The sequence below is a fragment of the Podarcis raffonei genome, chromosome 14, assembly GCF_027172205.1.
Source record: "Podarcis raffonei isolate rPodRaf1 chromosome 14, rPodRaf1.pri, whole genome shotgun sequence".
Classification (NCBI taxonomy): Eukaryota; Metazoa; Chordata; class Lepidosauria; order Squamata; family Lacertidae; genus Podarcis; species Podarcis raffonei.
Genome location: NC_070615.1, coordinates 7,965,888 through 8,110,066, shown reverse-complemented (window position 1 = coordinate 8,110,066; position 144,179 = coordinate 7,965,888). Strand labels below are relative to the sequence as shown.

General features: G+C 44.7%; 2 protein-coding genes across 4 annotated transcripts; one reads left to right on the top strand and one right to left on the bottom strand.

Annotated features, from left to right (window-relative positions):
* The first annotated feature begins 74,744 nt into the window (after positions 1-74,744).
* Positions 74,745-91,993, top strand: ADPGK (ADP dependent glucokinase). Of its 3 annotated transcripts, none has more exons than XM_053365291.1 (8): positions 74,745-74,980; positions 75,948-76,294; positions 77,145-77,370; positions 79,235-79,297; positions 81,272-81,392; positions 88,421-88,617; positions 88,999-89,097; positions 90,517-91,993. In XM_053365291.1, exons 2-8 carry the CDS (start codon positions 76,077-76,079, stop codon positions 91,066-91,068), a joined length of 1,476 nt encoding a protein of 491 aa, XP_053221266.1. In that variant the 5' UTR covers positions 74,745-74,980; positions 75,948-76,076; the 3' UTR covers positions 91,069-91,993. The 3 variants fall into 3 exon arrangements, with proteins under 3 accessions (XP_053221266.1, XP_053221267.1, XP_053221268.1); XM_053365292.1 differs by having other exon boundaries at positions 74,746-74,980; positions 90,520-91,993; XM_053365293.1 differs by lacking the exons at positions 74,745-74,980; positions 75,948-76,294; positions 77,145-77,370; positions 81,272-81,392 and having other exon boundaries at positions 79,256-79,297.
* Positions 91,994-96,511: 4,518 nt separating this feature from the next.
* BBS4 (Bardet-Biedl syndrome 4) lies at positions 96,512-138,785 on the bottom strand. The gene is made up of 16 exons (XM_053365290.1): positions 138,633-138,785; positions 130,693-130,744; positions 121,273-121,352; positions 119,224-119,287; positions 117,507-117,618; positions 116,568-116,640; positions 114,257-114,310; positions 107,333-107,460; positions 106,050-106,104; positions 105,194-105,262; positions 104,625-104,777; positions 103,517-103,688; positions 102,393-102,462; positions 100,321-100,459; positions 98,818-99,019; positions 96,512-97,278 (listed from the first exon to the last, which is right to left on the bottom strand). Exons 1-16 carry the CDS (start codon positions 138,654-138,656, stop codon positions 97,166-97,168), a joined length of 1,560 nt encoding a protein of 519 aa, XP_053221265.1. The 5' UTR covers positions 138,657-138,785; the 3' UTR covers positions 96,512-97,165.
* Between the last annotated feature and the right edge of the window lie 5,394 nt (positions 138,786-144,179).

Here is a 144,179-nt window from a genome sequence, read left to right as displayed (position 1 = left end):
CAAGACGTCTCAAAATGACCTGCTGCAAATTGCAGCTCTAAAATCTACTTCAGTGCCAAACTTGCTTTGTCTACACTGACTGGTGGGGGGTGGTTGGCGTTCCATTAAGAGGTCTCTCCTAGCCCTACCCGGAGATGCCAGGGATTGAACCTGGAAGCTTTTGCATGCAAAGCATGCGACCTGCCATTCAGCTTTGGCCCTTCACACCAATTCTATAGCTCCCCCCACACAAACTGGGTCTTCAGCAGGGTCATCAGCATCCAGGAGGAAAAGGGTGTGCAAGAGCAGATTTGGAGCATTTTTGGGTGGCATGGGCATGGCCAGAATAGCTCATGGCTCCAGCTCATGGCTCCAGCCTTCTTACGGATCCTTGGCACAACCAAATGCATCAGTTCCACCAGGACGCCATATGCTGGCACAGAATTAAACGCCAAGATTGTGCTAATCCCTCGGTGGCTAGGTGAGGTCATTATTCTAGTGAGAGGGTAAGGATAGCTCATGGGAAGAGCTGGAGACCATATTTTCCCTCCTTGTGTGTGAAGCTCCGGAGCGTGGGAAACATGAGGCACGTTCGTCATCTCACAGATCAGCCCAGCAAGCCAAGAGCGAAAAGCACAGAAGCATTCGTTACTCGGAATGGATTGCGCTCTCCTGCCAGATGCCTGCCTGCAATTATTTAAGTTAAATATTATGTTTCACTAACTGAAATATATATAATTAATAAACACTTCCCTCTCCTTTTCCCTTTCTCTTTAGATTAATTCTTGCTGCAAAGATCTAATTGCAGAAATAAATCTCAGCTTCACCCTATATCAACGCACAAGAGAGAGTCAGCAGGAGTAGGCATGTGTGTACAAGGGCCTGCATGCTGGTTTCCATGATGGGAAGTAGAATTTTCATATAGGAATTATATTTTCCTCTAGGCTGAAGCTGCAGTCTATAAGAACCCCTGACTGTTAAGCAACTTGATTGGATCTGAATGAAGAATTAGGAATAGACAAATCTCTCACTTTTCGTTTCTCCCAGTTTCTCCCCTCCCCCCAATATTAAGGTCAGCCTTCTGCATTTCCACATCAGTTTGCAATTATAAAAAACAAAATTATGAAAATTCATCAGAATTTTAATGCAAATTTCTCCTAATATGCACACTTTGGGCGTGCAGGTTTTCCTAATACACCTTTTAAAACAAAAACAAACCCTGTTTCCCCATATATAGTAAATTTCTGTGTTATTCTACATTTTTATGCACACTTTATCCAAGAATTAAATGCATTTTTGCAAAATTCAAAGAAGTGCGAATTTTGAAGGATGGCTGTGTTTTGGTTCACTTATTGGTTCCGAAAGTGCAGATTGTGCCATTTCTGCTTTGAATGTGAACTGAATAGAATTTATTCCCCATCCCTCCTTAGAAGACCCATCGGAATCAGCTTAAGTCCTGTTGATTTCAATAGGTCTACTCTCAGTATGACTACGTCTGGATCCAATCCCTTGTAACCTGGGTATAACCAGGGAAAGGTCTGTTTCCAGCTGCACAATTTATGATTTTGGTGCATTTATCTTGGAGGTCACTTTTGCAATGTCAATTGCATGGGGCTCCCAGACTGCAGCTAGGATGAATGACTCTGGTTATAGCCACATCATACATTTAAAGTACATTTCGCCCAAAGAAGCCTGTAATGCACTCCCGCACAACTACAATTCCCAGCTTCAATCTGTTTTTAGTCCATTGTGATTTGAACTTTTTGAAAGTTGAAAGTCTTACTGTTGTTCATTTTTCTCAGTGATATTTTTATTCTTTGTTTTATCATTTTTGCAAACAACTTTGAGGTTGGTGGGGGTTTTTTTACAGTCAAGTGGTATATACATTTTATGAAATAAATAAATGCATAAAGTGTTGTCCCACACTTAACAGTGCATTTTCCCATCACTTCCCTCATCTCAAAAGACCAGTCTGTGGGGGAAGTGAGTTTGCTCTGCAGGGACACGCACTCACAATCAACTGCAATTGTGCAACCTAAATTTGCCAACCTGTGACTGAATCCCACCCCAAAAGAGTGGCAGTCTGGGAGCACCTTTAATGCGGTCAGGAAGGAGAATTTCTGGGTGGCAATCTTGCTACCTTAGATTTATACACACTGGTATGTCAAGATGTTAGCAGACCACCAGCTCTTCTGAATCTGATTCATGGGTACTTTCCATCTTCCCATTTGACTTGTGTGAGATTATTCCTGCACACAGTCATATTGAAATATGGGAAGGAGCCCATTCTCTGCACTGTGGAATAAATCTTCCATCAGGGCTGAGTTGTTGATGATGATTATTTAGATAGCTAAGAGTAGTTGCTCATGTAAACTTTTTGCACTTGGCTAAAGACATGGTTTGCCTTGCCTGTTGTGCAAAGCCCACACATACAAAATGTCCTGTCCCTTTTAAATGCATGGAAGCAGGGCTGCGTGTGCATAGAAGTTTCTGTTCTGGGAAGTCAGAGTTTCGTAGAGGTCTTAGAAGCATAGATCTTTAGCAGTTCCTCAAAGCAAGAAGGCCGTGGATTCGTTCCAAGAAGAAAACAGTTGAATCATCCTGTCTTGTATAACTTGAGATCATTTGCATGCAGATAATCTTATAAGATCTACAACCTCTTCAACTTTATGAGTACATATAAATATACTTATGTAGGAGGTGTGTGCGCTTAATCATGCCGGCACTTCTTCTGATCCAGCAATTTCAATGCTGGCCAGGGACCAGATCGCAAATCGAACTCCCTGGAGTATCAAGCAGAGAGGATTCCTTTCTCCAGCTCCATCAGTGGGACTTCATATATGCTAAACATTTATCTTCTGTCTCTATTTACCAGGGACAGTGCCTATAACTGCATTACGTGTGACAAATCGTGTCCTCCCTAAAAGAGGGCACGTGTTGTGGTGAGACCTGGAGACTGACCTCCTGTGTTGTGGGTGGGTGAGATTGGACAGCCACAACACCCGATTGGTAGGTCCCTCATTGTTGGGTTCAAGCTGGCCAATGGGGCACAGTCCAACCAGATTGAGGGACCTTTATATACCCATGCACGTGACCCAGAGCTTTCTCTTTCGGCTTGTGCATCAGAACTCCTGCCCACCTCTCCCTACTTTTAGGGCATTTTGCGATTGACCTTGCTATGCCGTCGTGTGTTGTCTGTCGTTGGGACAGGGGCACGGCAGGAATTTCCTCACTTGGCTGATTGGCTGTTGCCATTTGGGTTTTGCCTGCCGTGCAGCAAATCATCACAACTTGTAAGGTTGCGGATAGGCACTGGTTCAGGTGATAGGGATGGGAGAACGGTCTCGCCATCCCTATGTGAAGGGTATTCCGTTAAAGGAATCCAGGGACTCAACTGGTTTGGTCAACCCCCGAGAGGGGGTTGTGCCCATGCCTGAGTCCAGGGGGGCATCTGGGGGGTGAACATAGTCTGTTCCCGGCTTTTCGCCTACCCAGGTGTTCACCCTTGCTTGACCTATGCTGGTGCCCTGGGCCAGCGCTGCCTGCAAGGGTGCAGGGAGCTAGTCGAACCAGAGCCTATGCAACCACTCACCTTCTGTAATCAATAATGTTGTGGCCTAAATTCTGCCAAGAACCAAAACTAAATTTGAGTCAAGTGTGTCTTTATTTAGGGGGGAGGTCTCTGGGTCTGAACACACAAACCGGTCTCTATTTTGTCCATATTTTGCTTTTAAAGACATCTTAATGTGGTGCTAGGAATGCAGGTGGAGCTGTGGGTTAAACCACAGAGCCTAGGACTTGCCGATCAGAAGGTTGGCGGTTCGAATCCCCGCGATGGGGTGAGCTCCTGTTGCTCAGTCCCTGCTCCTGCCAACCTAGCAGTTCGAAAGCACATCAAAGTGCAAGTAGATAAATAGGTACCACTCCAGCAGGAAGGTAAACAGCGTTTCCGTGCACTGCTCTGGTTTGCCAGAAGCGGCTTAGTCATGCTGGCCACATGACCCGGAAGCTGTACGCCGGCTCCTTCGGCCAATAAAGCGAGATGAGCACTGCAACCCCAGAGTTGGTCACGACTGGACCTAATGGTCAGGGGTCCCTTTACCTTTACCTAATATTCTTAGACTTGCAGATTCCCAGACTTGCTGTTCTTGAGGGGCTGAGGAAGCGATGGTGCAGTTAGCTAAGTTTAGACTCCAGATATGATGGCCTTAAACCCCACCTCTTTCAGTTGTAATGTGGGCATTCCGTCACTTACTTTTCAAGGTGCGAAGCTAGCCGCACTGCTTTGGGGGCCCCTTTCCACTCATTCTGATTAGTGGGGCCACAGAATTCTGCTCCAGAGTCCTGTCCTGATGGTGCCACTGTCTAGAAATTAAACATCCGAGTGACAAGCAGGTATCTCAGGATATCGCACTGCATGCGCGTGAACAGACATTGTGTAGCATGTCCGTTATTCCACCCACCATGGCTGGCGAGGCATATTTTGAACTCTTGGTGATAACAATTAAATGTGCAGGGGCCCTGCATCGGGCCACCCAACATTGATTTTCTAACCATTATTCATTTAAAGCATCTTTAGCAGATCAACTTACAAGAATCCTGATTCCCCACCCTTTGCCATTCCCCCAATGCCCTTGTTGCCCGCCCTGCCCAAGGCAGCATCCGATTGGCTGAGCTCACTGACACTCTTGCTTTGGGTGAATGGTTTAATTCAAAATGGCAGGTGGCAGCAGAAGGATCTAGTTTAGTGGGTAGAGCATCTGCTTGCAGGCAGAAGACCCCATGTGCCATCCCCAGAATCTCCAGGTAGGTTTTGGGGGGAAACTCCTGTCTGAAGCCCTGAGAGCTACTGCCAGTTAGTGCAGACAATATTGAGCGAGATGGACCAATGGTCTGACTCTGTATAAGGCAGCTTCCTATGTACCAGCCCATCACTTCACTTCCTTGCATGCTATGGATTACCGCAACCTCTCTGCCTTCATTTGGGGGTCCCTAACGGACCTGCCAACCTAGCAGTTCGAAAGCACGTCAAAGTGCAAGTAGATAAATAGGTACCACTCCGGCGGGAAGGTAAACGGCATTTCCGTGTGCTGTTCTGGTTCGCCAGAAGCAGCTTAGTCCACCGGCTCCCTCAGCCAAAAAGCGAGATGAGTGCCGCAACCCCAGAGTCGGCCATGACTGGACCTAATGGTCAGGGGTCCCTTTACCTTTACTTTAACGGGTGGCGCTGTGGTCTAAACCTCAGAGCCTAGGGCTTGCTGATTGGAAGGTCGGCAGTTTGAATCCCTGTGACGGGGTGACCTCCTGTTGCTCAGTCCCAGCTCCTGCCAACCTAGCAGTTCAAAAGCACATCAAAGTGCATGTAGATAAATAGGTACCGCTCTGGTGGGAAGGTAAACGGCGTTTCCGTGCGCTGCTTTGGTTCGCCAGAAGCAGCTTAGTCATGCTGGCCACATGACCCAGAAGCTGTCTGCGGACAAATGCCGGCATCCTCAGCCAGTAAAGTGAGATGAGTGCCGCAACCCCAGAGTCGTTTGCGACTGGACTTAACTGTCAGGAGTCCTTTACCTTTACCTTTTAACAATTCTACTGGCTGAAAGCTGAAGAGCAGCATCTCACAGCTGTAAAAAGGCACCCCTCCCTCCCCAATCTCTACCCCAAAGTCAAAGCAGAGACAGTGGCTCAACTGGGTTACATACCAGAAAAGCAGGGTGCACATCTCGTAAATGGAGACAAGGAGGGGTGTCATATAGGCTTGGGGGGAGTTTGCCTCCCTGCTGCCCTGCAGAGAAGCATGAGATGTAATTCACCCGGCCTGTCAGTGTGACGGCACTAAAACCACACATTAAAAAATAACAACAGCCACCACCAGGTTTATGGCCTCATGCAAATAGGCTACAAATATGCAAATCATCTCATTAGCAATTTGCATAAAACATTCTTGCAGCAGGAATGGAATATGTCTAATCTCCCCCCTCCCTACCCCCACTTTTCTTTCCAAAGATGACAATACTACACTAAACAAGGAACAATTTTTGACTGTGTAGGGTATAAATCATAGGGGAACAACTGGACCCATGTGCTCTCATGCTCCCTCTCTCCCTCTTTCCCACTGCTAATACCAATACATCTGTGAGCATCTGCTCGTGTATTGCTTTAGATGATACGAAATACAGGAACTCATCGTCTCATTGAGTTAAGTATCTTAGCTCCCTCCAGCAAGTCCTGGGAGTCCTAGTTTGTCAAGGGCGTTGAGAGTTTCTGGGACAGCCCCATTCGCTTTGCAACACTACATTTCCCAGAGTGGATTAACAACCGATCCCTGTCACTCTGTGACAGTGAATTCCATAAGTTCATGGTGTGAAGAAGTGGCTTCTTTTCTCTGTCTCGAATACAAGGTACGGCCACTCTGCTCCTCTGGGCAGGGTTTGTCCTACAGGCTCTGGCTGAGTCAGTGTGGCAGTTTCTCCTATGTGAGCCGAAACATAAAACTGCATGAATAGCTGGTCTAGTTCACACAGCATCCTGTGATTAGTTATCTTCCCCATCACACACACTAATTTCATTAAGGCTTTTGCATAATAGGTCTAGGAAGATGTTTATCTGCCACTGTCTCTTAGCTACTATTCCTTTTTGGTTGACCCTTCCAGGGAGGAGGAAGAGGAAGACAGTATAGATTTACAACAGTGGGTTGAGGGAGGTCACAGCTCAGAGGCAGATGAGGGGGAAAGCTGGGGAATCATGGGAGAGCCAGAATAACACCCAGTTGACATGTTGTCATTAGAAAGCATCCCAGACCCTCCACCTCCCAGAACCCAGCAAGCCTTAAAAGCAGGAGAGCAAAGAGCTCAAAGACAGAGGACGTGGGAGAGACAGGGGTGAAGATTCACTCGGGACAACAACATTATCCAAGAGGCTGGGTTCTAGAGCCTCTCTTTGTAAAGTTTGAAATAAAAAAGGACGGTAAGAAACTTTCCCTTGTCTTTATACTTTCCTGGGCAACCAGCTGGGAGCCACTGACAGCATCCTGACAGGTACATCACGCACTTTGAGAACCATTGCTAAAGGCTGAGTCCTGGTCCACCTCCCTCATCTTGCATTTACTCCCTTACATTTCTTCATCAATTTGCAATTCTTTAAATAGAAAAAAGATCACAAAGATTCCTTAGCATTCCAGTGAAATTTCTTTGCTAATATATGCATTTTTTTGCAGGCAATATTATGGATTTGGTATAATGTGAGTTTTTTTAATGTTACCTTTGTTAATATATGATAAGGGATGTACTTATTAAATTTGTGGACTGAATAGCATTCCACCTCCTCTTCATCTTCCAGCCTTCTACTCCAAGCCCAACTTGAACCTGGAGCCCAACAAGAACCTGAAGCCGGGAGACCTGGTCACGGTGATATGCCACACCTTTTCCAGCTACCCTGAGGCGACGGTGCTGTGGCAAGATGGCCGCGGCAACAACATAACGGAGAACATCACCACCTCCCAGGTGGCCAACGAGGAGGGCCTCTTCGATGTGTGGAGCATCCTGCAGGTGGTGCTGGAGCCCAACAGCACCTACAGCTGCTTAGTGAGGAACCCTTTGCTGCGGCAGGAGACCCACGCCTCTGTCACCATCACAGGTCAGCTGGGTGGCAGCAGGGAGGGGAGGATGGCTGGGGGCTGGCATGCTGCTGGGGGGCTCTGTGTGAGAAAGGTCTGGCTGCTGCTCAGGAAAGCCATAGGACATGGGTTGGCAAACTAAGGCCCGCGGGCCAGATTGTCAGGGACTGGGCAGAGGAGGAATGGCAGAGACCGCCTCCCCATCCTGACCTTTCCAAGGAGGAGAAAGAGGAAGACAGTATAGGTTGACAGCAGGGGATTGAGGCAGCTCAGCGAGAGATGAGGGGGAAAGCTGGGAAATCTCAGGAGAGCAAGTACGGTAAGGAACTTTCCCTTGTCTTTATACTTTCCTGCAGGAACCTTCTCCTTCAGAAGTATCCTCCATACATCCAGTGCCCCTATCAAAGTATTTGGCTTATAACTCAAAGTCTGTTGGGTCCCTGAAGACTGAAGCTCCAGGGTGTGATAGGCTGGATTTAAGTGGTACTGGCTGCCCAAGTCAACAAAGAGGTCCATCATGTCTTTACTGCCATGCACAGTAGTTTTCTGTTCTTCTCCATCTGGAAAAACTACTATAAAGTCCACCGTCCTGTTAATCAGATTTTCCTTCATATTTATCACATCCTGATCAGGCAGCATTCCCAGGCCTGTAGGTAATTTGTGTTCATTATTAACTGTTCAAGTGGCAGGAGTTTGGTTTGGGCAACCAGCAGGGGCATACAAAGTGAGGGGGGAGGGAGTGGGCCGCCCTGGGTGCCACTCTGGGGGGGTGACAAGATGGCCCCTGCCTCCCCCCAGCTGTAGAGTGGCCAAGGGCACACAGGCTGCTGCGCATGCGCAGTCCGTACAGGATGCCGCTTGCATGGCAGCCTGTATGGTCGGCGTGCAAGCGGCAGCCCATATGGCAGCCGCACGCGAGCGGCAGCCTGTACGGAGTGTGCAGGATGTTGCACATGCGCAGTCCATACAGGATGCCGCACATGTGCACTCCGTACAGATTGCCCCGCCCCGGGTGCCGCTGGCCCCGCCCCGGGTGCCGCCACTGGCAACCAGCAGGGAGCTGCTGACAGCATCCTGACAACAGTTGAAAAGAAAGACTTGCTCACCCAGCACATTGTTAAAACTATGAAATTTGCTGCCCTGAGGTGTAATGGTGCTCACCAGCTTTGAAAGGGGATTCATGGAGGATATCTATCTATGGCTATTTGTCAAGAGGGTATCCCAAGTGGTGTGCATCTTAATACCAGTTGTTGGGGTTCATAGTTGGGGGAAATGCTCTTGCATTCATGTCCTGATTGTGGGCTTTGCAGAGACATCTTGTTGGGGAGCAGAATGCAGGACTAGATGAGCCTTTAGTCAGACCCAGGAAGGTTCTTATGTTTTTGTGTTCCTTCTCTTCATTTCTTCCAAGATTGTCTGAATGGTGGCTTAGCAAACTTCCCCTAGAATGGATTTCCTGATTTTTGCAGGCATTGCTATAATGTAACACGAGGGCGTGTTATAAGGACCCAGCTTTTTCTGGAATTTGTTTTGCAACCCAAAAAAATTCACATTAGGCTTGCATTGGTTTCCAGCCACACCACAATATTTCTCTTACAAAATGCCTTCCAGAGGCAGGCTTGAGGAAAGGTCAAAACATTGCAACATACTGTGTGCACATGCCTTCAATCTCACACACATCCACTGCCAGGGACTCAGTTACAACTCTGAGCCATTTCAGTACCAAATTTGTGATCATTCGGGCATCCAGTTCACATTCATTCAAGACAAAAGCACACTATTGGTACATTGTGCGTAAGCCCTTAGCTACATGACATCTAACTCAGCCATGAAGTTGTTTCTTCTTTTGTTCAACCCAATGAAATTGCTAGCCATTACTACATAATAATGCAGCAAGGAGTTCCACTGGTCATTTGTGTACCATGCAAGAAAAACCTACTTTGGCTTTATACTTGTTTCTTGTGAATGACATGTTAGTGTGTGTTCATGTGGTGGAACTCAGGCTGAGCTTAAGAAATAACCAGAAATATTTGTTATTCCATTAAATTGTTTTACCTGGAAAAATATTCTTGGCCATTTCCAGATCTTACGGAATAAGGGCATTTGTCTGCATGATTCTTATTTGTTTGTTTTTTTAACAGAATTGTGTGAATGTCACATGTTAAATCAGTGGCAGGAAACCTCTGGCCCATTTAAATACCTCACACACAACTGGGCCCGCGAGGCTATTTTGGCCAAGCTATGCACAGGACGTCAGGTGTGGCAAAGCACGTAAAAATCAGACTGGATCAAAAGGGAGTTTGTAGACACTGTGCAAAGCTGGATGCATACTGCTTTGCAAGCTCTGGCAATGCTAGGTGGTCTCCCGGACATGCATTGATTTTTTTTTTGCAAAAAGTATTTTTCCTAATGTTTATAATATTAATAATGCCTTTTTGGATGTTATTTCCACTAATATAGGCATGCTTTTGCACAACCTACCTTGTTGTTGTTGTTGTTGTTTAGTCGTTTAGTCGTGTCCGACTCTTCGTGACCCCATGGACCAGGGCACGCCAGGCACTTCTGTCTTCCACTGCCTCCCGCAGTTTGGTCAAACTCATGCTGGTAGCTTCAAGAACACTGTCCAGCCATCTTGTCCTCTGTCCTCCCCTTCTCCTTGTGCCCTCCATCTTTCCCAACATCAGGGTCTTTTCCAGGGAATCTTTTCTTCTCATGAGGTGGCCAAAGTATTGGAGCCTCAGCTTCAGGATCTGTCCTTCCAGTGAGCACTCAGGGCTGATTTCCTTCAGAATGGATAGGTTGGATCTTCTTGCAGTCCATGGGACTCTCAAGAGTCTCCTCCAGCACCATAATTCAAAAGCATCAATTCTTCGGCGATCAGCCTTCTTTATGGTCCAGCTCTCACTTCCATACATCACTACTGGGAAAACCATAGCTTTTACTATACGGACCTTTGTTGGCAAGGTGATGTTTCTGCTTTTTAAGAACCTACCTTAGTATATGCCTTTTTGTACGCGTTACTTAGCTAGAGAAATGCACTATGAAAGCCTCTCCTCCTTGCAGAAGGGAGGAGTTGTGAGCAGGAGCCGTTTTCTGTGTTGGCAGGGGGTGTTTCGTCCTTTAGTCGGATCACCCTCCCTTTAGTTCATTGCTTGGTTCTTGACCTTGCTATGGACGTGTGGTTGGTCGCCTTGGTTGGTCAAGGGGCCTGGTAGGAATTTTTATCCAACTGGCAAATTGGCACCGGCCACTTGGTTTTTCGCCTACTTCGTAGCAAATTGTCACAACTTTTTGGTATTGGCGGTTAGGCATTGGAATATGTTTGTGTATTGGAGGGCAGGGTGTGGCCATCGCCTACCCCTCCACTTTATGGGTATTCCGGTAAAGGAATCCGGCGGTCGTGGATCCTGTCCAATGCCCTTGCTAGTGGCGAGGGCCATGGGACGACCCCCGGTGACACCAGGGGGAGCTTTCAGTTGTATTTGCATCAACAGACTCCTCCCACCGGTGGTTAACCCTTGATAGACTCACCCCTCCCTGAGGGGGTGGAGTCACTTGCTGTTGTTTATCCAATGCCTAAGCCAACACCTCTCACATGCTGTAATCAATAAAGTTGTGGCCTTTTTTAGCCCATTAACCTTATATACCGTGTCCATGTGTCTTCCTTATTCTCAAGAGGGTGGTGGGTCCTTGAATCATAAATTAGGAGAAGTGTGAATTTCTAAGGGTGACTGTGTTGTGGGTTGTGGGTCGTTTCAGGAAGCATGTATTTAGGTAGCTTCACTTTTAAATGTGAACTGAATCCATTTTCTTCCCTATCCCTACCAGGGCTTTTTTCAACTGCAACTCACCGGAACTCAGTTCTGGCCCCTCTCAGATGGGTGCCACTGCCATTGTAAGAGAACAAGCAAGGGTTCATGGTGAGTTCCAGCACCTCTTTTTCTAGCAAAATAGCACCCCCTTTCCTTCGCCCCACAGCTCTGTCCTCCTTTACCTCCTCCCCATTCTATGCTGATCTGATCTTTTCTTGCTAGGTTAGCACCAGCAAGTCAGCTGAGCTTTTTGAAACTCTGTATTGATCTCTCTTTGATGCCCTCCAATAAAACACATTGACAGAAACTATTTGTGTCGGCCGAGACCTGTATGTTACAGCAAACCTCTATGGCATGTATAAAGAGAGGTTAAGCAGCCTGCCCGTAAACTCACAAGATTAGCTCTTTCAGTTAAGCACACCAGCTTCATTCAATCCCACCGCCATGATTAAGATCGGAAGCCGTTTCCTGTCTCTCCCGCTTGTGGCGTTTATAGTAATAGATCAGCTTGCAAGAAAGATGGCAGAGGAAAGGAGAGCAGCAGGTTCTCAGTTAGCTGTCCTCCTGTTTTGTGCTGGGCATTGTTGGTTGTGCAATGGCGAGAGGTTCCCCAAAACTGCCACTGGCGTTTGCTGCTGGTTGCATTTCTCACTTTGTCAAATTAGATCCTGAAAATGCTGTAACGATTCTTGAAGGAGGGTTTTTGCAAAAACTTTGCCAAATGGCCTCCAGGCCTCAGCCAAGCTCAGAATTTGGTCCCAGGCAGACTGGGGTCCAAGGAGCTTAGAGGCAGGTGATGGGATAAAATATGGGATGATGTTCGGGTTCTGCATCAAGCAGACAAGGAGGGCAAAGTGGCGTGGAATGCAAGTGTTTGTGCAATTTAGGGATGGGAAGATCTGCCAATTTCAATTCTCTCAGTTGCTCTTTTTTCCAGTCTCAAATTCAGTTCTCTGTTTTTCTTCAGCAATTTGCGAGATGTGTGGTTGTTGTTTTTAAAAAAATCCTCATGAAAATTCATCAGCATTTCAGTGCAGACTTCTAATGAACACATAATATACACATTTCTGCAAGCAATTTTTTGTAATACCTTTTGGTATGTTATTTTTACTGATATATATTTTTATGCCCACATTTCCACAATATATGGATTTTAAAAACTCTGTTTGGGTGGAAAACTGCATCACTAAGAATACCTCTGTCTCAGTTCACATTATTGTTTTGGATAAAGCGAATAGCGTAGATTTCACCTTTAAATGTGAACTGAATCAAATTGCTCCCCCATCCCTAAACCCTACTCAGAAACAACTTACATATACACATAAGGCATCATGTGAACTCACTTCACTCCCAACTGCAAAGTGGCCAAAAGTGGAGCGAGTCGATCAATTGCGGGTTGAGTTGCACTTGTGGTAAAATCACCAACCATTTCACCACAGGAACAACTCGGCTGACTTTTGCTATACCAGTGTACTTACTTATTACATTTATAAACATCTTTCCACCCAAGAACTCAAGATGGAATACAGAGTTCTCCACCTCCCCATTTTATCCTCACAACAAGCCTGTGGAGTCGGTTAGGCTGACAGACTGTGACTGCCTCAAGGTCAACCAACAAGCTTTATGGCTGACCGGGGATTTGAACCCGGGTTTCCCAGGTCCTAGTTTCTTGAATAGCAGTATTAAAGCCCAAACTACACATTATGTGGAGACATGGAGACATGGCTATTCACCTCTCCCTTTTGGGCGGACAACCCAATTGGTATAGCATCATTGTGTTAGAGTTTCCTGACCTGCCACAAGCAACAAAACAGAAAAGAGCAATTGCTATGATTTACAGGGCAGATGTAGGTTGGCAGAACCCACACATCACCCCTTAATCTGAAGCCTGAGCTCAATTCAGAAGACAGCTGGGCTTCCCTAACTTTGGGGTCCTTTTGCCTTTCCCCAGCGCAGTTATTTGCTTTGCACATTTCCTAAGCTTTGTGATTCTCCAATACAGCACATATGAATGAAGCTATTCAGGAAAACGAATGATGCTGGAGCCCCCCGGTATATCCATTTTAGCCAGCAGGAGCAAAATGAGAGGCCTGTTCCATGCAGATATTGAACCTCGTGAAACTACAGCAAAGTTGCTGCATGTATTTGTTGACAGAGCTTGGCTTAAAAAGGTAAAGGGACCCCTGACAGTTAAGTCCAGTTATGAACGACTCTAGGGTTGCGGCACTCAGTGCTGACCTGAGAAAAGCTGGGTCCTGCCAGTGGCGATATTCAGTTACCCTGTTGCGGGTCGATGCAGGTGAATTTCAGCAGGGGCTTACTACAATCAAGTGGTATAAAATAAAGATATAAAAGAAATAAGCAACCAAGAGGGGGAGGGGAGAGTTGGCGGGATCCCTGTGCAGAAGGAATTCCACAGCTTAGGGGCTGCCACAGAGAATATCCTCTGCCAGACCACCACCCCCTCCAACTTCTAAGGGTACTGGAACTAGAAACACAGAATTGTAGAGTTGGAAGGGACCTTGAAAGTCATCTAGTCTAACCCCCTGCTATGCAGTAATCTCAACATGCTGTCTCCCATCCAATCTGAAACCATACCAGACCCTGCTTAGCATTGCAAATGTCCTAGCAGGTTTTTTTAAAAAAAATGCTGCTCCTTTAGGAGGGCTCACTCTGTTGATCTTCACCCTCAAGAAGATCTGCATGGAAGGAGGTGGCCTTTTGGGAATCTTTTGGAGTGATTTCTATAAGGAGCATGCGGGGGGGGGGGGCTGTTCCATAGACCCCCACCCAAAAGCTACTGACCCCAAGCAGCATCATAAATTTGTCAGGCGACCCGGCCTGTTAGTGACGCTTATTTATTTAATTGATCCTCCCCTGCCCCTCCTATGCTCAGGGGGGTGTGGGGGGGGGAGGTTACAAGCCAATAAAGCACAATGGCAACATAACCCGTCGGAAAGGTCGCCTGGTTCAGTATGCAGAAGGGCTGCGACTTCCTGTGCTCTGGAGCTGGGAGTGGCGGACCCCCTGCTGGCTGTGACCACCCTTTGTGCGTCAGTTGCAAAGCTCCCCGCTGCTCGTGGCCAGATGACCCCCAGTGGAAGGAAATTTCTGGGGCTTATCGAGACAAACACAAAAGGCTTCTCGGGAAATCCAGTCCAGAGCTGTCGGATGAGCATCATACTTTGACAGACGGTCACACTGCTGTACAACATGTGGAGGAGGAAATGCTTTTATGCTCATCCCCACCTCCCATTTTCAAATTACGATGTAAGCATTCATCAAAACAGAGCTGTTTCCCTGGGGCTGGGCATTCACCGTTTCCTTCTCTTCTGTGCTTCCTTCTGTTTTTCCGGAAGGCTGTTCTGGTCCAGGATAGCACAAAACAGGTACAGACGGAGAAAAGGAAGTGAGGGAGGCAGCTCCCTCCGCAGCCCCATAGTCCCTCTCCATCTGCCTCACCTGAATCGGCAGCAGTGCTATTGCCAGAGGGTGGTACATCTCAATGCACCCGTGGCATTTGCCCCTTCTTCGGAGCTACATAATCACTGGAAAGAAGTGAGTATGTGGGCAGAATAGCTTTGGATCCTGCCACATCTGCAGTGCATTTCATGATGCAACAAGACCCAGCTCGCTTCGCAATCACCTGTTTGTTAAACACTCACCCTGGTTCATTCGCACCAAGTTTGTGGGGCAGGTAGGCGACACTGCCTCAAGCAGTTGTAATCCTACCTTTTCCCATCGCATTGCCCCGTCACTTTTCTTATTGCAAGAAATCCAATTGGGGTGCAAAGAACAAGGGTGCCAACACCACTTTAGTAGGGTGACCTGAATTTGCCAGTACAGTGGTACCTCTGGTCAATTTGTTCTGGAGGTCCGTTCTTAACCTGAAACTGTTCTTAACCTGAAGCACCACTTTAGCTAATGGGGACTCCTGCTGCCGCTGCATGATTTCTGTTCTCATCCTGAAGCAAAGTTCTTAACCCGAGGTACTATTTCTGGGTTAGTAGAGTCTGTAACCTGAGGCGTCTGTAACCTGAAGTGTATGTAACCCGAGGTACCACTGTATGTGAGTGAATCTCACCCGGAAAGGGTAATGGTTTATAGGCCTTTGTAGGCTTCAAATGCAAGGAATTGTATTGCAAGGCGACAGGGGTGCAAACTTGATTAAAATACTTGGGGTGGGGAGCAAGTAAGCCCCGCCCCACACAATCAATCACATGACATGGAGCACATACGCCATTGGAACGGCTAGGCCCATCAACTTGGGGGGCCCTCCCTCAAATATTTCGGGCGGGGGGGCTGAAGAAACCTTAGCTCCTATGCAAGGCGAGATCCTACACACAGCTCTTGACCAGAACTCTTTCTGGCTACATTTCATGGTGTCTCTCACTTAATGCACTTGAAACTAAGCCCCAATGTGGGACTTGATACTGAGTACATAGGTATAGGTATGGATCCAGCTGCAAGTGTTTTTGCCTCTGGAGAAGTGCTAAGGTTGGTTGGCTGTGCTTCGGTAAGTGTGAATTAGGTTAAGTCCACCTTTAAATGTGAACTGAATCAAATTTCTCCACTTTCACTTACCTGGATGACAGAGTGAGAAGGCACACAGGTAACCTGATCACACAGTCTTCCTTGGTATAGTGAGGGATGTGCTTCTGTTTAAATTGCAGCGATTATTTGTAAATTTCCCCTGATGCATATAAATTAGCACATGCAAATATTATGCCAGTCTGTGTCATCTATTGCCTGGTTTTGCGGGGGCTTGGGGTTGCAATGCATATTTATCTGCCTAAGACAATGCGCTCCCTCTCTCAGTGGGCAATGTAGCACTGAAGGAGGTTTTACTCATTTTTATTTAAACAAAATGCATACCACTTAACTACAATAATCTCTAAGTGGTTTTACAAGGATACAAAGAAGAAGAAGAAAATCAGTTAAAACTAAAATAAAACTTCATTTAAAATACCTGCTAGAATTTTTTTTTTAAGTATTCAGTAGGCACTGGAAGTTCACTATGTAGGGGGATTGTCTGACATCAAGTGGAAAGGACTTCCATAATACTACACACATAGTGGGTGGTTTGTGTCTCAGTGATGCTGGTTGCTTCCAACTCTACAGCTCTATGGTTCTATTAGTTCAATAAGCATGAAAGGGCAGGAGATTCAGAGCCCAGGGCAAAAGATCCACAGTTCAGGCCCCCTTGCCCATGCCTTAACAATATGATTGTCAGGATGTTGTCAGTGGCTCCCAGCTGGCTGCCCAGGTAAGACAAGGAAAAGTTTCTTACAGTCCTTTTTTATTTCAATCTTTACAGAGAGAGGCTATAGAACCCAGCCTCTTGGATAATGGTGTTGTCCTAAGTGAATCTCCACCCCTGTCTCTCCCACTTCCTCATTCATCTCCTCTACATGTGCAGCTACATGCCATCTGTCTTTGAGCTCTTTGCTCTCCTACTTTTAAGGCTCGCTGGGTTCTGGGAGATGGAGGGTCTGGAATGCTTTCTAATGACATGTCAACCGGGTGTTGCTCTGGCTCTCCCATGATTCCCCAGCTTTCCCCCTCATCTGCCTCTGAGCTGTTACCTCCCTCAACCCCCTGTTGTAAATCTATACTGTCTTCCTTTTCCTCCTCCCTAGAAGGGTTGGGATGGGGAGGCGGTCTCCACCATTCCTCCCCTGCCCAATCCCTGACAGTCCATGGCTATGCTGGCTGGGCCAGTTAATAACCTGTTCCGGTTTCCTAAGATGCATCATGGACTGCCCCAGCTCAGTGTGATTATCTATAGATTATGACCTACTGGTGTGCATGTAGATATGAAAGAAAGCACCAGTTTCCATTCCAACACATGTCAATCACCTGCAGCAGTGTTTCTGTTCCACTGCAGTTTGGCTTACATATTTTTTAAAAATGAGAGGAATTGAACATCATATCTTTCTGTTTGTTCCACCAGCACAAGCACTTTTGTTGTTGTTGTTTAGTCGTTTAGTCGTGTCCGACTCCTTGTGACCCCATGGACCAGAGCACGCCAGGCACTTCTGTCTTCCACTGCCTCCCGCAGTTTAGTCAAACTCATGCTGGTAGCTTTGAGAACACTGTCCAACCATCTCATCCTCTGTCGTCCCCTTCTCCTTGTGCCCTCCATCTTTCCCAACATCAGGGTCTTTTCCAGGGAGTCTTCTCTTCTCATGAGGTGGCAATGTGGCAAATGGAACAATCACCTCTGTCTCCCCACACCGCTCACATGCTGTTCTAGGGGTTCTCTATCGTTCCCCCATGAGCCAATAGGTGGGGTGGGGTGGAGAAGGCGGGTAAGTCATGTTGTGTTAGAGGGATTCATTGTCTTGGCTCCCGCTGTACCAGCTCCCTGGACCTACTTTATTCATCTCACTGTCCACTGTGGCAGAAAATGTATGTAATTGATTCTGCAATTAATTGCGTTATTTTTATGTCATTGCACGCTATTCATCGTGATGCAAATGAAACATAATGCAAATGAGGCGGGAAGCCATCCATTATGTACCATTTGTAGACTGAAAGAACAACAGCAGAGAATACCGAGAGCATCTGCTGGATTGACTTCCGTTCCAGACAGGGGACAAGTAAGCACACATTGGTGATTTCCACTCCCAATTCCATTTCCGTTGGAATTCTCCAGCAACTCTACCTGTATACATACACACACTCTTTGTGCCCTCCAAAATTAGTATAAGTGAGGAGGCTGAGAAATGTGAGATTTTCAGAAGCGGGATTAAAAAAACAACAACACACCCAGCATTTCAGGAGCCAGGCTGAACAAGGAAGGAGCTGGAAGGAGTGAATCATCCTGGGCTGCATCTTGACACAGCACTTGGGGTGACACCTGGCAGTGCTTTTACTGATCTTCTGTATTATTATTATTATTTAAAGCACTTGGCTAGTTGCCAGTCCGGGGGGAAAATAGGCAATTGGACACGTGCCCATGCCACCTCCGATAGAGGTATTTTACTGATTTTTCTCTCCTCCAAATACTATATTTTAAAAGTCTAATTCTTCATTTGTTGTTTGTTAAAAAACCAACCTTTAATGTGAGGAGTGGGAACCTAGTGCTCTCTTGCTGGGCTAGAACACTCATGGGCATGTGAGGCTGGTCAGCATGGGAAGGTAGCTTATCTAGGAGAAGGAAAACTCTGATCCTAAATCTCTGCTCGCTTAGGGGTTACCTTTGGGAGAAGAAAAGTGTCAGAGACATGACCCACAGAGAGGAATCAGCAGGGGCGGGGGGGAGAGGCAGAGGAAAACAGAAGGCTGCCTGTCACTTCTCAAAGCCACACTGAGATGCAGGAGCAGGAGGCAGGTGGTAGTAAGGGGTTGGATTCAACTCCAGAGGAGGAGGAATTGGCTGCACCTGAGTCTCCCAGAAGTAGGAGGCAGAGCAAGTGATTACAGCAAAGGAAGACCAGCTGGAAGTGGGGGTGGGCTCAACATATATCTGGCCTTGGAAGGGGCCAGAGGCTAGTTGAGTCAACTGACTCCGATAGTGAAGAATGAGCTGTGGGAGACTCTGTTTGCTGTGAGCCTGTAATTGCCAAGTAAAGCTAAAGAAGTTAAACAGCCAGCTTGCTGTGTCGTTTGTGAGATATGTGCTAAACCTAACAAAAAGGCTGAGTAAACCCTACACAAATCTGGAGTGGAGTCCCTCGAGGGTTGTATGGTGCCTTGTAGACCTCCTTCCAGCAAATCCTGCAGCCAAACTGGTGCCAAACGTATTGCTCTGCTTTCCTTTGGACCACATCAGTGAGTCCAAGAGTGGGGAATATTTGGCCCTCTAGATGTTCCTGAGCTCCCATCATCCCTGGCCATGAAGTCTACAACATTTGGAGGGCCAAAGTTTCCCCTTCCCCATCATAAAAAAGCAGCATTAGTGGGGAAATCATTGGAGCTGCAGGGCCAGGAAAAGAGATGGGGAGAAATTGGATTCCGTTTGCATTTAAAGGTAAACCTACCTAACTGGTACTTTCCAAAACAATTCAAGAACCAAAATGTCATCTTCTGAATTTTGCAGTGCAGTTTTCCAGCCAAGCAGTGTATAAAATTGTATACAATATGCAAGGATAAAGTGTGCATAAACAGGCATACATTAGTGAAAATAAAATGTAAAAATGAACTATATTGGGGAAAATTGCTTTGCAAATGTGTATAGTAGGGTAATGGCATACAAAAAAGGTGTGTATTATTGGGAGAAATTCACACTAAAAGGCTGATGCAAATGATGCTGTAAATGGTGAATTTTCATGCAGATATTTCTGATTTATTGCAGTGCTATAGACACGTGGAATTGAAGGTTGGGAAAATGAAAAACTGAGAGAAACCAAAATTGACAGACTTGGGCTACCCTAATTCACTTCTCTGCACCTGGTTCAGTTCTTTTGCTCCTTCCTGCTACCTTCTGGGACCCCATAAATCCTTGCCTACTTTGCAATTAGGACACCAGTGCCAGCCTTGGTTGAGCTGTGCTACATCATGCAGTTTCTGCTTCTGCTGAATAATGTTTATGTCTAAATCCAAATTGGAAAGATTTGTCAGCTCAGACTTCTTGGTATTTCTGTACGCATCTGAACACGAGGATTTAGATGGGAATTTTGCCGAGACTATATCTTTTTATCAGACTGGAACCAAACCTCAGGGATGAATCTGGATCCTGACATCACAAGCTCAGATGAATCTTGCTGACAGCAAGATGCCATTTGCTCCTGCAAGAGACGCCACCCATCAGCCTTGAGATTCGTCCAAAAGTGAGAGGGAGTTGAGGATAGGAGCAGCATAGGGCGGTACATGGGGGTTAGTAAACACATGGTCCATAGACTCTGAGGAGGGCAGGGCAAACGTGCATCAGAGGGTGTAACTTCATATTTCAACCTCTGCTTTGAAAAAAATCAGCAATAGCCCCGCTAACTAGAGCTGCAACAACAGGTTAGATTAATTTAAACACTCTCAATAGATGAAGAGGCTGCTCCAGTTAACTGGGCAGCAGATATATCAGTGGAGAGATTTTCATGAGTTTGCTAGAAAGGGGTTGGTTTCTTGCAGAACAACTGGTGAGATTATGAGTGTTACTGTTGAGTTCTTGCCAGGGGCGTCTGGTTCCTCCGAACCATGTTGTCTAATAGTCTGTATCACTGCCAGGTTTAATAAGTCTAATGAGTGCTGGCTGGGTAAGCTTACTCCCTGGAGTGCAGGCTGAGACTTGCTCTCTAGCCTAAAGACTTCTGAGCCAGTTTTTCTAGCAGGAACAGGAGGAAAGAATTTCTACAGCTCATATTGAGCCTATTTCAACTTCTCTCCCCACCCAGTTGTTCCACGTGCTCCTCGTAAATTCAGTAAACTGATTTAAACAATGAAGCAGTCTCTAAGAAGCTCCATGTATGGTATAAAATTTAGGTTCTAGATCCCTTTTAGTACAACATTTGCTCTAGACCAGGGATGCGGAAGCTGTGTGTTCCCACAGATGTTATTGGACTCCAACTCCCATCAACCTTAGCCAGACAATGCTCAGGGATTATGGGAGTTTGAGTCCAGCAACCCCTGGAGGTACCATATTGGCTATCCATGGATTTGAGAGCAGCTTGGTTGCAGTGAAGGAATATATTCACATATTTTTTAAAAATCAAATAGATTACTGTTCCAGTGTGCTGATGCTGCTATTTAATTTTTGTATAGTCTGTTGCATATTTATATGCTGCAAATCTACCCTGAGTGTTCCACGAGTGAAAGAATGAGCTACAAATAATCTAATAATTAATACTGTTAATATGGAGACAGCCCAGCCTCCGGTGAACTGAATTTAAAACAAAGTGAGGCTATTGTGTTGTGGGAGAAAATCTTGCTCATTAAGAAAAGTGGCATTTAAACACTCCTAAAGTGTATGGGGACGCAGGTGGCGCTGTGGGTTAAACCACAGAGCCTAGGACTTGCCGATCGGAAGGTCGGTGGTTCAAATCCCTGCGACGGGGTGAGCTCCCGTTGCTCGGTCCCAGCTCCTGCCAACCTAGCAGTTCGAAAGCACATCAAAGTGCAAGTAGATAAATAGGTACCGCTCTGGCGGGAAGGTAAACGGCGTTTCTGTGCACTGCTCTGGTTCGCCAGAAGCGGCTTAGTCATGCTGGCCACATGACCCGGAAGCTGTACGCCGGCTCCCTCGGCCCGTAAAGCGAGATGAGCGCCGCAACCCCAGAGTCGGCCACAACTGGACCTAATGGTCAGGGGTCCCTTTACCCTTTACCTTTAAAGTGTATGTGGTGCATCTGGAAGCTAAAAATTTAGCATTAAATATAAAATTAAAGCTTTGGGTGGATCACAAAAGGCTGGGGTGAACATAAAAACCCAGGGATGGGTTGGCAGGGAGAGAAAAATATTATGTAATCATGTAACGTGAAACACTCTGCCCACTGTTAGATCTGTCTTTGCCCACCATCAGATGTAGCTCCAAACTGACTGTTCCCATTGGTCACTTGCCCTTCAAAGGAGAAAATCTCCCCCACCCGTGCACTAAGGTCTTTGCCAGTGCTGCTGCTACACTTCCTTTAGAGGGTGATGGCGGTTGTTGAACCTTGGACCCTGGATCAAGGCAGGTGGGCTTGGGGAGCTTCTGAGCTGTGTTTTGCCAGCCCTCGATCTGAACGGTGCATCTGAGAATGGCCAGTGCACAGGGGACAATTAAGAGAGAGCTGAGAGCAGCAGCAACAGTGAGCTTCACAAGATCTGGCATTTATATGTGCACAGGAGTGGCATCTGCACTGACATTCAATACGATGAGAATCATAACCGGCTATCGATCCTTTCTGCTTCGGGGCCTGAGCAGCCTGCCAGCTGGGTTAAGGCAGGAAATTTCCCCTGTAGGTTAGGATTCTACAATTAGGTACATTATTGGAACTTTATGCCTTCCTCTGCTATTTCCTGCACTGGCTGGCTGCTGGAGACAGAATTCTGGGCTAGATGGAATGTGGGTCTGCTCAGCCCAGCTGGTTTTATGTTCTAATTCAAAATTTATAACTCTCTGCAGAAAGCTCCACACAGCAAATATCTTTTGCTTGCCTTCTGATAGAGCAAGACGAGAGCACAGCTACCCGCTCAGCAAATGCCTCGGAAGTAGCCTAGACATGGGCAGCCTGTGGCCCTCCAGATGTTGTTGGACTCCAACACACATCTGCATTGGGAAAAGGCTGCCACTTAGTGATAGAACATCAGCAATCCCTGCTTGAAACCCTTCAGTATCAATGGTAAAGGTAAAGGGACCCCTGACCATTAGGTCCAGTTGTGGACGACTCTGGGGTTGCGGCGCTCATCTCGCTTAATTGGCCAAGGGAGCCGGCGTACAGCTTCTGGGTCATGTGGCCAGCATAACTAAGCAGCTTCTGGCGAACCAGAGCAGCGCACAGAAACGCCATTTACCTCCCTGCTGGAGTGGTACCTATTTATCTACTTGCACTTTGATGTGCTTTTGAACTGCTAGGTTGGCAGGAGCTGGGACCGAGCAACGGGAGCTCACCCAGTCGCGGGGATTCGAACCGCCGACCTTCTGATCAGCAAGCCCTAGGCTCTGTGTTTTAGACCACAGCTCCACCCACATACAGAGCTATTTTTATTATTTAGTATTTATTAAATTTACCCCAGGATCCCAGAGCAGTTTAAAATAGAGAAAAACAAAAATGCATAACAAATGAAACAACAGCGCACATCCCTACACAAACAAAGTTTAAAAGGCTATAGATTGCTTAATTAGCCAAAGGCCTGGGAGAAGAGGAATGTTTTTCCTGGCACCTAAATATATGCAATGAAGGTGCCAGGCAAACCTCCCTGGGGGAGCCACCACAGAAAAGGCCTGTTCTCGTGGCGCCACCCTCTGGACCTCACATGGAGTGGGCACATGTACAAGGGAAATCATTTGCTACTTGTAAAAGAAGGAACAACCTCAGGGGCATGCGCTATCAGTACAATGATGGCATCTGTTTCACCTGTCCCTAGTAACGGTCTCTAACTTGCGGGATAAAAATAGTTGCCACATCCACACCATCCACACCATCCATTTAAAGCACAGTGCTGCCCACAAAGAATCCTGAGGACTGTTGTTTGTTAACAGTGCTTGGAATTGTAACTCTGTGAGGAGTAAACTGCAGTTCCCGGGATTCTTTGGGGGAAACCATGACTGCTAAAATGGTATGAATATATTTTAAATAGATGGTGCAGATGTCTTTTATTGTATTCTGCATTGGCAGAGAATTTGGGGGTGTTTTTTGTAGGCTCTCTTAAGCTGTAAAGGTGTCAGCACCCCCTCTTACGGCTCCCTAGAACATGGGTCAGCAAACTAAGGCCCGGGGGCCGAATCCGGCCCAATCACCTTCTAAATCTGGCCTGCGGACGGTCCGGGGATCAGCGTGTTTTTACATGAGTACAATGTGTCCTTTTATTTAAAATGCATCTCTGGGTTATTCGTGGGGCATAGGAATTTGTTCATTTCCCCCCAAAAAATGTAGTCCGGCCCCCCACAAGGTCTGAGGGACAGTGGACCGGCCCTCTGCTGAAAAACTTTGCTGACCCCTGCCCTAGAAGTTAAATCTCTGAGTGGGATTGGAGGCATTTGGGCTCAAGTCTGCATGTGTGGTAATGTCATAGCTAGGTGATCTTGTGCCCCTGGCCAAACCATCCAGATTGTGCCCCCTAGCCACAGACAAATTAGATCTTCCTCCCAAGTAGACTGGAGAGCACTCGCCCCACCCACCCACCAAGCAACACTGTCGACCTGGAGGCACCAATGGGGTCATGGACTGGTAGACCGTGCAGTGCTTCCAGCCCCTCCATCAGGTAGACCGGTGCCTCCCAGCAATCTGGTGGGTATTGGGGTGACCAGGGGATGACTGGGCAGCCGCAAGTTCAGCTTCAGTCTCTGGAACTCCTGTTCCATGCAGCAGCCCCACCCCCTCCCCAAGGCAGGCAGGCAGGGACAACTGGCAGCCCTCAGCCCATCCTCCATATTTATGGACATATTTTTAGCCATTTGGGGGGGGCTTGCCTGCGCCCCTGGCAGGGGCCTTCCTTGCCACCCCCTAGCTATGGCCCTGGGTGCCTGAACAGTAAAGCACCATAGTGAACCCAGCTGGCCTGCCTTTTCACATGCTGCAGCTGGTGAGGATCACCTTGAATATGTATTTGGATATATTATGGGACCAGCTGCCTGCCAACCTAGCAGTTCGAAAGCACCCCCGGGTGCAAGTAGATAAATAGGGACCGCTTACTGGCGGGAAGGTAAACGGCGTTTCCGTGTGCTGCACTGGCTCGCCAGATGCAGCTTTGTCACGCTGGCCACGTGACCCGGAAGTGTCTCCGGACAGCGCTGGCCCCCGGCCTCTTGAGTGAGATGGGCGCACAACCCCAGAGTCTGTCAAGACTGGCCCGTACGGGCAGGGGTACCTTTACCTTTACCTTTATGGGACCAGCTATTGCAGAGTAAATGGCTGTAGATCAGGCTATCAGAAGCCTTAAGAAATACATAAACGGACTGCCGGACTGTGATCCTCACATAAGGGTATTAAGGGTGTTTCATGGGGCTGCCCTTGAAGACAATCTGGAGATTGTGCAGGATGCAGTTGCTAAGTTGTGCAGCTCAATGGGACCATTTCTCACCAGTCCTAAAAGTGCCGCACCATCTGCCAGTTCAAGGTATCATTACAAAGCCCTAACGGTTTGGGGCCCAAGTACCTAAAGGAGCGACACCCCAATACCAACCATCTTAGGCCCTTTGGTTGGCAGGGGAGCCACTGGCAGTGCTACCCACGAGAGTTGCCCAGTTGGCATTGACCCATGACATGGCCTTCTTGGTGGTGGTTCCCCAGTTGTGCGATGCCCTCTCTGGTGAGGTGCGTCTCTCTCCCTCATTACTGACTATCAGGAGAAGTGCAAAAGCATTCCTGCTTACTCAGACATTTGATGGCTGAAAGTCACTGTTCCTGGCAACCTTGAAATTAGCATCTGCAAGATATGTGGTGGCTTTTTTAAAAAAGAAATGTGTTCTAAATGTTTTAGATGGCTTTTCATTGCTTTAAATATGTTTTCATTTCATTTTAAATTGTATTGCATTGACATTTTTGATGTTTGCTGCCCTGGGCTCCTGTAGGTGGGAAAGAAATTTAATACAAAAAAATATTCAAGTGTTCCTTTTTTCAGCTCTAAATTTTTTTGAGGTGTGGAGGGCTTATGTGCTTGTGCCAGGTGCAGGCTAAAGTCTTGCAATTGTACCTATTGGCCAGGGCACTCAGGCATACCCACCATGGCAGACAGTGACTGCCAGAGCTGTCTTAAGCATATGCGACGCCAGGGTGCAAAGATCCGCCCGGTGCCACCTCCAAGTTGCCTCCAGTCCCAGGGGCGCAGGAGGGCAGAGCTGGCTGGCTGCCTCAGTGTCTTGCTGGCTTGGTCGCCCCCGAACTCATGGCGCACAGCCACCTGCAACAGAAGAGCCTGCCGCGGCGCTCCAACCGATGCGCGGGCACTTCCCCAGACTCAACTCTTGGCCTGGCGCCCCTGAGAGCCTGGCGCCCAGGTGCCCGCACACCCCTAACGCCTTTGGGTATGACGGCCCTGGCCACTGCTGCCCACACTCTTTTTTGCTTTCTGCTCTCTTACAAGACACTGCTCTTCTTCAGACCAAATCACAGAGAAGATATACAATCATTGCTTCGGCTGACAAGCCAATCGATGCACCTCATGCAAAATCATGCTTTCTTCCACTAATAAATATTGATCCTCGCCCCCCTCTTTTCGCACCATGCAACTCTGCAATAAAGAGCAGGTTAAGCAGCTGCCGGACTTAACTGCCTCCATCGTCCTCTGCTTGCTTCCTGGCTGGCTTCGTTTATTTGTTTCCATCCCATTTATGAATCGCTTCCGATAAAGGGTCTCAGACCAATTTCGCAATAAACAGCATTTTGTCCCAGGAAATGTGAGACTGGGCTTATTAGATGGGTGGTGCTCAAAGCGCAGATGATGGCTGCAGCTTTGTAGATCCAAATACTGTAGAAACATTCAGAAAAGCTGGACCCAAGCTGCACATTAAACATACAAATTTATACAAATCATTTGGCCCATCTAGTTCAGTATTGTCTACCCCAGCGGTTCTCAAAGGGAGCCACTCTGGTGCAGCAGGAAAGGATAGCAAGTTTGGCAGCAAGAGTCAAGGACAATCAAAGAAACATTTAAACATCTCAGTGTAGTATAGTATAGTATCATATTTTTAAAAAACATTATTTGCAGAATATGGATAGATAGTAATTGTGTTCCATGTTATAAATCAAGCACTGTTAGGCCTTGTTTCTTTTTGTTTTCCAATGTACAGTGGTACCTCGGGTTAAGAACTTAATTCGTTCCGGAGGTCCGTTCTTAACCTGAAACTGTTCTTAACCTGAGGCACCACTTTAGCTAATGGGGCTCCCGCTGCCGCTGCACCGCCACTGCGTGATTTCTGTTCTCATCGTGAAGCAAAGTTCTTAACCTGAAGCACTATTTCTGGGTTAGCGGAGTCTGTAACCTGAAGCATCTGTAACCTGAGGTACCACTGTATTTCTTATCAATAAAAAATTTGGTGTGGTGTGAGCAAATTTTTATTCTGAAAGGTGCAGCCCAGAGAAAAAGGCTTGAGAACCATTGGTCTTCCCTCACTGGCAATGTTTCTGTAGGTTTTCAATCTGTTGTTTTTTTTAAAATAATATTTATTGAATTTCCACAATAAGAAAAAGTAAAACAGAAAAGAAAAAGAAGAAAAATACAACAACAAAAAATTACAAAAAGATAAAAAAATTAAAAACAGAATAAAACATTTATAACCCACTCTCATTTGCTTGTTTCTTTGACTTCCTCACACCTCCCTTTTTTGTATTCCACTTCAAAATTTTGTTTCAGCAAATCCTCCCTTCTTCATTTAGCTTATATACTTGTAATGCTTTCCTTATCCTCAATTACACTTCAAATTTATCCACATGTAACTATGTATCCTCTCACCAAATTTATACAAAGTCCAATAAAGGTATATTCACTGTTGTTCAATCTGGCAAATATTTTGGCGATTTACTTTAACTTTGTACTTAATATAAAAATTTACACACTTTGGTTTTCCCATATTTTTCCCCTCAGCATCCCCCTGGTCCCAATGACTGCCTGACCTTTTCGACTACTCCCTAATTTCACTCAATCTGGGAATCTGATATCAGAGGCCCTCAAGTCTCCTCCCCGCCCCCTCCGCCTATTTTGTTCAGACTCTTTCATTTCCACTGGCACATCTCTGGAGTATTGCATTTTAACATCAAAGTTGTGACCTTTCCATAGTTAACCAAGTTTCCAAAAATAAGATTGTAGTCAATTTTTTCTTTCTGGAGGCATATCAAATTACCTCCATATCCATAGGCCCCAAATCCATCTGACATTTCCAAACTCAGGTCCATACCCATAATTCGACTGTCCATAGACCCCTGAAAAGTGGGATCTTTCCACTCAATCAGTCCAAACTGGCATCCTGATGTCACCACCTGTCCTTCAACTATGTCTTTGCTGTATGTCCCTATTTTATAATCCACAGTTTGCAATTGTGCAATCAAAAGTGGCTCACGTATAACTCCACTCTCTTCCTCTTCTTCCAATACTTCAGCCAGTTGCAGATTCTGTTCCTGTTGTTCACTGTCCCGTCCATTTATGTAGTCAAGTTTCTTTTTGAGGCCTTCCAGCTGGCAGTTTATCTTGTAAAGTAGATTTGTTATTACTTCAGAGGTTTGCATTTTGGTTAATTCAAGGTCGATCTCACCCTTCTACTTGTAACTTTCCACTGACACTAACTCCTTTAGCCGTTTCAAAGTTTCCAAGTTCCCCACTAGAGGGATACAAGTTATTTCAAAGTGTCAGCTCAGTTCCAAGTAAACAGAGATAGACAAAGTTACAATACTCCATTTTGAAAGCAGTAAAGAGAAAGGGAGGACTGTATCTTTTAAACGTCTGTCAAATCCATTTATCCAAATAAAAATGATTTTACAAATCCTTTTTCTATTAAAACATTCCAGGCAGCCTGTTCCCAGGTCTGTGATGAGGAGATTTTAGGTCCAAGATTATTCAAAAACAAAGTTTCCCCCTACTTCCTTCAAAGGGGGCAAAAACTTTAAAACTGCGAATATCTAAACTTGCAAAAAAAGAAATTTGCAGGATCTTTGCTTGTAGTGCCTTTGCTTCCACTTAAATACAAAAGCGGAAGGTGGACTTCCTTTTTAGACCTTCCCGCTATTTACGCCAAATTAGCTTTTTTCCCCTTAAAATTTCCCAATTAAAATTTACTTTCTTTAAGTCTCTGTTCAAATCTTAGTTCCTTCAATTGGTTCTGCTCACGGGTAGTTGTTTTTGTAATCCGAATTGACAAAAAAAAAATCAGCGCTCTCCGACAATAGCTGTGCGGCTTCACTCCGGGAACGAAGCGGTCGATCCAAAGCACCGTGCACTCACCCCGCCTCACGACGGAGCCTCAGAGAGAGGTCTCCTCGCGAGCAAGGGAGGCGCTGGAGGTGCCAGCCGGATCCCAGGTCCGCAGGCTTCTTCTGCCTGTGGTTTCTATCGGGTCGCCGCTTTCGCCGCAGCGGCAGACCCTAAATTCCCGGAGCGGTTTCCTCCGAAAGATCAGAGGGAATCCGCCATTGTCGCTGGCGCTGACCGGAAGTCCTCTAGGTTTTCAATCTGGAAACAGTTCTATCCCTACCTGGAGATGCAGGTGAGAGAGACACCACCAGCAGTGACTAAGGTGGTCTGGGCATGCTGAAGCCTATGGGGTTGCCACTGGTAGCTACAGTAGATTAGGGCTGCCATACGTCCATAACATTCAGGATATAGGCGGTATTCATACCTCGTAAGCAGCATCTGGGCAAAAATCACTGGAATGTCCGGTAAGATCTGGGCGTATGGCAGTCCATGTTGATAGTGTAGATTTTGGCAAATTTCATTAAAAAGAGCTCAAAAGCACATAAAAAAAGAGATTTAGCATAGAGAGATGGAGCCCATTTTATAGTTAGGAGGTGGCCACCCAGGCACATGCATGATTCAAGTTGCTCAGCTTATAGTTTCCACTTTAAAATACTGTTTATCCTTAATCCTTTCCGAACTTCTTCCCAAATCAGTGGATGGTATTCAACCAAGTTCTACTCAGTGGAAATTGATGAGCCTAACTTAGTTATGCCTATTAACTTGCATGGGTCTACTCTGAGTAGGACTAGCACTGAATCAGGGCTGCAGCAACCCCCCCTGTATTGCCATAATCATGACAGCGCTGTGCATTTAAAAGTGAGTTTAAATTGCAAAACTGCACTTGTTTAGAATCTTTCCTTATTAAGCAAACTGTTTTTCATTTGTTTGGGGGCAAGCATACCAGGAATGCAGAGATACGTTGTAAAGTACGGAGGGAGAAGAGAATTGTGAAATATCTGCTTTGCAACTGAAATAGGACACATAGATGTCTAACCCCTGCCCCACCCCTCACCCAAGAAGAGCATTTAGTCCTGGGTCTAAGATTTCCAACTGCACCAGTGTGCAAAAACAGCTGTGATTAATTAAAAGGTGGTTTCTGTGCTGCCGACATCACCCTCCCAGCCACCCAGCTCACTTTCTGTTTGGGCTCCAGTTGGCTTTCGTTCTGTATGGAAAGAGCTAAACCAAACCCAACAAGATTAGTTTAGATTTACACTGAATGTGTCATAGGCAGAATTCATATCTCTGCTCTTCCACAGTGGGAACAGTGCCTCTTAAGGAGATGCTTAGTCATTCTCAGAAGTTGCTCTAAGTCCATCTCAGAAGGTCATTTAGAGACAGGAAGGCCTTGGTTAACCCCAGCAATGTTATAGTGACACGATAGGTCTATGGCCATATGAGAGTCCTCATTGTTGAGCAGGGGAAAGTGGAATCCCTGCTGAAGACCACACAGAATTAATGATTTGGGGGAAGCAAAAAGCCAAAGCCAAGTTGCAGTTAGGTAGCTCCATATACTGAGGAGTTTGGGTCAAAGCGATTTTGTCTGTTTCTTCTGGCAGCCTAGTCTGGGACAATTTATGCAGAGAAATATTCTTATGGGGCTTCTGCGGGGTGGGGGTGGGGTGGAGGATTGGCTTTCAAGCTGTTTGTCGGGAAGGTTTCTGGCTCCGAGGAAAGAAAGATGAATTTCACACTCGTCTCTGATTGGCACTTGGCAACTTGTCCTTCTCAGATGCCTGGGGACCTAGAGAGTCAAAACCACACATCTAAGGACTGTTTGTGTTTCAGGGAAGTAAGGGTGTCTTGGTACTGAAACCAGGTTTTTCTGCTTATATCTGTGGCTGGAGTCATTGTTCCATAGTTCAAGGAGAGACTTTAGGGGTAGATAAATCTGTGAATTTTGATTTTTCTCAACTTCTCATTTTTGCTATCCTAAATTCGGTTCTCCGCATTTCTACAGCGATTTGTGATATATCTCTATCTCTATCTTATACGTGAGCTATCTATATATCTATACATATCCTTGTGCAAATTCACCAGTGTTTCTGTATACGTAAATCTCTTTCAATAAACATATTTTTGTATGTAGTGTTGACTGATATACACATGTTTACAGTTGGTTTTCCCTAATATAATGTGTTATTGCATGCAATTTTTACTATGTAATTTTATGCCCACTTCCCCCTAGAATATGCATTTATGTAAACATTGTTTGGCTGGAGAAGTGCATTGCAAAATCACACAAGTACAAATTTTGAAGGACTTGCTTTTCGGTTCACTTATTGATTAGAAAAGTGCAAATTAGGTAGTTTCTCATTAAAATGCAAACCAAATCAAATTTCCCTAGGAGACATTCTTTTCTTGACAGCAAAAGAAATGCATAATGTTATTTGACCTTTGTTGTTGTTGTTGTAAATATATCTTAGTTATCAATCAAATATCCTATTGCCTTCATATCCTGTTCTTCAGCTTTCAAATAGCATCTGGTTGGCCACTATGAGAAAGAGGATGATGGAATGAAAGCTGTTCCAGACAACTTGTATATTCAGCATTCATCCTGATTAGCTGCTCAAAGCTTAGGTAGTGGTTAGATTTTGTCCAGTCTCTATTGAGCATTCATTCTGATTTGATTATGGGGTGTTTACATGTCTTCCAGTTAATCATTTGTTCATCCCACACTTTTCAATGCATTCCAAGCTGCAAAAAAGCAACAGTTTCTATTTGTTCCTTCCTTGATTTGTTGTACTAGAATGATAGTTCTTTAATCCATTGTAAGTGCAGAAGCTGAAAGTTCCAGTATGTACTTAAATCCCTCAAGCAGGATACTAACAGTCTAGAGCAGCCTTTCTCAACCTGTGGGTCCCCAGATGTTGTTGAACTACAACTCCCATCACCCCTTGCTAGCAAGGCCAGAGCTCAGGGATGATGGGAGTTGTAGTTCAACAACATCTGGGGACCCAAGGTGGAGAGCCACTAGTCTAGAGGCACCCCAAGATGAAACTTTGGCCTGATCCAGCAGAGCTCTTCATGCACCCAATCGACTCATTCTCATTGACTCTATGAATAATAGAATCATAGAACTGTAGAGTTGGAAGGGATCATGAGAGACATCTAGTCCAACCCCCTGAAATGCAGAAGTCTCAACCCACGGTCCCCCATCCAATTTCAAACAATACCAGATCCTGCTTAGCTTTGCAAATGCGCTAGCAGTTTTATTGCTGCAGCACTAGGAGGCCTACAAAGAATGCATGGCATTTGAAAACCAGGGGGAATTGATCTGGGTGAGGGCCACAGCGGATGACCATGGGCAAAGTCTTTGTGATATTGGGGAGGGGGTTTCATAGAATCATAAAATTGTATAGTGGGAATGTGCCCCCTAGGGTCATCTAGTTGAACCACCTGCGATACAGGAATGTCAACTAAACATCCAGGAGAAATGGCCACCCAACCTCTGATTAAAAACCTCCAAGGAGAGTCCACAACTTTCTGAGTGAGACTTTTCTGCTACTGAACAGCTCTTACCATCAGAAAGTTCCTCCTGATGTTTAGTAGGAATCTCCTTTCTTGTAACTTGAATCCACTGGTTTGAGAACTGGAGCAGGAGAAAACAAGCTTTCTCCATCTTCCACGTCCCAACCCTTTCAATATGTGAAGACGGCTATCATACATCCTCTCGGTCTTCCCTTTTCCAAGCTAAACATGCCCACAGAAGGGCTGCAATGAGTTGGCTGTAGACCTTCCAGAGGCTTCAGTACCTGCTAGCAAGTCAGCTAGAGAGCATTCTTCTGCCAGGAAGGACCCTTACCCCACAGGAGAGGTGCCAGGGGAGAAATCTGATAGTGAGATGGCTTCAGCATCTCCACCTCTTTTGCCACGGACATGGAGATACCATTCTGAGCAGACCTTATCAGTTCAACATATTTCAAGGAGTCCCCATTTCCTTGCCCAGTCCCAAGATTTGACCTCTTGCCATGCCAATAGTCATCCCCTCTCTTTGCACTTCATAAGCAAGGTGAAGGTGAGTTGCTTGTTGGGTCAATGTATTAGCAATACCTAGACATGTGCCATAGAACTGTGCTGCGCCTTATTACTTTGTAACCTGCAGCCCTAAGTTTGGGCATTGCACTGAGTTTCTAAATAAGCAATCTGGTAATGGGGATCATTTCAGTTCCTAGTGTGATGTGGGGAACCATGGCAGATACAACCCAGTGGTTCTTCAGAAATAACATTTCCCATTGCAGTGGAAATGAAAGCAATGGGTTTGATTTCTACCTGTTCCCTTCGCCTCAGATGCCCTAATTCAGATGAGACTTCCTGGCTTCTTAAACTGCAATTTCTCCATGACCTCCAAACTGAGGATCTGTGGCTTACAAACCAGACTTGCAAACTAGGATCACTGGTGTGTATTAACTTATCACTTGTCAAAATACTTTTTTAACAACAACAACAACAATAATAATAATAATAATAATTTATTATTTATACCCCGCCCATCTGGCTGGGTTTCCCCAGCCACTCTGGGCGGCTTGCAACAAAACACTAAAATACAATAACCTATTAAACATTAAAAGCTTCCCTAAACAGGGCTGCCTTCAGATGTCTTCTAAAAGTTTGGTAGTTCTTGTTCTCTTTGACATCTGGTGGGAGGGCGTTCCACAGGGCAGGCGCCACTACCGAGAAGGCCCTCTGCCTGGTTCCCTGTAACTTGGCTTCTTGCAGCGAGGGAACTGCCAGAAGGCCCTCAGCGCTGGACCTCAGTGTGCGGGCAGAGTGATGGAGGTGGAGACGCTCCTTCAGGTATACTGATCCGAGGCCGTTTAGGGCTTTAAAGGTCAGCACCAACACTTTTTGTCATGCTTAATTCCAATAAATTCTGAAGATGATGCCAAGAGACTAAAACACTCAGGCAGATGTGGTGGTCCTCATGTGCCAAAGATGTCAAAGCTTGCAATCTTGCAAGGGCTACAGTCACAACCAACTGGAAAGGTCCGTCCAATATTAGTATTGCCAAGTGGTTTAGATGTCTCAGGAATCACTCGATTATTGAAAAACCCACTAATAAAATAAAGAAGGCAATGGGGCAGGCCAAGAAAAGAAGTACTACACACTACCTGGTTCCTTTTTCTAGATTACATATATCACTCATCGTTAGAGACTCAACATAAAATATTATTAAATCTTCTGTGGGGCTGCAACACAAGGTCTGGTGGCAATGGAAAAACTAGCATTTATTTCAGTTATGTCTGCAGTGAAACAGCCAGCCCTTGGAATCTGTGTGTGACTGCCCCATGTGGTGAACCACTGAACTGCAGGTAGCAGGCCTTTTGGCAGGTAACCTTCTGCCCTGCCAATGGTTGGCCATTGGATCTCTCTCTGCAGGCAGGAATATAAAAGGGCTTTCAGTTCCAGCTTTGCACTGCTTGTGAGCGCTGCTGTGTCTCTGTATTTGCAGTTGTTCTTCCAGCCCTGACTCGTGGTTGGTTAATTCAGCCCATTTCCTGGTTTGGCTTCAGGTCCCGATTTCCTCTTTGGTTCTTGCTCCCGTCCAGCAGCTGTGCGTGTGACCTTGATGTGATCTCCTAATCCAACGACTCTCCCAGATTAGCCACTGATTTATACAGCTTCTTCCTGTCCCAAGCCCTTTACATGGAGCAGGCTTAACCCAATGTGTGAGCCTCCTTCTGACTCCAGTGCTAGGCCGGGTTGCACCGAGATCTGAGTAGTGGTGACAGCCTGCACAGAGTCCCAGATGCATCTCAGTGCAACCTCTCGCTCTCTCCAGCCGCGCCAGCTGGAGATATATGCAAGGCAGCCCGGAGTTTCCATGAACTGGGAGGCTGTTGAGGTTGGCTGGCAGGCAATGTCCTAAACAAGACATGCCATTTACAAATCCCTTGTAAATTGTTTACCTAGGTCAGAGGGGTTGATAGAACCGAAGCAGCTGGGACTGCTCCCTCAGATGCCCCCCTGTTTGAATTTTTGGTCGATGGTCAAACAGGAAACTCAAAGCAGAACAGGCAGGAGCAGCGGGGCTTAGAGGTGTCACCGTCTTCACTCTGCACATCCTGCAGCCATCCTCGCCTTTATTTTTAGCAATAGTCCTACAAATGCTTTTGCACTCATGCCTGGCTTGTGAGTTTCCCAGAGGAATCTGGTTGGCCAGCTGTGAGAACCCAATGCCAAGCTAGGCAGGTAACAGATGTAGTGCCCTCCATATGTCATTGGATTAAGAACATAAAATGATTTTGCTGGATTGGGCCAATGGTCCATCTTCAATAGCATCCTGCTCTCACAGTAGCCAACCACATATCCATGGAAAGCCCAAAAGCAGGACACAACGACACTCTACCCAGCTTTGATTCCTAGCAACTGGCATTCAGGGCCACACCGCCTCTTGACAATGGAAGTAGAACAGTATGTCTCCCATCATATCCCTGACCATTGGCCATCCCAGCAAGGGTTGATGGGATCTGGACTCCCCAAACATCCTGAAAGCACCATGTTGGCTATCCTTGAAGAAGACAAAGCTAAAGATTCCTACAAGGCTTTGGGCCCGGATATTTGTTGGACCTCATTCACCCATACCAATCTGCTCAACCATTCTAGGTGTCATCAGAAGGTCCCTTCTGGGTGCCTCTGCCTTCTGCAGTATGGCTGGTGGCAACTCGAGACAGAGGGTTCTTAGTGGTGGCACCCTTCCTCATGCAGCTAGCCAGGCCCTTCCGGGTGGGGGGGGGGCCTGAAGCTCTTGTCTGGTTCACCATCTCCTCTTCTCCTGTGGCCATAGGGGAGGTGATGGACCTCCAGTTTGAGGTCAGGAATGTCTGGATCCAATGGTTCTTCAGTAGTAGACATCAATAGTAGACCCATCAATAGGATTCATTTCTGAGTACACATGCAGTTATTTACACTGCAAATCAGCTAAGAGGAGCCTCCTGCCAACCTGGTGTCCTCCATATTTTTGGACTACAATTTTGATGGCCAATAGTCAAGGGTGATGGGAGTTGCAGTCTAACATAACAGCATCTGACGAGCCCCAGGTTGAGGAATCCAGCTTGAGATTGTGTTTCCTACAGAAAGATCTCAGGTTGCACCAAAGTCTGCTGAGTCAAAGAACCAATGGCCGGCTTCCTTTTCAAAATCTAAATGCTGGCACTTATTCAGGACTGTCTCGAGCAGCAATTGGAATGTATTCCATACTTGTGGCTTTGTCTATGGCTGGCTAAAACTGAAATGAGACCAAGCATCCCAAAAGGGTTGGTTGACTTGAAAGCAGAGCATTGTTCACTGTCTAAAGTTTTCTTTTCCTCCCCCCCCCCCCCCATCCTGAAGGATGATCTAATCCAGAACCCTACAATGCAGCAGTGTCCTCTGTAAGAGCCTTCTCCAACTGGGTGCCTTCTAGATACTCCAGACTACAGCTCTCATCAATGGTCCCAGCCAGCACAACCAGCCTTTCTGGGGCTGAAGGGAGTAACAGTCCAAAGCATTAGGAGGGCACCAAGTCAGGGAAGAATGCTCTGTCCTCAAATGCCCCTAATTAATAGATTTCTGTATTTGAATATTTCACAGGCTACTTTCACACCAGCGCATCCAAGAAGTATATGCCATTAAAAAAAATTAGAATCTTTGAATAATCAATTGAAAAAACAAGGAATGTTCTGAATACCAACAGTGGTTACTAGGACTGTTGGGAACTCTCACACTGAAGGAGTACCATCCCGGCCCTGGAAGAAACCACTGGTAGATTTGCCCCCAATATGGGGAAACAAGGATGCGGCAAAGAAGCTTGTTTGAGGAAATGCTGCCAAGAGGTGGGGGAAAAGGTCTCACTGCAGAGGGATGAGGCAAACTCCACGAAGGAGATGATCCTCAAGAGGAAAGATTAATCATTATTGGCAGCTAAGAATGCACACAGCTAACAAAAGCCAATAGTACTTTTTATTACAGCCCAACTGCAGTGGAGCAAGCAACGTCAGCTAAGAATCGTTAAACCTCTTGCAAGAATAAATTCTCTTTGGGCTGCATCATAAAGTGGGGAGAGAGGGGGGCCTAAAATTCTCTTAAGCCAGGGACAATATCTAATGAAAGAAATCCCCTTCACACACACGAACATATGCCAGCAACCTCCACAGACCCAATAACATAAAATAAAATGGCTCCAATTATTAACAGGAGAGATTAGGTTTCAGCATGGAAAATATTTGCTCAGGCAAAAGCTAGCTCATTCATTATCAGCTGCAAGTCATTTTAAAGTTTTGTATTATAATTGGACAGAGTAATGGCATTTGCTGCCTATACAAATATGGGTTTGTGGATCCAGTTTGCCCATGATTCCGGTACAGGAGAAGATGATGGAGAGAGAGAGAGAGAGAGAGAGAGAGAGCAAGAGCGAGAGAGAGAGAGAGAGAGAGAGAGAGAGAGAGAGAGAGAGAGAGCGAACAAACCCTTCATATTGCTAGCTCTAGGTAGTATTAGTACTCCTGTACTCAGCCAGTAATAGCTGGGCGTGGGGCAGACATTTCCTGGCAATATAGAATCAGTGAAGGTAAAGTCATGGACTTCTTATTGAAGCAGGTCATTCAGTAAACAGAAATGTCCATCTGACAACCAGCCATTTTGTGCCACTTCTACAGTAGGAAGATTACTTTCTTTCTCCCCACCCCCCACCCATGCTGAATGCTGGGTGTGGGAGATTTATATCACACGGGCTGTGTTTTTAGATGGATGGAGATGATGTGATAAACATGCTGCTACTACTTTTGCATGACGCATTCTGGGCCTGGCAACAGCCAAAGGCATCTTTGAGTAGCTGCTAAGAACGCAATGCTCTGGCAGAGCCCACGGCTGTGGGAACTGGTTCTGGAGTGGGTCTGTAAATATTGTTCCAGGGAACTGGGTCCTTAGCAGCTACTACCATCACTGCCACCACCATGTGAGCCCACTTAGGAGAAAGGGCTGTGACTCAGTGGCTAGGGGTCTTGCACACAGAAGGTGTCTTGCACACAGAAGGTCCCTGGGTCAATCTCTAGCATGTCCAGGAAGGGCTGGGAATGTTAGCTGTCTGAAATTATGGAGGACCACTACCAGATGGTATAGCCAATTCTTGTCATGAGCTCCATGGAGATGTTATGGAGGGAACAGTCAGATCCTAAGAAGGAGTGGGATGAGCTCAAGGAGCTAGAAAACCTGAAAGAGGGCCCTAGTGGGTTGGGGAAAGTGTCTGCAAAAATTGAATAAGTGTCTGGGCCCAGGGAGGGAGACAGTAACCTGAGGACTAGAGAGCTGAACCCAGGAGAGGGACTCAACAGGTTAGCAGAGGAGCATTTCACCCCTGTGACATCGGACACCTCCTACTCAGACAACTCTTGTTGTGGCGCTGTCTCCAGCACCTTCTCCTGTCAGTGTGGAGTCACTTATTTTGAGGGCGGTGACTGAGAGTAAATTGGAGGTTGAGTTGGCACGGACGCCATTTCCATCTCCTAGGACATGGAGATGCCAGTGTTGGCACAAATGGACCTTGCAAGCCCTTCCTACTCTGAAGAGTACCTCTTTGCTTGCCCGTTCTTGGGACTCCAGCTGCTTGCCATGTTAAGTGCTATGCCCAGCCCCATTCTCCAAATAAAAGGGCATGCCCCTTGTGGGGTCAATGTCTCAGCTTGCATATAGCCATGTGTCTAATCCTCTAGCACACCAGCTGTGTCTTGTAGCCTGTGCCTTGCCTAAGTACTGCTCTGGTTCATGCACGTAAACTAGCCTTGCCCTGTCTTTAAAAGCTTGGTGGGTGGACATGCCCACCCATTGGGACAACTCATTTGCTTCCATGCAATTCTGAATTCCTTGCCTTCTTTATTCCGGCTCACCTGGCCTCGCCTCTCCTGTCCACTAGCCTGAGAGTAGCAGCTGCCATGACTCATTAACTGTTGCTGAGCCTGTAGCTTTGATGTGTTGCCAAAAAAAAATCTCTTCCCTGCTTTCAAGTAAGTGCCTCGGTTGTTGTGATCCGGGTGTGAGCCAGGATAGCCGGGGTGATTCTAGAGAATTCAGAAGTGGGAGACGAATCCAGCTGTACATCAGGTCTAGGGCTGAATGAGCCATTCCATTCAATTCACATTTAGGGACAAACCCATGTAATCTGCACTTTCAAAAGCAATGTGTTGGCCAAAACACAGCCATCCCTCAGAATTTGGACTTCTCTGAATTTTGCAATGTGCGTTTCCCAGCCAGGTTATGTGTACAAAAATGCATAGCTTGGGGTAAAGTGTGCGTAGAAACACATACAATGTACCCAAACCTGTTATGTTACGAGGAAATTGCTTTTAAAAATTGTGTGTGTTTTAGCACTAAAACACTGATGGATTTCCACGAATTCCTTCTTTTTTAAAAAAAACAAAAAACAAAACTGATGTGGAAATGTGGACAGCTGGACTTAAGACTGCTAAAATGAGAAATGGAGAGAAACAAAAATTGACAGATTCACCCACCCCCCTGAGCCTTACCATTTCCCTGTTATGTCTTCCTGGCAGGTGCTGTCAATATTTCTCTCTTCTTCTTTTTCCTATTTCCCCCCACTCTTTTATTTATAAACAACATCAACAGAATAAGTGCAGAAAAGAATAATGGCAGCCCCTTGCCCCGCCCCCCGCTACCAGCAGCAGGCAGTGCTCACAGAAATGGTATTCTGCAGCCAGGCAGTGATGGCAGACAGAGGTAACCACCACCTTCCTACCAAAGAGTGCTACACCAGACAACCCAAAATATTGGCTGAGTCACACTAATACCCCATTGCACTGCAGTGAGCTCTGGCTCCTTTCTAGAAGTGGCTTATTGCCTATGAATTTTCATTGCTTGGGTTTTTAAAAATATTTTTTGCATTATCAATTTAGGTTGGGCATGTGCTTGGGCCACTGGTGGAATCCTCTGATTTTGGCTCTGGGTACAGACTGAACTAGGGACGCAGGCGGCACTGTGGGTTAAACCACAGAGCCTAGGACTTGCCAATCAGAAGGTCAGCGGTTCGAATCCCCGCGACAGGCTGAGCTCCCGTTGATCGGTCCCAGCTCCTGCCAACCTAGCAGTTCGAAAGCACGTCAAAGTGCAAGTAGATAAATAGGTACCACTCTGGAGGGAAGGTAAACGGCGTTTCCGTGCACTGCTCTGGTTCGCCAGAAGCAGCTTAGTCATGCTGGCCACATGACCCAGAAGCTGTAAGCCGGCTCCCTCGGCCAATAAAGCGAGATGAGCGCCGCAACCCCAGAGTCGGTCATGACTGGACCTAATGGTCAGGGGTCCCTTTACCTTTACCTTACAGACTGATCTCAACCATTACGGCTCTAGCATGGATAAGGGCTATAGCAAGGGTGGAGGGAAAGCACTGTGCTAATTAAATAACAGGCAATGGGCATGCAAACAACGAGGAAAAGGGCTAGGGCTAGGAGATACTCTGCAGCGGCCAGCGGAAGAAGGAGAGCTGTTTCTATTTTCCGAAGGATTCTATTAATCGAAGCATAGCTTTGCCCTAATTCCTATTACTTTATCAGATTGCGGCATGTCGGCAGGACTTTTTCTTGGGCAGCCATTATCCGCTGGCTCACTTGCTCTCTACCTCTGTGCTCGTGAGTTACCCTCATATTTTCTTGTCAAATATGACAAGCAATTCGTTTGGGGCGGGATGTGTGATCTAAAGCTCCTCCAGTCTGAGGCCTCCATTTCCTCTGATTGCTGCTCTCATCTGAGGTGAAGGAGCCAGATTCAGGGTAAATCAATAAACAACCTTTAACGGGGACAGAGAGGGAGAGAGAAGAAACATTCAAACAAAGAGGACTCTGTTTGGTGCTTCCGAGCAGCGGGATGTTCTGATGCAGAGTTTACAAAGCCAGTTTCCTTTGGAGAAGAGGGCAGCAGAGACTTAGGTTGAAATCCTAGGGGCACACTTTCCTGGGAGAAAGCCCCACTGAGCACAGTGGGATTTACTTTCCGAACAGACATGACTGAGATTTGGCTGTTAGGGCACTGCTATAATCCTCAGTTCCTCTAATTGTGAGTTCAGGTGTCAAGTGCCGGCAGCAATGGAGTCAAAACGGGTCGGTTTCTGACAAATGAGAGGGAGATAGTGGCATCGTTCGCAGAAGTATAAATGATCGATAAAAACACACTGCAAACCCAATTATTTAGGGTGATGAAACCCAAAGGGGATTGTGAATAATTCCAAAATCATCTCCCAAAATGGGGTGAATAAAATGGTGGTCCAGTATAAGAATCAAGCAGGGATGGTGAACCTTTTTCAGCCGGAGTGCTGCTTGCCCTTCTGGGCTAAAAAGCAAAGGGATAAAAAAATAAAACCGCCAGGAAATATCTTATTGTTGTTATACAAATCCATGCTGTGTACAGTTCTGGTAACGACACCACAAAGATATTGTAGAGCTGGAAAGGGTCAGCAAAGGGCAGCTAATAAGATCAAGGGGGAGGAGAAATTCCCCTATGAGGAAAAATTACAACATTTGGGGGGTTTTGGTTTAGAGAAAAAGACGAGTCAGGGGGGACGTGATAGAGGCATTTAAATTATGCATGGGGGAGAAATCAGATAGGAAGATCTCTCTCTCTCTCTCTCTCTCTCTCTCTCTCTCTCTCTCTCTCCCTCTATTGTAATACAAGAACAGTAGAACATGGGATCATTCAATGAGGCTGGATGGTGGGAGATTCACAACAGACAAAAGGAAATTCTTCTTTACAAAATGCAGCATTCATGTATGGACCCTGCTTCCACAGAATGTGGTGGTGGCCACTGGCTTGGATAGTTTTAAAAGGGAATGAAACAAAATTATGGAGAGGGAAAGTCTATCAGCAGTGTTGATGGCTTGCTGGAACTAATATTATTATTTCCTTATCAAGTGCCTAATATTTTTCAAGTGTTGCACAGAGCTTAAAGCAACAACAAGGTCCTTATCTGCAGGCTTACCACTGATAAATTCAGAAGAGGAACAGGAACAGGGAAGAGGAAAGCAAGCAAATTCATGCACTAGCTCTATAAATTATGGAACATCTTCACTTGGGGGTCTCCAGCATGGCATCCAGTACCTTCTCTGGACTCCACAAAAGGCATCAAAAATCCAGAGTGTGCAATAAATGATTTGCTCTTCCTGCTCAGTTCCTCTTTGCACCGGCTGATCATTTACACCAGGCATCCCCAAACTCGGCCCTCCAGATGTTTTGGGACTACAACTCCCATCATCCCTGACCACTGGTCCTGTTACCTAGGGATGATGGGAGTTGTAGTCCCAAAACATCTGGGAGGGCCAAGTTTGGGGATGCCTGATTTATGCTATGTTTTCCACAACATACCCACATTTCACTGGCTGCAAGAATGAGGCACCAAGCCTCCCATTCATTCTGAAAAGACGAGAGGTGCAAAGAGATTCTCTCTATAGGCAAATGCAGAGGTAACCAAGGTAGGTGCCTTTCAGCGACGCGGACTTATAAAAAATATTGGGGGGGCCCGGGAAAGCTCATGAATAATAAATAAGCTCATGAATATGCAAATAAAGTGGCGCCGCCTCCTCGTGAGCGAATAGGGGAGAGCGTGCTGCGCCTATTAATCAGCTCCAAAGGAAATTGGGTGGAGCTTTTGCTCGGGAGGGAGGGCAGGAGGCATGCAGCCCGCCCCCCCTGTGCATTTTGGGCTGGGGGAGGGGCGGCGATGGCGCTCTGCTGGAGGGGCGCCGGAGATTATTGGGGGGGCGGAGCCCCCCCAAACGAATTTTTGAGGGGGCTCGGGCCCCCTCAAGCCCCATGGAGTCGGCGCCTATGGTGCCTTTTTCCCATTGATGGGGGAGTTTATGGGGAGAGAGCAGAAGGTCCACATCATTTTGTGGGCCCGTCTCTTTTTCTTTTTTGTTGTTGTTCTCTTTTAGATGTGGCAGCCATTTTGTGCTATGCCACAGCCCACAGTGGCCATTTTGTGGGTGATGTCTATGGCTGACCCGCTTTCTTAATTCATGAGATCTATCTAGCCCTTTCTCACTTTTTTATAATAATTTTTATTAGTTTTCAATTACAGTCCAATAACAGCCTCATTATAACAATGCCAAATTATAATCCAATTACGAATACCAATCTTTCAAATACCAAATTATATAATTTGAGTGGCAGCCCACATGCTAGAATTGATGGTTTGATGATAATAATAGTAATAGTAATAATATTTGTTTGTTTATTTATTTAGACATACCCCAGCCATTCTGGGCTGCTCCCAACCAAATGTTAAAAACACAATACAGCAATCCCGCAATCCCTTATACAACAACTGCAATATTAATAACTTCTATTTGTGTTGACACATAAAATGGTTTATAAAACTACAAGTGAGGCACTCAAACTATATCCTTGTTCTTCTTGTGTGTGGCAATTATTCTGTCTGTGATGTTTCTTCCTGTCCTTGTAAAATGTTATGTCTATCTTTTCCCAGTTGTTGCTGTTCTCCATCATGTCTTGGGCAGGGCTAATATCCCATTGAGGTTTCAGAAATTTCTCCATAGTCTTACTTCCATGCAAAGATGCATAGGATTGTTCTGGACAGGAGACAGAAGAGGATCAAAATGTCAGCATGCCTCAGCCCATATCCCTGAGTATCAGATGCTGGCAGGGCTGGGGTGGGAGAACAACAAAGTAGAGCTATTGCCTTCATCTCTTGCAAGTAGGCATCTTGTTGGCCACAGTGGAAAACAGGACACTGAAGCAGATGGACCTTTGGTCTGATCCAGTATACCTCTTCCTCTGTTCTTACAATAGCTCAACTTGGCTTATCCGCAGTTGGGTTCTGAGCTCATTTTAATTCAGCTCTACACTTGGGCTGTTAACGCACACAAGCCCGATATTCAATCTGCGTTCGGGCTTCGCTGAATGCCTTCTCAAGAACCAGATGCTCTCCTGGCTTTAAAAGTCCTCCCCCCTCTGTGCCCCCAAGGAGGCTGCTTTGGTATGCTCCAAGCAGACAAAGGTCTGATAGACTCTTTCAGAGGTTTTGTGGACTGTTGGCTAAATACTTCATTAAGGAATTGTTGAAACACAGACTATTTATCCTGTGGGGCTGTTCTGCACTCAGGGATCAATGCAGCCCATTGAGTTGAAGAGCTAAAATTTCCTGTCGAAAGCTTGGCTAGTTTTTGCTCACAGAAACATTTTGGCAGCAAAACTCTTGCTGTGAATATTTGTTCTTCAGGCCATCAAAGAAGCAACAGTGACTTGCAGGCTGGCATTTTAAGGCACGTTGCACCAGCAAGTGAAGCTCTTTGGGTCTGCTATGATAGTACTCTGGCACTGCAGGCAGATAAGCTAACACATATGTTTATCTCTGGAATACTAGGGTCAATTGACAGAAGATGTGCTTCCCACACAGAGAAAGTCTAGTCTATGTGCTGGCAATCTCAAGGCTAGATTACTGCGACACACTCTATGTGGGGCTTCCCTGGGGAATGGGCCAAAAGCTTCAGCTGGCACAGAATGCAATGGCCAGGCTGCTGATGTGGACACATGGCCAACAACATGTGAGATCATTGTTAAAATACCTGCACTGGCTTCCCATCCCCTATTGAGCAGGTTCAAGGTCCTTGAATTAATTTACAATACCCTGAACAACTTGAGTTCAGGATATCTTAGGGACCACTGAGCCTCTTGTGCTTGCTGATCAGAAGGTGGACGGTTCAAATCCCTGCAACGGGGTGAGCTCCCGTTGCTCTGTCCCAGCTCCTGCCAACCTAGCAGTTCAAAAGCACGCCAGTGCAAGTAGATAAATAGGTACCGCTGTGGTGGGAAGGTAAACAGCATTTCTGTGCGCTCTGATTTCCGTCATGGTGTTCTGTTGCACCAGAAGCTGTTTAGTCCTGCTGGCCACATGACCCAGAAAGCTGTCTGTGGAAAAACACCAGCTCCCTCGGCCTGAAAGCAAGATGAGTGCTGCAACTCCATAGTCGCCTTTGACTGGGCTTAACCATCCAGGAGTCCTTTACCTTTACCTTTTTACCCCATAGTATTCGATTGGCAATGGCTTGTTTGCAAGTAGAGGCGGTTAATGTATCTTTGCAAACTGGCCTGTTTTGAATTCGCTTCCATTGAAATTCAGGACAGACAAGTGTAAGTTCTTCCTGCAACATGCATGGGATTCGCTGTCACAAGATGGGGCAAAAGTCCATAGTGTAGATGGGCTTAATTGGGGATTGGCGGAGGGAGTTGGATAGCTCTCTCACAGGACACACACTGAGGCCACATTTAAAGCACATGACTCTCCTCATCAAAGAATCCCGGGATCTCTGGGAACTGTAGTTTATTATGGGCGCTGGGAACTGGAGGTTTGTGAGGGGAGGAGCTACACTTCCCAAGATTCGTTGTGCCAAGTCACGTGCTTTAAATGTGTGTTCATTCTGCTTTCGATGTATAGTGTGGATTTGCCTATGGGCTATTAACTATTATTTTGTGAAATCTCCATGTTCAGAAGCAGTGAGACCCTGAATACAAGTTTCTGGGAGGAGGTGGGAAGGGAGAAGGCTGTTGCTTTAATGCTCTGTTGCGGGATGCTTAGAGTCATCTGTTTGGCCAATCTGGCCACATAACCTGGAAAGCTGTTTGTGGACAAACGCCAGCTCCCTCAGCCTGAAGCAAGATGAGCACCGCAACCCCATAGTCGCCTTTGTTGGAATCAAGCCTTAGTCAGAGGAATTTACCACTCTCCAGGCACCCGGCTTGAGTTCCTTGTTGACCTCCCCGTCTGCGACTCCCGGCAGGATCAGGTGAGATCTCAATCGGCGATCCTCCTCTAACGTGAGAAGAACACACCACTCCTCCCCTGCCATCCCCAGGGAGGGGAAGGAGACAGACAGAAATGTATTTACATGCCTTTATTTCTGTCCTTCCAGCAGTACAGAGAAACGTGTCTGCACTCTCTTAACACCAACAGCAGAGAGAGGAAAAAACTGCTCCCCTGTACTTCCAGTACAGGTCAGGTGACACTCTGAGCTAACATCCGGTGCTCAGTGCACAGAATAGACTGTTCCTTTGTTCCCACGGAACAGTCCCAAACATCAACATCCTGTTTGGCTTTCCAGCCACCTGGAGCTCGCTGCTGCATTGGTCCTTTTTCGTAACATCCTTTGACTGGACTTAAGCATCCAGGGGTCCTTTACCTTTACCTAGGTACTGATCAAACCTTTATATCACAGCTCAGATTGACAGCCTTATCTGTGAGTTTGTCTAACCCCCTTTTAAAGTCATCCTAGCTGGCGACTCTCTCTGTATCTTGTGGGAGTGAAATCCACAGCTGAATGAGGTGCTAGGTATGTTGTGTTGCGAGGAATGTGCCATTGGGACGCACATTGCTTGAACATCTGTGCAACCTCTACGAGAAGCTCTCCAAAGAGAGGACATCCGATGAAAACCCCTCCAAAAATCTGCAGGTCAGCAGAGTTTATTTACTATTTATTTCTTTACAAGTTGATTGTAGGGGGGAAATAACCTCAAATGTGTTTACAACAAGATTACAACATTAAAATAACATTAAAATAATCAGTAAAAATGGTTTTAAAAAACTGTTTAAAGCATTCAGAAAACAATTACCAGTACGTTTCCGAGCACAATTCAAAGTGTTGGTGCTGACCTTTAAAGCCCTAAACGGCCTCGGTCTAGTATACCTGAAGGAGTGTCTCCACCCCCATCGTTCAGCCCAGACACTGAGATCCAGCACCGAGGGCCTTCTGGCGGTTCCCTCACTGCGAGAAGCCAAGTTACAAGGAACCAGGCAGAGGGCCTTCTCGGTAGTGGTACCTGCCCTGTGGAACGCCCTCCCACCAGATGTCAAAGAGAAAAACAACTACCAGACTTTTAGAAGACATCTGACGGCAGCCCTTTTTAGGGAAGCTTTTCATGCTTAATAGGTTATTGTATTTTAATATTCTGTTGGAAGCCGCCCAGAGTTGCTGGGGAAACCCAGCCAGATGGGCGGGGTATAAATAACATATCATCATCATCATCAATGATAAACTGAAACCCAGATTAAAACACACATCTTAAAATGTTGCAAAGCATATTACTGATGGGTGGGTGGGGTGGGTCAGCCACACCTGTGCTCCATTCAAGGCTTGCACCCTGGACAGGGTACAGTGACCCAGTAATAGCCCTAAACCATTGTTCTCTCTCCAAGTGACCACGAGATGCAGCAGTCTTTTGAAAGTATCATCTCTCTGTCACCAGCTGCCTACAGGCAGGCTTACAAACTAATACATGTAATTCAAACTGAGGGGCAGTGGGGATAGGCAAAGGCAAACAATCAAATCTGGGCACTAGTTCTTCGTAAGTTACAGTCTGTCTCTGTTGACAAGGAAGTCCACCTTCTTTGGGGTGGTGCACATCTAATTTAGCTCATTACCTGGGTTGTCTAGTATCATAAAGTGAGTAAGCTATTTGCTTAAAGCAGATTGTGTGTGTGTACCTTTTGCAGTGAGTTGTAAATTATTCTGATGATTTGGTTCTTATTAGAAGGCAGACACAAAGGGAGCTTGCCGATTGGCTCTCAGTGATGTCATACTATGAACAATAGTGAGCTACAATCTCCCCATCCCTCTCTTCCTTTTAAGTGTGTGTGGATATATATTATCTTTCTTTTTTCGTCATCAGATAAGTGTCTGCTCCCCCAGAATTACCTTTCAGCACTCACATATGGGAAGGGATTTTCCTCCTTGCCCACCCCCAACCCCCCGAAATGGCTTTTTGTTCATTTCTTTTGCGAGAACATGAGATTGGCAATATACAGTTTGCAGTGTACATGCCATCTTCTTCCGTGGTCCTCTGTTTTCAACAGGACAGCAAGGTAGAGAGACCTATAATTTTAGGGCCATGTGCAACCTAGAATAAGCTGCCACCAGACACTGATTGGAGAGGGAATTGGTTTTGATCTTTGCAAAGCTGTCTAAGTTACAGCTTGGCGTGGATGTGAGCAGTGGTGCAGTTAGGTAATTTTAGACTCTAGACTTAATGGCCTTACTGAGCAGGCAGGGGGTGGGGGAGGGAGGGGGCCATCTTTAGAGAGTCTCACTTACTTTGAAATGTGGCAATCCAGCCTTGCTGTGTTTAGGGTCCTCCTGCTCATTGGGGCCCTGGATTTTTGCCCTGAACTACTGCCCCGATGGTACCACAAGATGAGAGATCTAATTAGGAATGGAATGATTTGTCAGTTTTGGTTTCTCTCCGTTTCTCATTTTTCTAACCTCAAATTCATTTCTCTGCATTTTTGCAGCAATTTGAGATTTAGTTGTTTGTTTTGAAAACCTCGTGAAAATTCATCAGCATCTTAGGGATGTGGATTACTCCTAACGAATACATTTTTTTTTTGTATGCAGTTTTGACCAATATACACATTTTTGCAAGCAACTTTCCCTAATACAATGCATTTTTATATGTCTGTTTCTCAGACAATCAGCATTGCAATGTTTTGATTTAGAAATTTTGATTTAGAAATTAGTCTGTGTGCAGGTAAATCTCATGATCCTGAGACAGCCATTCCAGACTCCAAATGGGGGAATCCTATGCTCAAATGCTTCTCAAAAATTATGTATTCTTATGTATTCATTCTTATTTGTGAATCCACAATAGTGACTAGAGGAGAAATGGCCGCTTGGAAGAGCACAGAGAGAAGAAAGGCCATGGTGCAGCTGTAGCCGCAAAACCAGACACCTTCATCTGCCCCAGCTGCAGCAAAACATGTCTCTCTTGTATCCTTCTCTAAAGCCACAGCAGGCACTATAACTCTCCAAAGGTTTGTCTTTAGCCCAAAGCTGCATTCCTCCATTGTCTTCCAAGAGAGACGGATGCCAACAACAAAAAACATTCTGATGCACTTCCCCCCTAAATATATGCACTTTTGTAAAACATTGTTTGGCCGAAGAACTGCATCACAAAATTTAGAGAAGTGCAACTTCTGAAGGATAGCCACGTTTCAGCTGGCGCATAGTTTCAGAAAGTGAAAATTAGTGGAATCATCTTGAAATGCAAACAGAATCAAATTTCTCCCCATCCTTCATTCCGACATATATAATTCAGATCTCTTTGTTGTGGAGACTCTGAGATAGACAAGAGAGGAGTCATAAAATAATTCAGCTGAGAATTGCTTTACTGAGTTAAGTTTACACATATCCTTTTAATCTTCTCAGAAATGGTACCTGGTAGAGTACCGTTTCGTTTGTTGATAGAATTCTCCGACATCCCTAGTCTGAGCAAATCAGTCGGTGTATAGCCATGCCACAGACCACACCACAGTGTGGTGTAGTGGTTAAGAGCAGTAGATTCGTAATCTGGGGAACCGGGTTCGCGTCTCCGTTCCTCCACATGCAGCTGCTGGGTGACCTTGGGCCAGTCACGCTTCTCTGAAGTCTCTCAGCCCCACTCACCTCACAGAGTGTTTGTTGTGGGGGAGGAAGGGAAAGGAGAATGTTAGCCGTTTTGAGACTCCTTCGGGTAGTGATAAAGTGGGATATCAAATCCAAACTCCTCCTCCTCCTCCTCCTCCTCTTCTTCTTCTTCTTCCTAAAGCCTTTCCTTTTTCCTCTGAACAGCTGCTTTTTGGAGCCCTGTCACTTGCCTGCCTGTAATGGGTAATGTCACCTGCCTCTGGCCCTTTAGAGTGTTGGCTGCAGACTTTGAATTTTGGCCTCTTGCCCTGGTGGAACTGTGTTACTTACCTCTGACCTCTTTTGGCTGCTGCCCCAGAACCTGAGCTGGGCCTGCTGTGCTAGCCGTCTCCCTTTCCCCAGACTAACAGTCTGTACCGCTGCAGAACCTTAGACCAACCTGTTTGAATGCCTGACCCCACAGGGCCCAAGAGAGAGGGAGCACACTGTCAGTTTCGCCTTTTCAAAGTCCAGGTAGACACATCTGCACCATACATTTAAAGCACACAGCTTTCCCCCAAGAATCCGGGAACTTTAGTTTACCCCTCACAGAGCTCTAATTCCCAGCACCCTTAACAAGTAACAATTCCTGTGATTCTTTGGGGGAAGCTATGTACTTTAAAGTGGGACGCAGGTGGTGCTGTGGCTTAAAACACAGAGCCTAGGACTTGCCAATCAGAAGGTCGGCGGTTCGAATCCCCGCGACGGGGTGAGCTCCTGTTGCTCAGTCCCTGCTCCTGCCAACCTAGCAGTTCGAAAGCACATCAAAAGTGCAAGTAGATAAATAGGTACCGCTCTGGCGGGAAGGTAAACGGTGTTTCCATGCGCTGCTCTGGTTCGCCATGCTGGCCACATGACCCGGAAGCTGTACGCCAGCTCCCTCGGCCAATAAAGCGAGATGAGCGCCACAACCCCAGAGTTGGTCACGACTGGACCCAATGGTCAGGGGTCCCTTTACCTTTACCTATGTACTTTAAAAGTGTATATGTGACCTACTTCCAAATGTCTACATATTTTGAAAGAATCTAGGATTTCATCCTTACATCTCCCTGCGGTTAGGTAAGGGACTGACAAAGGAATATATATATAAAAGAAGGAAAACAGCTTCTTTTGCTGACTCTCCAAATGGAGTCTGAGCAGCCGTGCCAGGCAAGACAAGATTTCCCTGTGCCCTGTACTGTCACAGTGTCAGAGCCTTCTTGGTGGTGGCTCCCTATTTGTGGAACGCCCTCTCTGGAAGAGGAATGCCCTCAGTCTCCGTCATTATTAACATTCAGGAGAAATTTTAAAACATTCCTTGGTTCGCCCAAGCGTTTGATAGCTGGAAGATATGGTTTCTGGCAGTTTGTGAGGACAAATGATAGCTTTTAAACTGTTTTTAGACCCTCTTATCAGGTTTGTTTCATTTCTAATTGCATCATTTGCTTCTTTATCGTTTGCCACCCTGGGCTAGTTTGGGAGGAAGGCTGGTACTAAAAGGCAATGTGTGAACACTTTAGCTCACCTTTAGCTCTCCTTGCCTTAGCTGTGCCAGGAATGCTGTTTTCCTACCCTCCGTCCCTCCCTTTTTGCCCAGAGCTGTCTTGTAGTCTCTGGAGCAAGAGAATCTGGGCTTTGAGTTAACCCAGACAGCTGGGGTGTCTCTCATCAAGGACACGGCAGACTCGTTTGTCCTACGCCGGCATGAGGCAGACACACCGATCATTAGGAAGATGGAGAAGCCTTTGCACATTCCCTCGCTGGCCTGCATTAGAGAATTCAGGCATCTGGCCTGTCAGAAAAGGCAAAAGGTGGTGAGAGATCTGCCATTCTCAGTCTCCGGCTTGTGATTTCTGACAAGCGTGTATGTCTGTCTATTTCTGGCAGCAGCCTAGCACCAAGTTGGGTGGGTGGGTGTGCGCATGCGCATGCGCACATGCACCCAATTTGCTCTCCTTGATCTCCCCACAAAACCAGAATCAATCCTTTTAGCCATTGGTGCAGATGAAAGGAAGCAGGGCTCAGGAAGTCCGTGTTAAAAAGGAGCTAGCTCTAGTTGAATAAGCCTCAGCATTTTTTTCCAGCATTCAGAATTATATAAGCAGCAGCACTAATGTCTAAAATATACTTACGAAGGCTAAGAGAACATCTAAACTCTCACACAGTGGAACGTGAATTGCTTAATTGATTTCCCCCAACTATTACTTTTAAGCTTAAAAGCTTAGAGTGACTAAAGAGTGAGAAGAAAAAAATGCCTCATGAAAAAACACATGAGCTAGTTCAAAGTTCTACCCCAAAATTAACTTAATTCAAGTTCAGTTTATGGGGAGTACTTTCGTGTGTGGTTTTGAGCTAGTGATGAGGTGAACTTTGTTAAACAAAACTAGCTCATTCTAAGCACTGAAGGGGCAGGTTTCCCCCTTGTGCCTTATTCATATTATTTAGAACAGGAGTGGGCAAACTTTTTTTTCTGTTGAGGTTTCCATTCCCTCTGACACAATCTCTTGAGTGCTGAATGCCAGTTGTGGGCGAGGCAAAAGCCAAAACTGAACCAGCCACGTCCTTTCTGTTCGCTGAATTTTTCATGAAAATGCATTGAAAACGTGGAACCTCTGGCCTGGGAGTGAAACATAACCCTCTCTATGTGGCCCTTGGAACTCTTCCCAGGCCACAGAGAGTGAGACACAGCTGTCTTTAGAGGCCTCATCCAAGAAATGAGAAATAACATCCTTGAAGGCCTCATCCAAACGAAATAGAATGCAAATGTGTGTGCATGTGTTTGCAGGGGAATGACATAAACAGTTACGCATCGTTTGCAGATTGAAAGCAACAGCCTCTCATACTGACCTTATTTACTGGATTGATTGCCATCCTGGACATGAGATGAATTCTGAATTCTCTGACATCCCTACTTGAGGCAGCAAGAAGCACTTGTTACCCCTCCAGAAGCACAACCCGCAGAATATTCCTGGATGCAAGGATATCAGGTTCAGGGCCTTGTGTTATTGCTTCATCCTATGCCCAATATGCACTGGTCCATTACAAAGCTTCTGAAGGTAGTTTGTAGTATACAATATAGCACAGTTGAGTTGACAATACTGTGGAACTGGAAACTACTGGAGAAGAAGAGAAGAAGAAGAGTTTGGATTTGATATCCTGCTTTATTACCAGCCTAAGGAGTCTCAAAGTGGCTAACAATCTCCTTCCCTTCCTCCCCCACAACAAACACTCTGTGAGGTGAGTGGGGCTGAGAGACTTCAGAGAAGTGTGACTAGCCCAAGGTCACCCAGCAGCTGCACGTGGAGGAGCGGGGAATCGAACCTGGTTCACCAGGTTACGGGTCCACTGCTCTTAACCACTACACCACGCTGGCTCTCACAGTGAATACTGTACGGCCACAGCAGTACATACCAAATGGTCCATGGATCCAATTAACAAGCATCCTCAAATGCCACTTGGGTTGTGTGAACTGGTCATGAGTGAGGAAGCTTAGATCCATTCATGCTTGAATTTCCTTCGCTTGTTTGTGGGTAAGAGTATGTATGAAGCAAAATCTATTTGAAGCAGAAATGAGAAATGAAGATTGGGGGCAGGGAGCTGCCAGAGCACATGGGCGATGTCTTTGGGAACAATTTGTAAAAGTCTCTTTACACCTCTTAATTCATGGCATAACCTGCATGTTCCTTTGGCTTTGCAGATGCCAGTTACAGAGCGGGACACACTAGCGACAGAATCTGGCCCTGTATAGTTATCGCTTTCTTGAGATGCAAGTTCCTCTGTCATTAGATTCTTAATTAATTTGTTTTTGATGTGTCAATCATCTTCCCCTCCTCACTTGAAGGCATTATTGGATTATAATACATAGTAGAGGCTGTTTGGAGGGTGATATGAATCAATTTCCCAGGAGCAGGATTGGGCTTAATTAATCATGGCTGTCAAATGAGCGCATTGATCCCATGTTTAGAGGGCCTGGGCTGGGTGGAGGCGAGGCTTGGAGAAAGGTATTAATTTAAGGCATTGGGGCGTGTGTGTGTGTGTGTGTGTCCAAATCTGTGCTGGAGGAATATTTTGCAATTCTAGTTGACACTGCAAGTATGGAAAGATGGAAGGGAAGAAATGAAATAAAGGAAGCTAATTGGGCTCTATGTGTGCCTGCAAGTGTGTGAGCGCATGTGTGATTGCTTTGTCTGAATAATCGTTTGCCAAGCAACTGTACAACAGAGCAGCGGATGAAAAGCAAACTGCCTAAAGATCTTACCAGGAAGGCTCTTTTGTGTGTGTCAAGCAAATAGGATTCTAAACAGTGGCCCCTACACCCTCAGGTTATTGGGGGAAGCAGGAGGGAGAGTATGGTTCTGACCGTCAAGCGAAAACGTGGCCAAGTTTATGAAAGCGGTATATGCCAGAAGCAAAACCAATGAACAGTATAGCGTTGGGGACAATGGAAGGTGTCCTTGCATTAAACTCTCTCTCTCTCTCTCCCGGCTGCTCGCTGTTTCTTCCCTTCCCCCACCTCCCTTGCAAGTGTGGCCTGGCAGGAATCCAGCTGGAGGGGGGGGGAGAGAAGAAAAAGAAAGAAAGGAAAAGAAAGTCTGTCATCTGAAATAGTGGGGGATGATGAGAGGGGCTTGGCAAGCTCATTTGGAGATAGCAGCGTGCCAGTCCTCGCCGCGGGGAGGCGAGAAGGTGCCTACCCCAGCCGAGAGGGCATGGAAGGGGCAGGCCTTTCGCTCGCAATCTTGCGTGCGCAAGGCGGCTAGCCCACTGCTTCCTGCCCACGGGGTGCCCTGTAATCTCTCGAGGCAGACCTGCTGTTGCACACGCTCTCATCATTGGCGCAGCAGGTGCGGCGAGATGGGCGTGGGAGGCGGTGGGAGCCGTGCAGCAGGGGGTTAATAAAAGGCCCCGTGCCAAATTAAAACGCACACACAAACCTGTGACAGTCGCCATAAGCTGCACTTTCCCTCCAACCCACAGAAAGGAAATACCATGCTGTATGGCATGTGCGCTCAGCATCCAGGAAGGGTACAAGGCAACGAAAAGGAAGGGGGAGGAGACTGGGAGATGTTGGGGGTGGGGTGGGGAATTCACAGCAACCCAGACATTTCCATTCATTTCCACTTGACGACTTGCTGTCGGAGGCGGCGAACCAGCTCCATCGAAAAGCGCTGCATCCCGTGTGACATGGATGCTCTACGCCAATGGCAGTCAGATGCTCTACCTAGCAGTTCGAAAGCACACAAGTCCAAGTAGATAAATAGGTACCACTGTGGCGGGAAGGTAAACGGCGTTTCCGTGCGCTCTGGCTTCCGTCACAGTGTTCCGTTGTGCCAGAAGCGGTTTAGTCATGCTGGCCACATGGCCCGGAAAGCTTTCTGTGGAAAAACACCAGCTCCCTCGGCCTGAAAGCAAGATGAGCGCCGCAACCCCATAGTCGCCTTTGACTGGACTTAACTGTCCAGGGATCCTTTACCTTTTTACCCCATAGTATTCGATTGGCAATGGCTTGTTTGCAAGCAGAGGTGGTTAATGTATCCTTACAAACTGGCCTGTTTTGAATTCGATTCCATTGAAATTCAGGACAGACAAGTGTAAGTTCTTCCTGCAACATGCATGGGATTGGCTGTCACAAGATGGGGCAAAAGTCCATCGTGTAGATGGGTTTAATTGGGGGTGGGGGGGAATTGGATAGCTCTCTCATAGGACACACACTGAGGCCACATTTAAAGCACATGACTCTCCTCATCAAAGAATCCTGGGAACTCTGGGAACTGTAACTTATTATGGGTGCTGGGAACTGGAGGTTTGTGAGGAGAGGAGCTACATTTCCCAAGATTCGTTGTGCCAAGTCATGTGCTTTAAATGTGTGTTCATTCTGCTTTCGATGTATAGTGTGGATTTGCCTACGGTCTACTAACTATTATTATGTGAAATCTCCATGTTCAGAAGCAGTGAGACTCCGAATATAGTGGTACCTCTGGCTACGAACACCTTGGGTTACGTTTTTTCGGGTTATGAATGTTTTTAACCTGGAAGTGAGTGCTCCTAGCTCTCGGAGGCCTCGCCGCTGCCCAGAGCCAAGCCTGGACATCTGCAGGGCTTACGGAGGCTCCACGATCGGCCTCCAGCCGCGAGAGCTTTCCAAGGCCTTCGCAACTGCCCAGAGCCAGTCCCCGACATCCTCAAGATGCCCAGCAGGTCTCATCCCAGCCCCAAAGTTAGGTAAGGAACACTAACAAAGACCAAGAGCAGTGAAGCTCTTAAGAAAACAAAGATGAGCCTGGGCTGAAAAGCCCTTTACCAACCCTTGCCCCACTCCCAGCTGTAGCAAGATGGGTAGTGCGACTCATGCAACACGTTGGCAATTAATATACAGTGGTACCTCGGGTTAAGTACTTAACCTGAAGCACCACTTTAGCTAATGGGGCCTCCTGCTGCTGCCGCGCCGCTGGAGCATGATTTCTGTTCTCATCCTGAAGCAAAGTTCTTAACCTGAAGCACTATTTCTGGGTTAGCGGAGTCTGTAACCTGAAGCGAATGTAACCTGAAGCATATGTAACCTGAGGTACCACTGTACACAGAACAATAATTATACATACTTTATCAACCTTCTGAGAAAAATACAAAACATTAAACAAAGCCACAAAGACTTGCAAACTACCCAGCCTAAAATGAACATATAATGTCTGGTTTCAGTAGATTTTTTGATTGCTTTACTCAGTATTTTGGATAAGTTCATGAAGATACCAACAAAAGATAAGTTCGGTGATATTCACAACACCGAGAGATGCTAGTAGAATTGTAGATAGATGTTGATAAAGTTGTAGACAATGAAGTTGTAGACGACAGGGTGCCGGCGTTTTGCACCTGTTTCGCCCTGGAAGTCCAAGTAATCAAGAGGCCGCTGTTCACCCCCCATGGGGCCCTTTAACTGGGGCTTGCAGGTAGTGAAACATGCTGAACCACCAGGGCTCCTCAACCCCTTGGCTCTCACCCCCCTTTCCTGGGAAGGGCGCTAAGAGCCCAAAAGAGTCCCAAGACAGGAGAGCTTTCTGTTCATGCTCAGAGGAACTCGTGGGCAGGACTCCTGAGGGAGGAGGAAGGGGAGGGAATTGGAAGGGGAATATATGTTACGAAAAAGGAGCAATGCAGCAGCGAGCTCCAGATGGCTGGAAAGCCAAACAGGATGTTGATGTTTGGGACTGTTCCGTGGGAACAAAGGAACAGTCTATTCACACCACTGAGCACCGGATGTTAGCTCAGAGTGTCATCTGACCTGTACTGGAAGTACAGGGGAGGAGTTTTTTCCTCTCTCTGCTGTTGGTGTTAAGAGAGTGCAGACACGTTTCTCTGTACTGCTGGAAAGACAGAAATAAAGGCATGTAAATACATTTCTGTCTGTCTCTTTCCCCTCCCTGGGGATGGAGGGGAGGAGTGGTGTGTTCTTCTCACGTTAGAGGAGGATCGCCGATTGAGATCTCGCCTGATCTTGCCGGGAGTCGCAGACGGGGAGGTCAACAAGGAACTCAAGCCGGGTGCCTGGAGAGTGGCCAATTCCTCTGATTAGGCTTGATTCCTACAATATATACTCTGTGCACATGACTGTGAACTCGTGCATGTTTTTGTGAACTATCACACTTGCTCCTTCTACCAGTTCATGGATGGTAGAAATAAAAGCTTTTTCTCCGAAACTATTCCTTGAGTGTCTGTTGACTCCCATTCTCCCTTTCCCGGACGCAATATTTTTTTTCCACCCGAGGGCAAAGCCTCATAAGGCTACGGTAGCACACTCCCAAGATAGTTTTCCAGGCTTCTTCAGTGGTCTAATCTCAAAGTCTTGACACGTATATTTATATTCAATCTTATAGAGAATACTCTTTCTTGGCCTAAGCTTAAGATGGGTGCAAGATGGGTGGCACCTAGCCAGGTAAGGGGGAGGGGAGGAGTGGAAGATTTGGGGATTCTGCAAGGGATTTTGGGATTTGTTTATGTGAATCTGCCCTGTGCCTTTGTCTCTGCTTTGCTCCTTCATTTGGGGGACTTCTGGGGGACTCCGCCTTCTGCCATTGTTTTGGGGATCGTGTGGAGCCCAGTTCAACTCCTGGTTGATTGTGTGACTGCCAAAATGGATAAAAGCCCCCCATCCAAACAATGACTATCATCAGTGCAGGTAAGAAAAAAAATAAATGTTAATTTTTTTTCATCTACAATACTGTCTTTTTTTTATAGTACAGTACATTGATTATTGCCTTCATTTTATGGATCAATGGTCTTGTTAGACAGTAAAATTCATGTTAAATTGCTGTTTTAGGGGGTGTTTTTCATCGTCTGGAATGGATCAATCCACTTTTCCATTGCTTTCAATGGGAAAGTGCGCTTCAGGTTAAGAACGCTTCAGGTTAAGAACGGACTTCCAGAACCAGTTAAGTACTTAACCTGAGGTACCACTGTACAAGTTTCTGGGAGGACGGGGGAAGGGAGAAGGCTGTTGCCTTAATGCTCTGTTGCGGGATGCTTAAAGTCATCTGGCCACTCGATGCTGGACTAGACAGACCTTTTGTCTGCTCCTCGCAGGTACATCCTACCTTACAGTCTTATTTATTATTTAATAGTCTTTAAATAGGCCCAGAAGACCTACTTTTCCACTAAGACCCTTGATGTGAAATTTAAGCTGGGATCATAAACTAGGCTGTGCTGAGGTCTGCAGAAACTGTAGTGCTATTATTATATTGTGTGTATTTCATGCTAGCTTATAGGGTTAGCATTTTGTAAATGTATATTTTAGATTGTTTTATGCCGTGTTGGCGTTGTATTTTTAGTTATGCCATAAGGTGCTTTGGGGAGCACATACCCCAAATACCGATTATAACTTTCCCCCAAATAAACAAATTGTATAAATGCATTTATTATTTGCTTATTATTTATTTAAAATACTTCTGTGCAGTCTTTCAGGAAGCTTGCAAAATGGGAATTAATGGCACACTACCATTTTTAAAATATGAATGCAGTAATCTAAGGAGAGGAACGGATCCCATTCTCTACCACATAACCTATGAGTGGGGAAGGAGTTCAATTCTTCACATTCTACAGCCATTTGCATTTTTTTATTATTAAAAAAGCTTGTGAAAATTCACCAGCATTTTAGTTCAAATTTCCCCTGATAAACACTTTCTATGTGCAGCTTTGACAAATGTGCTCATTTCTTGCAAGCAAGTCACCCTAATAAAATACGTCTTTGTGTGCTCCTTTCACTCGTATCTTCATTTTTACGCATGTTTTTCCCCAATGTATGCATTCTTGTGAACTTTGCTTGGTTGCAGAACTGCATCGCAAAATTAAGATAAGTGCGCATTTCAAAGGATAGCTGTGTTTTAGTTGGCCTTAAGTGCCTGGACTGGATTTCCCCTCCATCCCTAGCTATGTGAGAAATAAATGAGTGGTTCTCCTTTTTATAGTATGTTGCTACAACATTGCTCTGTCACCAGCTTAGCACTGCATTTGTGTCCACCATGTAAAGCCTTCAGTTGACTGGGGGCTCCCATTTATTTCCACTAGTATTCCTTGCTACTCCCTGTGCCTTGCAAAGAGATCCTGTTTTTGACCCTGCATTGCTGTTATTTTCCCTGCCACGCTCTGGAATCAATGGGCTTCATGGAAAATCCTTCACCCCTGTTTTCTGCCTATTACTGCCTGGTTTATGCTGCATATCGTCCCTAATCCATGAAATATGTGATATGGCAATAAATCTGGTAGCAAAACGGAGGATTTGCCATGCCACGGAAACGAGGCAGGAGTAAAACTGGAAAGGACAGGGTGCTCTCTAGTGCCTGCCCAGCATACTGCAGGCCACATGTGCTGTCAGAGCCTGGGAGAAGCCCTTTCACCCTTCCTCCATTCTTCAAAGCTTAAGTCACCGTGTTGCTCTGCTTATGCAGCACCTAAGTGCTTTGTTTGGTTTTAAAGCAGTATTCCTGGGAAGCCTGGGATTTTTCAAGGGTGTATCAGGAGAAGCGGGCAAGCTGGCAGTTTGCACACCATTGCTAATCTTCCCCCTCACTTCTTTCAAAATGAAAGCTAGGCCCAGGTGGTTTGGCCAGTATCCCAAAACAGCATGGACATTCGACTGGATCCCCTGCACAGGTCTATCTTAAGCATATCCAGTGCCGTGGTGCAAAGATCTCTCCGGCACCCCACCCCCGTTTCCCAGAGTTGTTGACCTTTTCCCAAGCCTCTGCATGGATCGCTCTCCACCCATGAGGGCTTGGGAAGGAAGCTGCATGCCCAGCAGCCATATAGTTGGCGGGGCACAGCTTCCATCCTAAGCCTCTGCAGGGATCACCCTCTTCCCACGGAGGCTTGGGAGGCCAGCTGCACGCCCTCCAGCCATATGGTTGATGGGGCGCAGCTGATGGGTGTGCAGGAGAGAAAGGGGAGGCTGCCGACAAAGCTGCACAGCTCCTCCACTCGCTGGGGTGCCCCTGAGAGGCCGGCGCCCTGGCACAATGCGCCAGTAAACCCAATAGGAAAGACGGCTCTGCCCCTGCAGCACTCTAGTCCAGGAGTGGAGAAGCAGATCCAGCTGGTGAAGCAGATCCTTTATCTCCCACAGCTCCTGGGTGATGTGGACATCAGGTGTCTCATTATTGCCCACAGCAGTGATCACGCAGCTGATCATTGGGGCTTGCAAAGCACCGCACATGGAGCTGAGCAAGCTCTGACCATCACCTGAATGTAGGGAAAGGTGGGCGTGGCTTGGCCCAGTGGGCGGGTTGAAAGTTCTATGACCCTTCTCTAGCCCTATCCAAGTGTTTGAATCCCTTATCTGATTAGAATCTCGACAGCACGGGCCCCATGGCTTCACCAGGATTTGCCATGGTTTAGCAGCACCAGGTGATGATGATGATGATGATAGAGGAGGAAGCAGCAGCAGGTGGGTGGCTGGAAGGCAGGCACCCAAGGAGAGAGGGTTAGAGATCCTCCCCTTGTGTTTCTAGATGTCAGAGAGAAGGAAGCAGATCTGCCTGCTCTCTCCCATGCCCCACCTGCGGAAGGTAGAGCCTCATCAGGAGTGGGGAGGACTTTGGCCAGCCAGAGGGAAGGGGCTAAACAGGGAGAGGTGACATCAGAGCTGTTGTTGGGCCGAGTTGTTGTGGTGGGGTTGCGTGTTGCTGTGTTGCTGGGGATGTTGTTTTTGTTTCAAACATTACAAGTTTTGGATGGGATGGATTGTTTCAGGAGGTGGCAGAGGGATGTTTCCAGATTTGTTTGGCAGGGCAAGAAGCCTCGAGTAAAATTTAAGATATTGAGTGATGCCAAAGAAGGAGGTGGATTTGCCCTGCCAGACCTTAAACTTTGTTGTGAATCAGCTGCTTTTCGTTGGCTGAGAGAAGGGCTGCCTCTTGAAAACACTGAAGTGTTGGATAATGGCAGATGAAGTTGATGGACTATATGGAATTGGCGGAAATGACTGGCAGAATCTGAGACCAGGGAGAAGAGTTGGTGGAAGAAGACTGGAAAAAGTTTAAAGACTATTTACAGAAATACTGTAAAAATAATGAATGTTAGAAGAATGTTGGAATGAAGTTATATGGCTTTAGTAGAAATGTTATAAGGAATTAAGTATAAATAGATTAATAGAATATTAAAGGAAAAAATAAGGCTAGAATGTGTTAAGATAATTATAGGATAGAAAACAGAGGAAGATGGAAAGGAATTGCTGAAACAATTAACAGAAGTGGAATACAAAAAGGGAGGTGTGAGGAGGTCGTTGAAATAAGTGAATGAAAGATAAGATATTGAAAATGTTTGAGGTGTTTTAAACTGTTTTTGTTTGTTTTTGTTAGTTTAATGTGTTAGTGTTATGTAGTGTTTCTGTATTGTATTGTATTGTTCTTTTTTTTGTAGTGTTTAAATGGTTGGAAAAGTAATAAATATTATTTTTTTAAAAAAAAAAAAGGTCACCCAGCAGCTGCATGTGGAGGAGCAGAGGCGCGAACCCAGTTCACCAGATTACGAGTCCACCAGTCTTAACCACTACACAACACTGGCTACACCACAGGAGACGGTCTTGCAACCAAAAACCAGTCTCCACCTTCATAGGTGGGATCAGAGGCACCTGCCCAGATGGAGTTCACACGCAGCAGACTTGTAGGGCGAAATAGTCCCTTGAGCTTACCCAGCCTCATATTTAAAAGGCTGGTGGAAGAGTTGTGTCAATGGCTAGGACCCTTCATCACTTCCGTTCAGGTACAGACCACTTTTCCGGCTCGTGGACCTTGGAATCTTGACTTCTGAGCTTGTGCTTGCTCCAAAATCAGTCCTGCTATTAGTCCAAATGAAGATCCCTTCCTTCTTCTCAAGGGAGAGTCGCTGTCAGTGTCATGTTCTTGGACGAGAAAATGACGCTCATGAGGCCATGTGGGGATGAGCATATTGGCTCTGGCTCCCTCCATGAGTTGGAAGGAAAGGTCTGCAGTGGGGAACCAGCATGCATAGAAAGCCTCTCTGCTTCAGAAGTTATCCTTGCAATTCATGGATGGCCATGGGGATGGTGCAGCTAATGGGCTCACAGCCCATTCTCTCACTGAGTGAGAGATCAGAAAGCCTCCATGCTATGTATGCTTATGGGTAGCAAGTATACATGGGCTGCCTCAAAACCAACAGGGAAAGGCATTTCTGAAGGCAGTAAGTTTTATGCATTTTTGTGCATAGCTACTGGTGAAAGAGCTGTAAGATTAAAGAGAGCATGGGATTATTATTTTTTAATTTTAATCCCTATATTGAATGCCACAAGGGTCAGTTCAAAGGAGACAACGGAGTTCTGCAGGTTTCATTACAATGTAGATATCTAGACATTAGCTGAACAAGATTCCTTTTGATTGTGAAGTTGGCCTGTAAGATATTTGAAGGAAACCAACCAGTGAATCACCTAACAGGTCATTTCTCAGTAAAACAGGCTACCCCACTCTCTGCTGGAAAATTCAAGGGGATGCAATTCATGGAGCATTAGACAGAGTGTCATATGTAGTCCCAATAAAGCCTCACCATGGTATCCGGGGTGTGTATGAAGTTGCATTTTCCTTATCAGCCTGCATGATCCAGTGGTTAGTATTGAGCCTAGATTGAAAAGACCTGAGTGCAAATCACAGTGGAAGGAAATTATAGGCATTCTTGAGTAAGTCTCAAAAGAGTTGTTCCCTCATGTCTCTCACACTGAATGTCTCTTCTAAGATTTACACTTGTGGCAATGCATGAAAAGGTAAAGGAAAAGGTACCCCTGACTGTTAAGTCCAGTCGCTGATGACTCTGGGGTTGCAGCGCTCATCTCGCTCTATAGGCCAAGGGAGCCGGCATTTGTCCGCAGACAGCTTCTAGGTCATGTGGCAAGCAAGACTAAGCCACTTCTGGCGAACCAGAGCAGTGCACGGAAACGCCGTTTACCTTCCTGCCGAATTGGTACCTATTTATCTACTTGCACTTTGACTTGCTTTCGAACTGCTAGGTGGGCAGGAGCAGGGACCAAGCAATGGGAGCTCACCCCGTCGCGGGGATTCGAACCGCTGACCTTCCGATCGGCAAGCCCTAGGCTTAGTGGTTTAGACCACAGCGCCACTTGCGTTCATCATCTAAAACAGGGGTGGGGAAACTTCCTCCACCTCCTCCCACAGCTGTTGTTGGACTACAACTCCCATCATTCATGATCCTGGCAAAGGCTGATGGGAGCTGCAGTCAAACACCATCTGTGAGGCTGCAGGTTCCTTACCCTTGCTCTAAAAACAAAAAGGAATACCTTTCGATGGTATGGTTTTGGTCCAGGCTTTCTTTAGCCAAAAGATTGGATCATGTTATTGCAAGATTTGGGGTTTTTATTTAATCTCTGTTATTACATCACACTGTCAATGATTAGCCAACCGAGATTCATTTTATCGACTAAAGGTGGGATTGAAATATGTTAATAAACAAGTTACAGTACATTTTTTTAAAAAACACAATTGCACTTACAACAACAGGGTTCACCTAAGGACTTCTCTATTTGTAGGGTGTTGCTCATTTCTACACAATTTATGGCCGGGTTGGGGGTGATCTGAGACAGGTTCAAGAGCCATTTCAAAGCAAATGACATTGGAACACCTTAGAAGAGAGGCCCGCCCCAAACTTCAACCCCAGATTTCTGACTGAGTGTTAAGTTAGTTAATGAACTAATCTAAAACAAGACTGAACACTTTGTCCTGTGTGATCCTGATTTGAGTGACTGCGAGGTTGACATGCATTTTGCGGTTGTCGGAGACTTGAAAGCGTTCTGTCATTAACACGTCGCTGTATAATTAGGGAGCCCAGCAGGGAGGGAGGGAGGGGGGTGTTCTCTGTCGGCTGACAGTCCGTTTGTAGAAGGAGTGTTATGAAATCGTGTCAGGTGACAAGTGAAAATGAATTTTGCAGTTCAAATGAAACAACTTGGCACAGTTTTTCCATAGCTGGTATTATCTGCTCAACAGAGAGCGTGGAACAGAATACTAGGGGGGTATACTGCATGATCTTTGTATCGCATATGGAGCAGGCGTGTGAATTTGCATATCACATGCCAATAATCTTGCTTCCACCTTTCAGATTCATATATAATTGCTTTTTTTAAAACAAAATACAACTATGAGACAAAATGCTTCCCAAAATAACAGTTTGCACAATTTGGAAGGGGGCATACCCTTTCAGAAAATCCAAAATCTTCTTCTGTATTTGTCTTTGACAGAAATTGCAAACCTCATTACTACAAAGTGGTGGGGCATCTGCTGAAGATCAACATTGGGCTACATCTTTTGTTTCAATTTTTTTTTAAATTATATTTTTATTGACATGTCGATTCCTATACAAAAAAACATTAATATTATGCAGACATAGCAAACTATAACCGTAACAAATAAAAACATAACCATACTCTTTTATAACAGCACAGTTCAGGGTGATAAAATAAGAATTGGCAGACATGGAGTGAGTGGGGTCCCATCCGAAGAAACAAATCCTAGAAATAATGGAAGGGGCAGTACACCCCGAACCAGGCAACAGTCCAGAGAATATAAGCCAGAGCCTTACAGGTTCCACCAAATAAAGTCATAGTACCATTCAGCTCAGCTACCAGCCTTGTACCTGGCAGTACTAAGGAATTATTTTTTAAAATGTAATTTTGCAAAATTCATTCTGCCATCTTGATTCAAAATGGTGTCCAGTTGCAGCTAAATATGGGCAAATGCTTGCTCCTTGATCTCAAGAACCACCATGCACAATGTGATTAAAATCAGAGCAGTTTTGAAAGTCTACCTGCCATCTTGATTCAGAATGGCATCCAACTGTATTCAAACTTAGATGAAAACTTGCTTTTTGATATCAGGAACCAAAATAGGGTTAAGAGGAGTCCAAAGGCACAGCGAACAGATAAAACAACTTTCCAGAAGTATGTAATAGCAGAACAGAGGAGGTGGCTTGGATCTGCAAGATTTCTCACTTGCACACTCCAGTTCTAAGTCATCTCGTGTCAGAAAGTGGTTTAACAGATTAATGAGTGGAAAAGGAAATGGGCTGGAGGTGCTCTACTAAGGACACGGCTCTTGCTGGAAGAAGAACGCACAGCGGATTAGTTTCTGGTAATGTTCAGGTGACGAGTATGGCACATATATCTGAAGGAGCGTCTCCACCTCCATCGTTCTGCCCGGACACTGAGGTCCAGCGCCAAGGGCCTTCTGGCGGTTCCCTCACTGCGAGAAGCCAAGTTACAGGGAACCAGGCAGAGGGCCTTCTCGGTAGTGGCGCCCGCCCTGTGGAACGCCCTCCCACCAGATGTCAAAAAGAACACCAACTACCAGACTTTTAGAAGACATCTGAAGGCAGCCCTGTTTAGGGAAGCTTTTAATGTTTGATGTATTATAGTATTTTAATTTTTTTTTTTTTGGAAGCCGCCCAGAGTGGCTGAGGAAGCCCAGCCAGATGGGCGGGGTATAAATAATAAATTATTATTATTATTATTATTAGCCAAGGGTTAGAAGGCATGGCAGGTGGAACGCATGGCTAAGCATGCTAAGATGTTGGGGTGACGAGCTCCATGCTTCCTGCCTTTTGCTTTTAAAGAGCAGGGCTGGCAAAGTTTTAGCATGGCAAGCGAGAGGTGTCTTTTCACACCGGTGCTGGCATTTCCATGTCCCCAGGCGATGCAGGAGGAGAAAGTGCCCACTCATGTCAGACTTGTCATCCAGGGTCTCCTCTGTGGGTGCAAGCTGATTGACAGCAGGAGGCACCATAGGTCATGCCTGAATGGCAGAGTACTGCTCAGAAGCATCAGGTCGCATAAGGATGGACTCCTTCTCTGACATTCTCCTTGGCCCCTTCCAGGGATCGGACTCTGTGCTTGCAGCCTTCTGCTCAGCAGTCTCTGAATCTCCCCAGGAACTGAATGAAGCCCATCCCAACCCACTAGGACCCTACCCAGGATCATCAGACTTTAGTTCTTCAAGCTCCCCTTACCCTTTTTTCTGATCTGACCATCCCCTCTAGGATGGCAGGAGGAGCATGCTGGAATATGAACTATCCCCACCAGAGATTAAGTGATAGTTGAAATGGCTGGAACAAAGAAAGAAACCTATTTCTTTTCAAAGTACAAAGCTACTATTTCTATAAATGCAAATTAACCTGTATGAATTTTATGTGTAAATCTCTTTCTTTTTGGTGATGTGGATGCAACCACCCTATTCTAGCCCTTTGTAGTCTGAAAAACTGTCCAGAGAACCTAATGGTAGAAGCTGATCTACAGTATCAGAAGTGGGTATCTTGGAGAATTCATTTCTATATCTTGACTCAAGGAAATGAGAGGCGGGGAGAGATGTGGCTCTTGCAAGAGAAATAGAGAGACAGGAACTTTGACTTGTGCTTGGTGTAGTCTTCTCCTTTCATTAGCAGCACATTAGAAAGTAATTAAAAACCACCCTGAACTGGGATCCTAGCTAATAACCTGTGTGCAGAGTTTGTAAGCAATCTGCTTGCAATGTGGCCCTCTGATTAAGCCTTACTAATAAAGGAGTCCCTGAACTGTGACAATACTTTTGCTTGTTGCTGTCTTAGAGGCATGTCTAATTATGATGTTTAGTGACAAAGAATAGGCTCCTCCAGGTTGAAATCTTATTGTGCTGAGCATTGTCTACTTTTAGCAAGCTTCCCTACTGCTTACACAGCCATAACTTAAGTCTGAAAGTAACCTCCTCTATCAGGAAAGGCATAAAGCACTAGAATATTGCATTGATCTTCAATAAGTTATGTTGCACCACCAGCACTGCGCCAGAATAGAAAGATGGGGAGCAGTAGAGAGGTGAGAGAATAGCAGTTGGTTGTTTGCAGTGGTGCATACAAGCCACTTAGTTGTACGCCTGTCCTGCTGGCAAAATGTGTAGCATTTAACTTGTGTGCATTCAGCTTTACATGCTTGGCAAATTAAAATTAAAAAATTAGGGGGTGGAAAGCAGGAAAGCATCTGGGAAACTAGACTTTGGCAATCCCACTCACCGCTGAACCCAACTACAGATGATTTTTACTTTAGGTTGGATCCCCAGAATGTAACCCTAACATAACTTGAGGTCTTCCTCTACAACCAATTTACACCACTTCAATACTGGTTCAATAGGGACGCGGGTAGTGCTGTGGGTTAAACCACAAAGCCTAGGACTTGCCGATCAGAAGGTCGGTGGTTCGAATCCCCGCGACGGGGTGAGCTCCTGTTGCTCGGTCCCTGCTGCTGCCAACCTAGCAGTTCGAAAGCACGTCAAAGTGCAAGTAGATAAATAGGCGGAAAGGTAAACGGCGTTTCCGTGTGCTGCTCTGGTTCGCCAGAAGCAGCTTAGTCATGCTGGTCACATGACCCGAAAGCTGTACGCCGGCTCCCTTGGCCAATAAAGCGAGTTGAGCGCTGCAACCCCAGAGTCGGTCACTACTGGACCTCCCTTTATACTGGTTCAGCTGTCATGGCTTCTACCAGAACATCTTGGGCACTGTAACTTGGTGAGGATAGTAAGAATTGTGTATTAGAATTTTTTTTTCTCTCTCTCTCTCTCTCCAAGATGAAATGTCCTTTCCTTCCAACAGAAGCACAATAGAAGGCATGTGGGCCACGTGCAAGAAATATGAAGCACATGCACATTTGCTGGGGGTAGGAGAGGGGAAAGCCTGACTGGATGGACAGGCTCCGGCTGTTTTTGTGTAATCTGTGTAATCTGTCGCCAGCATACTTGAGGATCGAAGCGGTTAAGCAGAAAACTTAACCTGCAGCAGCTGTTTGTGCAGCATAGATTTCTTCTTCAGGGACTGCGCTCCACAACTCAGGCACTTCAATGAAATTTACTGCAGCTTATACTAAAAAAGATTGTGAGCTTTATTAAGAGTTTCTCAAGGGCAATTTTCCTTCCCTGGAGTTATATCTCTTTGATTTTCAGTCGCAGCAAAGGGAAGAGGTGAATTCTCGTGGAAAAAACGAACAGCTTATAAAAAAAGGAAAGGAGGAGGGGGAAACACCTAAGGATTTTCAACAGAGCTCTTCTTCATTTTTCTTTACAACTTTGAAGAACAAATACTAGAATTCAAGCGCTGAGGAGAAAGGATAAGCTGGGCTAGAAAGGAAAGTTTTAAAACCGAAATGGAGGCCAAGTCTTTTCAACAGAGCCAGTGATGTCTTTTCAAGTATATTTCTACAAGTATGAGGGTTAGCAATGGGGTTTTTAAAATCTGTGGTTCCCCCCCCCCCCGAGAATAATGTAGTTTTTGGATTTAAGGAACCCTCTGTAGTTACATGTGAAGTTGCCATGTACTGAGCCAGACCACAGGCCCATCAAGCTGAGTATTAGCTACTCTGACTGGCAGCTGCATTCCAGGGTTTAAGATACGTTATCATCTGATTGTTTTGACTGGAGAAAGGGATGGGAGAGAAATCGATCCAGTTCACATTTAAGCACAAAACTTACTAATTTGCACTTTTCAAAACAGGGAACTGAAACACAAGAACATCCCTTGAAAACTACACATCTTCAAATTTTGCAACACAGTTCTCCAATCAAGCAATGTGGTACAAAAATGTGTACAGTGGTACCTCGGGTTACAAATGCTTCGGGTTACAAACACTTTGGGTTACAAACTCCGCTAACCCGGAAGTAGTACCTCGGGTTGTGAACTTTGCCCCAGGATGAGAACGGAAATCGCACCCCGGTGGCATGGCAGCAGAGGGAGGCCCCATTAGTGAAAGCGCACCTCAGGTTAAGAACGGTTTTGGGTTAAGAACGGACCTCCAGAATGAATTAAGTTTGTAAGCCAAGGTACTACTGTATTATAAAGTGTGCAAAAATGCATATATTTTTGAAAATGTCATGCAAAACCTCTTGATGCTAGGGTAGATTGCTTTGCAAAAATATGTATATTAGGCAAAAGCGCCTTAAAAAAGGAACCTGTATCAGGAGAAATTCACCGATGAAGACTATTAGAAAAATTCATAAGCAAAGCATGTGTGCTGTGAATGAGTCCCTCTCTCCATCCCAATATATGTCTTTTGAGGGAAGCTTGTACAACAGAAGCAGCTGCTTGATCTAGATGGCCAGACCATCTAGATGAGTACTGTTTACATTGGGGTGAGCACCATGCACTCCTCAGATGAATTTTGTGTGATTTCAAAAGCCCTCGGCAAGGGACTTCCGGGTTGGCGCCATCGTCTAATGGCGGATTCCCTCCGAGCTCCGGAGGGAATCTGCTCAACAGGGGTCGGGTTCTGCCGCGGCGGCGACGCGGGGACCCTTAGAAACCACAGGCGCTGAAGCCTGTGGACCTGGTGACTCGGTGGGCACCATTTGCGCGCCCCCCCGACCCGCAAAGAAGCCTTTTTAAAGGCTTCGGAACGGGGGACGGAGGGAGGTGTGGTGCTGAGAGTTCGACTGCTTCCCCTGCTGAGTGAAGCCGCATGCCATTGACGGAGAGCGTTAACTTCTTCTTTTGAACTTTTGGATCAAAAGTAACGACCCGTGAGTAACACGGTAATTGGACTTAAAAGGGAAAATTACTTCTGGGAATTCGGCAAGATCGGGTAAGGTGCTAAAAAGGAAGTCAACCTGCCCGCCTTGTAAACATCGTAAAGCAAGGATTTTATTACTAAGGTTGTGTGAATGTCTTTTTTTGTGTGTGGAAAAGCGCAATTAACTTTATATTGGGCCAATTTAAGTGACTGTGCTGGAGGATAAGAGAACGGAATTCACCCCTCCCCCAAAACCCGGGAGCGATCGGGCAGAGAGCCTGTGGAAGAGGTTTATAGACTTTGACAGCTGTCAAATTAGCTGTCAAAGCTGGGGGGAAAAAGGAGAACTGTGTCTTTGCTGTCTTTGCTGGTTACATTTGATACAATTTGGTAACAAATTGTTAAAAACAAAGAAGAAAGGGTTAATTTGTCATTAAGTAACTAGAATCCCTCTAGAGGGGGTTCAGGACATTACAAAAATGGCTGTAAGTGGAAAAATACTGGCTGAACTGGAAAAGACCTTTCGTCTTTTGGGAAATCTACAGAAGCAGACAGATGCTTTGACTATGAGTGTAATAACAATGAAGGGAACAGTAAACAAAATTGCTGAACCTGGAAAGGATATGATTCAAGCTCCTGCAGATGAACAGGGAAGTGTTGTTGCTGATACAAAAATCCTTATAGCCAAACAGGAGAAAGAGTCTGAGTCATTTGAGATGCCATTTAAAGAATATGAGAAAGAAGGAGGCGCTGGGATGTTGCAGATGGCTAAAGAGAGCCAGAGGCCTGTTAAGTTGGAAACAATTGAAAATAAGAACATGACAATGAAAGTTTGGCTGGAAGTGAAGAATGGAATCTGGAGAGATCTCCTCTTATGGGGATCTGAAGATATATGGAATATAAATATGGACAGTACAGAGTCTGGAGTCTTTGGGACATTTGAACTTATGAGAAGCAAGAAACAAGATTTTGGCTCCATTGTTAAATATGGAGGTCTGGCTGGAAGAAATATGGATTTTACTGGAACAGAGCCTCTTCGAGATTCGGAATTTAAAATAAAGGACTATCAAGAAAACCGGCAGAGAGAAATTGAGAGAGGGTTAAGTGCCTCGGATGTGAGATCGCCAGGCTGATTTTGGATGGACTGATGGACTTTGGTTGGGGATCGAAACCCGGAAAGGGGGTGGGAGGGCTTCGGGAATTTAAAGGGTGTAAAAATATGATTCTGTTTTAATTAAGTTGGCTTTTGCCACTAACATAAAAATGGGGAATTTGGGGAGAGATTTGGGGCCGACCTTAGCAAAAGATTATCAAAAATAAGTGTTTCGTGTATAAAGATTGGGATTTTTAAGTTTAAATAGGTTAATTAAATTGATGGAGGAATTTAGGTAAAGTATGTTAAGAATAAGTTTTGAAATATAAAGATAGAGGTTTAGAAGTTAAAATTTGTTTAAGATAATTGAATTAGAGGAAATAAGGTAAAGTGGGGGGGATATAAAAATTGCTGAGCTAAAAATTGGAATTGGAATACAAGAAGGGTAGGTGTGGGGAAGTCAAGGAAATTGGGTATGGAATATAATTATGGTAAACTTTTTAAATTGCTGTTTTTCTTTTTCTTTTCTTTTTTCTTTTTCTCTTTTCTGTTTTCCTTTGTATTCTTTTTTGAAAATTTTAATAAACATAATTTTAAAAAAAAAATCAAAAGCCCTCTGCAGATTTTTTTTTTAAAAAAGTTCAGAAATTTGACAGGAGCTATCTGTCCATCTCATGGCAGACTGATGGGTGAAGGCTTAGTAGGGAGATTAGTAGATATCAGAAAGAGAGGGAGAAAAAGGAAGTCAGAAAGAAAGAGAAAATATTTGTGGGTACTCAGAAGTAATTTCAGAGAGAGTTTATTAGGACTTTCTCCCAGGTAAGGGTGAATAGAGTTGCAGCTGCAAGAAGAATTGGAGGATTATAAAACTGGCAAATTATCTTAGATAAAACAGAATCAGACCAGCACTGGAAAAGCGATGGAGGAAAAGGAGGTTTCCCTTCATTATTGGTGGATGCAAGGAGAGGCCAACATGCTTTGGAGTCTGATTTTATGTGCACTCCATAAGATCTTGGAAGAGAGACATAGCATCGATTATTATTTTATTAAAAGGGTTTTGTTGACTTTGGCTAAAAGGTGAGTTCCCAAGGATAAAGAGGCATTGCTGTTTTACATGATTCTGGCAAGCAGAAGTATAGCAGGTTCTAAAACTGAAGGAATGGTTATGTAAATCTGCAGGCAATGTAAACTGACTTGGGCTGGAGCTAGACACATCAAAGAAGTGTTTCAGTTTAAAGCGTTGTAAATTTAAACAGGGAAAACAGGTAGAGAAAAATGGGACTCCACATCGCCACCTGGTGGCACATACACAAAGCATATACAGTGATATGTCGGGTTACATACGCTTCAGGTTACAGACTCTACTAACCCAGAAATAGTGCTTCAGGTTAATAACTTTGCTTCAGGATGAGAACAGAAATCATGCTCCAGCGGTGCGACAGCAGCAGGAGGCCCCATTAGCTAAAGTGGTACCTCAGGTTAAGAACAGTTTCAGGTTAAGAACGGACCTCTGGAACGAATTAAGTACTTAACCTGAGGTACCACTGTAAATCGCTTTTTCTTTACCAGTCTAGCTGAATCCTCGGTCTATTAGGGTCAAGTCAGGAATTGTGTTCTGTAAATAAGTTGGAAGAGGAATGCACAGGGTTTCAACATTTCTGGAATGATAAACAGAATGTGGTTTGTTGATATTCCTTTCCCTTCACTGTGAACTTTGTTAGAAGCATGTTTCTGTGGGTTGTTTTTTGTTTAGTTTTATTTAATGCCATAAAACTAGAGAGGGACCCCTTTGTTATTTTTGTAATTGCCTCAGCCATGTAAGCTGAAGTAACCACCCAGTGGGATGCCTGCAGTGACTCAGGCTTAGGAAATGACATCTTTGGTTGGGGAGATTCAGCAGACTTTAGGGTTTAAATTACAAGCCCCTAATCAAAGAAAACTAAGGAAAAAAAGGAACTCTATTAGCATACCACTTCCATTCTTAGGTGTTTGGCTTTCATTAAATCTCACCCTTTTCCAGATTCGCCTGACAGTGAAGGATCTGGCATCTGCTTTTTTTGCAGAAGGTCCCAGGTTCTCAGCATCTCCACGTCCGAGTCCGAGCCCTGGTGTAGACAATACAGTGGTACCTCGGGTTATATACGCTTCAGGTTACAGACTCCGCTAACCCAGAAATAGTACCTTGGGTTAAGAACTTTGCTTCAGGATGAGAACAGAAATTGCGTGGCTGCGGCACAGCGGCAGCACGAGGTCCCATGGTGCCTCAGGTTAAGAACAGTTTCAGGTTAAGAACGGCCCTCCGGAATGAATTAAGTACTTAACCCGAGGTACCACTGTACTGAGCTGGAAATGTGGCCAGCCAACGCAGGCAGTACTGACTGGCCTGCCTTCGTATAAGGCAGCTTTTTATGTTCCTATGATATTTGTCTCCCAGAAATCCATCCATCACCATCACTGAGTGGAATGAAACACAGACAGACGTGCTCTGCCATTAATTTCAGATAATAATGTAAGAGGGGTGGAGGAGGAAAAGTTCTCGAACATGTACAAGGTGTGTTTCTATAACCATTGTGACTACAGTTATGCTAATCCAAGGGCAACTGGGCCTCTAAATCAAACAGTGACAAAGAACCTTGAAAACTGCTAGGCTCCCCATACCCCCCAACAGGATGGTTTAATAGAATTGTAGAGCTGGAAGATCATCTAGTCCAACCCGCTGCAATGTAGGAATATGCAGCTGGATCACCTACAGGGATCCAACCTTCAACCTTGGCATTATCAGCACCACACTCTAGCCAACTGAGCTATCCGGGTTTACAACATAATAACATAATGCGCAACATGATGTACATAGCATCCATTAAATGAAACAAGAAAATAAGGCAATTATTTTAATGCAATACATAATACATAACAAGCAATGCCAGCAACTGAACCTGGGATTTTTTAAAAATTCTGCTTTTGTCATGCTACGTGTGTCCTCCACCATAATTGCTGTCAACCCAGGCTGGCAGCAGCTCTCTAGAATTTCAAACTTGGGGATTGAACCTGGGATCCTTCTGCATACAGAGCAGTGGGTGCTCTGCCACTCTGTTATGGTCCTTCCCCTTTTCTGCCTCTTCTATTCTCTCCCTTTCGCCTCCTACCCATCCTGAGTCAAGAGCTCTCCTTCCTTGGAGGCTTTTAAGCAGAGGCTGGATGGCCACCTGCCATGTATGGCCTAGCTGAGATTTCTGCATTGTAGGGGGTTGGACTAGATGACCCCCAAGGGTCCCTTCTAACTCTGTTATTGTTTAGTCGTGTCCGACTCTTGGTGACCCCATGGACCAGAGCACACCAGGCACTCTTGTCTTCCACTGCCTCACGCAGTTTGGTCAAACTCATGCTGGTAGCTTCGAGAACACTGTCCCACCATCTCGTCCTCTGTCGTCCCCTTCTCCTTGTGCCCTCCATCTTTCCCAACATCAGGGTCTTTCCCTGGGAGTCTTTTCTTCTCATGAGGTGGCCAAAGTATTGGAGCCTCAGCTTCAGGATCTGTCCTTCCAGTGAGCACTCAGGGCTGATTTCCTTCAGAATGGATAGGTTTGTTCTTCTTGCAGTCCATGGGACTCTCAAGAGTCTCCTCCAGCACCAGAATTCAAAAGCATCAATTCTTCGGCGATCAGCCTTCTTTATGGTCCAGCTCTCACTTCCATACATCACTACTGGGAATACCATGGCTTTAACTATATGGACCTTTGTTGGCAAGGTGATGTCTCTGCTTTTTAAGATGCTGTCCAGGTTTGTCATTGCTTTTCTCCCAAGAAGCAGGCGTCTTTTAATTTCGTGGCTGCTGTCAACATCTGCAGTGATCATGGAGCCCAAGAAAGTAAAATCTCTCACTGCCTCCATTTCTTCCCCTTCTATTTGCCAGGAGGTGATGGGACCAGTGGCCATGATCTTCGTGTTTTTTTTGACTAACTCTACAATTCTACCATTCTATAAAGGGCATCAGTACCACCATCACCAAACTGGTCCAAGCAACTAAGGAGAACATGTATGCGTACACCCCCCGCCTCGCAACGCCTCATGGTACATTCCTCTACCCTTTCTTCCTCCTTTCCATCTCTAGTCACCCACCTCTTTCTCCCGACGATTGGTTACGTTCCCTTTTGATTGGCAGCTAAGCTTGGCCTGCCGGCTTCCGAGTTGCGGCGCCCGACGATTCTGCAAAGGCCGCCGCGCGAGAAGTTAGGCAGAGCCGCGCAAGCTGCGCAAACTCCGCAAAGAGGCGGCAGGGCCCCCCTGTCCTGCCGAACGGGTTGAGTAACGCGGCCAGCGGGATACGGAGATGGCGTAAGGGAGCTGCCGGCTTCTGAGGCGGCCTTTCGAGAGCCTCGGGCGGCGGAAAGGCGCTCCAGAGCCCGCGGCCGGCCGGCGGTTCTCCTCAGGGACGGGAAGAGCCGCGTTTCCTGAGGGGAGCAGCCCGCGGCCTGGGCTCCGGGGAGGGGCGGGAAGGCGCCGGGCCCCTGCTGTCCCCTCAGCTGTGAGGTAAACCAGCCCGCGCTTTTCTCTCCGCCGGAAGCCAGCGAGGGGTTTCCCTCAGGGAAAGGGAGGGAGGGACTTGGGGGGCTTCTTTCTCCCCCTTGGGTCGTGTTGGGGGGGTGACTGTCCCCTAAGCGCGCCGAAAGGGAGGGAGGAAAGCTCGTTTTGCAGGGTAGGCCGCCTGCAAGTCCCTCCTTCGCCTCCCCCCGTCCCGCTCGCCGCCTCCCTCGCCGGTGGCTCCCGCCGGAGTTGCCCCAGGGTCGGGGGCTGGGGGCGGAGCTGCAGTCCAGCGACGCCGGGAGGGACGGTGGGTCTGACGCCCCGACCCCTCCCCCCGACCCCGGCTTCTCCTCCTCCTGTTCCCGTTCTTTGCTTTCGTTTCCTCCTAATCGAGGCCAAAGAGGAAAAGGGGTGGGGGGGAAGAGTAGGTATCTATATCTTTTATATATCAACAGGGGCGGACTTTGGTAATGGGGCGCCCTGAGCCAGAACAAAGTTTGGCGGGCACCCCCCAAAAATATATATATTATTTTCACAATAATTGAGTAGGTACCCGTATAAATAGAGATGTGGTGGTGTTATTTTGCATCCCTTTGGTTGTACACCCTGTGGGGGGGGCGTTTACACAGCCCTAAATCCGACTCTGGTTACACGCATGTGTGTGTGTATATACACACACACACACACACACATGTGCCCAACACTTTATCTCTCTCAGTACCCCCTCCTCTCTCTGGGTGCAATTTCCCCCACAACTAACTCAGTAGGTCTTCTCTGCACCCCCACCCCATACCTTATTGTACAGTATAATGAAATTAATAAATATAACAGAGATGTATAATAAACCTAGAGGCAGGGGGAGGAAGGAGAAGGGAAAAGGAAAAATAAGAACCTAGCGAACTAGAAGGATGTGATCATGAGGTGGGGTTTGCTATACAAAGTCTAATGCTCATGTTTAAATATTTATTTATAGGTTGTGAACAATTATAAACATGAAGGTGGCTGTTGTGGAGAAAAACAATTTTCAGGCCGGACTTACGAGAGCTGCCATATAAACTTCATTCACACTCTTCACCTTGAGCTTTCACTTCAAGACATCAGCATGTGGAACAAGTCGGTTTGTGTGGCCTTGTTGGCTCTGGCTACAGGCTACGTCTTCCTACTGGACTCTGATCTGCCAGATTCAGTGCTGAAGTATCTCTCAAGCTCCTTCCTATATCAGCTGCAGGGGGATCTTACGTCCCCAGAGAGCAGCATGGCAGCTGCCTGGGAAGTGCTTATCACCCAGCCGGGCAAACAGTGGAACAGAGTTGCTGTTGGGTGAGTGATGTCTTAAATTATTGTGTATAGATCTCCCTGAGTGTTCTTTGGAACACTAGCTAATAAAACGTTCCTGCTGTAGAGCAGTGGTCCTTATATTTTCTGCTGTGGAGGAACCTGTTGCCATGTATTTTTGACTACTGAGGATCCCCTGCATGCTTGCCAGGCAAATATTCTAGGGCACATATTAGGGTGCACACTTCAATGTAGGACACTAGCCAGTCCTACTGAGCCTTGATGTTACTTTGTATAAACTAAGTGTAAACTAAGAGCATGCATTAGAACACACTTATTTGTGGTTGTGCATTGCAAGGGAAGGTCAGATAGTGGTGGGAAAGCTTGTGCAAGTTAAATGCAAGCAAGGAAGTTATTTTTGCACTGGGTTTTCCCAGTATGAAAAGAGCCTTTAAGCTCTTTGACTTGCTTGGAGGCAAGGCTCTCTTGGTGCACCAGTTCTGGGATGCTTTCGCAAGTCCATCCAAGTTCCCCTGAGATCTCATGTGAGTACCCCTAAACTTTCTTAGCCAGTACACTGTGGGGGCCTTGCCCGGCAAACAGAAAGCTTAAACACTCAGAGATCCATTTCTCAAATACAGAATTTATGAAAAATCTAACTTTCAGCTGCAATTTCATACTCTCATGAACTCAGTAGGACTTACTTCTGAATAGACATGCATATATTTCCATTGTAAGTAAATAGTAGCAATATGATTTTTCAGTGTTGTTTGTTAAACTCTACAGAATACTTATGTCAATAAATTGCAAAATAAGCTTGAATGCATATATCCTTGTAGATATGTTCCTTAAAAATTAGCCTAGATTATAGCTTTTCATCTCCTGTTATTGGTAGGGTCAATGCCTGTGTAGATGTCGTCCTTTCTGGTGTGAAGTTGCTGCAAGCCCTTGGTCTAGATTCTGGTGTTGGGCAAGACCACTCAATCTTGCATTCCACAAAAGATTTGAAGGAAGCCTTCAGCCACTTCATGGGGAAGGGAGCTGCTGCAGAACGCTTCTTCAGTGATGTAGAGTCCTTCCGCCACATTGCAGAGACTGCTTCAGCATATCCTGGGGCACAGGTACATTCTCTAGCTTGGAGCAAACTCTTTATCCCTCTGTGACACATAATACACTGCATATATCCAATACCTCTTTATAGCTTCTGTGGTAAATTGTTTAGCTTTCCCTTTGTTTGCTATTCTTTCTGCTCTCTAGAGCAGAAGCGACTTAACATTTTCTGGCTTCAGGGCCACATCCATCCCTGGCAACCTTCCTGGGCTTTCAGTTGGTGGGTGTAGCCACCCAACACTTTGCAGTACACATGCAGGCACACAGCCCCAATTTACATATGCAGCACTGTCTATTTTAATTTTGCTTGAACTGTTATCTAGGCCCCCAAACTGGGAGTTAGCAACATGCCATAGAACTGCTAAGTAGCCACTATGTGGATATTTTGGGGGGAAGTATGGCCTTCAGCTGATGGTACACATTTTTCAAAAGAATAGCTCTGTAAATCTGCAGTAGCAAAAAGACACAAACTGTCTCTTAGGCACATTGTCTCCATAAAGAGCTTGGCAATCAGCCTCATGCTTCCTTGCTTACTGCTCCCCCCTCACTGCAGGGAAAAGTGAATCATTAAGCGATAGTTGTTATTCTTATTTTGGAATATTTAAACCATCAGAATTTAGCCTTCCTTTAAAGGATAGTGTGCTCAAATAACCATTTTCCCTATAATTGTATCGTTCTTTTTTCCTGTAGTTTGGCAGGGATGGAGTGGAATGGGGAAAATAGTGTCTTGTTTGGACCCAAAGCATTTTATTTGTTATGAGTTAACTTTGCTTCATCAGATATATAAAGTGCAATCTAATAAGCTTTACAAAGCTTATGCTACACAAACTACTATATATCAAGAGCCCTGCAGTTTTTTCATCTTTTGTGTACACTTAGTGATGAGCCCTTCTCAAAATGTCACTTGTATGCACTATTGTATCTTAATAACACTATTAAGAATACTGCCCAGTATAGTAGAGATGAAATTCTGTCTGACAAGATTGGCCTTGCAAAATATATGTTAATTATTTAAAATTGCAGGCAGCAACATGCAAAAAAGCTTAAGAAACATGAAACTTTTCCAAAGGTTGGAAGGGTTGAAACTAGTCTTTCAAGACAACTTAAAGCCACTGCTTCTGGGAAAACCTGTTTCTAAAGTTAGAGTTTCTAGAATAACTTGTTTTTACTGCTGAGACTGGCAGTAGGCTTTTGACGAAGTCCTCCATGATATTCTTCTGAGGAAGCTGGTAAAATGTGGGTTGACCAAGATAGCTGTTAGGTGGATTTGTAGCTGGTTGACTGACCGACCCAAAGGGTACTCATTAATGGTTCCTCGTCATCCTGGAACAAAAGTGATAAGTGGGGTGCCACAGGGTTCCGTCCCTGCTTTTGTTCAATGTCTTTATAAACTACTTGGATGAAGGAATTGAGGGGATGTTCATCAAATTTGCAGAAGGCACCAAACTGGGAGGGGTAGCTAATGCCACAAAACACAGAACAGTATTCAAAATGACTTTAGCAGATTGGAGACCTGGGCCCAAGCTAACAAAATGAATTTCAGTAGGGACAAATGTAAGGTCATGCACGTAAATAGGAAGAACCAGGTGTACAAATATAAGATGGGGGAAACCTGACTTACTAGCAGTACATGCGAAAAAGATATAGGGGTCTTACTTGTTTGTGAGAGCCAAGCAGTCAGTGGCTAAAGTGAGTAGAGCAGCCTTGCTGCAGCTTTGGCATACTAGTAGTTAGATAAGTGAATGTGTTTATTCCACTGATAACTATGGTTATATTCTTGATAGTACACATATTAAACTCTGCAAAGGACTGTGATCATGTAAAGATATGTAGAAATTGCAGGTTAAATGTGTGCACAAATTTGTGTCTTAACAGTTGTATGTGGGAGGCAATGCTGCTCTCATTGGCCAGAAAATTGCAACAAATCCAGACCTAAAGGTAAGAATATCAAATGCCAACCCTCGCTGATTGCCTATAACTGTATACCTCCTCTCATTGGTTTTCCTGTTTAAAATCCTGAATGTAACATCTAATCATTGTCCCCATTTTATCCAGTAAATATGCAGGCATGATGCAGAAGAATTTTTCAGTGGAAAAGTTCATTTTCCTTTTGATGACACAAACTTCTAGTGATGCACATGCTTGTAGCTATTGCTTGAGGCACTCCGGTGCCATGCCTGAGTTTTTGATTATGCTTTTGCAAGGCAATGAGTAGCACATGGGCAAAGTACTGGGTAATAATGTATGAAATAAGTAAAAACAGCACAAGCAAAGGCAGTTGTGCAAGTTACTTTACTAAAGTGTAACTACCATTGCTTCCTGGCATCTCTAGCTGAGAGGCACACATGTGTGAAGTATGTTACTCCAATAAAAAATAAAACCAGGCCTCTGACTACGAGAAGCAGTATATGGCTGAGAAAACAGCAATTGCAGCTTGGTAGCAGAATGTGTGGAGCTGCTGAGTGAACAAATGTGATTAGACATACCAGGAAATTAAAAGAACTTGGAGGAAAGTTCTAAACAATATTTCACTTAACTCTTTGGAAGAAGGGGTTATTACTTCTTTCTTACCTCTAGTATTGTTCATAGAGATGTACTTGGAATGTCAAAAGGAATCAATCCATAGTGGAATGTCACTCTTTCCAAGTGTCCATATACATTTGTATATGTAACTTAGTGGACCAAGTTATTGGGAGCTGTCTGCTTATTTCAGCCGTTATATGTAATAGTAGCTATTCATATTATGACATCAGTATACATGGTCTTTTAGAACAGGGGTGGCCCTCCAGATGTTAAACCCTGGCCAGTGTGGCCAATGGCCAGGGATGACCAACATCTGCCAACCTTGCAGCAGTAGTAGTGACTTGTGCTATGAGATTTTGATATGCAAAATTGTTTGTGTGTCTTCTCCCTCCTGCCCGTGTCCTACATATTCCTAGTACAAGAAGCTCTGCATGGCTTCATTTATTTTTTTTAATAGGAAAAACTCATTGTCAGAGAAGAAGTCAGTGTTCAAACTTGCATGCTCATTAGTCCCATGGATAGGAGAAAAGTTGCGTTCTTAGTGCTTCCATTTCCAGACAACACAGAACTCTTATTGTTGGTGATAAAGATGTAGTACTAAATGTCTTTTAAGCTAATTTGGATATAGGTAAAGGGTAAAGGGACCCCTGACCATTAGTTCCAGTCGTGGCCAACTCTGGGGTTGCGGCGCTCATCTCGCTTTATTGGACGAGGTAGCTGGCGTACAGCTTCCGGGTCATGTGGCCAGCATGACTAAGGCGCTTCTGGTGAACCAGAGCAGCGCACGGAAACGCCGTTTACCTTCCCGCCAGAGCGGTACCTATTTATCTACTTGCACTTTGACGTGCTTTCGAACTGCTAGGTTGGCAGGAGCAGGGACTGAGCAACGGGAGCTCACCCCATCGCAGGGATTCGAACCGCCGACCTTCTGATCGGCAAGTCCTAGGCTCTGTGGTTTAACACAGAGAAGCAAAAGACACGTCCATTTTCATAGGAAAGTTGACTTAACATCTCAACTGTGGACGTGATCCATATCAAGTTTTTAATTTGTCTTCTAGTGTGGAAATGTCATATTAGGGTGCTTATTGGTGTATTGGTTGTTAAGTGACTTTTCCCCACCCCCACCCCACTTGATGCTCAACTGTTTCTTCAGAATGGGCTTTGGAATCTGAGAGCTTGTTACACATGGTTATTTTATTTTGAAACATTCTGACAATAGAACTGTATGACCTGTCTACACACATAGTTCATCTATTTGGAACAGGACAGAAAAGAGAATGCATTGGAATCCAGTTTATAGTGTCTCTATTAGAGTGAGAGCCATCTCACTGAAGATTGCACTAAACAGAGACGATAACAGTTAACTGGTATCAATTGGTTGATTTGTAGGTTCTGCTGTGTGGCCCAATTGGTCCTAAGCTGCATGAGCTGCTTGATGAAAATGTAATCGTCCCTCCAGAATCAATGCAAGAATTTGATGAATTTCACCTCATTTTGGAGTATCGAGCAGGTATGCTTTATTGAAAGATGCAAAAGGCCCAAAGCTGTACAGTGGTACCTTGGTTTACGAACTTAATCCATTCCAGAATTGCGTTCTTAAACCAAAGCATACTTAAACGAAGGTGTGCTTTCCCATAGAAAGTAATGGAAAATCGATGAATCCGTTCCAGGCGATGAAAAGCAACCCCTAAAATAGCAATTTTACATGAATTTTACTATCTAACAAGGCCATTGATCATAAAATGAAAGCAACAATCCATGTACTGTACTATAAAATAAATAAGACAGTATTGCAGATGATAAAAATGAAAATTAAAAAAAATTCTTACCTGCACTGATTATAGTCATTGTTTGGATGGGGGGGCTTTTATCCATTTCCACAATCAATCAGCAGCAGAACTGGGATCCACACAGATCCTGACCCCCCTCCCCCCGCTGCTGTGGGAAATGCTCCCTAGAGCGCGCGCCTCCCACAGCAGCATGGGGGGGGGGGTTCCCTTTGCCTGGCCGGGCTGCGGGAGGAAGGCGCTCTGTTGCGTGGTTTCCCCAGACTAGAGCCAGCTGCTTTGTGGGCGTGCAAACCCACCCACCCACCCCTGCTGCTGCGGGAGGAGAGTGTTTCTCAAGGCCAGACAAAGGCAGCGTGCGAGCTCCATCCAACCTGCCCGCCTCCCTTCCCCGGCCATGTTTACTCGGAAGAAAGTGCCATTAAGTTGCATGGCACTTACTCCCAGGTGCGCAGAACGGCAGCCAGCTAGAATTGCCTCCTCCGACTTACAGGGGCAGGCACCCAAGGCAGCTGTACGCACGCCTCCACATAGTTCCTGGGGAGCAACCGCCACCGTTCTGTGAGCAGAGCGCCTTACTTCCACAGCCAGGCTGGACAGAGGGAACATTTTCTTGCTGCTGAGCCACTTGGGAGACGGAGGTGCATGGAAAGGCGGCGTGGTTTTCCCAGACAAGAGCCAGCTGGTTTGCGGGCACGCAGCTTCCCTCCCTCACTGCGGGAAACGCTGTGACAATCCCCTTCTCTGCCGGACAACGGAAGTGTGTCACTCAAAATAGAAGTGCACCTCCGAACGGAGTACGTTCGTATACAAAACAAAAACAAAAAAGCCCCCCACAACCCGGAACACTCATTTCCGGGTTTGAAGTGGTCGTAATCCAAAAAGTTTGTTGGCTAGGCTGTTCGTAACCCAAGGTACCACTGTATTTGTATATATATCAGCATTAATGTGTTGTGTTGTTGGTGTAGCACAGTGCTTAAGTGAGCTAGCTATCAGCTGGTAAGTCTGCTTCAGTTTTCAGCTGTGAACCCACTGGGTAACCAGGATCTCTCGGCCTCATTTTCCCATTTGTAATTTGAGTTTTATAATAGTGGCCTACCTTTTATATTGTGACCATAGAGATTACAGGTGTTTATGTATGTACATTGAGCACTGAAAGATACTGCTATATTATATGATCAGCATTAGTTTGAAAATTGGTGCTAAATTAAAGAAGGCAATTGCTTAATGGTCTTCATGCAGTGTATGTAAAGTTATAGCTTTACATTTTTCTATGTTGAAGAATTGCTTGGAAAGCTGTTATCAAGTGTTGTGTGTTTGCTGTGAGCTGCTTTCCATATCAAAATCGTAATTAGCTTCGTAACATCATCTAGGAAATGTGAATCCTCCTTCTCTCTTTAAATGTGCTTAGAAAAATGTGACAACCAAACCTGCTATGGAAACTAGAAATATAATTTGTCTACTCCCAGTTGTGGTGTTCTTAGGAAGTGAGAGTATCTAATATAGAAGCCCTGATTACATTTTTTGAAGACACTGCAAGTGCAGCATTGAGGTACTTTGGTTCCATGATGAAGAATCCCTTGTTCTTCACAAAATACTTCCGCTTGTTAGTTGTAGCCCAATATAGAATGTGGTTCAGTTATTCAAAGGTTTGGTTTGATTCATCTGAAATTGATCCAGGGTCTCTGCTGTCAGTTTTAAGCTTTTAGCAGCTTAAATTAAAATTGGACATGGGAGATTGCATTGTGAAGTAGGTGCATGAGCGAAGGGAGTTCTTGATAGAGTGAGTCACACTTTGAACTCTGGTACAGAAAGTCCATGACTACTGAGTAATTTGGTTCAACTGCCATGCTCTGGAGTGCGGGGGCGGGGGAGAGGTTTGGCTTTGTTTTGAGCAGTGAGGGTATCCATGTGATAGATAGGCAGTTCCCTACTGTATGGGAGTAATGATCCTAGCACATGCTGGTGTCAGGCAGGAGGTTACACCCTGCCCCACATAGTCCCAGAGTCCAATGCCATATCAAAAAACAACCACGCTGCAAGAATGAGAGCTTGTTTCTAATACATTGGATTAATTAGATCAATAGTATTTCTTTTTCAATTTCCTGAGAAATTACAAACACCATATCTTTTCTGCAAATAGTAGACTGAGTAAATGGAAAAGCCCCTGTGACATTTAACTAACTCATGGTGTCCCAGGAACACTCCACCCATGTTTACTTGTTATAAAATGTCACTCAGATCCAGGATCAAACTCTGTGCAATAAGCCCCTTCAAATTCAGGATGAAGCAGTATGATGTGTTTTTCCTAAATGTGGGTACACAAAATATCCCCATTTTGGTCCAGCCTTCTTTGCAGGAGGTTTTGCCTTCTTCCCAGGAAGTTGGGTTGCACCACTTTGGATCAGTCTCATTAATAGTTTCTTTTCCATTTGTGTTGTCTCAAATTATGAGCCTGAGGCTGTGGATTTTCTGCTCATTTAGTATTTGTAAGCCTTCCTTAGAGACTTTTTTGGCTGAAGGGCTGCATAAAAATGCCAACAACACCACATATTCACATAAATGTGGGTACTGGCACACTAGCGAACAACATATATCTAAAAATGGCAGAATACAATTGTGAATATGACACATGCTTCTGAATGGCTGTTGACTTGCTGTTTACGCAGAAGAAGCATTTTGGAAAGGATCCATGCTTATTAAGGGGACCATATGGGACCATTTAAACTTGAATTGTATCTGACTTGAAATGTGAATTTCTAGAGATCTGAAAAAGTCTACTGAAGGAAGAAAAAACTGGCAGTGACACCAATGCACCACACCCATTGTAATACAGCACCAAGCAATCTGATGCAATCAGGATCTTTATTTCCTATAGTGAGTGTTGTGAATAGGTCTGCTGTCATTTTGCTCTTTCTAAACTTTGTAAGTGGGTGGAGGAGTAACCTAAAATTTATGTGTTACTGCTGCAAGTGTTTCTGTTGCAAGTGTTCTGGGTGGAGCCTTAGCTTCTTAGAAGTGACTCTTTTTTTAAGTGGTGTAGTTCCACGTGGTACTTCCCTTCTGAGTACCTTATTATCTTGGGAACAGTTCATTGAGTGTGCTGATTCTTCCTAGACGCTGTCAGGGTTAGAGAGTGAGGAAATCCTGTTCTTTGAGGTGTTTAGGTTAACTTACTGGGGAAGATGCATTTGTTTGGCAGAGTTCAATGATTTCAGATTTTTGTAAACGAGGTTTTTTTTAAAAAAGTTGCTTAGATGCCACAATGGTACTGATTATAACCCTAGTTTATTTTTGACTTTAATATTTACATCTCAAGTAAATTTCTTAGCAGTCAAGCATAATCTAAATTAGAGCTGCCAGTTTTGGAGTCTGGTACTCCTGCTGGATTTATGCAGCTTCCTAGGTTGCTGGGTGAAGAAGCAGCAGAAGCTGTAGCAAGCTGCTCTTTTCCATTTGAACTAGAGCCCCCAAAATGCTCTTCTTCCTCTATTCTCTACAGCATTGCTATACTCTTAGTTTTTAGTGTGCCTGCATGTTTCAAAGTGAAAAATCTAAATGATCTTTCTTTAAGTGGAGTTGGAATGAAACCTATAACCCAGAATTCACTTGATCTTCTTATAAATTCCTGGCTTGGTTGGTGGTAATCGAGAACATTTCTTAGTTTCTTCCTATGGCATTGTGGATGAGTGATAACTGGCTTCTTCTCAGAGCAAATTGAATATATGCTTTGTGAGAATGAAATGCTGGGCATGATTGTGTCTCCAGTGCACATTTTATTTCAAGTCATCATTTCTATCATGCTTTTCTTTCTAAAAGATAATTCTAAAAGCATTCTTGTGCTCCCAATTTTGCTTGATACACAGAGAATAGGAGCATGACTGGTTCCCACATATTAAAAAATAAACTGACTCTGTGTTGAATTCCTAACTGCTAAAAATGTTAAGAGGAGCCTGCTGGACCAGGCCGGTGGCCCATTCACTCCAGCATCCTGTTCTCAACAATGGCCAAACAGATGCCTGTGGAAACTGTTATAAGAATTTTAAGGTTTTAGATTTATAATAAATGTACCAAGCAAACGTACATAAATATATAAACCACATGTCTGGAGCAGCACAGGAAGACAGTCCTGAAACCATTTTGACTCCCAAACTGACCAAATGTTTCTCTGCAAGGAGGGAGGAGGTGAAAGAAACCTTCCCATTGTCTCAGGAAATAAGTAATTACCATCTCAAAGGAATGGCCCAGACTACCAGGAAAGGCAATCAGATAATGCATTATCAGATAACCTGGCAGACAGGAAAAACAACAAAATTCAAATTTCTGTTGTAGACCACCTTTTCTATAATGCAGGTATGATGTATCTGGGGGGTGGTCTTGGGCTACACCCCTTCTCTGATGTATGTATGATGTTTCTGGGTCTTGGACTCCAGGGCAGGCAATTTAAAATGTCTATATAAGGGCAGGCACACCTTTGTTCTGGGTCCTTCTCTGCTCTCCTGTGTGTGAAGGGAGCACCCTGTTGCAACAGCGTTAATAAAGATCAGGCTTACTAGCTGCTTTGCTTCTCAATATTCTCTGGTTGGCCTATATTATTTTCTCCTACCGATGGAGAACCTACAAAGGACTCTATAAGGGCTCTTGTGTACCCCGTAAAGGAACAAGACCAGATTTTGTTTACAACAAAACCCACAAGCAGAACCCGAACACAAGAGCACTTTCCCCTGTATATGGTCCCAATCCTGTTAGTAGTGCACATTTATGCAATTTAAGTATGAGCAGAGCTCTCATAGGTTTGGCACTTGGAGCAGAGAGAATTACAGAGATGAGCAGAAGGTGTGGTCGTCTTAGCGACTGATTTTATAAAGCTATGGTTGGGGTATGATTTTGCTGTAATTTGTGGAATTCAGTAAGGGGCGTCCCCTCTTTCCCCAAAATTCTAGCACTGCACTGGTCTGAAATGCCTGTAGATTGTGGGTTTGCTCCAGTATAGACAACTGTCTTAGTAGGCAGCCCCTGAAATTATGGCAACAACCAGATGATCACATTTCTTCCCTCTTGGCTAAAAACATTCACTGCAAGAGAATCAAAAGAGATATGTGTCCAGAGTTGCAGCTGCTACACAAACACATTTGCAAATCTGGGCTTTGGAAGAATCAAAGCTGCCAGTGTTTGGATTACTGTATCTGAGAGGGAGAAAGGAGAGAGATTTCACTTCTTTAAAAAGGTCTCTTGAAAGAAAGAAAAATGTAGCCAATATTGCCATGTAATTATTAGGATAAACCCAGCTCCCAAACCCAGGATATTGTTCATTGATCCACATTAATTTATCTCACATTTTGTTGTTCAGCATAGAATTTTCCCTCATGCCCACTGAAGGCTGCAGCTGACTGTGGGATTCAAATCCTCTCAAGATTGTGAGGAATTCACGAGCTGTGGCTAAAGGGATAGCACTCTGCTTTCATGTTAAATTACTAATGCATGGCAGTTCAGCTGGGCATGGCTTGCTTGCATATTCTTAAGCAGCATCTCTTGGAAATGCCTTAGGCTTCAAACAATGTGGCTTCATTCAGCAAGGGTAGAGGTACTTAAGAATCAAATTGTTGAACTATTGAGACTTAGTGGGAGTCTCATGAAGGGAATACAGCAACTCCCCTATGAAGAAAGGTAGCAGTGTTTGGGATTTATTAGTTTAGAGAAAAGGCAAGCGAGAGGTGACATGATAGAAGTTTATATATGATGCATGGAGAAAGTGGATAGAGAAAGCATTCCCCCCCATCTCATAACATTAGAACCTGTGGACATCCAAAGAAGCTGGATGTTGGATAATTCAGGACATATAAAAGAAAGCTCTTCTCCATGCACTGCATAGTTAAACACTAGAACTCGCTCTCACACAAGGCAGTAATGTTCTAACCTAGATGGTTTTAAAAGAGGATTAGACAAATTCATGGAAAACTAGGCTATTGACAGCTACTAGCCATGATGGCTATGCTCTGCCTCCATAGTTGGAGGCAGCAATGCTTCTGAATACCAGTTGCTGGAAACCACAAGAGGGGAGAATGCTGCTGTACGCAAATCCTGCTTGTGGGTTTCTCAAAGGCATGTGGTTGGCCACTGTGAGAACAGAATGCTGGACAAAATAGTCCATTGGCCAGATCCATTAGGCTCTTTTTATGGTTAAATCGCAGAGCCTAGGACTTGCCGATCAGAAGGTTAGCAGTTCGAATCCCCGTGACGGGGTGAGCTCCCATTGCTCGGTCCCTGCTCCTGCCAACCTAGCAGTTTGAAAGCACATCAAAGTGCAAGTAGATAAATAGGTACCGCTCCCTCGGGAAGGTAAATAGCATTTCCGTGCGCTCCTCTGGTTCACCAGAAGCGGCTTAGTCATGCTGGCCACATGACCTGGAAGCTATACGCCAGCTCCCTCGGCCACTAAAGCGAGATGAGCGCCGCAACCCCAGAGTCGGTCATGACTGGCTTTAATGGTCAGGGGTCCCTTTACCTTTACCTTTATCTTACTTCAGTTTGTAATAGTGCATTGAGTAATGTGGTGTGGATATTTGTATCCTGCAGGAGGACGCAGGATAACACTGTGAAGCAGATGGGGAGAAATAAAACCCACCCTACTTGCTACTCTGATGAAAGGTCAAAGTTCACTGCTAAAGAAAAGAAGCCATTAAAATTGTAATTCAGAGGCCTATCTATATGGATCCCATATAATTGTGTGTCTTTTGGGGGTATTCCTTAGGTGAAGAGTGGGGGCAGCTGAAAGCCCCGAATGCCAACCGCTTTATCTTCTCTCATGACCTATCTAATGGGGCCATGAACATGCTGGAGGTATTTGTGTCCAGTCTGGAGGAGTTCCAGCCTGACTTGGTGGTCCTCTCAGGTCTGCATATGATGGAGGGACAGACAAAGGAGATGCGTCAGAAGAGACTCCTAGAGGTAAGAGCACCTTGTTCCCTCAGACTAAGGCATTCCAAGGTGCACTCTGTTGGTTCTTCTGTCACTGTGCAGGGCATTAGGTGCAGTCATTGCCCTACAAAGGACTTGTTTTTAATTTTTTTAAAAAAAAATATTTAAATTTTGTAGCACTCTAGGATATGTGTAGGCCTCTGTCCACTAGCTCATTTACTGGGCATCCCTATACATGTCCACTCAGGGTTCAATTAGACTGTTGAATTCCATTAGACTACTTGTATGGGATTGCAGCTTTATAAATATGACAACATCTGCAGCATATATAATGCTGTACTTTTTATCAAGGTCATTCTCTCTCTACCCCCTTTTTTCCTACTATTAACTTTTTTCCTTTGTTTTCTGCAGGCTGTAGCTTCCATCTCTGACATTCCCATGGGTGTACCTGTACACCTGGAACTGGCCAGTATGACTGACCCAGAACTTATGAGCGCAATCATTCATCAGGTAACCTAAATGGCAGGGTATGACTTGTACCTCAGACTTCTAGTCAACAAACTCCTTGTTCCCTCCCCCAAAAGTCTTGCCTCACTAATCTGTTAGTCATTTGAGTCAACAAGCAGACTGATAGAGGTGGTCAATTGGAAACTGTGTATTTAGACTTTCAAAAAGCTTTTGACAAACTTCCTTACTACTAAGCTTAGCAGTCAAAATACATAGTCCTTTGTGGATCAACAAGAAATAGAGAGTAAGAATAAATGGACAGTTCTCCCAATGGAAGGGTATAACAAGTGGAGTATCCCAAGAATCCATATTGGGACCTATGCTTTTTAACTTTTGCATAAATGCTCTAGAGCTAGGGGTGGAAAAGAGGGAGCAAAGTTTGTTGTTGATAACAAATTGTTGGATTGTGGAGAACTTCAAAAAACACCTCCAAGCTGAGTGAATGGGTGGTAAAATGGCAAATGCATTTCAAAATAAGCATGTATAAAGTGATGTCCATTGCAGCAAAATTATATGAATAAATTTCACATATGCATTCTTGAGATCTGAACTGGCCCTGACTGACCAGGAATGAGATCTTGGAGTTGTAGTGGATAGTTTGATGAAGGTGTCAGAACAGTGTGTTGCACCTGTGAAAAAGGTGAATGCCATGTTAGGGATCATTAGCAAAGCAGTTGAAGATAAAACTGCCTGTATTATAATGCTGTTATAGAAATCTATGGTGTGGCCACATTTGGAATTCTGTGTAAAGTTCTGTTTGCCTCACCTCAAAAACATTGTAGAGCTAGAAAAGCTTCAGAGAAAGGCAACCAAAATGATCAAGGTGATGGAGCAACTCCACTATGAGGAAAGATTACACTTGTAGCTTTTTATTAAGAGAAAAGGCAATAAGAGGGGACGTGATAGAGGTATATAAAATTATGCATGATGTGGAATATGGATATAAAAAAGGTTTTTCTCATGATAAATTAACTTGGCCCAGTCAATGAAGTTGAATGTTGGAAGAGCCAGGACAATCTTCACACCTCATAATTAATTTATGCAATTTGCTGTATAAGAGGTAGCGATGGCCACCTACATGGATGGCTTTAAAAGAGAATTAGACAAATTCATAGAAGATAAGGTTACGCTCTACCTCTGCTGCCAGAGGCTGTATGCCCCTGAATACCAGCTGTTGGGAATTGCAGATGGGGAGAGTACAGTAGCACACCAGTTCTACTTTTGGGTTTCCCATGGACATCTGGTTGGTCACTGTAGGAACAGGATGCTGGATAGATGTGCATTTGGTCTGATCCAGCAAGGTTCTTCCTACGTTCTTATGTTACGCTAGCTTTGCATGCACTGATTCCTATATGTTTGTCAAAGCCTAATCTAAAAATTGGACTCCTCTGAAGCCAATCTGTCACTTGCTCTGTTTGTTAGCAGGTCTTCCCTCTTGTGAACTCAGTTGGTTTGAATGAACAGGAGCTACTGTTCCTCACTCAAGCAGCCTCTGGACCACATGCCTCACTGGCTTCCTGGAATGGTGTCCCAGATGTGGGTGTTGTCAGTGACATTGTCTTCTGGATCTTGAAGGAACATGGAAGGACTCCTGGGAAGGCATCAGATCTTACTCGTATCCACTTTCACACTTTGGCCTATCACCTCCTAGTTACTGTGGATGGATATTGGGCCAACCAGGTGGCAGCTGTTGCTGCTGGTGCAAGAGTAGCAGGGACCCAAGCTTGTGCCACCCAAACCATTGATGCCAGCAGAGTTTTCCTTAAAGCGCCACTGGAGTTTGCCACTTCTAAGATGGAGGAGGCCTCTACAGTCTCCTTAAATCCCCACGAGCCTGTGTCAGAATGGCACAGGGATGGGGTAACATTCCATTACACTCCTGTTCTGGTGTGCAAAGATCCCCTGCGGACCGTTGGCCTTGGTGATGCCATTTCTGCTGAAGGACTTCTTTATTCAGAAATCTACCCTCATTAACCTGTGGAATTAAGATACACTCCACACAAAAATTGAACCATGCAGGCATGGGCTGGAAGTTAGCATTTAGTAGAAAGCCAAAGAATAAAAGTTAGGCACAGCTCAGCTGCTGCGTGTTGCTACAGGGATGTCTACAATTAAATAGTGAGGTATGACTTGTTAAGTATATGGGCTGCCTTTTGCCCACAATGACAACTTAAACCAAAACAGCTTCTGCTTTAAGTAAGCCAGTCTTATTTGCAGTAACTTAAAAAGCTGGGAACTGAAAGAAGTTTGATGTGACTAGCTATCACAGGAAGGCTATTTTGGTCTTTTACACTGTCATATTTCTGGGAAGGCAAAGGTAAAAGATAATTGTGTTACCTCTTATCACATTCCGAACATGGCAAGAGCCATTGTTTTGTTTGGTAGTGGTGGAATGAAAAAGTATAGCACTTGGGCTGCACCATGCCAAAGGGAACACTGTCCCAAGTGAATAGTACAAAAGCTTGTTCTGTAAGCTCTACAAATGGGAGGTAGGCAAGATGAAAGCATCATAAATTGTTCTGTGGCAAGGAAAGGATGCTGAATGGTACCTTTTTTCTCCTTTTTCGGACCTCATGAAGTGGACATCAAAATATTGGGAGTGTGGCATTTTGTCACATGTGCTTCCTCAGCTAGTGTATGCTAATTTTGATCCTCTGTTTTGTTTTATTGCTGGCAGGTTAATCTACTTTTAAGACAGTTGCATACCAAATGCTCATGCACACAATTATTTTACCTCTCAATAGCCTCTTAAGCAGTGACTTAGAGATCATTACTATGAGTGAGAGTTTACAGTACAATTGCTGGTCTGCTTAACAAGTGACAATTAGTCTGGGTCAAATTCCAAAGAAATGTAATGTACAAAACCTGAAATGACTCCTAATAAATTGCATAAACATAATTTTCAGTGGAGAGGAGGCTAGGGACCTGGCACATTCTACTATTCCACGGTTACTGTATTATTCTGCAAGGTTTTGTGGAGCTGTGATCACATGATCATAGTAAGTGTTGCTCATAGCACAGGAAATTCCATTGAGCAGGTTGTGTGTGTGTAAAATCCATATTCCTTTCTGTGTACTTACACATAGCAATAGAACTATATAGAATCTGAGATACAAAATTTGACTTTAGGATGAGGACAAAATCTGGCAGTGATGTACTATGTTAGCAGAGTGTTGGGTTTGGATGGGAGAATCCACGTGCAAATCTGTACCCAGACATGGCTCTCACTAGGCTTTATCTTTGCCTAACCTACCTCATGGGGTTGTTGTGATGTTAAGAACTGTACAAAGCCTCAGAGTAAGGGTGGGCTACAGTAGTAACAAATGATGAAACTGAAAATTCCCAGAATGCCAGTAGATATGATTAAAACAGGTCAGGGTATGATTAATGCCCTGGTAGCTAGATTTGGAATCTTACCAAATTCCTTTACAATTAAGGAACATAACAGGATCTGCAGGACTCCATCTGATTAGCACAGATTTTCATTAGTTTTTTACAATGTGGTGAGCAGAAATTTTGCACTGTATACGTAATATATTCCAGATTTTGTTGTCTCTTCAGGTCAAACTAGATGTTACTTCAAATGTTTTTTAAACCTATACTATGGGTTCTGTGTGCCTCGTCTACCAAAAGCAGTGGTGGGGCCTCTTGAGTGAGAATCAGGGAGGATGACTTCAATTCTTCCCACGCTCCGAGTGCCAGAGTCTTGCTGAAAGTTTTCCTTTGCTGCAGATAGTGATCTGGAGACTGGGTGGGGAAGGTGGGGCATTCTATAGAAAAAAACATCAAAAGGACTTTATAATAAGGGCTGATAAGGTTTGACTTCAGAATTAGAATTGACATATAGGTCTTGAACCTGATCAAGGATGTGTTCTCACACTAAAAGTTTCAAAACAGTGGCTTAGGGCATGCTGACAAGTTTTGCATCAAGGTATAATGCTTGTTGCTCAGATTGCTTTTTCTGTCAGCCCAGGGGTGGAGAACTGTGAAGGGTGGCCTCTTCTTTACTACTTAAGTGCTGCATTTAAAGGCAGTAACAACAGATAATCAATGCAGTTAGCTGCTGAATAGCTGTTAAATCAGGTGGGGGAGCAACTTCAGGTGGAGAAGTAGCAGTGCAGGAACCGTTCCTCTGCTTTCTGTTCTCTTCACTGCTTACCCCTGGCTATTTTCCTCTTAGCCAGGTTTAGATCCAAATATTGAGTCTTCATAAGAAAAGAAGAGGAAGTGATGGAAAGCTGTGGGCAAAGGAAAAGTTCAGAACCTTTGCTCAGTGGTGCAGCACCCATTTTGCATGCAGAAGGTCCTGGGTTCAGGTCACTGGCGTATTCAGATAAAAGGATTTAGTGGTAGATGACGAGAAATACTTTGATGCGTCTGAGACCCTGGAGAGCTACTGCCAGCCAGCATGGACAGTACTGGACTAGAGGGACCAAATAGTCAGACCTGGTTCAAGACAGCTTCCTATGTTCCATTTTCCTCTTCATCTGGAACTGACATCTCTTCCCCTATTTATACCAGTATGGTAGAGAACTTTGATAATACAGATGTGCTGCCATCTCAGCTAGTTTTGTCCTTAGTCAATTGGCTTCTCTTGGCTCTTTGCAGCAGAGTAGGCCTCACTTGAATGAGCCCCACCTGCAGGCATTTTGTTACCCAGCTGCAGGCACTAAGATGCTAGCTATGTCTATTTACAGTCATATGCTTGCTGGCATAAACCCAAGTACAGAACATCAGTATAACACTCTTACCAAAACATCAACTTGCAAAAGTGTTGCTTCTGTGTGCATGAATAGTATTACCAAAAAGGACTCCAAAGGGTTGCAGTACACCACGGGCTCATGGCTGTGCTTTGCTTGGATGAAGGTTTAAGAACAGGGAGCTTGACTGTACTACATAATCATGTTCTTGGTTCTGTGGGAAGGACTTCTGACTTTAGACATCTCGAAACAGGTCACTAGGAAAGCATAATGTTAGCAATCCTGAGCTGTAAGACTGAAGTATTCTCTTTGCGTTTGCTGCTTTTGTGAGACAAATCACAGTGGTTAAATACACAGCTTTATTTTCTAGGTTTTGCTGTTGAGTTTAGGGTGTACTGTACAAAGCACTATTGTAGAACTTGTTTTCATTCCATAAACGAAGTAAATGAATGGCAGCTATACAGCAGTGGTGCTTGTTGGGTTTTTCTTAGTTCCTTTGCTCTTCGCAAAATGGTATCCTAATTAGATCCACATGTCATTATTTATTATCACACATATTCCAGTGGTGACAGCCTCCATTTGTACATGTGTTTCTCTACTTAATATGCGACGCCTTGGTAACCTTATCCCCGCCGCAACTCTTGTTAACACAGGTTTATTTGAGTTCAGTAATTCCTACTTGAATCAAGAGTGGCCCTGGGTAGAGGTGAGCCTACTTCTGTGCACTCTTGTATTTTACTCACCCTTTTCATTAGAAAGAGGGAAGGAACATGAACCCCAAAGTCCTCTCCTACCAGCTAGAAGCCGAAGCCTCAAGTTCATTGTGTCTAAGAGTACCTGTAAAAAAGATATTTGAATGCATTGGTTTTAGTACTTCTCCTGAACACCTGGACACTGCCTACACCTTTTCCTCTGCCTGTGGAGCTTTTCTGTATACAGAATCATAGAATTGTAGAGTTGGAAGGGACTCTGAGGGTCATCAGTTGCTATACTAATAAATTGTTTTGTTCAGCCTATGGAATGAGCCTATACACTTGGCCACAAGCCAACCCAGCTTTAACGGCAATAACAATGTGAGTGCCCAGTGCCAGGACCGCTTACCAATGGGTGATGTGAGACAAAGTCTTCCTTACAACTCTCCTTGCACTAGGAAAATATTCTGTGAAGCAGAATACTGAAGCAGGTTCATCCTCTCTATATCTGAAACCCTATGGATAGAAAGTAAAGCTTTTGCTAAAAGTTCTAGCCTGTGCTTTACACCCAGTTGTTTCTTTAATGTGACAGCTAAAGTGAGCTTTTTTGCTCTTCTGAATGGTATAGTTTCTTGCCCACATTGTCAAATTGGAACAGCTCTCTGTCCCACCAGAATTCTCAGGGAGTTGCTGAGCCCAGAATCTAACATGGGATCAGAGGCTTCAGAAACCAAGCATCTGTCATCTTAGTGCCTGGCACTTGCTAATACAAAGGGTGGTGAAAGTCACCTGTGCTGTGCAAGCTACACTTCCTGTTTTCTTTTGTAAATAGCAGGGATAGAATAGGTATCATTTGCAAGAGCTAAAAAGCATCCTTGAAAGCAAGTTCTCAATAACTTCTCTTGCCAAATTGTTCTGCCTGTACAATTCCTATGAAAAAAGTATTTCTGGACATTGTGTTCTGTTTCAATGTATATGATTATTAAAACCTTAAGATTCTGGTGTTACCATAAAACATTCTTTTTGCATTTAGAATGTACTGTGTTCTCTCTTTTTTTGGCAATTACTTGGTTTAAAGTTCCATGGCATTGAGTGTGTGACTAATCTAGAAACATCAGAAGGTGCCTTATATGAAGATCATTGGTCCATAAAGCTCAGTATGTACGGCCTGCAATACTAGAATGCCTCTCCAGGGCTTTGTACAGGTAACTTTCCTATTGTTATTCAGTTGTCAGAGATCGAACCTGTAGCTTTTGCATTCAAGGTATGTTCTCGCCCACTGACCTATGGCCCTTTCAGCTTTTTTTATCGGGTAAAACTACTCCATAGTAAATCAGGGATTGTTAACCTTTCTACTGACACCATGTCAAAGGTATCATACAGCCTTGGTTTCAGGGCAGTGGTGCAGTGCCTCTAATGCCTGAATGCTTCTTTCCAAAGTCCTATACAGATGTGGCTCAATGACAAAGCACTCTCTCAAACAAAACAGGCAACAATTCAAAATTGTCCACTGGCCATTACTGATCCGAAAACCACAATCAATATACAATTTGAACAAAAGCTCTTTGAGGGGGGGCATTCACAATAGGCTGTGAGTCCTTGAATGGTGCGCTCTGACTAAGAATGAAGAAAAGTTGGTAGAATGGAACTGTTGGCTAGTGAAGAGCATATGATTGTTCTAGACATCCTACAAGAACAGTTTCACAGCCAGGTCCCCCTTACTGAGTTTTGCTTCTAGATGCACAGCTAGTACTAGGGGCTGGGATTGCCTCTGTCAAACTGAAACTGAGAAGCTGGCTGAGCCCTTCCTTCATGACGTGCCCCTGCCCAGCTCTGATAACTTCATTTCTCAGGTATCTAATCTGGAACCTTAGGTAACATTGCTCTTTTATTTCATTTGCAATGGAGACTTGTCGTCTTGTATTTGTTTTCCAATACTAAGATATATATATGTGCCAGGTAAAAAGATGCCAAACGTAATCTCACTTCAAAGTTAATAAGGAATCAAGTAATACATGGGACAAGTTAAATAGAAGCGTTTTAATCCTTTTATTAAATATTTCTATTTACATCCTTTAAAAACTCCCCCTATATATAAAGTAATTCAGCCAAATTGGCTGTAGTGATAAATTCCACCATTCAGTGATAGAAGATATCTGCTGATCATTGGTCTGCTTGATCTTTCTGGGATCCTAAAGCAGTAGCTTAATCCATTCAAAATTTGAAAACCTCGGAGAACTTGGTTTGAGAGTACAGATGCTTCAGGCTGCCCTTTAGCAGTTAGCCACTGGCTACTATCAGTACAGATATGTTAGGAGAGGGCAAGACAAAAGGACAAGGAATGCTGCAGTCTCAATTTTTAGGGCACCTCTCTACAGTTGTATTTTTCTGTCAGTAACTTGAAGAATAACTGTAAAACCCAACTTCTGCTGCAAAGAACTTAACTTTTCCCAGGACTACTCCCAAATTTCATTTGCTATTCTCTTGAGGGCATCTTTCATAATCCTTTTAATTTGGAATATTGAAGAAAGTAGATTTTAAACAGTTCCCAAGCATCCTGCTGGCTCAAGAGAGAACCTCTTGCTGGAGCAAGGCTTGGGTGATACCAACTTTACACATCTTGCTCCTCTCACTAGCAGGGCAAGTTCTGCAGCTCTACAAGCTGTCCTGGTAGTCTCTTCAAGTTTCCTTTTCTGGTTCCATAGGTGGCTCCTGCCCTTCAGCAGATGCAGTTTTCTCTGGATCAGAGGCAGGCTTAGGCTCCACTGGCTTGGCCAGCTGAGTTCCAACGCCTGAAAATGAAAGTGAGCACAAATCAGCAATTTGCTTTTCTCTTCTAAACGAGAGAGAGCTTTTGGTGGATGGTGAAATTCCTAGTGTTTCCATATTGCTTACCGTGCAGGTTAGCCCAATTCCATGAGCTCAGTTGGACCAAATCACATTGTAAGTAACCTGGAATGTTTTTGTCTGCCCAAAGTAACAAGCATTTCTCTTTGGCCTTGATTGAGAAAGGAGACTTCTCCCATTCTAGTAACTTTTAGAACCATCGAGTGAATAAACTATTGCACATTGGGGTTTTTTTTGGGGGGGGGCGGTGTGGGAAAATGGGTCAGCCTGAACAGCGAGCACACGTGCCCACAGAGGCTTTTTCTACTGCCCACATGGTTTTATTCCCCCTGCTAAAATTAGGCTTGACAGAAGAAGCATTATATCAAGAAATCTGCCGGGTGTCTGTGATGCCCACACCGTTTCTCTGGTTTGCAGATGTGCCCTCTCGCCCCAAAAGATGGGCAATATCTGTTAGTGGGTAGAAACTGCTTAGAGGTTCTATTTGCAATCAAGCAGTACATACATTTTGTTAAATAAACAAATGCTCAATAATTGTGCTTAGATTTATCTGCAGCAGATAATGTCTTTTGCAAAACTATCCTGAGGCCCCTGCCTTTTAAGAGCCAGAGTGATCAGTGGAGATCATGTACAGATTTGTGAGGTTTCCCTGTTCCCTCCTTTATTCCCTCTGCTCCTGCTCTACACTATCCTGCTACTATCACTTACTGAGTAAAAGGCAGAATATACATAAAACCAACACTCCTCACTGCTGAACCTAGACCTCCTGGGAACATTTTCGAGCACAGACTAAAACTAGTTATTACATGCATGGTCTCCAAGCTGCTTGGAGACATCACCTGCTATTTTTGCAAGTTATATGCTAGTAGTGGGCACAGAATCTGAATGAGGATCCACCCTTGCCGTTAAATTCAAACTTGTCCTTGCTGGGGCATAACTTGTGTCTATATGAAAGTTGCTAACTCAACTTTTTCTTTCTGCAGAAGTATGCAGGAACTACTTCTAAAAGTTTTTCACAGTGAAGTCCACCTCTCCATTTAACCTGAGCACTTGCAACACTGGGTTTAACTGCTTGAAGGCTAATCTCCCTGTGAGGTTACAGATGACTAGTGAACACTTAAACTGCTACTGTGTAGCTCCCGGTTGTTTATAGCATGGGTAGGCAAACTAAGGCCCTGGGGCCGGATCCGGCCCAATCACCTTCTAAATCCGGCCCAAGGATGGTCAGGGAATCAGTGTGGTTTTACATGAGTAGAATGTGTGCTTTTATTTCAAATGCATCTCTGGGTTATTTGTGGGGCATAGGAATTTGTTCATCCCCCACCCCCCAAAAAAATTTATAGTCTGGCCCCCCACAAGGTCTGAGGGACAGTGGACCCCCTGCTGAAAAAGTTTGCTGATCCCTAGTCTATAGCATTCAGACAATGAAAAGAAAAAGGAATTGATTCTGCCTATGCAAATAGACATGATGTAGACAGGCATACCTGGAATCATGGTCTTGGCATACCCAGCTGCAGAAGACATGGCCTGTCCCAGGGCTTGGTTAGAGCCCAAAGGCTGTGCGCTGGAGGATTTGCTAGATGCAGTTGCTCGCTGCTTTGATTTGGAGTCTTTAGCAGGTTTAGCCCAGACTGCAACCTCTCCCAGTTGCAAGGCAGCACCTAGTCTCTGAGCTACATCCACCATCTGCCCAAGTGTGAAGAGGGAAATGGGGGTGGGAAGAAATTGAAAATCTGGTCAGCAAACACCATTGCCATCAAATCTCATTCCAGTTCTGCTTCCATATAAAGCAGGGGCACTAACCTGTAGCCCTCCAGATGTTTCTGACAACTCCCATTAGCCCCAGCCAGCATGCCTAGTGGTCAGGGAAGATGGGAGTTGCAGCCCAGCAATATCTGGGGGGCCAAAGATTCTCCCTGATAAAATGCAAAAGAGGAAGGAGAACTTGGGGAAAACACACGTATAACCTCTTGCCGTATGTTCCCCTGAAGTACATCATCCTGCCCAGCCAAAGATCCTGAAGCAAAAGACAACTTGTACAGCCATGCTGGTATTTAGCAACCTGCCTTTCACAAAAATCAGACCATTGGTCCATCAAGTTCAGATTACACTGCCTGCCAGCAGCTTTCCGGGGCTTCCAACAGTCTCACATGGAGGGGCTGGGGATTAAACCTAGGACATTTTGCATGGAGACCATGTGCTACCCCGCCCCCTTTTTAAGGGCAAAATGTGAGGGGGAAGGGGTGCTCATCATCCTGAACCTTAGCACCTCTTGTCCTTTTTCTGTGTGCCTGCCTCCCTGTCCCCAGAGGTGCCCAAACTCTCCACCACAAATTTCAGGGAATGCTATCTAGGTCCACTGACTTGGCTAAGAAGGCATCCCAACCATGTTACTACAGTGGCACCTCAGTTTTTGAACATCTCCGTTGACAAACATTTCAGTTTTCGAGCGCCATAAACCTGGAAGTAAATGCTTGTTTTCAAACACACCTCAGAAGTCAAACATGCCACGTGGTTTCCATATTGAAACAGGCAGCCCTGTTCAGGGAAGTTTTTAACGTGTGATATTTTACTGTATTTTTTGTTTTTATGGAAGCCGCCCAGAGTGGCTGGGGAGGCCCAGCCAGATGGGCGGGGTATAAATAATAAATTATTATTATTATTATTATTATTATTATTATTATTATTATTATTATTATTGAGTTTTTGGTTTCTGAACGTTTCAGATCTCCAATGGTCTTCCGGAACGGATTACATTCGAAAACCGAGGTACCACTGTATTAGTTGTTTCCGATTTTTTTTAATGGATTCTGTTACATTCTCATTTTAAAGGGCTCTATTTGTGATGCATCTATAGTCTCTTCTCTCCCACCCTTACCCCTTAGTTGTCTCAGTAACCACACACTCTGTTTGAAGTTCCGCTAACAAAACTACCCCTCGCTGTGTAGCTGTTTGGGAGCTGCAAGCAGTGGTTTAAACTAACATACCTCAGGGTCAAACTCCGGTGTGCTATCCACTAATGCTTGGACCTTTCTTTTCATCTCATGATACTGAAGAACAGCCCCCTTCTTATCCCCCTGATTGTAGAGCAGGCTTGCATAGTTGAGATTTATCAGCGGGCTGAACCTGAAACCCAGGAGAGACAACATGATAGTATAAATAGTACTGGTGCTAAAGGGAGGTAAACTGCACTGTTGTCAGCAAGTATTACAGCCAGGACCAAGACCCATCTGTGAGATCTCTTAGGCCTTTTGCTTGCTGAAATTATTAATTGGATGAATTAGATTTCTTGCCCACCCTTTAGCATAAGGTCCCAGGGAGGGTTACAACAATAAAATACACAGTTATATATAAAAAGTTTACAACCACAACACAAGGAAAGTGTCAAAACAGTTAAAAATAAGTTCATCTAGGAAAGCAAGTCCACATATAAAAACAAACAGTTGCAGTACAGATAAAATTAAGAGTTCTGTAACCTAGTAGGTCAAATTCTACTTTTTTCAGAAATGAGAAGAATAGATCATAAAAATGATGTAAGTGTCCAAAGGTAATTTTAATCTTACATATTAGATCTGATTAGCTGAACAAACAGTAAGAGAGTAATGAAAAACCGAGAGCCTGTACATGGACAAGGAGCTGTACAAAAGTGTAGCCTCAGGCAAAGAGACCCTTGGGGCCTTTAACACATCCTACGTACCCCCTTTCAAGTGTTATCTCCAAAACTATATGAATGAAGAAAAAAACCTGGGGTTTTTTTTAAATGGAAATGAAGGTTCTTAAGCGCATGTCTAATGATTGTGCTGGAAGCCAGATCTTGAAGTTTTTAAAGTGCCTGGGAGCATGCACTGAACTTGTGTCTTTGGAGTACTGGGCGTAGCCAGGATTTATTTTAGGAGGCAGCCTTTATGTGTGTGTGGGGGGGGAGAACTAAGTTATCTGCAATGCAATTGGTCAGTTCAGTATTTTTATTTACTTGATGGAGAGGTACCTGCCCCCCTCTGGCTGTACTTATGCTTGGAGTTCAGCAGCTTCTAAGTGTCAGGATTGGGCAGGATTTGGTGCAATGTGACCAAAATTAGCTCCATAGTTCTGAGGCAAGATAATAGTTGATGCATAAACAATCCTAGATGCCACAGTTGTAATCCCCCAACTGCAAGAGATTTCCAACTGGCTTTGAAACTCGCGTCACACCTGTATGGTGAGGCACATGTTGAAACCTATCCCCCAAATACCTTGCAGCTGTAGGGCAAAGCACCTTATCATAGTCCTAGAACTTGCAAGCTGGCAACTGCTTATTGATCCTATTCCAACAACATGGAGCAGATGGAGGTTAAATACTCTAATCCCAAGGGAAATAGTATTTAAAAAACAGAAATGCCTCTCCCAGCTGGTCTCCAAAAGCCACCCCAAAAGGTGAGGCAGGAGATGGTTTTTATAATGTGGCTACCAAGAACACCTTCAGGTAGCACACACGTTATCTTTGAGATCATGACAACATACAGTGGAGGTGGTTTCTTACAAATGGTGAGCTGCGAGCACTAGAACTAATGTAGTCTTTGGCTCTGCTAAGGAACTGGGAAGTGATGCTGTTTGCTGCCCACTCTTGCAGATTTTCTAAGTTTTTAGGTCAGCAATGATGCAATTGCACTTGAAAGAAGCAAGTGAAGCTCAGCAAACACTGGAGGCCCAAGATTGTCTCCTTTACAGAGTACATTTCCAGATTAATCTGTGCAGGATAACACTTGCACACACCTATTGACTAGTGGAACTAGGTTCATATGGCAAGTTCCAGAGGGAGATTTAGTGTGGAAAACACTTTTCATGGACTAGAGCCCCCTTACAGAAACATGCATGCACAACCTCCTGATCCCCACCACCACCTCCCATTAAAACAAAAGTTGAGAAAGTGTGGTCCTAAGAAACAAGAAAGCTCACAGATAGTGCCAGCCTTAAGGTACTGCTAGTGAGGAAATATGTGCTCTATGGAGCCACTCTTGGGTAGGTGCAGAAACAGTACTATTTAACAAGTAAACGGCCCCAAGTAAACTGAGAAACGTACGTGTCCAGCGCTGAAGCTTTTTGATAGGCGAGCTTGGCATTCTCTACATCTTCAAGATTTGTCAAAGCAACTGTATCAAGAAAGGGGAAATGGGGTAACTCTTGCTGGCAAAGTGAAGAAATTCTAAATTAATTCTGCACCTTTGGCCAATGTCTTTATTCTCATATTGCAGCTGGGAAAGGGACTGAGAGAATGACTTGCCTTCCAGGAAGTTGATGGTGGAGAAGGGTTTGAATTTTATTCACCGCCCCCCGCCCCCCATGCAATGCTCTTAAGGAAGGGTCACAACACACTAAGCTTGCTGAGAGAACACACATGCCTCTTCAAGAGAAGCGTTCAGGTTTGAGACAGGGAACAACAGTCTTCTCAGAAGAGCTGTAGGTAGAAGGCCCTGCTCAGGTTTCCAGGTTCACTCCCTGCCAACTCCAGTTAAAGCAGAAATGGGGAACCTGTGGCCCTCTGAATGTTGTTGAACTGCGACTTCCATATGCCCTACCCAGAATGGCCAAGGGCTGAGGGATGAGGGGAGTTGTAGTCCAACAATGTCTGGTGGACCAGAGGTTCTTCATCCCCAGCTAAAGATCTCAAGTATTGGGTGATGGGAAAGACCCAATGGCTGAGACACTGGGAAGCTGCTACCAACCAGAAAAGGCAATACTGGGCTACATAGACCAATGGTCTAAGTATAAGCCTGCTTCATGCGTTCAGGATCAATGCTAACCAAGGATAGGAATCCTCCGTCTTCCTTACCCATGGATCTGGTACTTTTGCACCTGCATCGCAGCTGATTTTCTTTCAAGCCAGAGTTTAGTTCACTGAACAGAAAGTTGGATGTGAACCTGGGAGATCTGGATTCGAACTGCCCATTTAGTCATGACTGTAAGAGGTAGCCTTAGGCAAGTCAGTCTCTTGAACTAAGTTCCCAGTCTGTATAATGGGAATAATGTCTACTGGGATTATTAAGGGAAGAAATGATATCATCAGTTTTGAATAAACCACGTGCTTAAAAGACTACATAAATTTATACTAGTGATTTCAACCAGGGTGGCATCCCCCAACGTCAATAAGAAACAGAATTTCCACTGTAGTAACCAGGCAAGGGTGGCAGGTGTGTGTGGTGCTACCTGCTAACAACATGTAGAGTTCTGCCAGCTTTGGCTGGAGATGGATGGCAGCGCTGATGAAGTGGAAGGCAGAGGCATACTGCTGCATTGTCAGATGGACGAGGCCAAGGTTGTACAGAATCTTCCAGTCAAAGGGAGCAAAGTAGTTGGCTCGTTTCAGGCAGCTGATGGCCTGCGGGGGGAAAGGGCTCCGTTCAATAAGAGAAGAGGCAAAGGCGTTATGAAATGGCTGCTTTAGGGGTAGAGGCCAAGGGTGCAATTTTCTTGATCCTTCCAAATAATAACGCCTCTCAAAAAGAACTTCATTCATTTACTTTATTATTTATTAAATTTGTATGCTGCCCTATACCCGTAGATCTCAAAGAGGTCCGAAACACAAAAATGTAAAATAAAATATACAAAGCACAGAATAGATAATACAAACAAAAATGAAGACAACCCAATAATCCCCTCTTCCACAACACATTTAAAAGGGCATTAGATGCCAATCAGCCAAAGGCCTGATTAAAGAAGAACGTTTTCACCTGGTGCCTAAAGGTGTACAATGAAGGCACCAGGCGAACGTCCCTGGGGAGAGCATTCCACAGATGGGGAGCCACTGCAGAAAGGGGCTATTTTTTGTGTTGCCACCCTCCGTACTTCTCGTGGAGACACACGAAGAAGGACCTCAGAAGATGATCTCAGGGTCTGGGTAGATTCATATGGAGAGAGACGGTCCTCAAGGTATTGGGGTCATGAGCAGTTCAAGGCTTTATGGGTCAAAACCAGCACTGATGTTGCTCTCCAGTTGCCAATGCTAGCTAAGACGGAATTAACAAAAACCTGACTGCTTTTATCTTTTCCAAACATCAGTGCAAATAAGATAAAACCCTGTCTCTGTTTGTGCCAAGGGGTAGGTGGGCATTTCTCTCCTTTATGCTGGGGTATGGAGAAGCCAAGAAATAGCCAGAGGAACACCAATGCTATTGAAAGAAATGCCTGCCTCCCCACTTCCAATTCTGCATGCTGGAGGATTGGGGAGAGGGGAAGGAGGGGGTAAAAGACAATCACAAATAGATGCAAATTCAGGAAGGTAATAGGGTAGGCAGATGACACAAAACACACCTACCGCCACATATTTCTTTTTGCCAAAGAAGCACATTCCAATGTTGTTCCAGAGCGGGGGGCTTTCAGGAACAGCACAAGCGACCACTCGGTACTTGGTGAGGGCTACGTCGAAGTCTCCATGTGTCTGCATCATGCTGCCAGCTGCCAAGATGGCCTTTTGAACAGAATAAAGCAAAAACCAAATCGTGGGGGCTAACAAACTGGCTTTTCACCACTGTCGGTGAGTAAAGAACGCAAAGGCATTATCAGAGCAATGACTGGAGACAGGTTTTGCACATCAGGAATACACCCAAAGCCACACATACCTGGAACCTTGTGGGATAGGCAGGACCAAGGACTAAGAAAGATCAGCCTTCCCCAACATGGTGCCCAGCAGATGTTTTGGACTACAACTAGGGCTGACGAGAGTTGCAGTCCAAAACATGTGAAGAGCACCAAGAAGGAAAAGGTGCTTTAGTGACTCTGACCAGCTCATCCAGCTGTTTACTTAGGTTACCATTTTGTGACATTCATATTGATTTTTTTTCTGTTTCTGCCAACAATTCAATATATTCCCATCCCCTGAGTTACCTTATAGTTGCTGGGATCATACGTGAGTGCGTTCCCAAGATACTCAAAGGCTTTCTGATGAACCTCGAGCTAAGTAAAGGAGGGAAATATCAGTAGAATATTTAAACAACTGAATCATGATACATTTTTCACTGCTTTCTACTCCACAGTCGTAGTTACTTCCTACGCCACATGCAGGTTCTTTAGGAACTGCAACAAACAACCCTCTGAGGTTCATCAAACACAGCCAGGAAGCCACTGCGCACTCTCTAAAGAGGACTGCTGTGCATCTTTGGCTGACATGCTCTAAATCTGGCTCTCCCATGAGAAAGGACTCAAAAGTCAACCAGCCCCAAATATCACACCCCAGAATTCAAAGCCCTATCGTTTCCTCCTGGAAAATCAACACTAGAAACCTAATAATCTTGGGCCATTACTGAGGCTGCTAGGAAATGAAGAAAGCATTTAGACGAGGAAATCCTGCCCAGAGACAAAATGGAGGCCCAAGTTGCATAAAACAAGAACCATTTTGGGAGTGAGCTAGGGATTTGGCAGAATTATGGTACAGAGAAAACTGTGCCTTTTTATCCAATACGCGGTCCTTTCCTATATAGAAAACTCACAAAGCTACTTTTTCCTTCTTCATATACTTGGACTAGCAGGTTATAGAAGCAGAGCCTATCTGCATTCTGCTTTGACTCAACTGCGTAAGGTAAGTTCCTTCCTGTGGGGATCTAAAGCACATATTTAGAAGAGATAGTCTGGAGCTAACTTTTTGAGAAAAGTCTCAAAGCAGCAATGGGGATGCCTCAACATGAATGCCATTAACAGCTGCTGGACCAAACTGAACAACTAACCAATTAGCAACCTCCCATACCTCCAGGTAGAGCAAGCCCAGAGTTGTAAGGAGCTCTGTGTTTTCCGGAGAGAACCTGAAACAGAAAAAGAGACCCTAGAGTTTTATGGCATCTGGTGCCCTCATTAATACATTGTTATGCAAGGGCATAAACGAGTTTCATGCAGAGATGGCCCATGACATTTCTGCACCAGAAGCAGAAGATACAAATGTTCCCCACTATGGTGATAAAAATAAACGACAGTAAATATCGTACAAGTTGATACCCTTTGATGGGGGTCCAAAATTTGCCACTTGAAGTGATCTGCTTCCTGCATAATGGGAGGACTAGCCCCAATCTTGCACGTGAAGGAGACATTTTATCAGCTTCAAATAAGGACTACCAAGTCCCCATCTGCCACTGTGTGGCTTGAGCAGAAGACTATGGCAAATGACATGCAGGGCAGAAATATTTACTTGCTGAAAGAAAGGGGCTCACAGAAAGGCTTAAATACATTTGCCTCTGGAATATTCCAGGGCTAACAAACCCATCCAGTTGCCATTGCTGCGTATTTTAATTGGCTGGGGCAGCAAATGCAAAGGAGCTTTTCCCCACTCTACCAGAGGTGTTGTTTGTATTTTGTTTTGGTTTTTCAGTTTACATACTGCACCACAGCAAAGCTCTCTGATCGATATACATTAAAAGGCCATACAGCTGTTCTTATCGTTCCTGTCGGCTTTGCAGTGCATGGCTGTTTTATGTGCTTTTATGCAATTTGTACTCTGCCCTGGGATCTACTGCGATGAAAGGCAGGTTCTAAATGCACTTATTAAATAATAAATAAATACAAACCGGGGAAGGAACAAAAGACAAATGATTCCTTTAAAAAACACACACACACACCAAAAAATGAACAAACCTAATTCTATTAGAGGCTATTTGAACAGAACCCCTTTTGTTGGAAATGGGGCTGACATATGCTCCTTGGCTCATACTGTGAGAACAGCAGCAGCGGATTCTGTTTCCCCTCATGAGTGCTATGAAAATGCTCGTGTTAGCATCAGAAATAGTTTGAAGAAGCTGATTTGCAGGCTGTCACACTGGCTTATAGCCTTGGGGTTGAAGACCTGTGTGAATTCATGTGCTTCAAAGGGACTTGAAAGGTGGGAGCCGTAATCCAAAACTGTGCCTAAGATGGCTGCCTGGGCCACGAGAGAAGACCTTCTCAACGCTTTCTAGTTCTGTACAATGAGGTTAATTCCTGGTCACAAGACATCTTTCCTAACCTCCACCCCCAACAGAACAAGAGAAGAAAGGTTCTTACTCCACTGCTTTCTTATAGACTTCAATGGCTTTGTCCGTCTGCCCCTCCAACAGGTGGATCTTCCCCAGCATCATGTATGTCAGGTCATGTCGGTTGAGCTCCAGGGCATTATTTAGCTGATCTTTTGCCTGAGCAGAGCACAGAGTGTATTACTCATTTTCAGATATTTATATGCCACTGTTCAGGTGAACTTCATGAAGTGGTTCACGCTGAAATGGTAAACCTATATAATAAAACACCAAAGATGAGCGACAAAATAAATCTTTTTGAAAGCTAGATCTCTCCTTACTGAAATTGGCAAAGAGCCAGCCAGTGCACTGGTTCATTTGCACTAGGATAGCAAGAGAGAAAAGATGTGTGTTTCTGCAGCCAGTGGGCTAAAAAATACTTGTAGTCTTTGTGGCTGCAAAAGCCTGAAAGCAGAAGGGCAGTGATTGGTGGTCATGGTGGGTGACTCAATGACCCAGAAAAATAATGAGCAAATAAGTTTTGAGCTTATGCAATTGCACTGTACGAAGTCACACCATCCATTGATCCAGCTCAACGGCAGTGGCTTTCCAGGGTTGGAGACAGGAGTTTCTACCACCCTCACCTGGAGATGCTGGAAACTGAAGCTGGGACATTCTACCACTGGGCTGCTGCCCTTCTCAGGCCGAGAAAGTCCAGCTATCTGTATCCCTTTGAACTGGAGATGTCAGGGATTGAACCTGGGAACTTTGGAATGCAAACCAACCAGGTATCTGTTCGCACCAATGGCTAGTTACTCCCTTGCCGCATATATGATGCAGCTGCACCCGTAGGAGAAAGACAGAATGATCTCCCCTTTGGACAACTGTGGATGCCTCACAATTTTAAAAACTCCCCTTGCTTGTTAATTCCTCACTCCCTTTTGCTGGTCCAACTTGAGCTCCTCTGGTGATACTTTTTCTTTCTTTCTTTCTTTCTTTCTTTCTTTCTTTCTTTCTTTCTGACGGAATATAATCTTGCATGAAGCTCTTGGGATAGGCCCTTTTTTCTAACTCTCTCCCTCCACTGCCAAAACAGGTCCTATAGTAGGCAAGCTAGGAGCAGAGTTCATCTCCTCCTTCCTTCCCCCTTGAATGCTCCAGCCAAGTGGGCAATGGGCTCAGCCTCAAAGGCGGGGCTGCATTTGCTTTGCCCCTCCCCCTCCTGTCTTCCTGGGTGCTTTCCAGAGTTAAATAGGCCTAGAAGCACTAGGAAGCCAGAATCTGCGGACTGGCAGGAATGGATGTTACCGAGGCTTTTACAGCTCATCATTCCACAAAATGCTTATCCCAGCACTGAGCCAGGAGGGCTGCTGAACTGCACAAAGGAGCAGAACTGCTCCTCCTGGGCACATTGTTAATCCCCTCCAATGAGAGGCATCGATTGCAATGGCCTCTTTTCCTCCCCTGGGCCCAGCCGGTGGGACTGGAATGAAAGGTTGCAGGTTTTCTTCTCTCTTTTTTTCCAGGCACATTAAAGGAGAGAGATGCTGACAAAGTAAAAAAGAATTATGCAGCCACGGGATATTCATTGCTAAAAAGCTAAAATGCCAGCACATTCTATTGGCTTCATTATATTTTATAGGCCCATGTGACTCGATGCAAGGAAGCAGCATGGGCGCAGCAAAGGGGAAATGTGAGCAGGAGGAAATTTCTCATACTAATGGCCCATTAACACCTCAATGCAAATGTTTGTGTGCCCCAAACTGGAGAGAATGGACCATTTTCATGGCTTGCAAGAATCAAACTGGTGCATCTTTCTAATTGGTGACAGTAAAGCAAGCTCTGACCTGTGGGCTACAGTATTCTCAGTAAAGACAGCATCGCTATCTTGGATACTTTCTGCAACTGGCTTCATCACTCAAAAACCTCCCACCGTCCCTGACCATTGTCCATGCGGACAAGGGCTGATGCAGACATCTGGAGGGCTACAGATGCTAAAGATATGGTGGGAACCAATGAAACAATACATGGAGCCCAAGCGACTTCATGTGATCGTCCGAAAGCCTCCAGGCTACAGCTCAGGAAACAGGTGGTGTGCTCCCCAAGTCTGAGGCTCCCTTTCGTGGTACTTCTTACTTTGCCAAACCTTTATTAGGCATTACAAGTATAAAGGTAAAGGTAAAGGTACCCCTGCCCGTACGGGCCAGTCTTGCCAGACTCTAGGGTTGTGCGCTCATCTCACTCTATAGGCCGGGAGCCAGCGCTGTCCGCAGACACTTCCGGGTCACGTGGCCAGCATGACAAGCTGCATCTGGCGAGCCAGCGCAGCACACGGAACGCCGTTTACCTTCCCGCTGGTAAGCGGTCCCTATTTATCTACTTGCACCCGAAGGTGCTTTCGAACTGATAGGTTGGCAGGCACTGGGACCGAACGATGGGAGCGCACCCCGCCGCGGGGATTCGAACCGCCGACCATGCGATCGGCAAGTCCTAGGCACTGAGGTTTTACCCACAGCGCCACCCGCGTCCCATTACAAGTATAGGCCATCATAAAACATCCATATATAAAATTTTAAATATGTAAAAATAAACAGTCATGTAAAATACCATATTTTTCACCCTATAGGACGCACTTTTTCCCCTCCAAAAATGAAGGGGAAATGTGTGTGTGTCCTATGGGGCAAATGCAGGCTTTCGCTGAAGCCTGGAGAGCGAGAGGGGTCGGTGCGCACTGACCCCTCTCGCTCTCCAGGCTTCAGGAAGCTATCCGCAAACCTTGGGAGCCCGCGGGAGTTCCCACCGGTCTCCCCAGGCTTGCGTATAGCAGCCTGCATCCCGAAGCCTGGGGCGCGCTGAGCAGCGCACCCCAGGCTTCGGGCAGATATCCGCAAGCCTGGGGAGACCGGCGGGAGTTCCTGCCGGGCTCCCATGACTTGCGGATAGCAGCCTGTTCTGGGGGCTGGGGTCGGGGGAAACTCGGGCTTCCCGCGCCCCAGCCCCGCACCTGGGGGGAAAATAATTTTTTTTCTTTATTCCCCCCCCCCAAAAAAAACTAGGTGCGCCCTATGGGCTGGTGCACCCTATAGGGCGAAAAATACAGTATATAATGACGAGGATTCTTCTAAATTGCTTTCGTGCCAACGACACATGGAATATGGCACTGCAGGTCATGGTCAGATATTGTCACGGGCTGACTGGATGCAGAGGAATGGTGAGAGGAACCAACTGGGAAAGCCTCAAGGGAAAAAGGCTCAGAGCCAGGGGATTGGTGGTGGGACAACAACGAGTGGTCAGAGGGAGAGGACTGGGGGGGAAAGGTGTCGGAAGCTGGAGAGGTAACAGGGCTCAAGGAGTGGGGGTAGTCTGTGGCAGAGACAGAATCAGAGACAGAGGCTGAAGCAGGAAGAGGGAGGCCAAGAGAGAGAAGTGACTGAGGCTGCTTCAAGGGGGCAAGACCTGCCAGAGATGATTTGCTGTACTCATTAGGCCTGATGCTCCTGTGCAGATTCTGTTTTTGCTTATAAAGGGTTAACTCCAACTTGCTTGGTGTGGTTTGCCGCTGGCTTGCTCCTGTCAGATATCAGGATTTTGGAGCGTTTCCAGCTAGATTCTTCTACTGTGCAACTCCATGAGAGGCAGGTATCTCTGCTCTTCCAGCTTTCCCCTCAAAACTCTGACAGCCAATACGTGGTGTGGATTTGGTTTAACATGCAGAGGATTCCGCATTTAGGGTCCCATTCAAACTGCAAGCTAATAGGCCTCACGTTTTGCAGAGACTGAGGAGGTCTGGGCTGTTTCTGTCAAACACTCACTAACTGTAGGAACCTGGGCTAGGTACTCCAGGGGCCATACACGTACATGCTGCTCAGCCACATATAATTTCCTGTCTATTAACAGCAGTTCTGCAAACTTCAATCCTACATCCAAGCCTAATGCCCTCCAGATGTTTTCAACTATAGTTCCCATCAGCCTCAAACAACATGGTCAATGGTAAGGGATGATGGACATTGTAGTGCAAAGCATCTTGTGGGCACTAGTCTGGGCAAGGCCGTTATACCCCCATAGCTTCCCCCCAACCACTCCTCTATGTGTCAGTCCTTGATACCCTACCCACCAAAAAGGCTGATTTCTGCAATTCAAACCCAAATCCTACCAGGTTGTACACAAAGTAATATTATGGTAAAGTTTCAGTTGTGCATAACTTATTTGATGATGATGATGATAATAATAATAATAATAATAATAATAATAATAATAATAATAATAATAATAATTTATTATTTATACCCCGCTCATCTGGCTGGGTTTTCCCAGCCACTCTGGGCGGCTCCCAACAGACTATTAAAAACACAATATAATAATTAATAATAATAATTTATTATTTATACCCCGCCCATCTGGCTGAGTTTCCCCAGCCACTCTGGGCGGCTCCCAATCAGTGTTAAAAACAATACAGCGTTACATATTAAAAACTTCCCTGAACAGGGCTGCCTTAAGATGTCTTCTGAATGTCAGGTAATTATTTATCTCTTTGACATCTGATGGGAGGGCGTTCCACAGGGCGGGCGCCACTACCGAGAAGGCCCTCTGTCTGGTTCCCTGTAACCTCACTTCTCGCAATGAGGGAACCGCCAGAAGGCCCTCGGCGCTGGATCTCAGTGTCCGGGCTGAACGATGGGGGTGGAGACGCTCCTTCAGGTATACAGGACCGAGGCCGTTTAGGGCTTTAAAGGTCAACACCAACACTTTGAATCGTGCTCGGAAACGTACTGGGAGCCAATGCAGATCTCTCAGAACCGGTGTTATGTGGTCCCGGCGGCCACTCCCAGTCACCAGTCTAGCTGCCGCATTCTGAATTAGTTGTAGTTTCCGGGTCACCTTCAAAGGTAGCCCCACGTAGAGCGCGTTGCAGTAGTCCAAGCGTGAGATAACTAGAGCATGCACCACTCTGGCGAGACAGTTTGCGGGCAGGTAGGGTCTCAGCCTGCGTACCAGGTGGAGCTGGTAGACAGCTGCCCTGGACACAGAGTTAACCTGCGCCTCCATGGACAGCTGTGAGTCCAAAATGACTCCCAGGCTGCGCACCTGGTCCTTCAGGGGCACAGTTACCCCATTCAAGACCAGGGAATCCCCCACACCAACCCGCTCCCTGTCCCCCAAAAACAGTACTTCTGTCTTGTCAGGATTCAACCTCAATCTGTTAGCCGCCATCCATCCTCCAACCGCCTCCAGGCACTCACACAGGACCTTCACTGCCTTCACTGGTTCTGATTTAAAGGAGAGGTAGAGCTGGGTGTCATCTGCATACTGATGAACACCCAGTCCAAACCCCCTGATGATCTCTCCCAGCGGCTTCATATAGATATTAAAAAGCATGGGGGAGAGGACAGAACCCTGAGGCACCCCACAAGTGAGAGCCCAGGGGTCTGAACACTCATCCCCCACCACCACTTTCTGGACACGGCCCAGGAGGAAGGAGCGGAACCACTGTATGACAGTGCCCCCAGCTCCCAGCCCCTCTAGACGGTCCAGAAGGATGTTATGGTCGATGGTGTCAAAGGCCGCTGAGAGATCCAGCAGAACTAGGAAACAGCTCTCACCTTTGTCCCTAGCCCGCCGGAGATCATCAACCAGCGCGACCAAGGCAGTTTCAGTCCCATGGTGAGGCCTGAATCCCGATTGGAAGGGATCCAAATGGTCCGTTTCCTCCAGGCGTGCTTGGAGTTGTTCAGCAACCACCCGCTCAATCACCTTGCCCAAGAATGGCAGATTTGAGACTGGGCGATAGTTGGCCAAATTGGCCGGGTCTAAAGATGTTTTTTTAAGAAGCGGTTTAATGACCGCCTCTTTCAGCGGGTCTGGGAAGGCTCCCTCACAGAGGGAAGCATTCACCACCCCGCAGAGCCCATCGCCCAGCCCTTCCCGGCTTGCTTTTATCAGCCAGGATGGGCAAGGATCAAGGAGACAGGTGGTCGGTTTCACTTGTCCAAGCAGCCTGTCCACATCCTCGGAGGTAACAGATTGGAATTGATCCCATGTAACAGGACCAGACAGAACTCTAGCACTCTCCCGCCCTGGCCCTGCTCCCACGGTGGAGTCTACCTCCTTCTGAATCTGAGCGATTTTATCTGCAAAAAACTTGGCAAAAGCATTGCAGGAGATCAAACATTAAAAACTTCCCTAAACAGGGTTGCCTTCAACCCTTGTTATGACCGTAGCAGCTATTTTAGGAAAAAAACAAATATTGTGGTTCTAACATGAAAATGAGAGACATACTAGGGACCTGTCAGTCATGAAAAGAATCCTTTCCAATGCTTGCAAGAACAACCCCCAAGTCCTTTTTATCAAGTTGCCTTCTCTGCAACGTATCTGCCAATTAGGACTGGAATAGACAATTATGAAATTATTGTGAGGTTTAATAAGTTAACTTTATATTTGGAAGGAGAAAAATAATCATTTCCTCAATAACAATTTCCTTAAAAACCAACTTAGGCTCAGTTTCAGCACACATGAAAATCTTAAAACAAATCCTTATTTCCTGATTAATAGCCTTTGGACTATAATGTAACTTAAATAGAAAACTATCTTTAGAAAGATTTTTTCCTCCAAAAGCATTTTATTTTAAAAATCCAATTTAAATTTAAAAAATCTGATTTAAATTTTTAAAAATCCATTTTTTTAATAAAAAAAAATCCGACCACCCTGGTATAAAAATTCAAAAATACATAACATAATAACCAACGAAACAATACCCACCCACCCCACCCCCAGTTTAAAAGACCATAGATTGTTTAATGAGCCAAAGGCTTGGGAGAAGAGGAATGTTTTCATCTGGTGCTTAAAGTTATGTAATAAAGGCACCAGGCAAGTCTCCCTGGGGAAATCATTCCACAAACAGCCACTGCAAAAAAAATGCCCATTCTCAGGCTGCCACTCTCTGGACCTTTCATGCTTGCCAGACGACTGCCCCCTTTACCTTGTTGAAATGCTTCAGGTGCATGTAGCAGACACCCAAGTTGTGGCAGATCTCCTAGATGTGAGGGGAAAGGGGACATGTGTAAATCCACATGTGATACATGAGGGGATAGAACCTCTTGTCATTATTGGTCTCAAGCTCACAAGTTGCAAAACCACAGGTTCAATATGCTCAAAAAAACAGGAATGGCACAATCTATTGAAACATCTCATTTTCTCAGATTGGTAACAAATCATTTCCCTTCAGTAGAATATTAACAGTACTAAATGCCCCAGATCTGAGCTTGACAAATCTCTTCATTTACAAATAGCCAAATTCTGGCCTCATTCACACATCACAGTAAACCATAGTTAATAGTTTACCATGAACATGCTGATCTGAGCTGCTTCGCTCATCCCCACTAGTTCATGGGAAGAACAAACCACAATCCCTACTATGGCATTATGTCTGAACTGGGAATTATGATGGGTTTTACTTCAAACAAAGCATGATTTTTTGCTTTCTGACTGACTGACTGGGTGGAACAAAACTACTATGATCTCCAATTTGGATGATGATGATGAAGAAGAAGAAGAAGAGGAGGAGGAGGAGTTTGGATTTGATATCCCGCTTTATCACTACCCGAAGGAGTCTCAAAGCGGCTAACATTCTCCTTTCCCTTCCTCCCCCACAACAAACACTCTGTGAGGTGAGTGAGGCTGAGAGACTTCAGAGAAGTGTGACCAGCCCAAGGTCACCCAGCAGCTGCATGTGGAGAAGCAGAGACGCGAACCCAGTTCACCAGATTACGAGACTACCGCTCTTAACCACTACACCACACTGGCTATAACATTAAGCCAAGGGACATGGTTTGTTGCTGTGGTGTGTTAATGGGAAGCAGCCAAGTGGCCCAGATCTGCATGTTCATTGTTCACAGTAAACCATAAACTATGGTTTATCATGATGTGTGAACTGGGCCACTGTAACTTACTTGGTCTTCCAGAATCAGAAAGAAAAGTTCAATGGATCTGAGTTGTTAGCTTCAGCCCATTATGACCAAAGATGCTACAGAAATACAATTAAACTGAAAACCCAGCAAAGATTTAGCCAGACACATCTGTTAATCTTTCTTTTAACAACTATCATTGGAATTCTGCATATAAACCTGATGGATGAGCTGATGCAAGCAGAAAATAAATACCGGGCCCAATACACATTTACATCATGTAATAAGGAAGATAAATTTAGTTATAAGGCTTGTCAGTGTGCCATTTCAACAACAGAGATGCTGTCAGGCTTCTACAGAAGTACAAGCCATCTTGAGCACAATTTGGGTACAAAGGCGTGATATGCATTTAACAAATAAATGAACACTAGATTCACCTGGGCAGAGTTCAATGTCTTTTGTGTGCCTGGCAAGGGCATTTTTTTGTTTGCTCAAGCACTTTTCAAGTGTTTAGAGCCTTGAATTTTAAGACCTCTGATTTAACATGTCTGGCACTGATATAGTCTGGCTGCTTTACCCATGTTCATTGTACTTAGGCTTTTTGCTGCTTCTAAATCTTTGTTAGCTACTCTGAGAGCTCTTGGCTGAAGAGCGGGGTAAGAAATGTGACAAATAATTGAATGGATATGCCTTGGCAGTGATCATTTTGGTGTCCGTTGTGGTAATCCAGCTTGGTACACAATGTTTTGCCTATGCTGATGCTCTGCTGTGGTGGACTCACCACCCAAGATGCGGCATTCGGTCCAAGAGCGAGTATCAAGCCATGTTTTGTTTTCCTGCTGAATATTAAAGCAGGGAGCCATCTGTGTGCACATCTGGCAGAGACACTAACCAGCGCTTCCTCTGTTTTGATCAACTATGTGGGAAGGTTGTATATTCCTTCCTGTATCATGGAATTTATGAAACAGGCTTATGTCTTCAATGCTACTAGACTCCCAATGGGACTAAGAGCTGATCCGCACAGTCATTTCCCCCTATAAAGTAGCAGCCATAGCCGTCCTTGGTCATGTGACTGCACATGATCACAATGGGGAACATATCCAACTGAGCAGTACACGCAATAGAGGCAGCAGCAATTCCTGCTGTTGCAGGAGCACCTTCTCCACTTGCCACAGGAATCATTAAGGCTGTGTCTGTGTAGACCCAGATTCATATTAACACCTCTCCTCATAAGTTGCATTCCGAGGAGAAGGCTGGTGCTGGAGCTGCTGTCCTCGCACAGAAGAAAGTGCTGCACAAAACTGACCCATAGGTCAGCCATCAATCTGCAAGTCTCAAATTCTACTCCATTCTATTTACAAGTAGCAAAGAAAACCTTGGGCATACCCAGTCCTTCTCGTTGTACTGGGCCGCATCGTTGTACACTTCAATGGCTGCTTTGTGTTTTCCCAAAAGAAACCTGCAAGAAAATGTCAGATCTTATTTTTCTTACCCTTTCCTCCCAAGGTATCACTGGACCATCAATTGTGTGTCAGTCAGAGGATCAAAGGGAGCTCTAGGGAAGCCTACTGTGCTGTAGAGTCAAACAGAAGAATCCAATACTTGTCCACTATACTGGGGATTCATAGCATGTCACAACGCCTGTTAAAAGGACTTTATTAGAAGGCTGGATATTCCCTATTTCTTGCTTTCCTAATGCATGGACAGATAATGTCATGTCACATGATATGGATCGTATCTGCCCACTTGGTGCTACCATCTGAGTTTCACAGCTGTTCTTTATTTTTACAACTCTTTTGAATAACTTTTAAAATGTTATCCACCCTGAAGCTTGGGGGACTGGAGAGGTTTTTAAAAATAGTGACTCCTCTCTCTTTTAAGTGTGTGCTGTGCTAATAGTGCCGGATCAGATAGGCATCATTTTTCCTCCTGTTGTGATGGCCACTAAGTTAGACAGCTTTAGCAGACAAATTCATGGGGGTTAATTAATCGACAGCTAGTAGTAGGAATGGTGGCTGCATGGAAACTCAGAGTTCAAAGGCAGTATGTCACTGAATACCAGTTTCCGGGAGACAAATAATGGAGGCAGGCTGTTGCTTTCATGTCCTACAGGTGTCTAGTTGGCCACTGTTTGAAATAAGATGCTGAATGAGATGGTCTGACTTGGTCTGGTCCAGAAGGCTTTTTAAGTGTGTGGACAAGGGAGGGTGTATGATTAAGTAGTTCGCCTATGCAAATATGAAGGCTAATGGGAGTAAAACAGCCTTTGGTAACCCCACTCCCTTCATGCAACACCCAAAATCTGAAGAATAAAATGGCACCTACAGCGATCGTGCCACCTGCTTGAGGTTGTCTGCACTCCGGGGCGTAAGAATAGCACAAGTTTGGAAAAGCTCAAGTGATTCATGAATCTTCCCTTCCAAGCGAAATATCAAAGCTGAAAAATAACAATGCACAGCATGTTAATCGGGAGTCCTTTCAAGGAAGTAAGCTGCACCCTGGGCAATGCTGAAATGTATAGAAGTGCAGGAGGAGAACCTACCCCCACCAGCTTCCCAGCAGAAGCACACAGCAGGCTTCTGAAGTAGGTAGGTCACAGCAGAGCAGAGCTAGCAGCTGGTGGGTTCTGTATCTGGAAACCATGGTGCCATCTGCACCACTGTTCCTTTGTGGTAAGCGTAGCCCATGGGGTAGTTTAGCATTTCTCTGGCCCGCTTGTCCTAAAAGAGCCATAGGATCGCTTTTGTCTGTTATCACAGCACAAGCTATACACACCAGCAGTGGCATAATGTGTGCAGCCACAGCAGACAAAGGCACTTTTGCAGTGGCAGCAAGGACCACAGTCAATGAACAGTTCAAAGCTCCAATCCCCGATTCAACTTTCTGCCATGGATTTTAGCATCCGAGACAGCAACTAGGAAAATTATAGAAGCCATCACATCTGTATCCTATAATGGTGAGTCCTGCCTTATGTCCCACACACCGACGGTTAAAATGTAAAAACAGCAAATGATGCATTTCTACTAGCTCCAGTAGGTATGACCCCATATAGCCTGGACAGAAGAACTGTACATCAGTTGCTCTAAGCTGCTCAGGGGAGAAGAATGGCCTAAGGGTAAGATAATAATAAATTTATAATAAGAGTGCAATAAGTATTGAATGTTTGTATTGCTGATTTATTGTAAGTTTTTGTATAGTATGCCGTGTGCCATTTGGTAGAAAATGTAGCTAATGAACAACTAAAATAAATACCACCAGTTCTCAGAATCCTGCAGTAATCTTCAGCTAAATGTGTACTGAATATCAACTTTCTTGGTAGTTTGTAAGTACCTTAAATATTTTAGGGCACACTTTAGAGAGAGAGAGATGTAAAACTGTCCTCTTTTTCAGACTTCTAGTAATTATGTCACAGTAAACTGTAGCTAGCAGTTTGCCATGAACGTGTCTATCTGTGCTATTGTTCCCCTCCCTCTTTGCACTGGGAGGTAACAAAGCACGGTTCCTGGCCTAATATTACATCGGAACCAGAAGTCGTGGTTTGTTTTACTCCAACAATCCACAGTTGGTAAGTAAATAAGAAATCTTAGCTGCAGATTGTGGTTTGTTGGAAGTGAAAAGCTAAGTCAAGGATCATGGTTTGTCTCCTCCCAGTATAAGCAGATGAGGAAGGAAAAATGTAATAGGAGAGATTTGCTTGTGCATGGTAAGCCACGCTTTTATGTTAATGTGACCTGTGTGTTTTGAGCTATGTTTATCAGATTTATCTCTCTTGCTGGTGTGGAAATATTATAATATCATTCTGGGCTACATTTCATGTTCCCTCCCATCCCCTTAAGAGTGAGAGATTAGGCAAATGTCCCATTTTTTATAGTTTTCTAATAACGAGGATTATGTGGACTATGGAAGCACCCTCGTATTTTTGGAACTCACTGAGGGAGTCAGTGAAAGAATTTTATTTTCAGCCCTAAAGAGAGGTTGCTCTTGGAAAATGTGTCAGACAAGGTAGAAGCATGTCAGCCATGCGAGGGTGCTTGTAGCTTACCTTGAACATAGACTGCATATTCACATATCCCACGGGTCTCTTGGAGTTGCTCTTTTATAAGAATCTGAACCACAAAGTAAAGAAGTTATGTTCCAATAAAAAGATTTTCCTTTTTTGGATAAGGGGCAGAATGTTGTCAACTCTACCCTTTAATAAGTTAGCCTCAACATAAAGCCAGTATTTGTTAATGAAAGGTACCTAAAAGTTCGGGGTAAGAAACCTGTGGCCAGCCAACATTGTCAAGAGTCAAGGAAGATGAAATTTGTAGCCTAGCAGTATCTGGAGGGCCACAAATTCCCAGTCTCTGTGCTAGAGGGGGGAAATGCCTAGAATTTTCTCCTTTTTTCAGAGCAAGGAAATGCCTGTTGAAACCGCTACCTCTCGCGCTGGTAATTTGTCCTTCCTGGAAAAGAGCCTCCTGAAGTCAAATTATCCAAGAGCAGGAGCTTTTTGATGGCTTTGACATTGGCAAGGCTTTCAATTTCATTTAATGGCACTATAAAAAACCCTTTTGCATTAAAAAATGTTAACATTAAGGCAACGACCTCTGAATAGGTAACATTAGGACAAGTGAAACTCCTGCCACCCAAGTACTTGTGGAATAGATTGCTGTTATCCATCTATTGGAAAATCAAGTGCCTGCCTTGATGGTCCTTAGAAGTGAACACTCTCTTTGCACAGCACCAAGAGTAAATTATTTTTCAAAAATAGCCAAAGGTTCCCAAAGATTCCTGTATTCACTACAAAGAGAAAACTGCACCTCTAGGAGCCAGTGTGACATAATGGTTAGAGCAGGGCGGTCCAAATTTTCATACCAAGTGGGCCACAAGCAGTGGAGGGCAGGAGGGGCACAGATTTCTGAGAGTCCCCACAACAGGCTCCCTCATCGGGCTGAGCTCCTGCCACCTTCCAGAGCCTCAGGAAGGCAAGCCGTGCCCAGACTGGGCCTCCTTCTCCTTGTGGCCAGAGAAGGGACACCCGTGGGTGCCCCACCCCTGGGCTGGCTGAGAGGCCGAGGTGCCCAGCAAAAAGAGGAGTTGCAGCAGTATGCCCCCACCACAGCCACAACCGGGGGGGGGGGTGGCATGGCCAGCAGGCAACAGCAGGTCATGCAAGAGCAGCCCTGAACTCTCCCAGCACAGGTGCCAGCCAGTGTGCCCCCCACTGCCCCCCAGCCTGGCCAGGAGAGGGGCACCAAGCCATAAAGACAGTTGGCCACCAGCAGTGACAGCAACACCAGCCATGTGCCTCTCAGGCTCCATTCCCGGGGTCCGGCTGCAGCAAATGGGGCTCCCACTGCTCTGAACTCCAGAGTAAGCATGCATAGGATCACCAGCAGAGGCCCGATGACAGTGAGGAAGGACCGAGTGGGGAGATCTAGGAGGCTGAGATTTATTCAAAAGGAGAAAACGGCTAGCTGCATTCATGACTCTGACAAGTTTTGGTAAAGGGATAGCAGTTCCTAAGGATGGCACATGTTAACATGCTGCCATGCTCTCATTAGATTTTGAAGCAAGCAAGCAACCAACCAACCAACCAACCAACCAACCAACAAAATGCAAAACAAAAATTCAGTTAATTCAGTTAACAGGAGGCTTTTGGGAACAGAAAGAATATTAACCCTTACTAGGATTGTTCCAAACCCGGGGTATGCAAACCCACTTCAAATCATGGTTTGGAAGCAATCTTGATTAGTGTGAACCATAGTTATCTCTGATTCGGGTTTAATAAGAAACTCTGGCTATAATAAACCAGAGAAGGGTGGAGGAACCTGTACAAGGAGCCCTTGGTATATTCCCTATCTTTAAATCTTGTTTTGGAAGTGTTCCAAGAAGATCCGAAGTCCTTCTCCAAAGCACTTCTCTGAAGTTATCTTTAAAAGGCACTAATGGCAAAGCTATAGCCCTACATATGTTGGTTTGCAATTCTGATAATATCTGGTCATTGGCTGGGGCTGATGGAAAACGGAGCTCAGCAACATCTAGAGATCCACAGGTTCCCCACCTCTGATTTAAAGTGCAAAAAAGTCAGGGTATATCATATTCCTACCTTACACGAATCATAGTCTTTGCGAATGTAGTACAAGTGGATCAGCCAATTCCTACTCTCCAGACTGCGCAGTTCTGGCACTGTGCAAAAAGGCAGCAAAACAAACATTTAGAGATCTAGTAGATGATGCCTTTTGAGACCCAGTTTTTGTACTTCACCCAGAGAGAAGTACCAGACCTGCTACATGAGGTTCTTGGTTGTTTATGCTCCAATGAAGCAGAAAACAGCAGGAGGCAACGACAAAGAAGTAAGCAGGGAAGGAAACATCATACTAAGCATTATTACTGTAGCAGAGCCATGAAAGGTGGACACAAGAATAAAGGATGGCTGATCATTACCCATTCACTAAATATTTATATCCTATGTTTCCATCTCATTTCCTAGTGGTACAAGGCAGCTGACTATCACCTTGTGTTAAAAATAAAGGCAAGACCAGCAAGCAAGATCACCCTTAAATAAGCCACGAAACAACACTAAAAAACCCTGAGAGGCCACTGGAAGAAAGACGTTTTCATTTGGTACTGGAAAAGAGCCTCGTGGATCTTCCAGGACAGGGATTTATGCAACCTGGATGCTGCCACAAAGCAGCAACTGCACCTCTGACAGCAGCTGATGGAGCAAGATTTCTCTGGTTGATCTGAGTGGATAAGCGAGATCATATGGAATTGTACTTTAAATATAGAAATCTGAAGTCAGAGCTTTAGAGGCAATAACCCAATGGAACCCAGAACTTGTTCTACTTGTGAGTAGACCTAGGGCAACTGCTTAGCTATTGCAAGATAGACTTTGGGACAGAGCCAGTATTGCAACTCTTATCCTCTCATTGCATAGTTACTGCAGAGAAATCAGTGTTTAAGCTCTAAAGAAGTACCGAGTCACAATGCAATCAATGGCAAGCATGAACACTGCTTTTCCTGATACTATTTAAAGTTTTCAGAACAAGCCGCTGTTCACATCAAATGGGCACGAGTTGCAGTTCATCAAATTCATTTCTGCATCTGAAATTATGGCAACCCAAAGGTAACCATAGCAACCAATAGGAAAATCCAATGTCTGCAAGCCAGTATCACGATGGAGAAGCCTAGCAGGAAACAAAGACAAAAGACTGCCAGAGCAAGAGCGCCGAGTTGATGGCGAAGTAGGGAGTGAGAATTTGAGAGAAAGCACCTCAGAAGGGAATAGGTAAAGGTAAAGGGACCCCTGACCGTTAGGTCCAGTCGCGGACGACTCTGGGGTTGAGGCGCTCATCTCATTTTACTGGCCGAGGGAGCCGGCGTACAGCTTCTGGGTCGTGTGGCCAGCATGACTAAGCCGCTTCTGGTGAACCAGAGCAGCGCATGGAAATGGTGTTTACCTTCCTGCTGGAGCGGTACCTATTTATCTACTTGTACTTCGTGCTTTCGAACTGCTAGGTTGGCAGGAGCAGGAACAGAGCAATGGGAGCTCACCCCGTTGTGGGGATTCGAACCACCGACCTTCTTATCGGCAAGCCCTAGGTTTAACCCACAGCACCACCCGCGTCCCCCCTTCTAATAATAAGAGTAAAGCCCCCTTTAAGTTTGCCCAGCTCAGACTGAGGCTTGTATCCTGTGTCTAGCATGCCTTCTCTTCAAGGTAAAGAGACTTTGGTTTGGGGAGATGGGAAGCTTCATGGAAGACTGAATCAAGTTTTCTTTTTAGTGTTCCAACTGAACTGAAAAACACACCTTTCGTCAAGCGTTTGATTGAATCACATAAACAGCTCACTTTATTTTTAAAGCAGATAGGAGAGGCAAGTGCCCTTCTTTTGGTGAAGCGCTACAGGCAGCCTATGACATAGCATACTTACAGTCAGCCAGATATGTGGGCAGACATTTTTAATAACTTCACCACAGGGAGGGGACACCAGTGGAAGCCATGTGCAGTTACTGTGACATAAGCTACCTGAAGGGGAGTCAGTGCCAAAGCATCATCTCTCTGGACCCAAACTTGTTACCAGGCCCCCCCGATCCCTCTCTAGTTTTGAAATCCTAGACAATAGATAGGCGTCCTTTAGATTATTCAAGTTCCTTTTGCTTAAGCTCACAGCATTTCTGGCTGTCTGATTTGGATTTATAGCCAGGCATGCCAGTGTGACATGTATGTACATTCGTTATATGAGTGCACAGGCTTTTTAGACATTGTTCCCTATCCCTGAGATTCAGTGCCTGATCTTCTCTTCCCACTGGAAACTACGGCCTCACTCATTTGCTCACATCTGATCTAGGGCCTGTAAATTACATCAGCAGAGTTGGCTCCAGGTGTCCCAGAGAGCTCATTGTTCCTGGTTATGCTGGTGCTAGTTCTGTCCTCCTGTTGCCACACCCTGTTAGCTCTTCCTGCTTGTGCATGGAAAATACCTGCAGGAACTCCAGGACTTCTAATGATTGAGAGAGGCTGTTGCACAGGCAGGTACACTTATTTCAAAGTTCACAAATTACAATTACAAGTCGTACACTTTCCCATATAATAACACATTCTCTCTCTGAGGGTCCTAGCCAGCAGCTCACTGGTCAGAGTTTTGCTTTTTCAGTTGTAACACTGTTTCTGGTTGGCTCCAGTAAACCGCACAGGATCTGGGCACACTGTATGTAGTTCCTAGGAAATAAGTCTGTATAAACAGCCTCAAGAATGACAAAATAATTTCCCCTCCTATCATAATAGGCTTGCAGCTCTGCTGCCTCACATCCTGAACTTCAGTGACACATACCTGTTTCTGTCTCTCCCCCCCCCCCCCAATTCTTGGGCCGTGAGAAAATTCAAATTCACGCATGCATTAGATTATGTCAGGGATTGTTCTAAGCACAAAGTATTAACAACTAGCAGGGAGTGCCTGGCACTGCCCAAGAATTAAAAGAAACCAAAACATACTATGGTTTTTAAATGTAGTGTAATTTTTGAGTTTCGACCTGCCATGCCAAGAATAAGTGAGGTCATGCCAAAGTCATGTTTTGGTCCACCACTTTGATTCAAAATAATGTCTGGTGTACAAACAATGGCAAAGACTGCCAGTCTGCCACCCCCATCTCGGGAACCTTGGTGCCAAGTTTGGTAACGATATCTCAGGAGGTGGCCAAACCTATACCAAAGAAGCAGGCAGGGTCATGCCAAAGTCACATTTTGGTCTGCCATCTTGATTCAAAATAGTGGCTGGTGTCCCAGCATCAAGGAGAACTGTTGCTCCCACCTTGGCCACCCTCCTGCTGAATTTGGCAATGATATCTCAAGAAGCATCCAAACCTATAGAGAACAGATAGACAAACTACTTTCCAAAACAAATAGTAGGTAACACTCAAAACCTCCAATTTTTAATAACCGTAATGTTTGCTTTCCCATTTCTGCTACTAGGGAAGGCAGTTCCAGATGTGGGGTTTGGTATTTGTGGGGCTTTATTTGTTTTGCCTCGTTTACTGCCAACCTGTGGGGAAATAAATCTGTGACTGTTTCCATTTTTTCCAGCTTTAGAATTATCCAGGCCAGGGGATTTATAATTCCTCTTTAAAAGAAGCAAGGGAAACAGCGGTAACAAGGGCCTAAAGAAACAATGGCAACAGAAGAGCAAGGAGTAAGGATTCTGGCACAAAATGAAAGGCACTACGCTAGCATGAATAAGTCTTACATCCAGTCAGCTGCCATCGCTTCCCTTTAGCAAGGATCAGAGAGGAGGATTAAAACGTATGCATGAGCCCTAGGAGACCTTCTAACATTTCTCTTTACAGGCCAGTGGTTTAAAATCCCTTAGCCACGAGGTGTAAGATGTCTTTTACAAGAGATTCTGTTTTCACCTAGGATTCCAGAGATGTGATCACACCCGCAACAGGAGAAGTGAAGGGTTTGCTTAAAGATGTTAAACAAAAGAATAGTAGCCGGCATCTACAAATATCCATGATCCCAAAGGCTGAGAATAATCACAGATGAAGCATGACAAACTCATCTAACCACAAAGGTGTCTTACTACACTGCGCACACAGACTCAAAAGCACATGCAGGTGATAAGCCCATCTCCTGGCACACGCACACAACAGAAAGCTTTGAAATCTCTCTACTCCCCAAGACACAGCTGTTGTCTCATTGCTTAGTGCTTCTTTCCCCTTTGCTCACTTTTGCAAACAGCCACTGGAACCAACTTTAAATCAAACAATAAACCTGTATGGCTCACAGTTATTTACAGTCAACTGGGTTTAATAAAACCCATCATATACAATTCTGATGCTTGCAACAAAGCTATAATTCATCTCACTATTCTATATTAATAGTCCCCATACACACAAAAGGAAAAAATTGGATTGAAATTGAAAAAATAAGAACAGCGATTTAAATATAGAACAGCCATTCCTGGCTCCAGATCTCCCCCTAGTGGAAAATGGACTATTTGACAAGTTTTTACCTCCCTTGTTTCTAGATTCCTTTAAAATAACCAAAAGGAAAAATGGGAAGCAAGATGCTATTATAATTAGCATGCCTAAAAACGTGTTTGTCTGATGGCTGATCACAACAGTGCAGGTTAACTGAGACTGAGCAAGTCACAAGTCCTCACTGATGCCCAGTCTTGGCACACTAGTCTGTAAGAATGATGAGGGTATTTGCTGGCAATATCAGGAAGCCTTTTTTTATAGTTCTGCATTGTAGAGGCTGAGCTACACACCAGTTTACAGAGCTAGAGGTATCCTGTTTCCTTCAGAGAGACAGAAAATGATCCCTGTAAAAAAAAAAGGAGGCCAAACAGGCAATTTGTCTCATAGTGGCTTGTGAAAACCATGGAACAACAGCAACCACCACCTTGATCTAGGAGACTGGGGCCAAGTGCTGGTCTTACTGGGTTTTCTGCTCCCTCCTCTATTTCTATGGGGAGATTGGGAGGGGGGGCATCCTCCCATGCAGACAGAAGATTATCAGCACTTGCAAGGGCTCCAACTAACAGTATTGAATGTGTAATGAGAAGGGGTGGGGGGAGAGAGAGACCAGAGTTGATATGGAGATGAAGAGGCCAAGCCCTAAACAGTGAACTTCTAATCCAGGCATCCCCAAACTCAGCCCTCTAGATATTTTTGGACTACAACTCCAATCATCCCTAGCTAACAGGACCAGTGGTCAGGGATGATGGGAGCTGTAGTCCCAAAACATCTGGAGGGCCGAGTTTGGGGATGCCCCCTGGCCTCTTAAGTGAGATGGGCGCACAACCCCAGAGTCTGTCAAGACTGGCCCGTACGGGCAGGGGTACCTTTACCTTTTATATCTGTCTACTATTCTTTAACATTCATAAGCTGTTTCTTTTCAGTACTATTGGAATCTTTTTAAACTTATTTTTTAAATTTAATATTGAACCAGCATGCCCATCACTTCAAAAATAGTTCCAGGTTCCCTGCTAGCAGGGACAGGCCCCGTTTTCTGGTATTTGTCCCTGGCAAACCAGTATCCCTGTTATGTCTTTGGGGAATGCTGTGTTAAAATACAACAACTGTAAGAGCTAGTTGCCAGTTGTCAGGATTCAGTTCACTCGCCAGGGTTGCAAAAAGCTATGTGTCTGTGTGGAAAAGGTATGGATCCAGCGTGCATAAATGCATGAGGGTGGCCAGTTCGCATACACCACAGCTGCCAAGGTATATTTCCAATGGCTGATAACTGACCATAGGGCAAGAGTGCTTTTCTAGGCTCTCTTTAATCAAAGAACAGTCACGCTCCAGCCTTCTAAATCCATGGGAGGCTATTCCAGACTAAATTGACAAAACATTCAACAGGTGGAATAGAATAGGGCTTGTATAATTGCTTTAAAGCCCTAAATGGCCTTGGTCCAATATTTCCCCACGTAATAGTCACAACCCCCTTTTTTGAAAGGAAAAATCAGCACAAAAAATGTGACAATTACATGGTGAAATGTGGTATTTATACTGCTGTATGGTGCCCAAATTATTTTATGTGACTGTGATATACACACATATACAGTGGTACCTCGGGTTACATACGCTTCAGGTTACATACGCTTCAGGTTACAGACTCTGCTTACCCAGAAATAGTACCTCGGGTTAAGAACTTTATTTCAGGATGAGAACAGAAATCATGCTCCGGCGGCACGGCAGCAGTGGGAGGCCCCATTAGCTAAAGTGGTGCTTCAGGTTAAGAACAGTTTCAGGTTAAGAACGGACCTGCGGAATGAATTAAGTACTTAACCGGAGGTACCACTGTATTTCATTTTATAGAAAGATGTTGGCTGTGGGAGCCACTGCTAAAAGCAACACTAGAAATGTATCTGTGCTCATAGCAAACAAAGTATACCTCATGAAAAACATCTATCTGTTTCGTGCTCATCCAGCAATAAATTCAATCTTTTCTTGGCCTTAGTCCATTTCCCACTATTTTGTGTCTATTTCACCACAAGAAAATCCAAATGACTTAATTCCATTTAGCGTCCTGCTCTCCACAATAAAATGCCTGTAATGAATCTGGCCAAAGACCTGGACTGAACACCAGAACAAATAATTCAGGAGATGTTTCTTCCATAAACTTAACAAGCAGGACTTAATCAACCAGAGGCTTACCGTTTGCAACATTTCCTTACAAAGAAAGAAAATAAATTGGAGTCTTGCTCCACACGACCAGCAGTATACAAAGAGAGAAATGCCTTCCCCAGTATGATACTATCACTAACTACAAGATGATTTGATTGGAATGCTTAGGGAGAGGAAATGGGTATGACTGGAGCTAGACATTTTTAATTCAAAACCAGAAAAGCATTTTAGAAAATATCCAATTCATTTACAATGAAGTAGTAAGATTAATATCTTGACACAGCATGATTATTATTAACCCCATGCTGCTTCAAGAAGCAGAGCTCCTTTTATTCAAACACTGTTTGATTCTGGGTGGGGAGAAACTATTTCGAGTGTATTCTAGATTTTGAGGCACAAACAAAGGAAACTGGTTTTTCAGAGAAGGTCTACCCAGGAGGTAAAGTAAGTGTGTGGGGGTGCAGGTTTCCCCTGTGAATGTGTTAGTCCCTGAATAATGCCTGGCATGCAGCAAAGCTCTGAAGGGTTTACTTCTTTCAAGGACTTTCACTCGGAAAGGATTTCAAGGTTCAAGATAATTGGTACAACATAAAATTATCTAATCATTTGTCAAGTGTTTTCTAGCTACACCATTAAGAGTATGTATGTTGAAGAATCCTGTTGGAAATTAAATGGGAGCGGAAATTGCCCTAATCTGAATGTTCGTCTGAGATCCAGAATATGGGCAGTATTTGCTGTCGCCCCTTTTAGTCCACAAATGTGGACATAAATAATTATACGATTTTCTGCATTGTTTTTGATCTTTCCCTTCCACTGAAATCAATTACATATTTACGCAGATAGTGAGATGAATAATGTAGGTTTCACCAGAAGCCAAACTGTAGTAGATGGGTTGGAACTTGCTATCTCCTTCTCATGACAAGCCTTATTCTCTCCATTCTGTTACCTTTTCCTCTTCTGCTTTTGGTGCCTTTGGTTATTATGTTTTTAATGGAAAGTAGTGTTTCACTGTTGTGTTCATCTACCATAGACACATTGCTAATTTCTTGGAAGGATGTCCAGGATTGCTTCCACACCAGAGCCCCTTAGCACTATTGAGATATTACTTTTTCACATTTAGCTGGAAATGGAATTGAAACAGAGGCACCATACTTCTTTTACATGCAAAGCATGAGTTTTTCCACCTAGTTATGTCCTTTTCCAGAAGTGCCATATGGAATTTAATATACAGTATACTATACAGTATACTATAATATACAGTAGGGACACGGGTGGCACTGTGGGTTAAACCACAGAGCCTAGGACTTGACGATCAGAAGGTCGACGGTTCAAATCCCCGTGACGGGGTGAGCTCCCGTTGCTCAGTCCCAGCTCCTGCCAACCTAGCAGTTCGAAAGCACATCAAAGCGCTGCTCTGGTTCGCCAGAAGCGGCATAGTCATGCTGGCCACATGACCCGGAAGCTGTACGCCGGCTCCCTCAGCCAATAAAGCAAGATGAGCGCCGCAACCCCCGAGTCAGCCACAACTAGACCTAATGGTCAGGGGTCCCTTTACCTAGTGCTATATTACCCAGCAGTGCCCAACCCTAAGGTACAGACCATTCTGTAATGCTTAGTCACAAAGGTCCTTTGCAACATTAGTTAAAAGTTTTCTGTTTGCAGTTCTTCCTGTTTTATGCTTCTTCTTGATTCCAGCTGTAATGGTGAATTGCCTTTTGAACAGTCCCAGTCCCAGTCCCAGTTTCTGTTCCTGCTGGCTAGTACATTTTTGTGTGCATTTTATTTTCAAGGCTGCTGAACTGTATCAGTCTCACCATTTTCTGTTTCTGCAGCTATGCTGTACAGTTCTGCAAAAGCAGGGTCAGCCTTTCCACCCCATCTGGTTTAAATTATTTAAAAGTGAGGAAGTTTATTCTTAACTCTGACTTGCCTTTGCCTTTCCCTCAGAGGAAATTCCAGAAAGAGGGCTTAGCTTTGCTCCTCTTTGCCTGCTTAGGAATGAGAGTGAATAGTACACAATTGAAATGCTATGCTTCAGAATAATGCCAAGGAAAAGGATGCAAGGACTTTAGTGGATATTGGGGGGGGGGTCAAAATGCACTCAGAAGTGGACTAGTAATATAAAGCTGATCCCAAGGACAAACATTAGGTACAAAATGCAGGATTCATATTCACGAGATAACTAGTTGGATAGGACATTGCTTAGAAAAACAGACATTACAGTGAGTAAAAAGAATTCTCCACCCCTCTACCCATCTGATATGCTAGGTAACATGCAGAACTCTACTGGCACATATCTGTAGTAATCCTCAGAGAGCCAATGCATACAGAACCTGGACACATAGTAGTTACTTGAAAAATGTGGTTATGTGTCAGTTTCCTGTTATTTGTACTTATTGGTGCCCCACTGAGGGACAAATGGATGGGGGGAAGTGATGCAGGGGCGAGAATGTTCATCTCCTCCCCACCCAGTTTTGCCTGCTTTAAGCCCCCTCCTCCTGCTATATAGCGAGTGAGAGTGGCTGGGGAAACCCAGCCAGATGGGTGGGGTATAAATAAATTATTATTATTATTATTAATGAGAAAGCAGACTGATTATGACACAAATCTGATGCTAGCATGATAGTTTGGCCCACAGCTATCCATTGGGCCTAAACTATTTGTCACTGCTAAGTGGTACCAATATCAAATGAAAGACTGATAGATCATTTTCAAGATCGCAATGATATATGGAAATGTCTCTCCACACCAACCTGCAAATCACAGGGTGTGTGTGGGTGTGTGTAGAATGGATCTGATTCACTAGGTTGGGTCAAAGCAATTCAGTAACTGCAAAAGGACAGCTCCGTTATTTCACAAAGCGTTTTACTCATGAAATAGATAAGCTAGAACAAACCTCTTGCTGAGCGAGCTCTTGGAGGTTCTTTGGATGCTGGGAAGGATGCAGGCTGAAATAATACAAAAAAAGGCATTAAAACTGTGTCAAAATGAATAACACAGGACTATCCAGAGATGAAATACAGTCTAGGCTTGTTCAGACACTAATAATTGTGGACTATGACAGGGATGGCCCTCCAGATCTTGTTGGACTCCAACTTCCATCAGCCCCAGTCCTCATGGCCACTAGTCCAGGTAAGATACACATACATTAATAAAGCAAATAGCACATTATCAAAGATCTTGTTCTTTTTTTATATAGAATTTTTTTTATTTTCAATGCAGAATCATAACAAAAATTACAAACATTGAATCCAAAATAATACTATACAAACAAAAAAAAACCCGGAACATATAGGGGGAAAAAACAGAAAAGAAAAAGGGGGAGAAAAGCAAAGGAAACAAAACTAAACTAAACAAAAACGAAAAAGCACACATCTACAGAAAAAAAACCGTATCATTACGTACATAAACACAAATTGACTTCCTTCCTTTGTTCTAGGACCTCAAAAAATTTACTCTTACTGTATTGTTGTATCTAATTAGATTACTTCCACCTTGGTACTTTTTTTTTACACCATTTTTCTTTTTCTTTAACCCTGTAAAGCATCATTCATTACATACCAATATACTTACTCCAGAACAATGTATTTTCATATACTCTTTAGCACAACCCCATTCTTTTAATAATTTCTGGTCCGATTGTCCCCTTATGTAAGCTGTGAGTCTTGCCAGATTTATGTATTCACAAAATTTAATTTGCCAATCTTTCACTGATGGAATTTTTCTGCCTTTCCAGTTTTTAGCTATAAGCATCCTGGCAGCTGTTGTTGCATAAAGGAATACTTTTCTTTGATTTTCGGGGATATCATTTGTAATTAAACCTAAAAGGAATGCCTCCAGTTTTTTACTGAACGATATTTTAAACATCTTTTTGAGTTCTTCATAGATTTCATTCCAGAATTGTTTAATAGGTCGGCATTCCCACCACATGTGAAACATTGTTCCTATTTCTTTTTTACATCTCCAACAGGTATTCGATTTTAATTTGTAAATTTTAGCCAATTTTACCGGAGTTAAGTACCATTGGTACACCATTTTCATAAAATTTTCTCTTATTGTATAACATGCCGTGAATTTAATATCATATTTCCATAATTTCTCCCATTGGTTCAGCCGAATTACATATCCTATATCACATGCCCATTTAATCATAACTTCTTTTACTTCTTCATCCTTTAATTCCCATTCTAATAATAAATTATACACTTTGGATATATATATTTTTGAGTTTTGTAATAATACTTTTTGTAATTTTGATTCTTCTTTTTCAAATCCTATTACTTTATCCTGGTTGAATATTTGTGCAATTTGGTGATATTGTAACCATGTGGTACAGTCTACCTCATCGTATGGTCTTAGTTTTAATTGGCCCTGTTCTTCCTTTAGGAGCTGCTGGTATGTTGCCATTCTTCCTATAGTATTTTTCTTTTTAAACGATATTACTTCTAGCGGTGAGACCCACCATTGGGTTTTCGGTTCTAACAACCTTCTATGTCTCACCCAGACCTTGTATAATGCATTTCTAATTACGTGGCTTAGAAATTCTTTATGGACTGCCACTTTGTTATAAATTAGATAGGCATGCCAACCATATCTGTTGTTCCATCCCTCCAAATCCAAAATGTCACTGTTATCCAATTTGATCCAATCCTTGATCCAAGTAAAGCATGCCGCATCATAATATAGTCTCAGGTCTGGGAGTCCAAAACCTCCCCGCTCTTTTATGTCGGTTAATAATTTATGTTTGATCCGTGGCTTTTTGCCTTGCCATATAAACTTTGTTAGGTCCGTTTTCCATTTTTTAAAACAATCATCTTTACCTATTATGGGAATCATTTGAAAAAGGAACAGAAGTTTTGGTAAGATATTCATTTTAATAGCCGAAATTCTACCCCAGAGTGTTAATTTCAATCTTGTCCAAGTTTCCATTTCTCTTTTTGTTTCTTCCCAATTTTTTTTATAATTATCTTCAAACAAATTTATATTTTTCATTGTTATTTGGATTCCTAAATATTTCACTTTTTTTACAATTTGTAATCCAAATTTTTCTACCAGTTCCTTTTTCTCTTGATCTCCCAAAGATCTTGTTCATACGGAGGTGATAAACTTGCAATATACAACTTCAGAATATACACATCACAACAAAAAAGCAAACCCTGACACGGTTTCTACATGCAGGGGTTTTTATTTTTATTTTGCATTGGAGGAACTTTCACTCATGTGAGCCCCCACAGCTCACAGCCTAGATAAAGATTCACCACCACAGTGAGAACAAGGCCTAAATCTATAAAGCATTACTTCTACATTTATTAGAACTGAGAAGCAAAATCTCCTCTCTAGAAAGCCTAATTGCCGGGCTGACTGAAAAATTCAACCATGTGTTCAATAAAACAGTTTTCTAGGGACAGAAGCAGAGAGTCAAGCAAAGGGAAGGTTTCTTTGGGCTGCGGAAGTTAATGTGGAACTTTATTTAATAGAAGCTTTCAAATCTGTTTTTTTAAAGTCTGTAATATCATATCATAGTATCTTTTTTAAGAAGCAGTTGCTTAATGTAACTTTTCAAGAAGCTCATGCTTTGAAAAAATTTCTGCAGGGGTTGAACATCTTGTATATCAGGGTATGCCTTGTTTATGCTAGGTGTGTAGTAAAAGCTACAAAAATAATTTAGCCACAAGGGATGGAATGGCCAGAAAAGGCCCCACTGTATCTTTTGCCACAGAAAATTAAGAGAAAACGCCGAACGTTTGAGACACAGCTATCCATTCTTGGTCCTCCCCTGCCCCCACGATCTTCCAAATCCTGTAATTTGCAATAGGAAAATACTAGGAGAGGGGTAAAAAAAAAATACAAGCTCCCAGTGGCACAATGGGTCAAAGGGTCTGGTTGTTAACCAGAAGGTTGGTTGTTCAAGCCCACCCAGGGATGGCTGTGGGCAGGATTCCTGAACTGCAAAGGATTGGACTAGATAACCCTCAGGGTCCCTTCCAACTTTACAATTCTATGATTCTGCTCCAGTCTTTCTGTAACACTCCACTTCTCATTTTCCCAATTTTATGTATCCTGTTTTTGGTACAACATCATTTAGTTCCAAGAATAACCTAAATGGAAAAGACCTTGGAAGTGTTTTGGTGGGTTCATCCACTCCAACATCCTATTTCTTACAGTGGCCACACAGATGCTTCTGAAGAGCTTACCATTCATTCATTCATTCGTTCGTTCATTTATTTACAAAATCAATACAGACCAAAAAGACCCTGCCCTCTGGCTTACAATCTAAAAAGACACAACACACAAAAGGAAAATAGATTGGGAGGGAGTAAGAAATGAGGAAACACAAGTACAGTAGACGCTCGGGTTGTGAACGCGATCCATGCGGGATGCATGTTCACAACCTGCATCTGCGCGATTCGGTGTTTCTGTGCATGCGCAACCACTGAAACCCGGAAGTAACCCATTCCGGTACTTCCGGATTTTGGTGGTCCGCAACCCAAAAAAACGCAACCTGAAGCGGCTGTAACCCAAGGTATGACTGTACTTAGTTCCAGGGCTAGCTCAAGACATTTTGGCACCTGAGGCAAAAACCAAAATGATGCCCCCCTCTCTGCCAGGGAATAAGGAGTGAGCGCAGATCTATATCAGGAACAAGGGGGTGTAAATAAATATATGCATTGGGATTTGATGCCCCTGTGAATCTTTCTGCCCAAGGTGGCCCCCTCACTTTGCTAGGTGGGCCAGTCCTGACTAGTTCTAAGATGAAGGTTGAGCAGCTGAGATGGAAACAGAAGAGCCAAACATTGCTGGTCTCTCAACTGCAGCAACAATGGGGAGGGGGACTGCTTCCCTTTTCTTCCACTTCTGAGCCTGATGGAATGACTGCTGCCATGTTCGCACTTGATGGAGAGAGAAGTCTTGCTTCTCAGCAGAGCTGACAACAATACAGCCACCCTCCTCACTCCAGCCTCCATTTCCCCTAGCATCTAGCATTCTGATGTATACTGCCTATGAACATAAAGGTTCCATTTACCATCACAGTTAACAGCAGGTGAATTTGTCTAGTCCCCCTTTAAGCTATCTAAGCTGGCGCCCCCTCACCCCCATCTAATCTCGAAGCAGCAAGTTCCATACATTTATTATGCTCTGTATGCAATACTACCCCCTTATGACTGTTCTGAATTTTCACAGGTTGATCCCCGAATAAAGGGGGGCATTCTGTCTATTCACATTAAGCACGTTTACTTTTCTCAATCTCTGACATGTCACCACTTTTTTAAAAAAACTTTCTATAAAGCCCCAAATGGTTCAGTTTTTTCTTATAGACCTAACAGATGCAGCTTATGCTCTGTTATCAACAAAGGAGTCAGAAAGCCACCACAAAGCTGCTGACTGCATTATATCTATTATTAGTAACAGAATTGGATTAATTCCACTTACTTACACCTGCCATCCTGCTGCTGCTGCTATTGATTATATGGATTCTGACAGTGTGTAGAACTTTTAAAGTTGTAACAGAGTTGCTGCCTGTCTTGAGTGCTGAAATTTTGGCCTGAAGCTGGACTTGCACACAGAAAAAAACTGGATTTTTTTAAAAAAATCTATTGTCGAGAGCAGTGGCCATGCATGTTTGTAAGTATATATGTGAATCTCGTCACCACAACATGGTGATCCACTCCCTGCTTTGACAATTGTATCTGCTGCCTAGATTGGGTTTACTTTACACTAAAACCAGAAGAGGGGTAGCAGAGGAAGCTAACTATGGACTTATTTACATTTAGCTTTAAAACTAATCAGTTTCAGTTCCAGTAGGTGTCTGTGGCATTAGTACATGGTTACACCACAACTGGCATTTCAACTGCTATGCCTCTGCCAACTGAGGTTGGGGGAATTGAGTCATAGGAAAATGCAACTTCCTAGAAATTGAACCGTTGCTCATTTAGTACAAATGATCCATACATTTTCCTTCAGGTAAACAACTATACATTTGCTGTGCCATAAGCTACCCTTGGTTTGCACTTCCCAGAAAAACTACAGAAAGAACAAGCTGTAACCTGAGAACCTTCTCATGATTTTGGAGAACGAAGCTGGGGGTGGGGAACATTGTCAGAACAATTAGGTTCATAGGCTGGAATTCCTACTAGATCTATCTGTTCTTTTATGTGGACATCCAAGTGGCTGGAGCAGCACAAACCATCTTACACTTGGAAGGTTGATGCATGGCCTCTCCTAGACAAAGACAGGCGGCCACAGTTTTTTAATGTTGCGACAATGTCCCAGCTGCATTCAAGTTTTATGCTGGGCTGCCTACATACAGTTTGGAAAAAATTACAGTTGGTAACCTAGCAGCTGTATTTTGTACTAACTGAGACAGATGTATGTTGCTACTCTTAAAACAGTTTCACAGAGTAAACATCTGGGTTCTGTTCAAGATGCTAGCTGAACCTTTAAAACCATACATTGGTTAAGGTCAGGATACATTAAGGACCACCACCTGGACACATACATCTGCCTGATTTCTGGGATCTTCTTTGGACACCCTTCTTTGAGTCCCTCTGCTAGAGGCAAGTGGTGATCCACAAGAGGGTCATTTGAGCTGTGGCCCTCAGACCCCTGGAATGCACTGTCCAGGAAGACTCAGCTGGTGCCAATAAAGATGTCTTTTTCGTGCCCAATGAAGAAAGATATTATTATTTCTCCATGCTTTTTAAGCTTTAATCTAGCCATCTGCTTTTAATTCCTCTGCTAATGTTTTATGACATTTTATATTGTTGTTATGTGCTTAAGTGTATTTTCTTAGCCACCCTGTGGATTTTACCTGAAGAGTAGCACAAAAATTCATTCAATAAATTAATGTTGTAGCTTTCAGGCAAACTGCTGAGACACAGAGTACAGCTATGAAGACAAAGGAGGTTCTTCATCATGATCCATGTGCGTCTGCCCAGGAGGAAAGCTTTATGTCACAATATTTTATTCTTAGAATTGCTGCTTTTAAGCACTACTGCCTGCAACGGTTAATGGAAAAACAAAAGTATTTACTTTAAATTAATAGTGACCTGGGGCAATGATGTAGCAGTGCTGGATAATGAAGGTACTTTAGTTTTAAAAAATCCAATGTAAAAATCATTCTGCAACCAAGACATCAAAACTTTCTCACTGTACTACCAAATATAGTCACATAGAGCAAGACAATCTTGCAGATCAAAATCCTTCTGTCTAACGTGAAATGCTGAGCTGAAACCACCATTAAAAGAGCAACTAAAATTCCTGGAATGTACCATAAAGAATCTTGGTTCTAACTATATTCTCCAGCTGTGACCACCAAAAAATTAACACCAGTGAATCATGTCCTTTGAAGTGATGTACTGGAGGTTATTTTAACAAATCTAATGTTAGAGCACATTGCCATAAAAAGATACCTTTAAAATCATCATTCTGTATTGTTTTTAGGGGTACAGTGGTACCTCGGGTTAAGAACTTAATTCGTTCTGGAGGTCCGTTCTTAACCTGAAACTGTTCTTAACCTGAGGTACCACTTTAGCTAATGGGGCCTCACACTGCCGCTGCTCAATTTCTGTTCTCATCCTGAAGCAAAGTTCTTAACCCAAGGTACTATTTCTGGGTTAACGGAGCCTGTAACGTGAAGCATCTGTAACCTGAGGTACCACTGTATTTTATCTCTTTGATAAATCTTCTTGTACCCTAGGATTTTGTTATGAGGTGCATACTACACATACTTTAATAAATAAATTGCAGCTACTGCTGAGATTCCCCACCCCCTCAAATATTCTCTCTACAAGGGGAAGGTAGCCTGGTGCATTCCAGATGTTCTGGACTACAACTCCCATAACCCCTGGCCATTGGCCATGCGGGCTGAAGCTGATGGGAACTGTATGTGATGAAAACCGGGACTGATGTAAGGATTAGAACATTTAGCATAAGCACGGGAGACTTGGTTGTTCAAATCCCTGCAAAGCTTAGAGGATTACCTTGGGCCACTCACTCTCTTTTTCCTCTTTCCCCCACCACTGACAATATGGAGATGATGCCGAGTTTAAAGGGCTATTGTAAAGATATATTAGAACCAGGCCAGATAATAAATAAATAATAACTGAAGGTTTTATTTTATTTTATTTTATATTTTGGAAACGTACATCCATATTTTTTCCCTTTTAATTTTTTGGGGGTCCCCAAGACCGGGGAGCCCTAAGCTATGGCTTGTTGAGCTTATACGTAAATAATAATAGGTTTTATTTTGTTTTTTATCTTATATTTTGGAAACGTACATCCATATTTTTTTCCTTTTAATTTTTTGGGAGTCCCCAAGACCGGGGGGCCCTAAGCTATGGCTTGTTGAGCTTATACGTAAATCCAGCACTGATTCTTGACGCTCGGAGCAAATCGCGAAAGCTTGCTGCCTTGCCCTTATTATCCCTGCGCCAAAAAGCCACGGCAGTACTTATATCAATAAGGATTATAACATCCTAGAGCCGGAAGGGAACCCCCCAAGGGTCATCTAGTCCAACCCCGTACCATGAAGGAAGGCCACGTTGTGAAGGAATCTTGGGGTGCGAAGGCCGGGTCGGCAAGCAAGCAGGGAGCCCCCTCGGAAGACGGTGCTGAAGACCCCCCCCTCACCATCCCCAACATCTACACGTGTCGGGGAGGAAGAGGAGCAGCGGCGCCTGCCCAGCCTGCGTGTTTCCAAGCCAGGCTTTCTGGTAGCAACCAGGCCGCGCGGGCTCTGAGGGAAGGACCCCGACCGCTTCCCAAGGGGAACGTGAGGGGAACGGGGAGTGAAGGCAAAGGTGGCAAGAGACGAGAATACAGGACCCCCTCGCTCACCGGTCGCACGGCCACCTCCGCCATGGCGCCTCAGTTTCCCAACCAGGCCCGGCAAGCCGCTTGTTGCTATGGTTACCAGACGACGCGGAAGGTTCCTCCGCGCCGCGCGAGGAACCCGGATGCTGTTGCCGCGGTAACCATGGCTCTCCTCGATCCCGCCCCCCGACGAAACGGGATTTTACGTCAGCGGGAGAGGGGAAGTGAGGATGCGGCCGCCGCGAGGCCTGCCGGGAAGATGGAGGGGAGGCGCGGCCGCGACATAATAAGCTCCTCCCTCCCTCCCACTTTTGGCAAATGGACCATTCCCAGAGAAGACTTGTAGAACGCGCAGCGGTAGAATGGACTGTACCAATTCGGAGTGGGTGGGAATCATATTTTGTGTTTTTAATAAAATAATTAATACCCCACCACATCCCTGCAGCTAGAAAACTAATGCAAGAGGGGAAAGCTCTGTTAATTTTCTATTTACAGTGCTAACTTTTCGGGGGAAATGATATTGTTAATTCCCCTCTTGCATTATTATTTTTAAATAATACCCCACCACATCCCTGCAGCTAGAAAACTAGTGCACGTGGGGAAAGCCATGGCAATTTTCTATTTACAGTGCTAACTATTGGGGGGGGGGGTTAGGACTATTTAAACAAAAAAACCCAACACTGGGATATTTTTAAAAGGAAACAGTACGCAGCCTGTTTTAACTCATAAGGGGGAAAGGCAATGTCTTTCTTTTTCCTTTCTCCTCCTGTGATGAGGCTGCATTTTAATATTTTAATGTTTCAATATTTTAATGTTGTATTTTAATCTTGTTTTTAAGTTGTAGTCATTCAACTTGTTTTTATTATTGCTTGTTAGCCACCCTGAGCCCGGCCTTGGCTGGGGAGGGCGGGGTATAAATAAAAATTATTATTATTATTATTATTATTATTATTATTATTATTATTATTTACTGGCGCAACCATAATTTCAATATAGTGAGCTAGCTTTCGAGTTTCCCATCAGGCTGGATGGTAAACAGAGCAGGCGAGGAAGCGTGTGTAAAAAGCTCGATGAGCATTAAAACCATGAAAAAATATGCACTGATAACTAGTCTTGACAGGGAGTCGTAGGAAAGATATTCCTTGCCTAAGCTATTCTACGATCCTATTCTGCTTCACTTTAGAGTACGGTATAAGGCTTTGGGGGCTCCACTTTGTTCTCCTCACCACCCACTGCCTCATCGCAGGCATCCGTCAGTGTGATTTCTAGCCTACAACAGCATATGCCGTGAACCATATTATAGTCTTTGAGGCGTTTCATACACTTTTTCAGCTAGAGAGAACAAGGACAGAGCAGTCAGGTTGCTGGTTCCCTGAAATGAAGTGTAGCTGCTAGCTTGCAGGTTTGTGTGTGAAGCTTTAACTGTACATGCAGGAAAAAACATATGAAATGCTACATTTGTCCCATGAAAAACATGTTCATGCACACAGGCAAAGGATGGGCATCCATGCATAATACACACAATATATTTCTGGTAGATTTAAGCAGTGCTTTTTTCTGGGTGGACACAGGGTGCACATACCCCTAAGCATTTTGTGAATCTAAGTTTGGCCTCATTGAGGGGCAGTATTTCAATACAAGTAGGAAAATGAGAGTACAGTGGTACCTCGGGTTACATACGCTTCAGGTTACATACGCTTCAGGTTACAGACTCCACTAACCCAGAAATATTACCTCGGGTTAAGAACTTTGCTTCAGGATGAGAACAGAAACCGCGCAGTGGTGGCACGGCAGCGGGAGGCCCCATTAGCTAAAGTGGTGCTTCAGGTTAAGAACAGTTTCAGGTTAAGAACGTACCTCTGGAACGAATTAAGTACTTAACCTGAGGTACCACTGTACCTCACTAAACATTTTCTTTTAGAAAAAAACCCCCACTAAATTAAAGTACTGTATCTGGGTAAGATTTTTAACACAAAGAGATGCATGTTTCATTTAAGTCGGTATTGTTTTAGAGCAGGGAAGAGCCACCCGCAGCTCCTATCACCCCAAAGCCACCATGGCCAAAGGTCAGAGATGATGGGAGCTCTAGCTCAACATCTGGAGGCTCACAGCTTCCCCACCCATTGGGTACTGAGTTGTACTGAGATCTACTGGTACTGCTAAATTGAATTATTGATGCTTGTCGGTATTTGTAATTGAGTATATAGTTTTGAATGGAGCAAATGAACAGTTTAAAACGCTTACGGCATAACCTAATAGAAAAGGGGCACACATTTTATATTGCAAATATAAAATGGAAGAATCAGCAGTGAAGTAAAATTTTATTCCGTTTGGCTACACCCACTTTGTACTGCAGCAACTGTGTGGGTTGGATCATGCCCATCATAACACTCACAGAACTGGAGCACTGGTAATTCTTGTGTTCATATATTAATGTAAACTAGGAACTTTAAAAATGAGATCGATACCTAATTTTGCACATCTACAATTCTTCAGTTGTATTCTTCAGACTTAAAAGGGTTAAGTAATGATTTTAAATCTATATAAAATACTGCCTTTAAAAAACACTACATTCCATAAATTATTGAGCACATCTGGGATTCCTCTAAGACTTAAAGCCTTTTGTGGAAATTGCTTTTAATGAAATACTTTTGAGTTGCTGCATTGCAAATGCTCTTAAACCACACTAATAAAAGTTAGATTTTGCTTTTGTTTAACAAAATTGGCAAGAGGCAGGATGCAACACCTTTGCACCTAAAGTCAGTTTCAGAACTGCAGGTGCAACAAGTGACTAAAAGCTCATGAAAAAAGGTGGATGAAAAACAGCTATGCTTCTCCCCTTATGAGCAGCAAGATGGATTGCAGAAGGGTTCTGTTTCTATGGAAACAGTCCCCAACTGTGTTGAGCACACTGTCATAGTTAAATTGCTAGTTGCCTAGAAAAAGGCGGACACAGATGTCATTCTTCTAAGGCTTCATCGTTAGTATACAGCCTCTCCTCAAAATGCATTAGAAAACATCATGGCAAGCATCTTTTCATTTGAGCAGTTTCTGTAATCGGTGGGAAAGGTTTCAGATCTCGGGGGGGGGCCTCCAGAGAAAGTTTTCAGAGGGGAAGCTACTATGAAAACATGTTTTATGTATGCCTGTTGCACAGACTTCACATTTCTGCCACAAAACAGAACATCCTCCTTCCCGGTTTCATTCCTAGTGTCCCCTCTTACCCACTTCCCTCCTCCTCCTCCTCAAATTGCCACTCCCTAATGATCCTCGTGCTTTACTGTTATTGTCAAAGTACCGTATTTTTCGCTCTATAACACGCACCAGACCATAACACGCACGTAGTTTTTAGAGGAGGAAAACAAGAAAACAAATATTCTAAACGAAACAGTGGGTGTATGATTTTTGTGGTTCATGCTGTGGCCACAGACATGTGATCTGACAGTGAGTTTGGAGTAGCCCAATGCAAAAATCCTGAGGGTCCATGTGGATCCGTACTTTGTAACCACGTTTTTGCACCACTGCGACCCCAGGCAACAGTGGGTGCGTGATTTTTTTGGTGCAAGATGTAGCCATGGACATGCTATGTGATCTGATGGTGAATTCGGGGTGACCCAGTGCAAAAATCCTGAGGATCCATGTGGATCCGTGCTTTGTAACCACGTTTTAAGTGGGGAGGGAAGGAAAAGCACTCAAGGGACAAGGAGCACGCATGGGGTGTGTGGAGAAGGATGCTGCGAATAATGCTATTTAGCAAGCTGAGTGGTAAGGAGAGAGGGACAGAGAGCCTGCTTGCTTTAAAGGAGCCAACCGGACAGGAGCCGCTTACACTCATGTAAGTGGCTCCTCTCCTCTCCCGCTTTGCTCCTTTAAAGCAAGCATGCTCTCTGTCCTTCTTTCCTCCCCACTCAGCGGCTCTTCTCCCGCTTTGCTGTTTCAAAGCGAGCCACGGAGGAGGGAAGGAAGGGGAACCATGGATCCTCTGCTCACGACTGCAGCAGATCTCCCCCGCCACCCGTAGGCATTCCCTCCATAACACGCACAGACATTTCCCCTTACTTTCTAGGAGGAAAAAAGTGAGTGTTATGGTGCAAAAAATACGGTATATGTAATTTAAATAACTGCATATTCTTCCCTTCCTCACCCATCTCTTCCTTCCTTGTTTGTTTCCCTGTATCTACTGCAAGTCTTTTTGGTAAGGACCTGTTATACCACTTGTATGTCATGTAGCTGGATATTGCTATATAAAATAGAAATAGGGGCAAAGGTACTACAATATAATATCTGAATACTCAAATGTGCCTCGCTGCCCAATGCTGGCTTTAGTTGTTTGGCCATTTTACAACAGCTTCTGCTTGCAAGTTCATTGGGCAACCTTGAGCAAGACACTGTCAGGGACGATGGAAGTTGTAGTCCAGCAACATCTAGGTTTTCCACCACTGAGCTACAGGAAAGGGATCAAGTGTGTTATCTGAGCTCTTTGGAAGAAGGGGTAGATAAAAATCAGATGGGTCAAGCAGTACAGCCATGCACAGAGACAAGGAAGTGGAGCTGCAGACATGTGGAGTGTTGGTACATCTATGTGAGGGGATATGTTGAGATTTGTATATGGGCAACAAACCCACATCAACAGTGGCTTCATCCCACCAGCTGGAACAGAAACAAATCCAAACTACCATCTGGCTCATTCTCTAGCTGTTCCCTGAAACGTATTCCAAGCTGGGACGTTTCCCTAACTTGTTATCACACACTTGTGTCTGCCCCCGCCCCTTAAAATGGTCCATAGATGTCTCTCTGTGGAGCCAGACAAATGTGTTAAGCGTCTAGAGGAGCTGGGAGCACTGTTATACAGCGGTTCCGCTCCTTCCTCCGGGGCCGTGTTCAGAAAGTGGTTGGGGGGGATGGGTGTTCAGACCCCTGGGCCCTCACTTGTCCTCCCCCCCCCCATGCTTTTTAACATCTACATGCAGCCGCTGGGAGAGATCATCAGGGGGTTTGGGCTGGGTGTCCATTAATATGCGGGTGATACCCAGCTCTACCTCTATTTTAAATTGGAACAAGTGAAGGCAGTGAAGGTCCTGTGTGAGTGCCTGCAGGCAGTTGGAGGATGGATGGCGGCTAATGGATTGAGGTTGAATCCTGACAAGACAGAAGTACTGCTCTTGGGGGATAGTGGGCGGGCTGGTGTGGAGGACTCCCTGGTCCTGAATAGGGTAACTGTGCCCCTGAAGGACCAGGTGCACAGCCTGGGAGTCATTTTGGACTCACAGGTGTCCATGGAGGTGCAGGTCAATTCCGTATCCAGGGCAGCTGTCTACCAGCTCCATCTCGTACGCAGGCTGAGACCCTATCTGCCCGCGGACTGCCTCGCCAGAGTGGTGCATGCTCTAGTTATCTCCCGCTTGGACTACTGCAAAGTGGGGCTACCTTTGAAGGTGACCCGGAAACTACAACTAATCCAGAATGCGGCAGCTAGACTGGTGTCTGAGAGTGGCCACCGAGACCACATAACACCGGTCTTGAAAGACCTACATTGCTTCCCAGTACGTTTCCGAGCACAATTCAAAGTGT

Bases quoted from the DNA above. Each gene is read 5' to 3' on its own strand.
- ADPGK (XM_053365291.1), top strand. From the start codon at position 76,077: ATGTGGAACAAGTCGGTTTGTGTGGCCTTGTTGGCTCTGGCTACAGGC. The intron at 77,371-79,234 runs GTACATTCTCTA...GTGTCTTAACAG, and splicing joins CAGCATATCCTGGGGCACAG to TTGTATGTGGGAGGCAATGC. The intron at 81,393-88,420 runs GTATGCTTTATT...GGTATTCCTTAG, and splicing joins CATTTTGGAGTATCGAGCAG to GTGAAGAGTGGGGGCAGCTG.
- BBS4 (XM_053365290.1), bottom strand. From the start codon at position 138,656: ATGGCGGAGGTGGCCGTGCGACCG. The intron at 121,353-130,692 runs GTTTGTTCTAGC...CTTTTTGCACAG, and splicing joins AAGAGCTCGCTCAGCAAGAG to TGCCAGAACTGCGCAGTCTG. The intron at 105,263-106,049 runs GTATGGGAGGTT...TCCTTTACTTAG, and splicing joins TGGGCTTGCTCTACCTGGAG to CTCGAGGTTCATCAGAAAGC.